This window comes from Gossypium hirsutum, chromosome A08 (genome assembly GCF_007990345.1).
Source record: "Gossypium hirsutum isolate 1008001.06 chromosome A08, Gossypium_hirsutum_v2.1, whole genome shotgun sequence".
Lineage (NCBI taxonomy): Eukaryota > Viridiplantae > Streptophyta > Magnoliopsida > Malvales > Malvaceae > Gossypium > Gossypium hirsutum.
Genome location: NC_053431.1, coordinates 106744193 through 106888371, shown reverse-complemented (window position 1 = coordinate 106888371; position 144179 = coordinate 106744193). Strand labels below are relative to the sequence as shown.

The following is a 144179-nucleotide window of genomic DNA, read 5'->3' as shown; positions in this document are numbered from 1 at the left end:
ATGTTTTTTAAGCCAATCTAAAAAAAAATAAACATCCAAAATTTTGGCTTTTCAAAAGTTATGCCAAATTATAAATTTGCTCCTCATTTATATAAATTATAAATATGATTTATACATTTAAATTAAAATTTACAAACAATTTATATTAATTGCTTAAAAAATATTGTTAATCGAGTATTAGTTCAATTAGCATCATTGTCGTTGCAATATCTTGGAGGACATGAGTTCCAACACGCTTAAGAGCATAGTATACTTCCTTAGTTTATATATATTATGTAACGACCCGATTTTCAGTGGTATCGAAAAATACAATTTCAAAACTCCATTTTCGTAAATCGAATTCATAAATATAAAATATGAATATTTACAAAGTTAACACAAAAATATATTGAAGAATGATTAGATAATTTTGTCAATTAAATAGTTAATTAAGGCTTAGAGACTAAATTATAAAAGTTCAATTGCTATAAATTTTTAATTGTCAAAAGGATTGGGGACTTATATGGAAATTAACCAAAGGTACAAAATGGTAAATAAACCATTTTGAAATAGGAGATAGTGAATGATGATGACATTTCCAACTAAACATGATTAATGATTAAATTAGGTTAATTAAACCTTAATCATACTATAAATGTTAGATTAGTGGGTGGAAGTGTCATCTTCCTTATCCATCTTCTTCTTGTCGTCCCTTAAAGGAAGAAACCTAAAAAAAATTGTGACATTCAACCATTAATTAGTAAGTAAAATTAAGTCCTTTCTTGTAAATTTTATAGATTTATGATCATTAGAGCTTGATTTAAGTAACCCATATACCAATTTGATAAACTATTAAAATTTTAGAAAGTTGTCATTAATAATTGATGAGTTAGGCTTGAAATTGATAGATTTTAAGCTTAGATTATGGAAAGGACTAGATTGTAAAGTTAATCTAACTTGTTTATTAACTTTGTTACATTAGGGATCAAATTGAATAAATGTAAAACCTATCATGAAATTAGGTTACAAATAAATAGTATAAGGTTCCTAATGAAAATATATGAAATTAAATTTTAATCTGAATCTAGGAATCGAAAGTTATGTTTATCCCAAGTTTAAGGACTAAATTGAATAAAATATAAAATATGAGGGAAATTGAAAATTAGATTTATGTAAGATCATGCATCTCATAATGTTGCATGAAAATTTTTGGTATTGATTCGTTATATGAAATAATTGTATAGATCAAAAATTGGATCAAAGTGGAGTTAATAGAGAAAAAGCTAAAATTTCATATTAATCCTTGAAGAATCCACTCGTTTTGTATTTTGAATAGTTAAGTTCATATGGAACTTGCTATCACCTTGTGTTATATTTATGCTTGTATACTTGTGTTTAATTTGGTATATATATTTGAGTATAGTTGAAATATTAGTGAATTTAGCATATATGGCTAATAAAGGATTGAATTGAAATGTTATGTGATAATTGACTATTATGAGATAATACAAGGTATGGGAATGAAAAATGTGATCACTTACAGGGTGTGATATGTAACAACCCGTTTCTAGTAGTGTCAGAAATAGTGGTTTCGAGACCATAATTGTATCAACCCATTTTTAGTGAAATTAGAATAGTGGTTTTCAGACCATAAATTCAATGTAAAAATATTTATTTTAGTATTATTTTAACGTCTAAAGTATGTTTGTGGTGTCATATAAAAATTTCGTTAAGAAATTTTATCGTTTGCATGCTTAATTTTGTACAAAGGACTAAATCGTAAAAGATGAAAAATTAGAGTTCTATAAGTTAAAGGTACCCAATGGCTATGAAATTAAATGGTTAAGGGATTTAAATGGTAATTTTTCCATTTATAAAGTTATTGGACATTCTTGGACATGAATTAAGTATTTTATAAGTTAATTTATAAGGTTATTCAAGTAAATTGATAAATAAGTTAAGTAATAATAAACTAATAAAACATCATCTTCTAAAATTTCTTTAATCACCAAAAATTAAATATTGGAAACTCCATTAAAGAAGCTTGAAGTTTCGATCATAGTCTATCCTTGTATGTAAGTGAATTTAGGTTCTGTTTTTAATGATTTTTATGCTTTTGGAATCGTTGTAGCTTAATCTAACTATCCCAGGGACTAATTTGAAAAAATGATAAAGGTTTAGGGTTTTTTCATGAATGTGTTCATGAGATTTTTTATGTTTGATGGAAGAAAATGAATCTTTGTTGATAAATAAACAACTTTTGTAAAGTGATTTTTGTTGAAAATGTCAATTAGGGATTTATTTATAAAATGTGTAAAATTCATGGTGAAATTGTGAAATAATGATTTATATGAGTTGCTATGAGTTTATATAGAATTTGGCTAGCATAGTATATGGATGAAATTGCATGAATTTCAATTTATAGGCTTAATGATTAAATTGTAAAGAAGTTAAAATATTAAGGGTAAAAGTGTAAATTTGAAAAGTAAGTATTTTAATAAAGTGAATATTGAATAGATTGAATTTTCTTATTTAGATGAAGTTAAGCCTCATACGGATCTACATCGAAGGAAAGATAAAGTATCGGACTAGTCAATCTTATTTCGTCGTTTTTGTGATCGAGGTAAGTTTATAGTATTTAAATGTATAATTGAATTTCCATATGTATTTTCATCTTATAAAATTTTAATTATACCTGAATTGCACATATGTGCCCCTGTTTGTACTTCAATACCCCTAATTGCATATACGTGCCCCTGTTTGTACTTGGATACCCCTGATTGTACATACGTGCCCCTGGTTGTACTTTAGTACCCCTGATTGCACATATGTGCCCCTATTTGCACTTTGGTACCCTTGATTGCGCATATATGCCATTGTTTACACTTCGGTAACTTCAATAGTGTAAACTAATAGTTGCATTGAATCGATGTTAAGTTAAAGGATTTACTATGTTCTTACTAAAATCTATAAGCTCATAGTTTTGTTTATTATTTTGTAGATCGTTATTGCTGACATTCGGACGGATCGAATCTTCGGCTCACACTATCTATCGATGTTGGTAGTTCTTGTACTCCTTAGGGTTGTGGCATGTATATGTATATGTAGTTTTGTAGGTCATTTTGGTACATTATGGCAAATTACTAAATAAGTGGTTAGGTAATTTTCTAAGTTTATGAATAGATATCTTTTGGTATAAATAGAATGGTATGAAAGTAAACACTTATGGATTGTTTTAGTATGTTGATAAATTAAGCTGTTATGTTTGGCTTGTAAATATGGTATTATGGTTGGTTTGCTTTTGGCCCTTTGATGCTTTGTTGATTGGTACAGATATTGTAAAGTGAAAGTATGTTTTGAATGGCCACTTTGGTATGTTTGAATATGATTTGGTCTATGATCAATGGTTCTATGGTTTGATAAAGAAATAAGTAGTTGTATAAGGTTGGTTTATAAACAAATATGTTTATGTTTCCGTTGATTTAATGAATTTTGGTTGAGATGCGTTTTGGCATATTGGTTGTATGGATTAATGGTGTAATTATTTAGTCATATTTAGACATGTTTTAGGTATGTTTCTAGGCTTGAATGTATGTACAAATGACTCATAGGATCATGCTTGATTAGGGTGAAGGAAATGGCTAGAAATTGGCCTATTTCTTGTCCACACGGCCAAAGACACGGGCGTGTGTCTCAACCGTGTGTCCCATTTAGGTTTCGAAGGGTTGCAAGTCAAGTAGTTACACGACCTAGCATACGGCCTGGCATACGGGATTGTGGCTTGGCCATGTGGCCCAAGTCAAAGAATTCAAGGGCACAGACACGGGCTGGGACACAACCGTATGTCCCTATTTTGAATGTTACACGGCTTGAGACACGGGCGTTTGTCTCAGCTGTATGACCCCTGCAGAGTGAAAATTTCTATCTTTTTCCATAAGGTTCTAAATGTTTCTGATTTATTATCGAATCGTTTCTATAATGTTTCTAAGGCCTTGAGGGTTCAAATAAGGGGCATTATGTATGTGTTTGATTGAATTATGTTAAGCTTTATAAAATGTTTGGAATCGAATGCTTTAAGTTACGATTTTATGGTAATGCTCCATAACTCTATTTTGGCATCGGATACGAGTTAGGGGTGTTATAATAATTTTGACAAGTGAGTTATTATTTTAATATTATTTAATGCCTACAGGATTATTATAAAGTCGTATTAAAGTTTCGTTAATAAATTTTGATGTTTAAATGGTTAATTAGGTAAAAAGGACTAAATCGTTAAAGATGACAAAGTTGAGTTCTATTAGTTGAAGGAGTAAAATGGCTATGAAAATTTAAACTAATGGACTAAGATAGTAATTATACCATTTAAAGAGTTAGTGAATGTGCATGAATAAGGTTTTATTGACATTATTGATTAATAATAAGGGTAAAGTAGTAATTTAGTAATTAAAAAGAAAATTAAGTAAAGAAAAGATGAAACAAAGTTATCATCTTCCTCATTTCACTTTGTTTATGTCGAAATCACCATTTGAAGGGGAAAGAGCTTCAGGTTTGAGTTCTTCATTGCATGACATGATTTTGTGTCACGTTTGTAATGATTTTTATGTTTTTGAGTTCATTTTAACTTAGTCTAGCTAGTCCAGGGGTTAATTTGCAAAATTAATAAAGGTTGAGTGGCTTACCATGGTTGTTTTTTTAATAGGTTTTGATGTTAGTTGATTGATTATTAATCTTGGTTGGTAAATAAACATGTTTTATTAAGTGATATTTGATGAATTTTGAAATAGGGATTAAATTGTTAAAAGTGTAAATCCATGGGTTTTATTGTGAATTGTTGATAATAATGAGTTTTTCCAAGGTCCCTTGTAGCATTGGTTAACATGGATTTAGGTTTAAATAAGTAATATTCAAGTTATGATGTTAAGGACTAGATTGAGAAAAGTTAAAGTATTAGGGGTAACTTTGTAATTTTACATAAATATGAATTATGGGTTAAATTGAATACTAGAAGTACTTAATTGAATGAGATTATTTATTTAGATAAAGATAAACCACAATCGGACTTAAATCTAGGAAAGGCTAAAGTTTCGAATTAGTTCGACTCTACTACTATGAACCTAGTTATCGAGGTAAGTTCATATGAACTATGATTGTTTTTAATGTTAGCTAAATTGACTATTTGGTATGTTTTTTAAATATAAATGTATCAATGTTATGAATAATTGACAGATAACAAATCCTGTTTGAACCTTAAGAATTCTTAGGACACGAAAGACATGCCATTAAGGATTTCTTGTTTCAGGTGCTGGTCTAGAATGTCCTACCGATGGCTGAGGTCCTGCATTTGTTGCGGGTTCTCCACAGCTCATGCAAGAAGGATTGTGTAGCTAATATTCTGACCTACAACTCGTGTGAGTAGGCCTATTTCACAGCTCATTTGAGCATTGATGTAAAAGAAAGGTTACGGTTATAAGAAAAAGCACACTACGTGTGTGAGTATTCCCGAGTATCCGATGTAATTCTAGATGCTTCAATAGGTAAGAAAAGGAATGAAATGGTAAGTAGTAAATGGAATGGTTCATGATCTTATAAAATGGTTGATGAATATATGATGTATCTTATGAAATCTACTTATGTTATAAATGAACTTATATGCATTGTTGATGAATTTACTAACTTGTTAGCTTGATGGTGCTGGAATAGGCTTTTATTAAGCTATTAGTCTTGGTAATGATATCATGCTTATTTTATAAATTGTATTAATGAAATGGTAAGTTATGTTTAAGTTTATACGAGCTTACTAAGCACTAGTTGCTTACGCAGTTACTTTCTTTTGTTTTATAGATATTTGGAAGCTCAATCAGTTGGAAGATCGTTGGAGACCTATCACACTATCCAACAACCATTTTTGTAGTTCTTAAGTATTTTGGCCAAGGTTAAGAATGACATGTATAGGATCTTTTGTAATGGTAGTTTATAAATACGTTAATGGTGATTTGGTATGTTCATGTTTGTGAAGTTTATGTTTGAATTTGATGAACTTTTAATGCTTGTTTAAGTTAGGTCATTTTGACCATTTTAAGTACTTGTATATAAGGCTCTTTTAGTATGTATGTGATGGTTTGAAAATGGTCATTTGTGGTATCATGTAGTGGTTAAATGAACTAGGCTTGTATGCTTGGAATATGGCAATATTGACTTATTTTGGTAAATAATATCTTGGTATAATTGTGGTGCCTTTAAATGGCATATTGGTTAGATGAATTGGGATGATTGGAATGGTATGTTAGTGTGTGTGTGAATGATGTTTTAAATCCCTTGAAGGTATGCCCAAATGGTATGGATGTCTAGGTTTGATTTGGCCTTGAAATGGCATGAATTTAGGGTCAAATTATGGGTCACACGGCCTGGGACATGGGATGTCACACGGCCGTGTGTCATTTGAAATTTCTTAGTGTTTCAAGTCAATGAGTTACACAGCCTAGCACACGGCCGTGTGTGGCAATTTAGAGAGTTACACGGCCTGCAACACGGCCGTGTGACCCTATTCAGTGAGTTACACGGGTGAGGACATGGCCATGTGTCCCTTTGTTCAAATTTTACACGGCTTGGGCTATATCACACGGCCGTGTGACCCCTGTTTTTCAATTTTTTTCCAACTTTTCCTAAATCTTTTGTTTTGTTTCAAATTAGTCCCAAACTGCTTCTATGCTATTTTTAGGGCCTCGAAGGCTCGATTTAGGGACCAAATTCATTTGTTTGATTGTATTTAATGTGATTTACTTAAGTAATATTTAATTATTATATTGAGATGTATTAAGGTTAAATGTTTTTTGATCGTACAGTAATGCTCTGTAACCCTAATCTGACGATAGAGACGAGTTAAGGGTGTACATGATTGTTTATAGGGAATGATATTGTACATATGTAAAATTGTTGCCCATGTGACCTTAGTAACATGTTAGGATACGATTGGCATGCTAGTAAGGTCATATCCGTGCTTGTACGAGAAATGTGATTGTACAAAGATTATTACAGGTTATATCAAGATCCAACATATGTTGCAGATCATTAAGCATTATATGTCTCTACAGAGACCTTAGTATGGTGGAGGAATGTATTAGCATATGAATATGCATTTGATGTCTATGGGCTTTGTACTTTAGTGTATTGGTGTGGTGTAGTTTAAGCTCTTACAAGCTATCTGGTGTAGCGTAGTTCACCCCTATATCCAAGTCTATTTTACTAGAGTTCTATTAGACGAAACTTGTTAATTGAAATGGGAAACTTGAAAATGGATTCTATAAATCGATTTTTCATATGACATTGAAATGAATAATATGAATTTTGTATAAACTTATAGATTGATAATAGAGTATGAAAATGAAAGGAATAATGTGAAATTGGTATAGTCCTATAGATTGATGTTCGAATATGACATTGAGATGAATTGTGTGAAAGTGATAAAAAGTGATTGTGTTTTGAGTTTTGCTTTTAATGTTTAATGTTCATGAATATTTAAGCTCACTTGTTGTCATTTTAAGTGTCATGTCCTAGCCAAATTTATGCCAAAACTATTGTAACTAACATGCATAGGTATGATCAAGGTAAGCATAGTATTTTTCATTTTAACCTACTAAGCATTTATATGCTTATTTTAATTGTTTTTCCTATTTGTAGATCATCACCTTGCAGAACTTGCCAAGCAAGATCAATGAAAAGCACACATTGTCAATAAGACAATAGAAATATATTTGTTTTGACTATAAATATTGTGGCATGTATATAAGGGCACCTTATTGTGAAAATGGTCATTTTTTAGTGGATTATTATGTGACAATTGTGGCTATGGTTGAACTTGTAATATAAGTTTGAAATATGACTTATTTGATGCATGGTTTTGGTCATGTTTGATGATAGTATGTTTGATGATTTTAAACTTGCATTGTTAGAAAAAAATCTAATTTGAAAAAGATTTTCTTGTACATCAGAAAAATAAAATTTTGAAAACTAAGTCAGTTTGTGATATTTATAGTAATAAACTTTTTCCAAAATTGCACTTGTGCTTTGGGATAGATAGATCCTTGTTGTTTCCGGCTTTCAACAGAACGACCTTTTCTACTATTTTCGTACCACAAACTGCTACGAGTGTGGGCTCAAATACTTTCAGATCAAACACAGAACTAGAAATTATTTACTTTATTTTCAATAGGAAAGTAAATCTCTCTCTTATAAAAACCAGTAGAATTGTTATTCCCGAAAAATAGATGTTATACTGAAAAATAAATTCTTATTATTTTCGGGCAGAATAACAAAATCTCAAAGTTGTGTATAATTTTGTAACACCCCAAACCTGGCCTAAAAGTTTAGACCGAATTCAAAATGCTACATTGATCACCGAAGTGATTGTGAGAAAAAGTTTACAAAACTAGTCGACCTTAATTCCATTTTCCCAAAACATATATTTTATTACGAATCCAAAAACATATATACGTAAAAAATTCCCTCCGCAAGTTTAACAGAATAACCGTACAAAATAAAAGTTTTAAACAAAGATTGTACCACATTCTTATAAAACTTTATAGTTTAACTTAAACTGAATAGCAATTAAAAATTGAAATAAAACTTATAGTTCATTTCCTTTAAAACTGTCTGAGACCTCCGCGTACTGAGCCCATCAACAAAATGCAGAACTATACCTAAAAGGGGAAACAAAAGAGGGGGTAAGCTACTTGAGCTTACTGTGAGATCAAACCAATTTCTACAAAAACGGAACAAGGAGGTAGAAGTAGTTCAGAAGTAGAACATACTTACAGACAGATGACAGTTGAACGAATACGCCCAAAAATCAAACACACAACATATGTACTTTACAGTCATATAGATCAATCAGACACACACAGTCTTACGTACCATTCAGACACAGTAGCAGTAATCCTCAAACAGTCACAGTAACAATCTAGTCAAACAGTCGCAGTCAAAGTCTACAAAACTCACATAGGCACAAGTTTCATTCAATTGAACTGTCAATTAGACATTTCGGTCGAACAGTCAATATGATGCATATGAATGAATTGAGTTAAAAGAAAACCCACCCATCCAACCAACACTCCTCTCCATCCCTCATCACTCCGCATAAGAGCTTTAAGCTCGTCCCACCAATCACTCCACTCAGGACCTTGTAAGGCCCATCCAACCCTGCACTCCAACTAATGTCATCCTGGGTTGCCAGGCAACGATGGCTATCAGGATTGTCCTTGACCTTCCGGGAATTGGGACTGCCCATGAGCCTCTAGGTATTAGGGGCTATCAGTAAGCTATACAGTGCCATATGGTAAATTGCAGTACATTCATACAGTGTAAACCGCCAGTTCAGTTCAGTAACAATACGCAGCGAAGCTGACGTATGTGCAATATAGTGCAATGCGGTAAACTGCTGTACCGCAAATTACAGTTAAACTGCTAGTTCAGATAATGGTACGTCATGTAGCTAACGTACATGCGGTACAACGAAATACGGTAAACCGCTATACCATCAGGATGCAATAAAATTGCCAGTTCAATCAATGATACGCAGCGATGCTGATGTATGTACTGTATGGTGCAGTACGGTAGTCCGCAATACAGTCAAATTGCCCACGACCCTCAGGTATTGGGACAGCCCATGACCCTCTGGGTTTTAGGGGCTAATAACCAGCAGATCAACTATCAGTTCAGTTCAGTCAATCTTCCTTTTCTTTAAAATCCCACCCAAAATAGTTTATGCATATATATGTATGTATGTATGTATGTATTTATGTATGTATGTATGTATGTATGTATGTATGCAATCAGATGTACACAATCAGATTACCAATCTCAGATAATTAATCAGAAGCAGACACTCACATCCAATCAATCAGTTACAGAATCAGTCTTGAGTACACTCGTTACTTAAATTCAGTAGCAATTGCAAAATAAGCTCGCATATCAATGACATGTATTCAAACAGTCAGACAGAACTAGTTGCACACACACTCACCCAACTATCCGGGCTCAGAATCAAACATGTACATAACCAATCACAATTAACACATTATCCAAACTCGGATCAGAGTCATTTACTAGAGCTTAAGCAAGGGTTGAATCATATAGAGCAGTAATTACAAGTAAATTTGACCTAAAAATATTATTTGGCAAGATAGGGTTACACGCCCGTGTGCTCCGACCGTGTGGAGCAATCCAGGCTGTGTAGGGGTCCAATCACCCATGTGAAGGGTAGCACATGGTCGTGTGACAGAGGCACACCCGCGTGTGAAGTAGGGACACGGCTATGTGAACATGCCGTGTAACATACTGTCTATATTCACTTAAATAAGGTGCAGGCCAGACACGGTCGTGTGAGGGTCTCACATGTCTGTGTGCCCACCAGACATGGCCGTGTGTTCCAAAACATATGCCCGTGTGGGATCCTTAAATCTCCAAATCAGCCATATGACTATGTAACCAGGTCGTGTGACTCCCAAAATTCAGAATCTCTAATTCCCAAACCTACACGCCCGTGTGCCCAAGGGACACGGCTGTGTGAATTCTGACAAACTCCCTAAATCGGCCACACGGCCCCCAATTAGCTCGGAAACCCTAGTTCCCAAATCCACATGATCATTTGCCATGGCACACGTACGTGTGGTCGTCGGGGTGATAACGAAACCACCCTACAACAACCCCAAAATTGCCTTTTCAGCTACCAAAATCGTCCCTAACATTTGCCCTATCAACATACATCAGAAAGTGACAATTTCCCATCACTTCCATATACCAAATACCCAAACAATTGGGTTAGAATGCAATCAAATAAACTAAAAAGCAAATTTGAAGAACAATAAACACATAAAGCAACGCAGCTAAAGTTCGAATCCCACTTTGTTTTGAGATCGGAGGTGACGACAGAGGAGCGGAATTCCTGAAGCCAATAAGCCAAACCAAATTTTGAGTGTTATTATCAAAAGCAAAAAGAAAAATAAATAAAAAGTAGAAGTGCTAGAGAAAATAGGAAAACGTGAATAAAAAAAGAATAGAAATTATAATAGAAAATCTTAAAACAATTAATTAATAATTATAATCATTACTAAAACAAATCAAAATAAAATAAAATAAAATAAAATGTGCACCCAAAGACTCAAACCAAGAACCTTGAGATTTACTAACACTTCACTTAACCACCATACCAGCAGGCTCATTCTATCACTAAATTGCACGACTAAACACATATGTGCAACCATCTCACTGACCCTGTGCACAAAACCCAAAACTTCTAGGCCCGAAATTCGGATTGTTTCAAATTTATTGTATTTTTATCCCAATCCATGTCATCTATTTATAGGGAAAGGAAATGAAACCCTAGTTAAATCAGTAGATTGCGTTTAATGTCTATTTAATATATAAAAAAAAACAATCCCCTAGTTCCACTAGGAGAGAGGGGCAGCTAATAGCGTGTGTTCCTCCTCATATGTATTATGATGAGGATTCAAGCCTCTCTTGTATTGATTCCAATTATATGTGTTTCATGGAATTTTAACTCAATACTTTATAATTTAATTCAACATAGTACATGTTTTTCTATTTCTCATGCAATGCCTCTCACTCAGTCTGACCACCGAACTCAAGCAATAAGGTGCTACGGACAATTATCACACAATAACAAACATTTTACGATTCAAAGTCATGAACAAATATTAAATAATTATATACGAGCATGTATACAATCATTATTCAATCTAATTCAATAAAATATTGAGTATTCGATAATGAACACAAAAACAAAATGTGAGGAAAACCTGCATACAGGGGAGTGTCCCCTGATTGTGTGTACCTAGAAAATGTCTTTCAAAACAAGTAATTTACCTATAAAACACTTATACTACAAGCCACCATTTATACCAAATTTAACATCTTCAAAAGCATTCAATCAAGTCAATAATAATAATGATGATGATGATGATGATGATGATGATGATGATGATGATGATGATGATGATAATAAACATCATTTTAAACAACCATCCTAAGTGCCTAACAAATATGTCACAATTGGCACCTCGTTCAACAATTCAAACTAGCCAAATGACCACATTCATTCTTACCATAGACCTTCAATAGTATTTCAAATATTCAAGCCACACATGTATACATTCAATCATTCAACCATCACATATTTAAATATTCAACTTACCAAAACATTTCTTACTTATCAAGCATTAACCAACCACATTGCCTAGCATAATATTTTTTTTCTCAACTAAGAAAACATTAAGCATATTACTCAAAGCAACCTATCAAATTATCAACCACATGACCATTTCCATCACACTTATATATGTTTACAAAACCTTAAAAAGGCTAACTAAATACAAAATAATCATTTAATCATTAAACATCCTAAGTAGATGCAAAGATCAAAATGAACAATTCACCAACATTTGAGTTCGGGATTGCCGCTGGATGCTAAGTCGACAAACGAGTATATAAGTACCTAACCTACGCATGGAAAAATAATTCGTATGTTGAGTATAACTCAACGGTATTTCTATAATTCGAACATTAAAAAAAATATAATACATTAAATTGCTCAAGTTAAAACTAGATAATGTTATACTAATGTCATATCGAACGTGCAAGTTAATATATGCATTAATTTATCAAATACATTTTACTAATAATAATAATACAAGACAAATTCAATTCATATATAATATAGTATCCAAGCCTAAATCCATATATACCATGATCACATCAACCATAATTCAGTTTTTTCATATATAAATCAAAACCATTCCTTATTCACATATCCATTCACTATTTTAATTTCCAATTCACATTTCATTTAATTTTGAAACATTTTCTATTTCATTAGCATTAACATTTCAATGTCATTTGCCATATCAAAATCATTATTTCAAGTTTATCATTCTCTTCCCCTATTAACACGACTCATACTCACATGGATACACGGATCCAACCAACACACCTGTTTGGCACTCAGTGCCTCATCGGATAAATCTGAAGTAATTAGTTGCGCCCAGTGCTATAAATAAATTGACACTCAATGTCTCATCGATTAAATCAAAGCAAATTGTCACCCAGTGTCTCATCGAATCGTAGTCGAAGAATCCCTAAACTCTTCCTATCCTATGACATGCTAACTATATCCAACTCTGCCCGAACAGTTAATAGGGTTTCCATTTAATTATTCTGTAGCACCCCAAACCCGACCCAGAAGTTATGGCCGAATCCGGCATGCCACATCAAAAACTTTAAAAAAAAATTCCATTCTAAGTCCAGAAAATCATACTTGATGTTCAAAAGATTAATTCATTAAGGGTTGAAGTGAATGGAAGCTGTGCACCAGGTAGGAAACCAGAAAAGAGGTGGTGAGTCCATCGGACTGCTTAAGTACCAAGCTCCCTTCGGATCCAATCCTAGACATGCATACCGCTATTGCCACACCTTAACGTCATGGATATTTCTAGGAAACCGATTTTTGATTAAGTCATTTTTAGGAAAAGTGATTAATTTTGGAAAATACTTTCATTGCGGAAGCTTTGCTTGTTGTTGTATTATTTTGAAATCAATTGTTGTTTTTGAAAACGCGCCCTAAAGCTATCCAATTTCAACAGTTAAAATAAGTAATACCTATCTTAGTAATACATATTAAAACCATAAAAAATAATTAAGCGGCCTTATTACATTTAAAAACCCAAAACTTCAAACGTATATAAAAGGATGTTTAGTTCACCAGAAGAAAATCAAACTTTCAGAACGGGTGGCCACTCCGAATTCCCTCACAGCTCCAAGCCCACTATGGTTGGGGATTACCTGCGTGGATGAAAATAAAAGGGGTGAGTTTGGGGAAACTCAGTGTGTAAATTAACCCAACCATAGCCTATATCAGCTCAAACCACAGAAATAGAATAAGTTGGCCTTAGCCCAGAACAGAATTCAGAATAAAGCCCATAGGCCCAGAACAGAACAGAACAGATATTACATGTTTATGCAGAAACCCAACCATATCCAACCGTATACACCCCCATACCAACCTTACACCGTGTGGGGAGACAACTTGACCCACCCAACCGCTACACACCACAGAATTTGCAGCATGGCTGCCAGAACAGATAATGTGACAGAGTCACCAGATACAGATAACCGTGGCAGAGCCACCAGAACAGATATATGTGGCAGAGCCACCAGATCAGATATTTGTGGCATAGCCATCAGAACGCTTCCTCCATAATATAACCCATGTCCCCATGTAACAGATATATAATCATGGCATACATCATACAGAATCAGATCGTCATGCTTTTCAGTCAAAATTAACCCTAGGGGTATAACGGTAATTTTGCACCTAGGGGTATAACAGTAATTTTTTTACTTTTAAAGGTATTTCAGTAATTTAGCTGCTTTTAGGGTTTTCATGCATATCTTAACTATTTACGTACTATTAGAACACTTACCGCGCATATTTACCGAATTGGACCCGTTGGCCCATGAATCGATCTTTGGCCCATTAAGCCCAAATTATCAAAATGTACGAAATCGCGCGTACTGCAGTTTATTACTTTAGATTACCAAATATACAAAACCAACTATCTTACGAGCATTCACACACTCGTAAATTCCCAAAATAACGACTTTTCGGCATTTCGGCTTTTTGGCTTTTGCCAATCTAGTCAATGAGAGGGTGTCAATTACACACCTGTTTGCGACGATATGCTGACGAGATCCACACACGAACCGCCTACAATTGGATTGCTAACACGTTAATCAAACTATTCAAATACAAACTACGTATTAACCCCTTACGATATTCGGCCAACCACACCTACAGATCATAGTAAGCTTATAAGAAAACAATAAGCAACTTATTAACAAATTTTTGTCAATGTTTACCACATAATCATAATTTCACTGCAAGCTGTCTTCCTGAGCAACAGTCACTAAATCATTTATAACTGGAGCTACAAAACTCCAAATCAAGTGCCGTTAATTTTCCCTGAAAATAGACTCATATATCTTTTATCCATAAAATTTTCAGAATTTTTGGTATGGCCAATCAAAACCATATTTTTCTTAAAGTTTCCCATGTTTCACTGTTTGACTAATCTGACCACTCTTCATTACGAATCAAATTTCTCATTGTACAGAATTCAAAATATGTTCTCGTTTATTCCATTAGAAACTAGACTCATTAAGCTTTAATTACATAATTTATTCAGCTTCTAACTCATCTCCCACAATTTATGGTGATTTTCCAAAGTCACGTTACTGCTGCTGTCCCAAGCAGATTTATTACCAAATCACTCTTTCACACCTAACGTGCATGCTTGTTATTTAAACATGTATATCACCAATCAATCATCATATATCTATGATTTTACTTAAGTATAATCTCCATTTCATCATTTTAAAGCACAACATGTTAGTCGATTTTTCCCCTTAGCATCTAAGGCACATGCATGCTCATTTGTTTGGCTCAACTTCACCTATCTTCCATTTTTCATCAAAAGAACATGAAACAACAACCATTTCCTTCATTTTAATTCATGACTAAATGCTCACAACACAACTAAAAATCAAAATATACTTCAAGAGTTAAGGTAGAATCAAGAAGAACTCATGAACCTCAAAATAGAAGTAAGGTTCCAAGAACTTACCTTCAATTTTCCTCCTCCTAATGACCGAATACTCAAGAGCTTTCTCCTCTCCTTTCTCTTCTCTAACTTTCAGCTATGATGAACAAAGATGGACAAAACTTTGTTCTTTTCACCCCTTTTTCTTTTAATAAAACTTCATATTTCATCCATTTAATTCTTTAATACAAAAGACATGAAATTCTTATCATGAAACATTTACCTAACCCATTATCATGAAACATTTACCTAACCCATTATCATGGAACATTTACCTAACCTATTATCATGGAACATTTACCTAACCTATTATCAATCTGTATCAATTTGTCTACAACAACATGATGGTTGGCCACTTCATGTAAAATGGGAGGTTTGTCATGCAAATCCTCCAATTTTGCACTCTTATTTATTTGGCCACTTCAATTTAGCCTATAGCATTTTCAAACATTTTCACATAGGTCCTATTTCATAATTTCACTCCCTTTTTCTTATGGAACAAAAATTAACTAAAATTACCGGGTTCTATCTTAAGCTTGGGCCATCTAGAGGCCCACTAACATAATTAAACCTATGCCAACATTCACAGGATTCCCGAAAATTGGGGCGTTACATATTCAATATCAACCAATGTCTCAATTCACATTTATCTATATTAAGTAAACACTGATTCAACATATATAGCAACCAAAAATATCCCAAATCATGTGCAATTTTCACATTATAAAGAATACACATGTTTTTCAAATATACTCAATTTAATCCCCATAATCATCAATCGATATACAACATTTTATAAGTTAGTTCGAATTATAGAAACACAAACCATAAACTCCTAGCTATTCATCGATGACTTTGTCTTTTCCTTTCTTTTTCGAGGAATCCAAGTCGATGTTAGCTACAAATCAAAATAACCATAATAATTTATCAATAAATAACCAAAAGCTTGAACTATCTTATTATAGCAACATTATCAAACTTTAACAGTACAAAAAAATTTCAACAAGGGTCTACTAGATTGAACTACAGAAATTCGAAAAACATAAAAATTACAAAAAAAATGACTAAATTGAAATAACTAATTTTGAGCTTGAAATTTAACAACCCTAGCATGCATTTCTTTTTCTCCTTGCTCTTTCTTATTTCGAAAGAAGAACGTAAACTGAAAAGAGAATTGTCTCCTTCTCTTTCCATCCACTAACCATTTTATTTTTATTTTATTTTAATAATATCTTAAATTTTAAATTATTTTATTTTAATAACCATCCACCATTATAACTGTACATAATGGTTTATTTCTTTAATAAGTCCTACAAATTAAATTTTAATTATATTTATTTGATAATTAGATTGTTGACCCTTTTTCAATTTAGTCCTTATACTTTAAATAAACACTATTTCATCCAAATTACTTATCTGAAATTCAATTCACTTCTAATGTAGTTCTGTAAATATTAAATAAAAATATTTATGAGTTCGTTTTACGGAAACGGAGCCCTGAAAATACACTTTCTGGCACCACTAACTTTTGAGATATTACATCTCAAAATAGAAATTATTTATTAAATTAATTTAAATAAATTAAATTTTGTTAAGAAAGACATACACCAAGAGGGGGTGAATTGGTGTATTAAACCATCTTTGGGAAAGGGAAAAAATAAAACGAATCAAGTATTTATAGTGGTCGGCCTCAATTGCCTACATCCACTATCTTAGCTTTCCTCAACTAAGGATTTCCCAAATCCACTAAATTTGAACCTTTAAGGAAAATGTTTAACCTTACAAATCCCTATCTTTTCAAAGGTAAGATAGAACCACTTTCGCTTAAAGTTTTCAACCAAAACCTTAAGTAACAACTCACAAATGAGAGAAAAATAATGATGAATAAGATGATACCTCTAAAAGGTAGATAATCAACAATTAAGAACTCTCACACAAAGTTACAACACTTGAAACAATGATAGAAAACTTAACCCACAAGTGTGTACAAGAAATATTTAGTAAAAGATTGAAAAATATTGAAAATTGAGTTCTTAGAAGTTAGACACTTATTTCTTGTCTTTGTTGGCTTTAATGGGGTGTCTTGACCTTGTATATAAGTTCTCTAACAACCTTGTGGACCTTTGTAGCCGTTAAAAACAAAATGAAGTCGTTACAGCCATAAAAACAAGCATTAAATACAATCTGCAGCTTTGTTGTATCGGTAAAAGTCTTTTCAGAATATGATCGCTGGGCTCGTTCTATCTGTATAAGTTCTCTTGTACGGGTAGAACTCTAAGGGTTTCATTTGGTATCGGTAAAACCCATCAGAGTATCAGTAGAAGTGTAGGGGATGCTGAACTTTGGCGCTTGGCTTTACTTTTTTTGGTAGAATTCCTCAAGGTATCGGTAGAAGAGTAGGAGATGTTGAACTTTGGCTACTGACTTGACTTGTTTCAGTAGAAGTCTTTAAGGTATCGATCGAAGTCCTGAGCCAAAACTACTTTGTTTACTGGAGTTCGTTCTACCGATAGAAGTCTAGATTGTACCGGTAGAACTCCTAGTTCTACTGGTAGAATCCTACAGCTTTTTCAAGGTCTTTTCATCTTGAGTTCTACCGATAATTGTCCACCTAAGTATCGATAGAAGTCCTTTAGATTTTAAAAAACTCGTTAACAAATAATTTAGTTCAATGTTTTTTAACAATTTATTTTTTCCAACACTTTGAAAATAATTTTAAGGACTTATAAATAATTTTTACAGGTTTAAGTAGGGAATTTTTAATATATTTTTTTATATCAAAATACTTGAAAAACTAGAGCTAACAATCTTCCCATTTTTTATATAACAAAAACATTTTGAAAAATTTTGCTAACTCCCCTATGTTAAACATTATTTTCAAAATAAGCTCCGTTTTTGAAAAAAAAATATTTTAAACGTCATTTCATTTAAATTTCCAACTTAAAGAATTTGGCTTTAAGATTTAGTTGAAAATTATATTATGCAAATTTTGCTTTTTTCTCTCCTTTTTTTTGTAATATAAAAACTAATGCATGCTTGAAAAACTAGGGAAATAAGTGCATAATACTTAAACATTTGGAGACATAAAATAAAAAATAGAAACAAAAGATAAATGAAGCAACCAAAGGAAAACAAAAGAAAAACAAACAATGACAATACATTTGAAACAAAAGCATCCAAAGGCAATGAAAATAAAAACATACCAAAGTAACCAAATATGAAACCAATATAAATATCCCAAATATCCAAATAAAGACAACCAAACAACCCAAAATAGTGATATAATCCAGCCAAAAAGCATATAAAAAGCAACCAAGAAGTGAGGTCCTAATCGTCCAATGACGTACGAAACCGAGAGGCCAACTCATTGATGCGCTCGTCTAATTGATTGTAGCGATCGTTGAAATGGGTAGTCAATGCATTAAATTTTGCATCAACTTGCAACGATATCCCATTGATTACCTCGAGTAAACATACGGTGTGCAAGGACGGTGGAGCGATGAGAGTTGGATAAGCCTCATACAGAGGCCTATGAGCATTAAATGATTGTAGATCAACCGGTGGAACTGTCATGCTTGAGCTACCAAGGATTTCCGATTGAACTTGCAGACCCAATTTCCCTCATCATCAAGCTTCCAATTGCAACATGCGTGGTCGAGATATCGATAAAGGAGTTTATGGCACGACCGGGGTCTACACTTACGTTTATTCTAAGGGTACGAAAAATATAAGAGAGAAAAGTACCGTAAGGTAAGGCTTTGTTTCTAGAGATCGATAACCTAACAATCTCAAGAAGGTTTAGAAAAATAATATAGGTTAAGTTGAGGGGATGGTTGGTCCTAAAACAATGCTACATCCAATAATCAATGTGCTGAAAGTTGGAATGTTTATTGGTTGGGGCAACGATCCATGTGAAAGTAAGATGGAGGATACAATCATGAATGTCCATGTTGTTGCCTACATAATCATTGTGTGACACCCAAAACCCAGCCTAGAAGTTTAGACCGAATTTCAAATGCTACATTGATCACCAAAGTGATCGTATGTAAATTTTTACAAACAAGTTGTCACGTCTAATCGTAATGTTTTAATCATTTAAAATTCAGTAGGTAGAATTACAATTAAGTAAAACGTATAACCAAGATTAAATAAACGAACAAGAATCAAAACGAAACTTGTACCACAACTTTTAAAAAAAATCTTACATCTCAAAAATCATTTAACCAAATATAAATTGAAAATATAAACCGATAATCATTTATTTCCACCGAGACTGTCCGACACCTCCGTACACCGAGTCCAGCATCAGAATTCAGAAAAAAAAAGGTACTTGAAAAGGAAACACTAAGAGGGGGTGAGCTATTCGAGCTCAGTGTGAGTCCAAAACAAGAGTTGAACAGAAATAAAGAATTCAAATCAATAGCACTATGGATTTTCAGTTACACATAGTGTCAGAAAGCACACTTGGAACTAACGTTCCAATAGAACTTATCAACCAGAGCACACTAAATTCACACAAAAACCCAGCACAGAACCCGTTCAGATGACAGAATACAATTAACAAATCTTACAATCAAAACCCACAGACAGATGCAGATGAAATGCAGTCAAATAAAAACCTACCCATCCAGCCAATACACCTCTCCGTCCTCCGATCACACCCCAAAAGAGTTGTTAAAGCTCATCTAACCAAACACACCAATTAGGACCTCGAAAGGCCCATCCAACCCTACACACCACATATATGGACTAAGCCACTCAAATAATAATACGCAGCAGGGCCAGCATATATGTTGTACTGTGCCATACGGTAGACCGCTATACAGACGAGTTGCAGTTTAAACTGCCAGATCAGATAATGGTACGCATCAGAGCTGACGTACGTACAATACAGTACAATACAGTAATCCGTTGTACAGATATGTTGCAGTTAAACTGTTAGATCAGATGATAGTGTGCAGCAAAGCTAACGCATGTGCGATATAGTGTTATAAATCGATGTACATATAAGTCGCAGCAGAACTGCCAGATCAGATCAGAATCAGTTCCCTTCTCTTCACAACCCAACCCAAAACAGTTTATGCAAGTGCATGTATACATTTAATTTCACAAAACAGCGACACAGTATCAAACATTTAGATAGAACAGATATGCACATACACACACCTTGGTTAATTAGGTTCAAAGTTAGACATTACACACATCAATCATAAATAGCACTTAAGCCGCAGCCCAAAACGGAGCCTTAACTGCCATTGTTTAAGCTTAGCCAATGGTTAAAGCACACAAACACATTTTTAGATCAGAACCGCACACAAAACCAATATAAGTGTCTTAGGACCACAGTCCATGTACTCTAGCCGTGTGGACATGCCTAGGCCATGCGGGAGGTCACAAGCCCTTGTAAAAAATGGGCACATAGCCGTGTAACTATGGTACACACCCGTGTGAAGAGAGGTAAATGGTCGTGTGACTGAAGTACACGCCCGTGTAGACTAGGGACATGGCCGTGGGAATAGGCCGTGTAACTCTCTGTCCATTTCCACTAAATTCGAGTACAAGGCTGGCACGGCCGTGTGAGGGTCTCACACGCCCATGTTCCCACCAGACACGGCCGTGCATCTAAAACACACGCCTATGTGGAATCCCTAAATCCTCAAATTAGCTACACGGTCATGTGGCACACAATCACTTAAACCCTAATTCCCCAAACTCACATGCCCGTGTGCCCGAAGGACACGGCCGTGTGAGAATCGACAAAATCCCCAAGTCGACCACACTGCCGTGTAGCACCAAAATTGACCTGAAAACCCTAATTTCCAAAAGCACACGACCGTGTGAACTGGCACACGCCTGTGTGAAAACCCTAGTGGCCACAAAACCACACAAACAACTTGAAAAATAAGTTTTTCGATTGCTAAGTCGACCCACAACCAATGGAACTTAGAACTGCACTAACCAAAGTGAATTTCCATGCCATTCAACAGTACTCCTATACTTAGACGATCAATTTCCAAAAGCCACCAAGATTGCCACATTCTAACAAAATTAATGGTGCAAAAGAAAATCAAAGGAAAGTTTCAGAACCCACACCTATTACTACGACGGAGAGCAATAATCTTTAAAGTATGCACCGTGAAAATCGTTCCCCACCAAAAAGAAAAAAAAAGCCAACCGCAAAAGAAAAAGGCGAACGTGAAAAAAACCAAAAGAAAAAGAAACAAAATGAAGGAAAAAAGAAAAAGAAAAAGAAAATAAAATAAATAACACTAAATCATTATTATTAACTAAAAACAAAACAAACTAATAAGGTTCTCCCAAAATGCGCACCCAAGGACTCGAACCCAGAACCTTGAGATTAACTACACACAACCAAACCACCAGACCAGCAAGCCCATTCTGTCACTTAGACGCTAAACAAAATAGCACACCCCTGCCTCTGACCTTAACCATAGAACCCAAAACTTCTAGCCCCAAAATTCGGGGTGTTACAAATTGAGCCTAGTTAAGAAAGTATATATGAGTCGGTATGATGATCGTCATCCTCATTGGTGATAGAAAAATAAGTAGAGAGGGTTTTGACCGAGATAGTAATCTCTAGACCCATGACGAAAGAAGTGATAAATTAAACTAGGTGGGTGTTCGGGTCGTGTTTAGGTTTAGTGTTGGAGTAAAACACCCGAACAAGGTTGTCATAGCAAAGACCCCTAAGTTGAAGACATTCGAGCCAACCCCAATAGCGGAGTTGGTAGAGGTATTTGAATTGAAGAGTATTTGCTAAAAAGTTTAGATCAACGGGACGGAAGATTTGAACCGTACGGGTTGTAAAATAGGTGTTAAACTTTTCGAAGGCATCGTTGTCCTCCAAACATTCAATTATCGAAGGGTGACCTAAAGGAGAGGAATATGACTCACCTCTAGCATGTTTAGGTGTGAGACGCTTACGGGATGTATGGGGAGACATTTTATCTAAAGGATAGGTAAACTAAAGGTTAAGGAGTCGGTTTAAAAAATGTACCTGCAAAAGAAAACAGTAATACGAACAATTGATATCCCCAATAGTAGCATATGCAAATTTTTTTGAATGAAAACCTAAAAAATATTACTATAAAAATATACCTAAAAGGACTAACCCATAACTATATTTTTTCTAAAATTAGTATAAGTAAAAAAATAAAAAATTGAAAAAAGAGATTTTAAGGTTTACTTTAAAAATGTGGGAAATGAGGAAAATGTGGAGACTTTTGGTAAAAATTCTTGTTGACAATGAAGTTGAAGGCACGTAGTGTGACAGCCCAAAATTGACCCTAGTCGGGAAGTGGTTTCGGGACCGCTAAACCGAGTCACCGAAATGTTTGAATGTGATATTTATTGTCTAGAATATGTAATTATAAATGTGTGAAAATTTCAAGCTTCGATTTAGTCGATTGCATGTGAATTTAGTCAATAGGACTTATGTGCGACATTTTTAAAATGTGATAGGTCGAAGCATAAGGACCTATTAGTGCATGAAATAAAAAGGGGGGACTTGCATGTCAAATTCCCCCCTAATTAGTAGTGGCCGGCCATGACAAGCATGGTAGACCAAGTGTGATGGGCAAGACATGTCATAGACATGTTGTGTTGGTGCATCATGGGTGGAAAAAAATAAAATAAGGAGCATGGGCATAAAATAATGAAAGGGAATATGATGAAAACAAAAAAAAAGTGTGTGGTTGTTTCCCCCCCCCCCATTGCCGTGAGTTAAAGAAAAGAAAAGAGAAAATTTTGTACATCCTTTTTCATCTTCATTTGGCCGAAAATTCTAAGGAAGGAGGAAGGAGTTCTTGTAACACCCCTTACCCGAGACCATTTCCGGAGTCGAGCACGAGGCATTACTTAGCTTATCTTACCAATTCGGAGCATAAAAACTAGGTTTGAAAATTTATTTCATTATTCGCAGCAAATCTGTCCAATCACGCAGCAGTTACTAAATTAATTATAACTTGAGCTACAGAACTCGAAATTTAATTCCGTAAATTTTCCCTGAAACTAGACTCATATATCTACTCACCATAAAATTTTTAGAATTTTTGGTTCAGCAAATTAGTACAGTTTATTAGTTAAAGTCTCCCCTGTTTCACCACCTGACTGCCCTGACCTCTAGTCACTAAAAATAAGTTTTCTCACTGTAGGATTTTCATATGAAGTTCTTACTTGTTTCTACAGAAAATAGACTCATTAAGAAATCTAAGCATGTAAATTTCAACTCATAACCATTTTTGTACAATTTGTAATTATTTTATAAACTCAGAACAGGGGACTCCAAAAACAATTCTGACCCTATCTTACTAAAATTCACATATCTTAAAATATAAATTTCCTTTTTCTACACCGTTATTTTTCCATGAAAATAGACTCAACAAGCTTTAATTCCATATATCATTAACCCTCTAATTCATTTTATACTATCTTGGGTGATTTTTCAAATTCACGTCACTGTGCTGCCTGAATTCTGTTTCTTTGCAAAATTTTATCCTTTCATGATTTCCATGCATAATTTATCACCTAATCTTTCATAACAACAAACACCTTCATCCTTAATCATTTTAATAACCATACATCATCAAATACTTACACATCACTCATTAGCAAAATCATCATTACAAACATACAAAATAACTAAATCCCTATACATGCCATAACTCAAACGTGTTTCGATATAAAATACCGAGCAGTTGTAGTTGATAGTGTGGACGATCTCCGACTTCTTTAGGATCCTTGAAGTAGCTTTGCAATACTATAAGAGAAAGAGAAATAAAAGAAGTAAGCATAAAGCTTAGTAAGTTTACTAGCAAATAAATAACAATATTTAACTTAAATAATTAAACTCAATGTCTATATCTCTAGTTTACTCTTTAGTTAATCTCATACTAGTTCTCTTACTTGTTTACTTAGAATACTTGTGTGCATAACTTACTCAATCCTTGCTGCATCGTTGAACATCAATTGATAGTATAATAAGTTCTTAAGTCTTACAACTTACCTGAGCTTGCCATTTATGCTTTAAACTGAACTTTCATGAACATGATTCGTTTACAAGCCCGTTGAGCTACATTGGAATAATAAGGATACTCGGGTCTCTTCTGATAATAACATGCCAAAGCCATGTCCCAGACATGGTCTTACATGGGATGTTCTCGTGATGGTGCCCATGCCATGTCCCAGACATGGTCTTATAGGGGACCTCTCATCTCGGTGCCAACGCCATGTCCCAGACATGGTCTTACATGGGACCTCTCGTCTCGGTGCCCATGCCATGTCCCAGACATGGTCTTACAGGGGACCTCTCATGATCTTAAGGATGCCAATGCCATGTCCCAGACATGGTCTTACATGGGATCTCTTTACCCAAATGTCATGACATTCGTATCCAGTACCATCCTTATGTATCAACGGGACTTTTAAATTTTAATTCTCTATCATTTCATGCTTGGATCATCATCAAATAAATTCATAAAATAAATTCATAATTGCTGGAAATTAACAGCATTAATAATAAATATTGAAATATTGCATTTATTTACCGTAAACTTACCTCGGTACCAATTATAGCCAAATTCACCAACTTAGTCTTCAACTTTATTCTTCCCTTTGTCTAACCTCGAGTTTCGTACTTCTTGATTATGGAGCTTGGAAGCTTGAAAACCCTAACTATGGCTTCCCCCCTTGCTGATTTCGTTCATATGAAGAAGATGATGATTTTTGCCATCTTTTTCCCTTTTAATTCATTTTAATTACTAGATTACCAAATTGCCCCTAACTTAAAAATTTTCTATTTCACTTATCTCATGTCCATTTTTGTCTACCAAGTTACCAATGATATAATTACCATATAAGGACCTCCAATTTAAAGTTTCATAACAATTGGACACCTCTAACATGTAGAACTCAACTTTTGCACTTTTACAATTTAGTCCTTTTGACTAAATTGAGTGCCCAAACGTCGAAATTTTCGAACGAAATTTTCAAAAAAATCATTTTGTGAAATTGTAGACCATAAAAATATAAGAAAAATAAAATTTTTCTCATCGGATTTGTGGTTCCGAAACCACTGTTCCGATAACCTCAAATTTGGGCCATTACAGTTCTTGCTTCATGTTTGTTTTGGAAGAGGATTAGGAGGAGGTTTGGCCATACTTGTATCTAGATCAAGGTATGTTTGAGGTTGTGCCATGAGATTCATGCATGTTTTTAGTTGCTAGCTTGAGTTCTAATTATCCCATGGTTCAAATCTTTGCTATGTCATGGGGATGATATTCGGCCTAGGTAGATTTTTTGTTAATGCCATTGCATGCTAAATATGAAGCTTGTTAATGATGCATGTGATGGTGGATTGATGATTCTTGAATCTTCTTTTTAGCATTTTTGAGTGAGCACATATGTGCATTGGTTGCGAGATGGAGAAGAATCGGCTAGCAAGTTGTGTGCTAAGGCCGAATATAATTTTTGTATATTAATGAGTAATGCATGTGTTAAATTGATGGAAAGGGAGAGGATGCTTTACTAGTGTATATATGTGTGTATTAGCCAAGTTTTGAACTTGAAACAAAAGGGTGTTTAGTCAATACAAGTGACCATACTTGTAGAATGTATTAAGTGTTGAAATCGGCCCCAACATAGACATGCATATTCGGCCATAGGAAGGAGATTGGTGTTGCATGTATTCGGTTAGAGGCAAGCATATTGATGCTTTTGTCTTGGCTTAGAAAATTCGGCCAAGGGGGAAAAATTAGCTAAAATGTTGAGTTTGATTCATGATTCCGTACATATGTGACTTTAATGTCTAATGTATAAATATGGGCTAAGTGCCTTGTGTTCCTCTTTTCGATGCTCAAATGATTAAATCAATTTATTTGTTTAATTAAGCTCAAGAGCAAAGGGGAACTAAATCCGATAAAAGGAAGGAAAAAGTGGTCGAATAGCTATCGGAATCGTTCGACAACACCCGAGGTAAGTTCTTGAGTAAAAGAGCTTAAATTATGATTTGATTAGATCATGTTTTAAGCAAATCAAAATCATGCTCTTTGTGTGTGGCTATTGAGCCGAAATTGCAAGAATGATAAGTGTCTTGTGTTTGAGTTTTGTTAACGAAAATGAAATACGAATGTGCCATGATTTACTGTTAAATGTGCATGGTTATTTGAATGATGTCCGGGCTAAGTCCCGAAGGCTTTGTGCTAAGTGACCATATCCGGACTAAGATCCGAAGGCATTTGTGCGAGATACTAATTCCGGGCTAAGCCCGAAGGCATTTGTGCGAGTTACTAAATCCGGGTTAAGTCCCGAAGGCAATTGTGCGAGTTACTATAACCGGGCTATGTCCCGAAGGCATTTGAACGAGTAGCTATATCCGGTTAAATTCCGAAGGTACGTGATTTGGGAATGAATGATCTTGCTGTAAAAAATTTCAGTAAATACTCTAGAAACATCCCAACATTGAGGTATGTTTTGTATGTGCTTGAATTTAGTTGAGCCCTTACAAATAAGTATTCGCTCAGTTGATAAACGAGCTACCGGCCTTTGGCTAAGTTGATCTTTTGTGTATATACATAAGGGTTGGTAATGTGAAGCAAGTATGATATCGAAAATTTGTGCATATGAAATTATCCGTTTAGCTATATGAATGCTATACTTTTGCTGTGCTGGAATTCCTTGCTCAAAACTTACTAAGCATAAATTGCTTACTCCGTTTCTTTGATCCTCTGTTTTATAGATTTTGGTTCTCCAGCTATCGGACTCGGGATTTTGAAGTCGAAGTCGCCCACACTATCAAAGCCCCCCCCTTTTGGTACAATTTTGGTTGAACTTCGAAATGGCATGTATAGGACTACCCGTTTGTTGTGGGTCATGGACCCTTTGGACTTGTATAATTTTGGATAGCCATGCGAAAATGGCTTATATATGTTGAGTATAATGTTATAATCATTTGGTATGGATATGGTTATTGAGAGGTGTGGATATGCTTGACAAGGATTGGCCATGGGAATGGTTAATCACTATCATAAATTGTGCTATTTATGCAAAAAGGGCTAGTTGAATCATGGAAACTATGAAATAGGTAAAGTCTACCTTAAAGGCAGATGCTGACAGCAGCAGTGATGTAGATTTGGAAAATCACTAAAAATAGTAGGAATGGAATTAATTAGTGAATAAATTATGTAAACGAACCTTGATGAATCTATTTTCATAAGAAAGTAACGAAACAATCATACGGACAGTATGTTAAGAGATATTCAGGTTCTTGTGAGACAGGGCCAGAACGGTTTCTGGATTTCCTGTTCCGACTTTGGAAATTCATTACAAATTAACCAGAGACAATTAGGAGTCAAGCCATATATGTATAGATTCCTCTCTGAGTCTAGTTTCTATAGAAACAAACGGCATCAGTATTGAAGCCCTGTACAGGGAGATATCCAAGTCGTAATGCGCAAAGGTCAGTGTAGTCGATCCCTGTAACATGGGAGAATTTGACTAATAAACTGTACTAATTGGCCCAACCAAAAATTCTAGAAAAAAATATGTAGATGGACATATGAGTCTAGTTTCAGGGAAAATTTATGGAACTGGATTCCGAGTTTCTGAACTCAATATATGATTTTTAAAGCGACTAGTACGCAGATTGGCAGTGTCTGGGAAATTTTTTTTTAAAGTCTGTTAACACCTCGTGTTCGACTCCGGTGACGGTCTCGGGTTCGGGGTGTTACACGTAGGAGACAAGATTAAGTAAGGAATTTTTAATACACTTTTTATTATATCAAAATACTTGAAAAACTAGAGCTAACAACTTTCCCATTAAATAATTTTCTCAACTTAGTTCTAATTCTGTTAAAATCATAACAACTTTATCGTAAAATAATCTATGAGAAAATATATTTAATTTTTCTACATTCAATGGATTTACAATTACCAAGTAATCTAATTATATTCTCGAACTTCAATTAATTAATTAATTAATAATTCAAAAAACCATAAATAAATTCTCAGATCATTTTCATGCTTAGTGAGAAAACTACATTCATTTATGAATGTTACCCAATTCTCTAACTTTGTTATTTTTATTCATTTATGTTCATTTGACTCAACATGTAATTCATTTATGGTTTCAGTGAGCTAGTAGAGGGATCAATTAGACATATGTGATTAGGGCTCAAATGATTTATAATTAAGTTTCAGCTTTTCACCTATTAATTATAAACTCATTTAGTCACAAAGTCAATCCACTATAGTATTGTGACTAAGCTCTCCCTAATGGCATACCATTATGAAAGCTATGTAATGACTTGGAAGTCGGTGGGGTCAGGAAAAGTGGTTTCAGAACTCTGATTTTGTGAACTAGAATCGCAAAAATTTAATAAAATTATTTACGAAGTTAATTTGTAGGCTAATTGATTCCTAAATAGGTAATCTAATTTGTGGTGCTTAAATTAAGTACGGGGACTAAATTGCATAAAAGGTAAAAGTACAATTTATAAAGGGATTATAACTTGAAATAAATAAAAAGGACAAAAGTGACAATTAACCATTTAAAGTTGTTAGTGTTGTTTAGGTGAGTCAATGTATGTTATAATATATGTTAATAATAATAAAATAAAATAATAAAAGATAAAAGAATTTAAATGTGTAAATGGTAGGAGTGGGTGAAAAGAAATAGATTGTTTCTTCATCCTCATACCATCGACATAGGAGTAGAAAAGTTTGGAGAAAAATGTTACTGTTTTCAAAGTTTAAAGTTTCAATTGGTATGCTTAATTTAATCTATTTCTTGTAATTTGTATGTTTTCAAAATACTGATTCTATAAACTAACTGACTTATGTATTATTTTTCAGTGTTGTTAAAGATTGAAGATGCTACCAGTTTTGTATAGTTAAAGTGTTAAGATCAGTTTGATAGATTCTTGGGTTAGAAATGAAAAAGAGTTAAATTATAAGATCAATCGTTGATTTTGTACAATAGAGACTAAACCGCAAAAATTTTGAAATATTGAGGAAAAAATGTAAAATAGGGAGTTAAACAAAACTTAGAGCAAAATTATTATACAGTTGAGGGTTAAGTTCGAAAGTTATGTTGGCCCTAGTTTCTAGGGGCTAGATTGAATAATATACAAAGGTTGTGTATTGTTAATGTGTTTTATTTGTTTAATCCATAACTAATGTCAACTTGGAGCCTTCAAGGAAAAAGGGAAATGACAAGATCGATGACGAATAACGTGGTGATTATGGTTGGTGTTTCTATAACTCGACTATTTCAGTTATTGTTCTTACATAAATATATCCATACACATATCACTTTGTTGGTAAGTTTGAGTAATGGTAAAATAAAATTGAAACATGAGTTGGAAATGAATGAACACTAATTTTTCGGTTTTTTCCGACCAGTACAGGGCGCATTTATTGTCAGTTATACCGACTAGTGCTGGGCAACTTATTTTTCGGTTCTACCGACCAGCGCAAGGTGCATTTGTTGTCGATTATACCAACCAGTGCTGGGTACACTTATTTATCTATTCTACCGACCAATGCAAGGCTTATTTATTGTCGGTTATACCAACCAATGTTGGGCACACTTATTTGGCGATTCTATCGACCAGCGCAAAACACATTTATTGTTGGTTATACCAACTAGTGCTGAGTACACTTTTTTTTTTGTTCTACCGACCAACACAAGGCGCATTTATTGCCAGTTATATCGACTAGTGTTGGGAACACTTATTTGTCAGTTTTACCGACCAATGCTAAGCACAATTCATTATTACAGATTTATTTGTCAGGCACCGGGTGCCAAATTTAGTGTGTTAATCAGAGTCGCGTAGACATCCAAGGTCGAATTACATTAATAAGGAAAATAAAGAGAGGGAATGGAAATAGGAATTAACATGAGTTTGATAAATGGCATTAAAGTGGGACGTGAATTTGTTGATTATTTAGCAATATGATTAAATTGTTGACTATGCCGTAATATGATTAAGTTTTCAAATCATAGGAATACTTCTAGATTGTTATCCAGTGTATGATTCCATTTTCTGTTGTGTATAGGTTAAGTACTCATTGATCAGATTGTCGGTTCAATATCCGGAGGTAATCCCGGACTCAAATTTTAGTGGTTTGTTCTTTTGGTCTTAACATGTACCTAGGTGGTTTCAGGTCTTTTGTTTTAGTTGTTCCTTTTGTAGATGATGTAAACATGCATATTTGATAAATGAATGTGGTCATTTTGTAATACTAAAATGTGTTGAGGTGCCACTTATGGCATATTGGTTAAACTCTTAGGATGGTGGATTTTCCATAATGATTTGGGTTTAAATTAATTGCTTTTGAATGTGTTAAAGTGGTTGCAAATGGTATTTTATAGGATAGGTGTTTTTAGGATGAATTCCATGATTTTATAAAGCATTTTTAGGTACACATAGTTTGACATATGGTCGTGTGCCACACACGGGCTGATGGCACGACCATGTGGCCTGTAATGTTTTTGGTGATTTTATTGCACACAGGGTCAGTAAGTTACACGATTTGCTCACACGGCTATGTGACTCTCTCATACAGTCGTGTGGCCAAACACACGTGCTGAATGATTTTCACACGGTCTAGGGACATGGTTGTGTGTCCCCTATTTCTAATATTGTTGTGTGTCCCCTGTTTCTAATATTTTTTTCTAACTTTTTGTTTTTGTCTCAAATTGATCCCCGATCATCCCAGAATTATTTTTAAGCTTTTGTATACTCAATCTTTAATTCAATTGGAGTAAGAAGGTTCATATGCATGCCCGTATAAAATTATTCACAATTTGATTATTCTTTTAAATGTTTAAATTGTTTGAAATTTTATGGTAATTGTTTATAGCACCCTATTTGTAATGGCCTAAATTCAAAGTTATCGGAACAGTGGTTTCGTAACCACAAATCCGATTTAAAGAGAAATTTATTTCAATATTTTTGCATGAAAATTGATATGATAGGAAAATCGTATGAAAATATTGATAGAAAATTTTTACCGATTTAGTGGTTAGTTAGAAAAAGAAATTATTGAAGAAATTGGGTAAAAACAAGGTATCGGGACCTCTATCTCGTAAAAATGAGTCAAAAATAATTTTATAAATATTTATGAAATGTTAGTAATGTGGTATTAAAATTTCGTTAGGAAATTTTAATGTTTGGGTAGTCAATTAAATGAAAAAGAATAAACTGTAATAGGTGTAAAAGTTGCTAGAATGATTAAATAGCTTGAGAGTCTAATGAGAAAGGATTTAAAAGGCAATTAGACCCAAAATTTATTATGGCTGGACGGCAAGGGCATGAAATCAGCAGGAAAATTGATAAATTAAGGGCAAAATTAAAATATTGCAAAATTAACTAAATAAAGCTAGGACTAAATAGGAAATATCTAGATTTCTCTTCATTTCTCTTCAATTCCAGCAGCTAAAAACACCATAGGAGGGTTCTCTAAGCTGGTATTTCATAATTTTTGCACCGAGTTAATCCTTGCCTTTTTCTTGTAATTTTTGTGTTTCTAAGACTTTTACAACTAGGTCCTACTATTGATTTCACGGATGAAATTGAAAGTCACCATGGTTGAGTACTGTAAGTTTATGATGAAATAGAATGAAATTAAAGCTTTAATTTGTTTATGAGATGATTTTATTAGGTAATTTCAATAGAAATTGATTTTTAGGACCTAATTGTGAAAATGCTTGGAATTAAAGTCTATTGCTAAAATTATGATTCCTAAAGGTTGTAAACTAGCTTAAGGTGATAGAATAAACTGTTAATTGAGAAAAATCAGCTCAATTGAGAGGCTAATTGAGTAGGGATGAAATTATCATTTATTAAAAGCTTAGGGGGAAAATGGTAATAAATAGCTTGCACAAAAACAGTTTTGACAGCAGCAGTAGACCAACTTTTAAAAATCACCATAAATTGTAGAAATCTAATTAGAAGATGAAAAAAATATGTAATTAAAGCCTATTGAGTCTAGTTTCTCATAGAATAAATAGTGTAAGCAATGGATTTGTAAATTTTGAGATATAATGAATTTTATGAGACAAGGTCAGAATGAATTTGGGTTCCCCTGTTCTGACTCTGAAAAATCATAAAAAATTGAATAAAAATAATTAGGGGCTTAAATTTATATTTATAAAATCCTGAATGAGTATATTTTTAATAGAAACAAACAAGAACATCATTTGAATCCTGTATGAAGAGATAATTAATTTTTAGTGAAGAAGGGTCAGAACTGTCAGACAGCAGAACAGGGGTGACTTTAAAGAATAAAATGTACTTATTGGCTAAATCAAAAATTCTGAAAATTTTATGGTAAGAATATATATGAGAGTAATTTCAAGAAAAATTAACGTATCTTAATTTTGAGTTCCGTAGCTCGTGTTATAAATAATTTAGTGACTATGACTCAAATAGACAGCTTTGAATAAACTATAAATAATAATAGTTGAATTATAGATAATGTTGCATAAGAACATTAAATGTATTAAATTGATAATTAAATTTATTTATTTAGATCCAAAAGATTCAAATACGAAGCTAGATCGAGGAAAGGAAAAAGTTCAGGATTAGTAGATTTTTGTACACGAACAAGTATCAAGGTAAGTTCGTGTAACTTGAATTATATTCTTAAATTGCTTGAGATTGTATGTTATTGATGTAAATATGATTTGAATGTTCATTGTATGAGAATTAATGAAACATTGATATATTTGATAAAATGGGAAGAAATCCCGGTTGAATGAAAGGAAAATTCGATGGATCTCTGAAAAGGAATTGAAGGTAAAAAAGATCTAGACCGGACGGGTGATCCTATCCTGATATAGCCCTCCCGAAGAATATGTGTAAAATGGATTTAGCCCAGACGGGTAATCCGAATTAGGGTCTGAATTTAGCCTGGACTGGTAATTCAGATCCAAGCTCATTAGAGTAATTGTCGTTGCAGGGGATTTAGCCTGGACTGGTAATCCCGACAATACTCTATGAGTTTATATTGCAAGGGATTTAGCCTGGACTGGTAATCCTGCCGCAAGGTTGAGGTTCGCGGGAGTGTGCTCTCTGAAATGGAAATGTGCATACATGAATATGAATTGACGGACCCGGAATTGTACACTAAAAGTGTACCTCTGAAAATCCATCGAAATTCCGATAAATTCAACGGGATAAATATGGAAAAATAACAAGGAAATGGAAATTATGATATTGATGAGCTCATCAATCATGGTATATATTATTGGTACATGGAAATTATTGTACTAACTTGAATGTTGAGTTTGTGCATATTAGGGTAATAATGCATTGAATGGATATATGAATGTTTATTGTATTGTATTGAAAATATTAGGTAAGTATAATTCTTGTTACATGAGCTAACTAAGCACGAAGTGCTTACCCCGTTTTCTTTTTCCCTGTTTTGTAGTGTTAAGAGCTCGGAGGTCGGATTTGGTCGGAGACACATCACACTATCAACCTCAAGATTTCGGTATATAAAGAAACTTTATTTTGGAAATCAATGGCATGTATAAGCTAATAAATTAAATGTTAACGTGAAATGAATATAAAGTTAGCCATTAGTATGGTTAACAAACCTGGTTTTGGGTATGTGATGACGTTATTTTATAAATATGCATGAATTTATCTTGAAAATATGTTGAATTGGATTGGTTGATGTGGATTATTTTTGGTTTAAAATTTCACGGAAGGTTAGATATCTATAAAGGGGTTATATTGAGTTAAAAAAAATTTAATTCGTAAACTCCGGTAATACTTCATACCCTATTCCGGCAATGAATATGGGTAGGGGTATTACACTATTAATCAAGTTCGACGATCAAACTGGGTCAAGAGTGTTACAAGCTACTCGATCAATACTCATCTTATCACCTTGTCATAAGTTTATTACTTCCATAGGATATCTTTAATCTCTTTGAGATAAATTCATTCTCTCAACATGACCCTATTTTATCTCATGGTAGTCATTACATCTTCCTTCATGAAAAGTCATCTGCTATCAAATAGTAATTAAGTCATTAATCACAAAGACAAACGACCCGTTACCACGTTTACTTTTCATCTATAATGTAATGCCAATGAGAGTATATCATTTACCCATGTTTTGAGCTATGAATTTCACTACTGTGAATGATGCTACATAATGTAGAAGTCGAATACCTAACGTACCAGCTTTCAGTTCCTTATCTATTCAAACTCAGGCTTTTACTTATATCAAAGTATACGAATCATACATACATAGTCCATCATCCACTTAGGATTAAAGTATGCGACACTATGAATGTCACAAGTGAATCCATAAACAGATTCAAGATCTATTCTGTTTAGGTCCAGTCAGTCACATCTATGTCTCTATCTTCTAGAAGTCATCCGCTTTAATGCCCAAGACAAAGCATATCCTCAATTGGACTTGATAGACGACATATTAGTCTTTCAATTGGTTTGCCCATTTCCTATTAAACTAAGGACATATTTAGGTTCGCTTACTAATATAAGTTGTATTTCCATATTACGATCCGACTATGTAATACTGCTTAATATTAGTTAAACATTGGACAACCAATAAGCTAAATTTGCTTCTATTTTACTTTACATGCAAAAACCACACAAGAAAAATATACAAAGGGTATTAATGTAATTCATGAATAATTTTATTAACCAATCTATTAGAAAAACTTACAAGTGTATATAGATGAAAATACTACACTTAAGACATCATATCCAACATGCATGACTTTGGCATGTTAAAGGTTGCAAAGTGAACTAGTTGGGATAGATAAATTGATGAATGATTTGAAAATGCGTTGTTTGAATGTTAAGCATGAAATATAGCTTAGTGTATGCTTTTTTTAATTCATGTTAAGGTCATTTAAGTGCTTGGTTCTCAATTTGCATAAGTATGATATGTTTGAATTGGAAAATGAAATAATTTGGTATGGCTAGTTTGATAGAGGGTTTGATTATGTCTTAATAATGAATACTTATTTTGTACTATATTGAATGTTTTATTTGAAATGTTCATAAGCTTGAAATGGTATAGATTGATATGGAATGATGATGTTTTAATTGTGGAAAGATGTATAAAAGTATATATGTGTTTGACTGAAAGCATGAAAAATGTACCAATGTGTTTATTGCTAAAACAAGGGCAACGTCGCGACCATAATTCCCCGACATCACGACATAGATCAACAGTGAATGGCGTCATGACGTCGATATGCCTAAAGTCACGACGTAACTCATTGATTGATGATGCCGCGACGTGGAAACCATGATGTCGCGACATTGACTTGAAAAATTGAAAACTTTATAATTTGGTCCTAATTCGATCTCATGTTAGCAAAAGACCTTTCGTAAGCTTGTATTGAACCTAGAAATGATTATGTAGCATAGTATGATTGCATAATATACTTATTTGCATGTGTAAATGGTTGTATAGTGTATAATTGACTATAGTTGCTCCGGTAACGAACTTAGTATCCCGTAGCTCAAACTCGACAATCGAGTCAGACAAGGGGTGTTACATATAGACCTGTTCATGGGCCAAACTACCTATATAGGCCTAAAGGCTTGTTTGAAATTTGGGAGGGTTTGGGTAAAAATATTAGGCCTGTTTAAAATGTGTTCAAGCCCGAGCCCGACCTATTTTCAAGTTTATAATACTTTATGTTATGTTATTTTTATATATTATATAATTTAAGACACATTACAAAAATAAAACTATACTAATTATATAATACTATTCTAATCTAAACATTAAAATAATGTTATGATGACTATATAAAAAATTTCAATAAATAAAAATATATATAAAATTATTAAATATTAAATTAAAATAATATAAATATATTTTTAAAAATTTAAAAACAATATAGGCGAGCATAAAATGGGCTTGAGTAAGCTTTTTGCAAAAATGGGCGAGCTTGAGCAAAATTTTAGGCTCGTGTTTCAAGTCAGACTGGGTTTGGATAAGTATAAAATATATTAATATTATGCTTAGACCAACCCGAACCAGGCTCAACCCGATCCATGAGCACCTCTAGTTACATATTATATAAATAATGCATTAAAAATAGAGTTAATTTCACCATATATCCCCAAATTATTGATGTTATATCATTAAAGTTATTCTATTACAAAATTGTTAATTTAACATTAAAATAAGATGTCAGATCTTATGTGGCATAGCTTAAAATAATTTTTTTAAAGAAAATTTAATATTGTAAAAATGGATGTTGTAAAGAAATTTAGTTTTAAGGTTTTTGGCAATTTTATAAAAGTTTTATCGTCCACCTTCCCTTTTTCAGTTTTACTTTTTTTTAGTTTTAACTTTTAAAAGCTTAAAATTTTTATTTTACGATTAAATTAAGAATTTTAATAATAGAAAGACCTAATTAATATAATATCAATTGTTTGAGGATGTAATTAAAAATTTTTACAATTTGAGAATTCTTGGTAGTAAATGATTGGTGCAATTAACCCTTAAAATATGTTAAGTTTTGAAATTACTAAAAATTAAATAAAATAGTATATTTAACAATTTTATAAGTATAAACGAATTTAAAAATAATATTTTAAACATCAAATTTATACAATTAAATATAAAATTACTATAATATATGTTAACCCGGAACCCCGACCTGAGTAATCTTTTTTAACAGCTTTAAGTTTTCTTAGATTCCCAAATTTCGCTTCACAAATACAGAGTACCAAAACAGAAAAAGAGTTAAGCCAGAGACTGAACGGCCCCTCTTCTCACACCCTGTCTCCGACCTTGCGATAGCCGAGCGATCACCACCAACCCCCCTCCCAGAATGTTGCGTCGAGCATCGATGCTATTGGCCTGTCGATCCATTTTGGCAGCAAGGGCTCGACCCTTCTCCACTGATCTGCCAGCGGCACCCTCTGCGGATGCCACATTCACGGAGGCGTGGACTAAAGTGATCCCCAACATGGACCCTCCTAAAACTCCTCTCTCTTTCATGCAACCTCGTCCTCCCACTCCTTCCTCCATTCCTTCCAAGCTTACTGTCAATTTCGTCCTTCCTTATGCTTCTGAGTTGGCCACCAAAGAGGTAACATTTGGGTTTTTTTTTTCTTTTTTAATTTTATTTGGGATATTTCCGATTTTTCTTCAACTCTGTTTTCTTGGATTAGGATTGTGGAAATAAATATTTTCATGCTATTCTCCGGTACAAGGCAAAATGTCAAACCTTTATTTTTTTATTTTTGCTGAAATTATGTTAGTTGTTTTTTCGATAGAATGCAATGCCAATTACTTTTATTTTGTCTTCTCTGTAATGGTGATGATCTGAATGGGTCTCTAATTGTATGGCGTTACTGTTAATTTCAAACATTTGCCCTATACAACTCCTATTGGTGAATTTATCCAATAATGATACCATTCAATGCAATCTTTAAATCGGGTTACAGATTCTGAAACAAAATTAAATTCCCTGAAAGACAAGACAACCGATTGTGGCATTGCACTGCAATTTAGAGTGTATTCGTATTACCTTTGCTGATTTTCGTATTCAGAAACTGATTATAGGATATCTTTTAGACTTTTAGCTGCAACTCCTTTATCCCAAAAGAAATGTTTGTTTTCTATTTGTTGTCTATTTCTTGTCAATCCCAATTCGGCTACTCCTTTTAGATGAAAAAGTTAATGGCCATATCAGGCTTATTTGATTGTGAGTTCGTTGGGAATGCACTTAAAATGCAGTAACACAGATAACTAATGTCCTTAAAATCCTTGAGTAGACAAATAGAGAGTGAGGGTCGTATTTTTATTAGTATTTGCACTTGCACGCCTTGCCATCATGATATTTCTAAGCATTCACTTGGATACCTGGAGCATTTGTGTCGGAAAGCTGGATTTGCTTATATAAAACCTATCTGTTCATATTTTAGTTCCACAGTATTCCTTATTATGCTATATATATTTTTATTTAATTTTCAAAAGCATTTGCCTTGCTCTGGATTTTGGACATCGAATGGAACCTCATAATTTTGCATAAAGATAATTAATTTCAGCTCATGGGCATAGATTGGCAATGAGGGAAAATATGTAATTCTAAAGGATTGCATCTAACTACCAAAACTACTATCTATCTATCACTAATATTTTTTCCTTGAAGAAAGGTGATAATACTGATACTTGATCAAGTTTGCTAATCCTGCTATGATTTGATTCCAGTATTCGAACATTCCATTCTGTCTTTATTTCTTTTGATAGGTTCCAACACCAAAGGCCACTAAGAAATCTCCTATTATTCTCAAAATGTAATTCTGGCCATATCTATGCCTTCGTTTTAAACGGGTCACTCAAGTAACTAAGTTAACTGTTAAAGGTTTTTTTTTGCATAAATACCACTTTTTATTTATAAGGGGAAGGGGGTAAGAGATTAATTCAGAGATCAAACTTGAGACTAATGTCAACTGAAGACTTGATATCAAGTCCTTTGTCACTCCACTAGTGTTTATTTATGTGCTACTCTTTGTGTTTTGGTATGGGTTTGCCTTTGAAAATTGAAATAAAAATGCAACTTTTCATGGTGCCTTTGCCAAGCAGGAAAAAGGTAGTGTATGAAGGAAAAGAATAGATAATATAGTCTTTTATGAATTAGCTGGGATTCTGGGTATCTTAAATTCTCTGTTTCCAGGTTGACATGGTTATAGTACCAGCCACAACTGGGCAGATGGGTGTTCTTCCAGGACATGTAGCAACAATTGCAGAACTGAAACCTGGAGTGTTATCAGTGCACGAAGGAAGTGAAATGACAAAGTATTTCGTCAGTAGCGGCTTTGTTTTTATCCATGCCAACTCTTTTGCAGATATAATAGCTGTTGAGGCTGTGCCACTTGATCGACTTGATGTTAACCTTGTTCAGAAAGGGCTTGCAGAGTTCACCTCGAAGCTGAGCTCTGCCACAACCGACTTGGAGAAAGCTGAAGCCCAAATTGGAATTGATGTGCACAGCGCACTCAACTCCGCCCTCACAGGCTAGTGTTGTTTCCCATTCTCCGATTTTCTTTTCCTTAAACCTGCCCTACCGATCCTTAAGATTCATATGATGGATGCAGATATTGTTCTGAACATGTTCTTTCCTTCTATTTCTATGTTCAAACGTGTAACCGATATGAATAATCTTCAAGGGCTTTCACCTGGTTTGCAGTGGAGGAAACTTTTAAGAAGCTACAAATTTATGGATGTTATACATAATGCAAATCATGTAGTTGTTCTTATTGCAGTTCAAATATTGGCATCGCAGATGTTTTGCTGTTTCATAATGCTAATTGAAATTACAAGCTTGGTTGCATTTGTTGACAAATTAATTTGAAGCCGTTAATTGAGAGAAGAAAGAATATTTACTTGGTGTACTAAGATAATAAATTGGAATTGAAATTGGATTCTGATATTATTTACAAATTTAAATCAATATAAATACCATATTTAAATTCGACTTTGTGAATGTGAAAGCTAAACCCAAATGCAAAAGTTGATGTCGTTTTCACTTGGATTTTTGCACTAAAAAATCTAACTCTTGGAGTGCTAAACGGATAATAATTATCCCCCAAAAAGATCATCGGCTTTCCATTTTCCACAACCATCCACGGCGGCGAGTGGAAAGAGACTTAAAATATAAATTTAAGGAAAACAAACCAGGGTAAAAGATGATATAAGTGAGGTAAAAGGCAGTATAAAAAAAAGGGTTAAAATTTAAATTTAAAAATTAAAAAAAGAAACAGAAAGAAAAGATCGGAGATTACTCTCACTTAACCACGACTCGTTCGATGTTACGATCTCCTAAAAAATCTAACTTTTCACCACCTTGCTTTCCGGTTTGTTACTTAATTTACTCTCTCCTACTAATGACTCAGTCTTCTTTTTTATTTTTTTTATTTTCACCCTTCTGTTGTTTTTACTTTCTTTCCTTCCTTCAGAAAAAATAAAGAAACAAAAGGTTTAAACTTTTATTTTTGCTGCTTCTGATTCTGATTCTGCACGTATATCAAAATGTCTACCCAATTAAAAAACCCTATCTTTATTGCTCTCTGCATACTCTTTTGAGTTAAAAAAAAAAGGTACACTCTTCCATTGATCGAAACCCAATTCTCCATTTCTCATTGTCGTATTGTTAGAATGTTATGAGTGTTATATGTATATGTATATGAATATATTCATATACATATATGTATATATATATATTTCTCTATTGTAATGTTGTTCATTTCCATTTTTGTTTATCGGTTTGGATGCAGATATAAAAAGAAGGATTGAAAAAAAAAAGGGAGGGAAATAGGAGGTGGAATCAAGGGTGGGATATATGTCCTTCAATCAATCAAGGTCCGATAAAAGCGAGCAACAGTACCGAAAATCCGGGCGATCCGCAAGCTTTAATCAGCAGCGGTCATCCTCAGGCGCTTACGGTAAGGGTGCTGGCGGCGTGCCTGCCCCTTCACCGTCTCTTTCTTCATCTTCCAGTCGAAGGTAAAATGCTTTATTGGTTTGCTTTGTTGGTTTTTTATTGCAGTTTGTTTAGGGTTTGTACAGGATTAGGGTTTTGGTTGATCAATGATTCTTTTGTTGTTGTTGTTGTTGTTGTTGTTGTTGTTGCGTGGTGATGATACAATAGTTTTAAGAAGTCTAACAATGCACAAGGAGGGCAATCTAGAGGAACTTCACCTGCTGTGAATTCTAGTAACGCGAATTCTGGTAATGCTCCTTCTGGCCATAATGTACAAAATGGTGCGCACGTACAGTCCCAGTTACAGGGTACGATTGAAAGCTTTTAAGCTTGTTAGAGTTTATAGATTATAATTGAAGAAAATAGGATTATATTGATATTATTTTCATTCATTTTCATTTATAGGAGCATCTGATGCAGCGATTGCAAGTGGTACTGCCAAACCGACTGAATCGGCCACCACTCAGAGAAGCACCCGAGCTGTTCCAAAGGCTCCAACTTCTCAACCTGCCACCATGAGTTCTGATAGTAATAACCCCACGACTCCGATTAAGGGTATGTTTTTATATTGCCTAGTGTTCTAAGCTTACTGGATATAAGTTATTGCAATTATATGAAAAGTTATTGTAATATATTGTATGATGGATCAGCTTCAGGAGATGCATCAAAAGCGTTTTCTCTACAGTTTGGGTCCATAAGTCCTGGTTTCATGAATGGAATGCAGGTATCTTACTATACTCATGTTGGTCTTCCATTTCCCCCATTCAAAACCTTGTTTCTAACAGCAGATGTTATGTCCCCATCTGCATCAGATTCCAGCTAGAACTAGCTCAGCACCCCCAAATTTGGATGAGCAGAAACGTGATCAGGTTTTTCTCTTATCATAAATTGTAAATTGTCTATTGATGTATTTTGTTGTGTATTTCAATTTTCAAGAACCATGAAATTTGCCACCGTATAAAGCTAAAGATCATTTTTGCTGATCACCATGGTTATGTTTTATAATATTAACTTACTTATCACCTTGCTATACAAATATGACATGTTTGGGCTCATGTTGATCGCTGATCTCATGTTCTTTTGAACTGATATGGTTTTGGTATTTTAGGAATTCACTTAAACTTGAATGGTATTTTAACTTGCAGGCATGCCATGATTCTTCTTTTAGATCTGTACTGGATATGCCAATTCCTGCTCCTAAACAGCAGCAACCAATAAATGATTCAGTTGCAACTGTTCCATCTAAATCCGGGGAGGCTCATCCAGCGTCCAAGGTCAAAAAAGATGCACAAGCCTCTGTGGCATCCCCCACTAACCAGCCACAGAAGCCATCCCTTCTTAGTTTGCCCTTGAACCCTATGCAGATGCCATTTAATCACCAGCCACAGGTTTCCATGCAATTTGGGGGACCGAGTCCGATTCAGTCTCCTACTTCAATTCAAATGCCAATGCATATACCTATGGGAAATGCACCTCAGGTGCAGCCGCCAGTTTTTGTTCCAGGTCTTCAGGCTCATCCATTATCACCTCAGGGAAGGATGCATCAGGGTCAGGGCTTGAGTTTCTCACCACCCATAGGTGGGCAGCTTCCTCCCCATTTGGGCAACTTGGGAATGGGTATCGCCCCTCAGTATCCTCAACAGCAGGGAGGGAAGTTTGGTCTTCCTCGTAAAACTACCCCTGTTAAGATTACTCATCCTGACACTCATGAAGAATTAAGGCTTGATAAACGAACAGATACATATCCAGAAGGTGGGCCATCAGGTCCAAGGTCTCATCCTAATGTGCCTTCTCAATCCCAGCCAATTCCGTCATTTGCACCTTCTCATTCAATCAACTATTATTCCAATTCCATGTTTTATCCGCCACCGAGTTCTCTTCCATTCTCTAGTAGCCAGATATCACCTAATGCCCAAGGGCTGAGATTTAACTATCCTGTTAGCCAGGGTCATCAGAACATTTCTTTTATGAACTCAGCAGCAGCCCATGGTTCAGTACCAGGTAATAAATCTGTGAAATATTGCACATGGTACTTCAGAATCACCAAATATGGAGCCTGCAAATGATGCACATCCTGTTTTGTCCTCTGCTCCCTCAGGTTCGGTACAGGTTACGGTTAAGCCAGCCTCTGTTTCTCTTGGAGAAAAGGTTGCAGATTCCTCGTTGTCAAGCAGCTTACCTGCTGTTGAAAAGGTTAGGTCCCTCAAACCTTTAATTCCGGCTAGCGAGATTAGCTTATCTCAGGCTCAAAGGGAATTGGATGCTTGTCAGGGGAGCACTGTACAGCAGCCAAAACCTGGAACTGAATCTTTAACATCCAAGTCGTTATCAGCTGCAGCTAAACATTCCGGGGTGGTTCCAGCAACTAACTTGGATGAAAGCCTGCCATCTAACTCTGTATCCTCTGCCCCTGCTGCCACATCTGAGGAGTCTATGCATGTCATTGCCAGTAATGAAGGTAGGAAGGAGAGTTTGGTTAAGTCCATCTCTATAAAAGATCATCAGAAGAAAATGTGCAAGAAAGGACTTATTCAGCCAACAAATCAGGTGTTTTTCTTGTTTTTCTTACAGTTCTTTTTTAACCACATGTATGTTTTGTTTGCATGTATTTATCTGCTCTTTCACACATTGATGGACAGTCTACGTCAGCAACCGATGTGGCTTCCCACACTGCAGAGCATGGTATTTCCTCCGGCAGTGCAGTTTCTGAAACTATTGAGGCTAAAACAGCTCTAACATCATCATCAGCTGTTAGGGATGATTCAACTCCTTCCGTGGAGCTGAAGACAGAAAGCAAGAGAGAAGGCTTAACCTGTGTTTCATCTGATGTTTCTGGTACTGGAAGTAATGTTGATAGCTTGAAACTGGTTCAGGATGAGCAACTGAAACCTGAAACTAGTGGAATTAAGGTTGAAGAAGGAAAAACTTTACTTGAAGAGCACTTAACAGATAATGCTACTCTTGAGATTCCTTCTCAACCATCTCCCCTGAACTCTAAGGAGCTTAAGTCTAATAAGGGATCTGCCTTGAAGGCAATAGCTACCAGCAATGTTCCAACCTCAGGAACTTCACAGAAGGTTCTGAATGAAGATGTAGGGGGTAACTTAGAAAATGAGAGATTCACTGATAGTAGGGATGTCTCTTCCTCTAGAACTGCTGAAACTACAGATGTTAAAGGTTCTCACGTTGATAATACCATTGCTTCTGCTGCTGGTAGCAATGAAATCACTGTTACTAAATCTTTTGCATCAGACCAGCAGTTTGATCCTGTCCTAGCTGTTGATCTCTCAGAACCAACTTTAAAATACGAAAGGGAAGGTGTTCAGGTGCCTAGTTCAAACAAAACTGTGCCAGAGGTCGGTAGGACAAAAAGTAATACAATTAGAGGGAAGAAAAAAAGAAAAGAAATACTTCAGAAAGCAGATGCTGCTGGGACAACTTCTGATCTCTATATGGCATATAAAGGCCCTGAGGAGAAGAAAGAGACAGTAGCAAGTGCGGAAAGCAATTCCGTCGGTCTTAATTTGAAGCAGACATCTCGTGAGACCCCTCATGCAGATGCCATAGAAAGTGAGAAAATTGCACACAAAAAAGCTGAACCAGATGATTGGGAAGATGCTGCTGATATCTCTACAACAAAATTAGGAACTTCAGATAATGGTGAAAAGGCTCATGGAAGGCTTGGAAATCATGAGAAAGATGGAAGTGGAAATATAGCAAAGAAGTATTCCAGAGATTTCCTGCTTAAGTTTGCAGAAAAGTGTACTGATCTTCCAAATGGATTTGAGATTGCTTCTGATATTGTAGAGGCCTTGATGGTTACCAATACCAATTCCAATGCTTCTCACTTTGTTGAGCGTGATTCATACGGTAGTTCGGGAAGAATAATGGATAGACAATTCAGTGGATCTCGACAAGATTGCCGTGCTGGTGGAATGGCTGATGATGACAGATGGATTAGACAATCTGGTTCTTTTGGCCCTGGAAGGGATTTGCGCCTTGATCTTGGTTATGGTGCTGCTGCAGGTTTTCGGCCTGGTCAAGGAGGAAACTTTGGTGTTCTTCGGCACCCACGTGGGCAAGCACCTCTGACATATGTTGGAGGGATCCTTGCTGGCCCAATGCAACCTATGGGTCCACAAGGAGGTATGGCACGCAATAATCCTGATTCAGACAGATGGCAGCGAGCTTCTAACTATCAGCAAAAGGGGTTGATTCCTTCTCCACAAACTCCTTTGCAGATGATGCACAAAGCTGAAAGGAAGTATGAAGTGGGTATAATAACTGATGAGGAAGAATCCAAGCAAAGACAATTGAAAGCCATTTTGAACAAACTAACTCCACAAAACTTTGAGAAGCTCTTTGAGCAGGTAAAAGCAGTAAACGTTGACAACGCAGTTACACTCACTGGTGTTATCTCACAGATCTTTGACAAAGCTTTGATGGAGCCTACTTTCTGTGAAATGTATGCGAACTTCTGTTATCATCTGGCAGGAGAGTTACCTGATTTTCGTGAAGACAATGAAAAGATAACTTTCAAGAGATTGCTACTGAATAAGTGCCAAGAGGAATTTGAGAGAGGAGAGAGAGAGCAAGAAGAAGCAAATAAAGTTGAGGAAGAGGGTGAGGCTAAGCAGTCTGAAGAGGAAAGAGAGGAGAAGAGAATAAAGGCACGGAGACGAATGTTAGGTAACATTAGACTTATTGGGGAGTTGTACAAGAAGAAAATGTTAACTGAGAGAATAATGCATGAATGCATCAAGAAACTACTTGGTGAGTATGAGAATCCTGATGAGGAAGACGTTGAGGCATTGTGCAAATTAATGAGTACGATTGGAGACATGATTGACCATCCAAAAGCAAAGGTGCATATGGATGCTTATTTTGAAAGGATGGCAAAGTTGTCAAACAATATGAAACTGTCTTCTAGGGTTAGATTCATGTTGAAGGATGCCATTGACCTGAGAAAGAATAAATGGCAACAGAGGAGGAAAGTTGAAGGACCTAAAAAGATTGAGGAAGTGCATCGAGATGCTGCTCAAGAGCGCCAAGCACAAACCAGTAGGCTTGCTCGTGGTCCTGGCATCAATGCTGGTACAAGAAGAGCACCCATGGATTTTGCTCCACGAGGGTCTATGTTATCTTCCCTTGGCTCTCAGATGGGTGGTTTTAGAGGGCCAACCGCCCAAGTTCGTGGATTTGGTGCTCAGGATGTTCGCATGGATGACAGGCAGTCTTTTGAGGCTAGGACTTTGTCAGTTCCCTTGCCTCAAAGACCAATGGGTGATGATTCTATTACTTTGGGCCCCCAGGGAGGTCTTGCTAGAGGGATGTCTTTTAGAGGACCACCAGGGGTATCCAGTGCTCCCTTAGCTGATGTTCCTCCAGCTTCAGGAGATTCAAGAAGAGTAGCCACTGGTTTGAATGGTTTTAATGCTCCCTCCGAGCGAGCTACTTATGGTTCTAGGGAGGATCTGATTCCAAGATATGGGACAGATAGATCTGCAGTGCCTGCTACTTATGACCACTTGAGCTCCCAGGAACGTGGCCTGAATTCTGGTAATAGGGGTCCCGATAACAGCTTTGATAGATCTTCTGCAGCTTCTGCTGCAGGCCAAAGATCCAGTTTCACTCAAAATGTTCCTCCAGAAAAGGGCTGGTCTGAGGAGCGTCTGAATGATATGTCTATGGCAGCAATTAAAGAATTTTACAGGTATCCTCTTGGCTCAAGTGTGATTTAGTGTTTCTCTTGTACTAACCTCAGTGTTTCCCTCCAATATATGCAAGTACAAGCATAAACATATACTGTATACATGCACTCTACTTTTAGCAGAAAAATTGAAATGTAAAACTGCTTTGGAAAGGATTGTTTTAGTTATTCCTTAGATGATGTTGATATTCAAGGTTTTGTCATTCACAGTATGGTTAAGATATATTGCAATACAATTTTGATATTTATAATGTGCTTGATTTGAGGCAAGTAGTGCAAATCTTAATGGTAGTTATTGACATGTTTATACTGCTGTCCTTGATTTATTTACAGAATTAGATGTTATTACCTGGTTATGCCTATCAAAGTACTTAGGATTTTTCTCTTTTAATTCTTAACAGTGCTAGAGATGAGAAAGAAGTTGCTTTGTGCATCAAAGACTTGAATTCTCCGAGCTTCCATCCCTCAATGATTGCTCTTTTTGTAATGGATTCTTTCGAGAGAAAAGATGTTGAACGTGATCTGTTGGCCAAGCTACTTGTGAATCTGACAAAGTCTCATGATGGTGTGCTGAGCCAAGTTCAACTCGTTAAAGGGTATGAGAATCAATCATCTAATAACAACATTTTTACTTGCTGATTGATAATAAATAACCCTTTTAAGTTTATGCGTTTTTGTTTCTTCATTCAGGTTTGAATCTGTTCTCAGCACATTGGAGGACGCTGTAAATGATGCTCCAAAAGCTGCAGAATTTCTTGGTCAAATCTTTGCCAAACTGATAATGGAAAATGTGATATCCCTGAAGGAAATCGGGCATTTAATACATGAGGGTGGGGAGGAGCTAGGGCGTCTTCTGGAAATTGGACTTGCCGGGGACGTTCTTGGAAGCACACTGGGAGCAATTAAAGCAGAGAAAGGAGAAAGTGTGTTTAATGAAATTCGAGCAAGCTCCGATTTGCGATTGGAGGACTTTCGGCCACCAGATCCTAAAAAATCAAGGTTATTAGAAACTTTTCTTTAGAGGATAAATAATAATTTTTGTATTTTTGCTTAGAGAAGAAATTCAAAGTCTAGTGCTTTAGGGTTTTGCTTATGGGTTCTGGATTTCTTCTACTAGGCTACTTTTTGGTATTATTATTGTTATTTCTTGGAAATATTCAATGCAATTATGAAACATCAAATTTTTAGCTTCCAAACTTGGATCTTCTTGATTTTCTTTTACTCCGCCATTGTCAAATGGTTGGATTTTTAAGATGCATTCAACAAGGCAACAGCTTAAAATTATCATTTTAAAGAGCCCAAAGAAGAGATTTATTGATACTTCGAATATGTACATACATATACTTTGCACAATTAAGACATAGAATGAGCCTTCAAGGCCTTTAATTTAAGCATATCCCCCTGCTGGAACAGAAGACACAAACTTTAATCTCAGAGGCTACCAGTTGAGAAATTGAGCATAATGATAATTCAATTTGTGTTTTCAAGCAAAAATCTCTGTTTCACTTTTTAATTGGAAATATATTGAGACAAAGCAAGTAAAAGTTGTACAAATAAAGAAACATGTATTTATTAATCGCAGGTGATGTAATCCAGCTTTGTTAAATATAATGAGAGGAACCCAGAAATTTCTTGTTCAACCAATGTACTTTGGGAACACAAATGAAATACAACCCCTTATCCAGAAATATAAATAAATTCAATTTACAAATAGCATATAACAAATTCTTATTTTAAAAATTTATCAAAGGGAGAAAGGTTTCATATAAACATCAAACGGTTCGCATGCTGTCAACTGCGGCTCCTGTCAACCAATGGAACACCAAAACAAAAAGTCAGAATGAAATTTGCAATTTTGCTTCACTAGTATTTCAGGTTCTAAAACTCAGACGAGGAAATATGCCTTTTGTCTCAATACCAAATTCCAAATTCTAAAATGAACTCATCTTAAAAGATTTGATATTATAAAACCGTAGAGAGACACTATCAGGTCGAAGTTTCGGTTGTTTTAACAACAAAGATTTTACAAAAGTTCCGTTCCAAACAATGTTACTCTGTTAGTTGGCAGGACATGTGTTGCTTCCACATGCATCTGCACAATCATTTCTACTTATATGAACCTTGCTAAACATTAACATGTTTGAGATTCTGGACCACACAAAAAGCACTCAAAGCCAGGGCTTCTCTAGTATACAATACAATCAATCAGACCTCCTTTTTTCTGAGGAACAGAAAATTTAACCAATAAGTCGGAGATATTACCTGCCTCAACCCACCAAGTCCAACAGTGCTACCACCTGTCAAAAGCATGCTGATGAGGGATGTAACAGCACCACCAACAAAGTCACCGCCACCTCCACCACTCCCCACACTTCGAATCGCATTGCGCATTGCAGTAAGAATGCTCCCATATGTAGCTGCATGCCCCCTTTCGATGGCTTGGATGAAGCAGAATGTCATGGCACCAGTAGATGTAATCCTTGATAGGGCCTGCACCCCAAAGCATTAAAACAATTTTTTAGTCTTCAAAATCTACAAGGATATCAGAACTGAAATTTCAAATTACATAATCAGTTTTTCGGAAACTTACAGATGTATCAGCAGAGGTTTGATCATCATCACAACCACTAAAGGAGATCACTTCTCCACCACTTGTTCCCTTCCACAAACCTGATGCAGGACGATGGTCCTCCCATACATACTGTCCAGCCCTGGTCCAAGACAAAGCATCAATTTCCAGTCTTTAGATTATATAAAACAGCATAATTAAAAATAAAATAGAAGGCCAAAAGGGTAGGAAAAGTTTCTAGATCATCAAATATAGGTCCTTCCTAGTACTTTTTGCTCCCTTCATCTAACACGTTTAACATTAAATACACTTCCCTTCTCAACATGGAAACTAAATTTCTTCTCAAAGGAATAGAGATTCTGGTTCTAACAAAATTAGTAAGAGAGATCTCCATTACAAGTTAACGACACATGACCATGTTTGGAAGTAACAAACCTGTTCATTCTACAAAGGAATGGTAAATCCAATACAGTTCCACTATGGCAAGCATCAATAATCGCATGAAGCCTAACACCATGAGGTAGAGGTCGAACAATAGTTGCATTGATCTCGTCATCAACAATCATCCCTTGAGTTTCAAAATCCAAAGGGCAAAGAGTCTCATCGTAGCCGTCAACTTCATCACCAGTGTAATTTCGTTGCCGTGAACCATGACCGGAATAGTGAAATAACAGAGAATCACCAGGTTGACAACCTTGTACTAACCAAAATAATGCCATCCTTATATTATGCTTCGTTGGAAGCCTGTAGGGATCAGTTTCTTCTTCTGCATTAAGAAAACAATTAACACCCCTAATTACTTAATTCACATACATAATTAGGAAAACTTGATTCAAAACCCGAACATAAATGCCATATTACAGAAAGGTAAGATTCTCTAAGGTAGCTACCAAATTTATGGTCGAAATTCGATATTTAAAGTTTAAACCCTAGAATTTACTGCCCAGTCAAATATTGCTCGATAGAATTGATTCCAATTCAAATGCAAAGATATGAAAATTAAAGATCAAAAAAAAAATTACCTGTGAGCATAAGAATGGAATCCTCGGGAAACTTAAACTTGTTGACGAGAAGGTAACGCATGCACTTGGCGTCATTGATGCAACCTTTGAGCTCATGCCTCGAGTATCTATACGAAATCCCACAGACCACCGCCCTTTTTCGACCGTGGGCGTGGGGAGGTGTCCCGGGAGGAGCATGATTGTAAGGGGAGGGAGAAGGAGGCGCGTGGGTGGAAGGAGCAGGTGGTTGGGATGCGGGAGGGAGGGATCGAGGGTCAGCGATGTTGGTAACGGCTTTACAGATGGCACAACGGATGGATCGGGCACCTTGCGGAAGCTGCAAAGGGGTGTGGCATCCGGAGCAGTTGACCAGCATAGGCGGCGGGTAATTGTAGTACATGCCTCCTGGCCCTGGCGGCGGATACATTATTCAAAATCTCAAAGGTTAATTCCTGAAAAAAAAATTATTTGGGAAAGAAGGGATTTTCTAAAGATGAAGAAGAAGAAGAAGAAGAAGAAGAAAATAAGGAGGTGGAATTAGCGTTGGGCCTGCGCTGGCGTTGATTGGTAGCAAGGTGGAACCAACAACCGATTTTAAACAGCTTATGTATGTACGTTTAGAATAAAAAAGTTAATATGGCGTTTTAGAATTTCAGTTGATTCCCCTTTGACTTTCTTATTTGTTTTCTTTTTCCTGCATCCACCATTTCCTCCAAAAATACAAATATAAAACCTTTTTAATTATATAATAATGTAAAATATATTTCTGCTTTATAATTTGAAAAATATTTCTTTACCTCTCAATTTTGGAAGCAATTAAAGCGATTATATTATTTTTATTTATTTATTTTTAATCACAAAATAATAAAAAATTTACTTAAAGTAAATTTTATATATTTAACTTCAATTAAAATTAAATATTTTACCAAATAGTTGGGTACAATAGTAATATACATTATACTCTCAATACGAGAATATAAATTCAAATCTTAGAGTTAATATTGTTAAGAGGAAGACTTACAAATCCCGAACATGCATAATATAATAAAAGATTTATATATTTTAAATTTATATTTAATTCAATATGAATTTATTAAATTAATTGATTACTCTTATTTATAAAATTTTAATAGAAAATACTTGGATTAAAATATTAAAGCAAACAAATTATTTCAATATTTTTTTAAAAATCTTCTCAAAATTAATATATATATATAATTATATTAAAATTAAGTTTTAAATACTAAACAAATATTTGTATAAAAATTTGTTAAAAGAGAATGGGAAAAATAAAATATAATTATTATTGATAATAATTTTCTAAAAATAAATTCATAGTCATTAAGGTATTGGTTTAATGGTAAAGTTGAAGATTTTAAGTTGGAGACTTAAATTTCGTCAGTCAATGTAATTTTAAATTTTAGATGTGTATTCTTTATTATATTAAATAATATATTTAGTGTAATAGGCTAATTTTGGCCTGGGCCCCAAAAAATAATAACCGAAGTCAAATGATGCAATTGGTCAAAAACAAGTCAAAAATGACTAAATTGAAAGACAATCATTAAATTGTGGCCAAATAAAAAAATGGAGAAAGCCAAGGAGTTATCAAAATTTGTTGACTTGGTAAAAGGATAAAAATAGGAAGATTTGATTTTTATTTTATTTTATTTTATTTTATTTTATTATTAAATTATTTAGGCTATTTTTAGTAAACTCCATGTATATAAATAGAGGTATTTTGTTATTTGAAAAGGAACCAATCACTTTTGAGGGGATTGGGATGAATTAGTTTTGTATTCCTACTTCAATTTGGAATTGGATTATTCTCTCTTTTCCTATTTCCATTGGAATTGAATTATTTTCTTTTCTCTTTCAATTACGTGAGAATTTTGTCCATTTCATTTCAATTTCTTTGTTTTTTCTAAATTTGTCCAATTGCTTTTAGCCCTTCTATTTTTTTATTATTTTGCAATTAAGTTTTTTTCCCCAAAATTTTGCTTTAAGGTTCGATTTAATCTTCTTCTTTTTTCGCTATTTTATTATCAAATTAACTATTCTAATATACTATTGCTACTATTATTATGTTTCTATTTATATTTATTTTGTTATTCTAATACTATTATTATTTATCTAATTTTTATTTATCTATTTATATTTCTACTATTGTTATATTTCTATTTATTATATTTTTATTTCTATTTATATAGTAATATTATTTTCATTATTGTTTTTCTTATATATATTTTTTACTTTTGTTATTAACATTCTATTTATTTATTTTATATTTTTTGTTATTATCTATTTTAACATTTTATAGAATGCTCATTTCAAATTTTTATACATTATTTACTTTAATATTTTCATATATTATGTATTTCAAAAAATTTTTCCACACATTATATATTTTGAATTGTTTATATATTATTTTTAAAGAGTTTTATATATTATTTTATCTTGAATGGATACTAATTTTTTTTAAAATTATTTTATACACTTTAGATCGCTTTTATAATATCTATTTTAAATTCTTTTTATGTATCATTTGCTTAAAATTGTTTTATATTTTATTTTAGATTTTCTTATTTTGTATTTATTCGTTATTTGTGATTCATTTTTATAACATTTTGTTTATGAATTATTACTTTGCGTTGTACATTATTATTCCATCGCATTTTATTCGTTTAAAAGGTCGTGTTTTAATATCGTTTAAGTTTTAAAATCATTTTATTCAATAGTTTTCAAAATAAGGCAATACCCGGTATCTGGCATCTTCGAGAAGATTGTGCCCTAACTTACTGGGTCCCAATTTTCCTCGTTGAATCTAAGTAACCGAGTACCCCTTTTTCAATCAAAACGCATAAGTTTTAAATAAAAGCTTATTCTTAGGAATTCGAGGTATTGTGTCTTAACTCACTAGATATGACATTTTGTATCTCGAGATAAGGCTTTCTAAAAAAATAAAGGCAATGTTCTATGTTTGGAAATTCGAGAAATCGTACCCAATCGTGCTGGGTTTCGATTTACCGTTTAACCAGATAGCCAAATATCATTTTGAAATTTCAAATGCATGAGCTTTGGAAATTATGAGATAATCTTGTACCAGGGATTCAAAATGTTATGTCCTAACGTGCTGGATATGATATTTTATTCCTTCTGAACAAAAGAATCTCAATATCCAATTCAAGTTATCCAAACATTTTTAAAGGAATTGTATTTTAAAATCATTTCAAGTTTTCAATATTAGGGCGTTAATTGATCAATACGGTACCAATTTTAGGCGTTGCGAGAGTTTTAATCCTTCCTCGCGCGTAACCGACTCCCGAATCCGTTTTCCAGCTTTTCGTAGACCAAAAACGTTGTTTTAATAAACCAAAATGCTTTAATAAAATGATCGATCACAGGGTGACCCGATCACACCTAAACAAAAAGGATTGGTGGCGACTCCATTTTCGCTTTAAAGTCGACCCCCTTTTTTCAAAATAAAAATAGTTTCGACAGCTTGGCGACTCCACTAGGGACGAATAAGAGAGTCAAGCCGTAAAATTAATTATTTTCTGTCCTTTTGTCGAAAAATTAAAAATTTGATTTAAAAAATCCTGCTTCTTTTGTCGCATTTGTTAGTGTTATGTTATATGTTTGTTGCGATTAGAGACACATAGGATATTCCTGCATCATGTTGCATGACTGTTGTGGTCACACCTTTTAAGTGGGAGTGAGAAACTATGCCTTCGTGAGGTTTTCACCTCCGCATGGGCTAGTGGACTGCTTCCGGGATACATCCGTACCTATGTCTTCGTGAGGTTTTCACCTCCTTGCAGCCATAGGGAAATGTATCTCCCTAAACTGAACTCAGTCCACATGAGCCTATAATGGGTGAGGATTGAGGAATCTGCTGGTTCAGGTACCCTTTCTTTAGAACCGCGTCACATATAGCGAGCCTTAAGAGCCCACCCTAAGTAGAGCCTCCAAACCCTAGTGGTTACCCAAGTAGGTGTCCTATATTGTTTTTTCCTTCTGTGCTAACGTGTTTTGTTTTGTTTATGACTGCATTGCATTACATCATCATAGAAAGAAGATGTTGATTCATATTTAATTGCTAAATGGAACAGTTTGTCATAAGAAAATGAATTTCTTGATAAAATAGATTATAATACGGTTGTCTGAATATGGTCCAAGTAAACACAACGGAAGAAGGCTGATTATTCATGGAGGAAAACAAGACTTTACCTGAGGATTCAAGTCAATAAAGATTATTTGAGAGCCGTCATGTCTCGACTTTCTTAAAGGAGCTAACAAGCATCGCGAGGATAAGTGGGTAATAAGTCGCGGCCCGAATTAAGTAAAAATGAGCTAGTGGAGACATCTATTGGAAGTTTGCATGGTTTAACTTTTATAGAAAAATGGATCGCTTGGAATATAAGGGCAAAGCCGCATATGTAATCCATTTTATGTAAAGGAATTTGTTTTTTAGAAAAATTGTTCTAATAGAATTGAATTCAAAATCAACGCCTTACTTTCTTTTGCATTCATTCCATGCATTTGCATTGCATTGCATCATGTACATTGAACTTCACAAAAGAACCCTAATTAATTAGAAATCGTGTTATAGTTACCCTGAAACATCACTACTACACACGAAGAAAAATTAGAGTTATGGATCAAAAGCTGGAAAAACTGGAACAAATGTAGAAAGAAATGCAGGATTGTCTACAAGCATAGATGCAAGAGCAACTGGCTAAGATTCGGCAGGATATGAAAGATCAGATGCTAGAATCGCAGAAGAACATGATGAATTAACTAACTCAGTTGCTGATTTGAGGGCCAGAAAAAGGGAAGAATCCCATGGTCAATACTGAGGATAACAGTGAGATCCTTACTTACCCTCTAGGTTTCACTCCAACAAATACCCTAGTACCAGCACAAGGGGTGTCTGTCAATATCAAACCCTAACATCAGATTGGTACTTTGGCACCGATAAATTTCCCGACAGGCTCGTGTTCTAACCCGAAGACAATCAGGCAAATCCTACAGTCATTGACTTTGATGAGGTAGCGAAGGCAAAAAAAGTAAGAGCGAAATTTTCCAAGCAACTAGAGGACCGATATAAATGGTTGATGGAGAAAATCAAACCCCAACATCAGACTGGTACTTCGACACCGATAAATTTCTCGACAGGCTCGTGTTCTAACCCCGAAGACAATCGGGTAAATCCTACAGTCCCTGACTTCGATGAGGTAGCGGAGGTAGAAAAAGCAAGAGCGGAATTTTCCAAGCAACTAGAAGACCGATATAAATGGTTGGAGAAATTCAAGGCGTTGGAAAGCGCTGATTACCATTGCGGAATAGATGCTAAGGAGTTAAATTTGGTTCTGGATCTAGTGCTCCCTCCGAAGTTCAAAATGCCGGAGTTTGAGAAATACAACGGAACCAGCTGCTTTGAGGCTCACATCACGATGTTTTATTGTAGGATGACTGGTCATGTCAACCATAATCAGTTGTTAGTTCACTGTTTCCAGGACAGTTTGACTAGGGCTACGGCCAAATGGTACAATCAGCTGAATCGTACCCAAATCAGATCATGGAGGGACTTAGCACAGACCTTCATGAAGCAGTACAACCATGTAACAGACATAGTGCCTAATAGGATCACGTTACAGAATATGGAGAAAAAATCGAGTGAAAGTTTCAGGCAATATGCCTAGAGATGGAGGGAAGTTGCTACACAAGTCCAACCACCACTGCTGGAAAAAGAAAAAACCATGCTCTTCATTAATACTTTGAAAGTACTATTCATTAATCACATGTTGAGCAGTGCAACTAAGAGTTTCACGGATATAGTGATGTCCGGTGAAATGATAGAGAATGTGATAAAGTGTGGAAAGATAGAGGCTAAGAACAGCACCAGGAGGTCAACCCCGAAAAGGAGAAAAAATGAGGTTAGCAATGTAAACGTGGGTTATGCGGAACCAATCACGATAAATCAACCAAGAACGATGGTCACAGGCCAGCAAGCTTTGTCAAAACAAGAGCCCAATACAAAGTAAAACACAGAGAAACTCCAACTTACTCCTATTCCAATAACATAACGGAATCTGTACAAAAGTTTATTCGATACACATGTTGTATCCCCATTCTACTTAAAACCGTTGCAACCCCCATACCCCAAGTGGTACGATGCAAGTGCCTAATGTGACTATCATGCGGGAGCCACGGGACACTCGATAGAGAATCGCACCTCTTTCAAAAGGGTAGTCGAATCGCTCATCAAAAGGGGTGTTGTGAAATTCGATGATCCACCTGGCGTAGGAAATCCGTTACCCAATCATACTGATAATAGGGTAAACGCGATAGTCGAAAATATAAGGAAAGAATATCGGAGAATCTGAATGACATATCCGAAGAAAAAATCGGGGAATAAAAGTTTCCAAATCCTTGCATACTTAGGAGTGTTTTGAACAAGGGGACTGTGGAAGAGATCCCTGTATTTTTAGAGCTAATCTAGAATAATATTCAAAACACGTTTGTTGCTTTAAGCCTAGAAACAATAAGAATCCTTTTGTGACATAGGTTTGTGTCCAGAATTTTTATTTCAATAAAATGCATCTTGTCGAGCAAATATTCTTTCATTTTTTCCATTTCATAATATACATTCTTTTGTTCTTTGGACTGTCTTTTAAATATTATTTTATTCTTCATTCATGATCATATCATATAAATAATCATCCTTAGAATCATTTATTCTTTGAAAATATGCTTTGTTACCTACAATAGGTCCTTAGATATCAACGACATGAGCAACGCTGTAACTGACTCCCTTTTAGGGTGAGATATGTGTTTAAGTGGATCTTAAGACTTTAAAGGTGACAGAGATTATAGCCTATATCCTAATTTGTTAAGAATGGTAGAACAAGATGAAAAACAAATCTTATACTACAAAGGGTCAGTGGACATTGCAAGCCTAGGAAAGAAATGAAGGTCGAAGCCTAGCTCACCATAAAGACAAAGCGAGATATCATTGGGTTATTCCCAGTTCAAAGAGGTTTTCGCATGATCACATCAAGATATGCCTAGGCTACTAAAACGTAAGGATGCTATAGGGTACTCGAAAGACACATGCTAAGTGTTTTACATTAGCCAGGTCAATCATGAGGTTCGGGTACTGTTGATCTACCATGGAAGGGGATTGAATCAGTTAAGCTATAAATGCCAAATGGAGGAAGACAAGACTTATGTACCATCTCCATTTCTTCACAGATTTTCTATATGTGGGGCATGGATGTTATCAGGACATTCTCGTCTAATATGCATCGACTTATCTTGGTAGTCGTTGATGTCTTCACGAAGAGCGTGAAGGTCGCTTTATATGCCAATGTTATAAGGTCGATAGTCATAAAAAATGGGTACCGACAGGTAATATCAGAAAAGATCATGTCTAATACAACTGCACAATGTCAAAAAATTGTAGTCTGTTCAAAGATCAGACACCATATCACAATGCAGCAAAGGCAGCTAAAAAGAAAGAAAGCAAAAAAAAAAAGAAAAAACAAAAACAACAAAAATGATTATGGAAGGTGATTGAGACTTGTAAAGATTGACATAACGAAGTTACTATTTACCCTCTATTCTTATCAAACGTCAGCTAAGACCTTCATCAGGGCAATGCTTTTCTTGTAACGCCCCCTTACCCGAGACCGTCGCCGGAGTCGAGCACGAGACATTACTAAACTTATTTAAGCACTTAAACAAATTCGGACAAGCTGTCCAACTGCATCATAGTTGCTTAAAAATTCATATCTCGAGTTCCAAAACTCGAAATCCAATTCCGTAAATTTTTCCTGAAACTAGACTCATATATCTATCTACTAATTTTTTTCTAGAATTTTTGGTTGGGCCAATTAGTACAGTTTATTAGTTAAAGTCTCCTCTATTTCAGGGTTCGACTACTCTGACCTCTGTGTATTACAAATCAGATATCTCCCTGTACAGAGCTTAAATGACTATGCCGTTTGTTTCTAATAAAACTAGACTCAATAAGGAATCTTTACATATAAAGCAAGACTTCTAAATATCTTTTTAAAATTTATGGTGAATTTCCAAATTCAAAATAGGGGATCCAGAAATCGCTCTGGCCCTATTTCACAAAAATTTAAACATCTCATAAAATATAGCTCATATACCTGTTTCACTTCTTCCATATGAAAATAGACTCATCAAGCTTCGATTCCATAATTTATTTATTATTTAATTACATTTATACTATTTTTAGTGATTTTTCAAATTCTCATCACTACTGCTATCTGAATCTATTTTATGGTAAATTTTACCTATTTCATCGTTTCCATGGATTAGCTAGCAATTTGACATACATAACACCAAATATGATCATGATTAGCCATTCCAATGGCTAATCATTACCAAGCATTTCCATACCACTCAATAACCATATCATAAGACCATATATACAAAATGATTATAATGCTATACATGCCATACTCAAAATATACAAGCCATTATGCCAAGATGGTATACGAATAGTGTGAGTGGGTCTCCGACCGTTCCCGATTTCCGAGCTAGCTTGTCAAAACTATAAGGAATGAAAAGGAGGGAGTAAGCATAAATGCTTAGTAAGTCCATATGAAATTAATAAGCAATTACCAACATGCTTTTAAGATAAAACACCACAATTGTACAATTTCTAATGATTTTCTAAAATCAGAACAGGGGATCTCGAAGTCATTCAAACTCTGTCTCACAACAATTTAAATATCTTATAACATAAAATCCAATTGCATGCACCATTTCCTCTATATGAAACTAGACTCATCAGGCTTTAATCTCATATTTTATTCAGCCCTTAACTCAATTTCCACAATTTATGGTGAATTTCAAAAGTTACACTACTGCAGTAATCCAAAACTGCCAAGGCCATATTTATTTATTCACCACTATTATTCACTAAATCCATACAATATCATTTCATCCATCATGGTAAGAACACATAATTATGCTTCATAAGCATAGATCCATAATCTCAATGTCATCAAGTATCAATAACTTATTCCAAATCGTGTCATTTTCATAGTATTCACCAATTCTTAATCTTTTCGGGCCATTTTACATTTTCGTTCATAATCAAATTAGGGAACAATTACGGAATTGAGTACCTCATTATCACAATGCCATAGTAAAATTATGGTCTTGCACATAGTCACATATCACATACCGAGGCCATAGCCCAGCCATGGTCTTATACGGATCACATATCACACTGATGCCATATCCCAGATATGGTCTTATACAGTAGCACATATCACACCGATGCCATATCCCGGATATGGTCTTATACGGAAGCACAAATCACATTTCTCCGAAGCCATAGCCCAGCTATGGTCTTATACGGAAATCACATTTCACATGCTGCCATGGTCCAACCATGGTCTTTTCCGTCAATTCGTCTTAGCCACTGAATGAAAGTACTCAAGTCCGTTGTTCCATTTAATTTGTACTTTTATTCAAATATCATTTTACAATTATCACAGTTTAATGACATTTTATATACAATAATATACTATATCATTCATGAAATTTTCATTTCAAAACATTAAATTACACATTGCATTATTAAAAATCATATGAACTTACCTCGATATAAAATATTAGCAATCGAGCCTATTCCTCGTAAACTTTATTTTTCCCTCGATCACGACTTGAATCTCGTTTCTCTTGATCTATAATATAAATTATTTCTACTCATTAGCATTTATTTGATTTCTACTTCACTTCACAATTTATGCTGTTCAAATTTTGAAATTACACTTTTACCCTAAAATTTACAGTTTTTACAATTTAGTCCCTGCTCAATTCACCCATCAATTGAACTAATTTTTTTTCTCAATTAACAATTTATTTTATCATTATAAATTATTTCACAACCTTTGGTATTCTCAATTTCAACACCAACATCTAATTCACAACTTTTTCACAATTAGGTCCTAAATACCATTTTATATCAAAATGACTTAATAAAACAACCTTAATATGAAATTAGAACTTCAATTTCATAATAATTCATCATATACTACCCTTACTCAGCCAGGGTAACTTCCAATTTCACCCACCAAATCAAAAACTAATGAATTAGATGATTGGACCTAATTGTAAAAGTCACCAAAACATAAAAATTACTAAGAAATAGTAAAAATTGAACTTACATGGTGTAAAAATATGAAAAACCAGCATAGGAGACCTGGTACGGCGTTTCTGGCTGAGAAAGATGAAGAAATGTCTAGATTTTTCAATTACATCATTATTTAATTACTGACTTTTATGCTATTTCTAATTTTGCCCCTTGTTCACATTGTTTTCTTGCTTATTTCATACCCAAACCATCCAGCCATTAACCTTTGGGTCTAATTTCTTTTTAAATCCATCTTTTTAAATACTTAAGCTATTTAATCACATCTCACAATTTTACAATTAGTTCAATTTAGTCCTTTTCACCTAATTAACTACCGAAATCTTAAAATTTCTTGACGAAACTTTAATACTAACTTATTTACACTCCATAAATATTTCTAAAAATATTTATGGCTCGGTTTATGAATTCGAGGTCTCGATACCTCGTTTTAGACCCAATTTACTTATTAAATTATTTTCTCTCTTCTTTTTTTTTACACAAAATTCACTAATTCAAAATTCTTCTAAATTCACACTTGACTCATAATTATTAATTTATTAAATTTTTAAACATACTTGTCGGATTTAGTGATCTCAAATCACTGTTCCGATATCACTGAAATTTGGGCCGTTACATTTCTCATTAGTTTTGGAAGTGTTTTGTCCATTATTTCTTTTCTTTAAGTCTTGCTAGAACTAAAGGTTGAATGAGATAGAATGGATCCAATCTCGATATGATCAGTCGAATTTGAAGGATATCCGTCACGGTCAGATGATGTAGGCTTGTGACAAAAAGGGGGTTCATCCTAGAGAATTGGGGGACCTGGCATTGAAGAAGATCCTTTCTATACAAAAGGAATTTAGAGGAAAGTGGATGTCAAACTAGAAAAGACCTTATGTAATAAAGAAGGTCTGTTCTAGAGAAGCATTGATATTGTCCGAGATCGATGGAACTGCCCAATTCGGTGAACTTAGATTCAGCCACAGTTAACAGTTTTAAAAAAAACACAAAAGAAAAGAAAAAGAAACAAACACAAAAGAAAAGAAAAGGAAACAAGAGCGGCCAAGGCGAAAACCCGCAAAGGGCGCCTTGAGACCAAAGGAGATTTGAGTTGAAAACTCGAAAAGGATGGCTCAAATTTAAATCAAAGTAGGGCATACAATAGTCTTGCTATGTCTGAATTAACAATGAAGATGTATGCTACGTCTTGGGGCATCGACGAAAAACTTTGGATTCCCTAAACACAAATTGAGCTCAAAATAGTCCTCAAGAAATTGGTACAAAGAAGCTCAAGCTGCGATATCTAGGGCATCTAGTTTTCCATTTTGCCCATTTTAAATTTGCTATCTTTGATACATCTCAATAAATTTCATTCTTATTACGTTTGCTATCTTTTGAGCTATGCTCCTAGTTATTTTCTCTCTTATCCATTGTTACGATCTTTTTCAAGCATTTTGTATTGAAATAATGATTAATGGACTAATAATACCTTCACAAAAGAGGTTCTGCGTATTACTCTGGAAGTTTCTAAATGGTACAGGAACCTGAAACGAGATTATTATTTAGAACTTACCAAGCCTAAGGGTTAGGAATGTTTGAGAAAGAGAAGTCTAAATTATGACTATCTCTTCAGTTTTTTTATCAAAGATACTAGTTGAACGAAGAGACAATATATTGCGTCAGTGATACAATCTCGACAAATAATGATCAACCCAAGCTTAAAAGGGGATCATTCCCAAGAAAAGAAATAATATTCCTCATTCATGCAAATATCAGGTGTACATATCTGATCATGACACCTGGGGGATAGACCAAATTAATAGAAAGATTCAGATCCTATACTCCTGGGTTGTAAGGGAGGGTTTGAAGATGGCACAAACCTTGGGTCCCAGAAGTACAGTAAAATGGACCCCGATGTTATAATGGGGTAAGCCAGTTGAGCAAAATGAGTTGTTTCTACAGGTTTTCTGTTGGAAAATGCTAGCCAAGCAAGTATGCAACATAATGAAACAATGATAAAACTCTAATGAATAACGAGTGACGATACTTTAAGCCTTTAAAAAAGGAATTATTCTCATGATATTTTTACATTCATATCATTCATAGCGCATTTGATTAGGGGCATCTGATTCATTTTGATCACAGCATCTTAATCATTTGGCATAAACATAGGCATATAAAACCGAGTTTATAGGGCATGTTCCCTAGAGGACAGTGTAGCGACATCGGTGAATTCACAAGTTTTATCTTCCTGAGGTAGCAAAGAAGTAGACTAAAAATTACAGATCTTATCTCAATGTATCAGCTATGGAGCAGATCGAAAACTTCGAGTATTATTTCCATGTATCGACTATGGAGCAGATTTTAGCCACCGGCCTTATCTCTCTTAGGTAGCAAAAGAATAGGTTGAAAATACAAGTCTTATCTTCCTGAGGTAGCAATGAAGCAGACTGAAAATTATAGATCTTATCTCCACGTATCGGCTATGGAGCAGATCGAAAATGGTGAGTCTTATCTCCATATATCGGCTATGGAGTAGATTTTAGCCATCGGCCTTATCTCTCTGAGGTATTAAGAGAGCAGGTTGAAGATATAAATCTTATCTTCCTAAGGTAGCAAGGAAGCAGGCTGAAAATTACAGATCTTATCTCTATGTATCGGCTACGGAGCAGATCAAAAATGACGAGATTTTATCTCCATTTATCGGCTATGGAGCAGATTTTAGCCACCGGCCTTATCTCTCTGAGGTAGCAGGAGAGCAGGTTGAAGATACAAGTCTTATCTTCCTGAGGTAACAAGAAAGTAGGCTAAAAATTACAGATCTTATCTTCCTAAGAAGTAGGGGAGTAGATCAAAGACAGTGAACCTTAACCCCCTAGGCAATAGGGTAACAGCCTAAAAAAATTACAGATCTTATCTCCCTAAGCAGTAGGGGAGTAGATCAAAGACAATGAACCTTAACCCCTTAAGCAGTAGGGTAAAAGGCTGGAAAATACAGATCTCCCCTAAACAGTAGTGGAGCAGATCGAAGACAGTGAGCCTTAAACCCCTAAGCAGTAGGGTAACAGGCTGGAAAATACAGATCTCCCCTAAACAGTAGCGGAGCATATCAAAGACAGTGAGTCTTAACCCCCTAAGCAGTAGGGTAACGGCTGGAAAATACAGATCTCCCCTAAACAGTAGTGGAGTAGATCGAAGACAGTGAGCCTTAAACCCCTAAACAGTAGGGTAACAGGCTGAAAAGTACAGATCTCCCCTAAACAGTAGTGGAGTAGATCGAAGACAGTGAGCCTTAACCCCTTAAGCAGTAGGGTAACAGGCTGGAAAATACAGGTCTCCCCTAAATAGTAGTGGAGCAGATCGAAGACAGTGAGCCTTAAACCCCCTAAGTAGTAGGGTAACAGGCTGGAAAATACAGATCTCCCCTAAACAGTAGTGGAGCAGATCGAAGACAGTGAGCCTTAACCCCATAAGTAGTAGGGTAACAGGCTGGAAAATACAGATCTCCCCTAAACAGTAGTGAAGCAGATCGAAAATAGCAAGCCTTAACCCCCTAAGTAGTAGGGTAACAAGCTGGAAAATACAGATCTTCCCTAAATAGTAGTGGAACAGATTGAAGACAGCAAGCCTTAACCCCTAAGCAGTAGGGTAACAAGCTAAAAATTACAGATCTTATCTCCCTAAGCAGTAGTGGAGCAGATCGAAGACGGTGAGCCTTAACCCCCTAAGTAGTAGGGTAGCAGGCTGAAGATTACAGATCTTATCTCTCTAAGCAGTAGTGGAGCGGATCGGAGACGTGAGCCTTATCCCCCTAAGTAGTAGGGAAATAGGCTGGAAATTACAGATCTTATTCCCTAAGCAGTAGTGGAGCAGATCGAGGATAGTAAACCTTATCTCCCTGAGCAGCAGCGGAGTAAGCTGAAGATTACAAATCATATCTCCCTAAGCAGTAGCAGAGAAAATTAAAACGAAAGCCCCTATACCTCTAGAGATGCAGTGGGTTAAAGCGAGACTACTTGAAGAAAAGAAGCGCTGAGACTCAGCAGGCCCAGGCAAAATTGGCAATTTTATAGTTTTTGTTCTATTCTCGTTACACGACAATGAGCAAAGAGGGGCAACTGTAATAGGCTAATTTTGGCCTGGGCCCCAAAAAATAATAACCGAAGCCAAAGGATGCAATTGGTCGAAAACAAGCTAAAAAGGACCAAATTGAAAGACAATCATTAAATTGTGGTCAAATAAAAAAGATGGAGAAAGCCAATGAGTTATCAAAATTTGTTGACTTGGTAAAAGGCTAAAAATAGGAAGATTTGATTTTTATTTGATTTGATTTGATTTGATTTTATTTTATGATTAAATTATTTAGGCTATTTTTAGTAAACTCCATGTATATAAATAGGGGTATTTTGTTCTTTGAAAATGAACCAATTACTTTTGGGGGACTGGGATGAATTACTTTTGTATTCCTACTTCAATTCGGAATTGGAAATTGAATTATTTTCTTTTCTCTTTCAATTACGTGGGAATTTTGTCCATTTCATTTCAATTTCTTTGTTTTTTTCTAAATTCGTCCAATTGCTTTTAGCCCTTCCGTTTTTTTATTGTTTTGCAATTAAGTTTTTTTTCCCCAAATTTTGCTTTAAGGTTCGATTTAATCTTCTTCTTTTTTCGCTATTTTATTATCAAATTAACTATTTTAATATATTATTACTACTATTATTATGTTTCTATTTATATTTATTTTGTTATTCTAATACTATTATTATTTATCTAATTATTATTTATCTATTTATATTTCTACTATTATTATATTTCTATTTATTATATTTTTATTTCTATTTATATGGTAATATTATTTTCATTACCAAACATTAGGGCGTTAATTGACCAATACGGTACTAATTTTGGGCGTTGCGAGGATGTTAATCCTTCCTCGCGCGTAACCGACTCCCGAATTCGTTTTCTAGATTTTCGTAGACCAAAAACGTTATTTTAATAAACCAAAATGCTTAATTAAAATGATCGATCACAGGGTGACCCGATCACACCTAAACAAAAAAGATTGGTGGCGACTCCATTTTCGCTTTAAAGTCGACCCCCTTTTTTTTAAAATAAAAATGATTTCGACATTTAGAATATAAGCAATTTAATAATTAAGATAAATAGGGTATAATTAATTTTGTTTAAAAAATTATTTAATAATAGAGGTCCAAACTCGTGGAATAATTGAATATTTCTTAAAATGAAAATAAAAGTACTGTTTTTATATCAAACTTAAGAAGATTTGGATACTTTTAACTTTTTTATTTTTATTTTTTTGGCATGTGGGTATTAAAATTGAAGATGCGATTGTAGAGTTGTAATATTCCATGTATGATGAAATCAAAAAAGAGTTAAAAGCTTATTTTTGTTATAAACCCAATACGTGGAAATTGGAGATGAAATTAGAATTAGATTGTATATTTTTGTAATTTTATCATTTTAATAATTTATGTTTTATAATTTTGAAATGATTAAATTAAACTTTTATCATTTTGAAGAGTCAAAATATATTAATTAAACTATAAAAAAATCTAAATAATTTTTTTTCTATTTTAAATATCATGCATTATATACATAATAGCTATAGGTAAGTCATTTCAAACCATTAAAATTGAATACCCATATATAAAATATGAGATGAGTTAACACAGCATACTAAAAATAATGTGGGAAATAACTTTAGAAAATTGCATAATATGACCATATAAATATACAATTGTGTAAATTTTTATTATTATTTAAAAGTTAATAAAAAATCACAACACTTTAAGGACATGATAAATATAAAAAGCATGATGTGAACATTTTAAAAAAAAATTTGAATCACTTAAAATTTTGGGAAAATATGAAATGAATTGAGAAATAACATATAAATAAATTATTTTTATTTAAAAATAATAATAATTGAGCTATTACCATAATTACTTATCTCAAAATTGAGCTATTTTGTAGTTAGGGTTGTTTAAATTTCAGTTAAAATCAAATTAATCGATCTAATTCAGTTAACCGATTTAGTATGGTCAGAGGTTAGTTAAAGACTTTTTAAAATTTTGATTAACGGTTAATTAAGTTTGAAATTGGATAATTAATGGAACTTAATAAATAATATTATATATTATATGTATTAGGCTATTACTAATTCAGATAAATTGATCAAATGAATATTATTAGATTTTTAATATGTTTTATACTTGTTTTAACAAAAAAAAACATATAAATTTCGGTTAACCAACCGAATTAACCGAAATATTTTGGTTCGATTAATTTTTTTGAAAAAAATTCGATTTGGTTAACGGTTAAAGGTTTAAAAGGTTCGGTTAATATAAGTTCAATTTGATTAATCGTTTGAACACCCTTACTCTTGGCATTTGGGATAATTTTATACATTGTTATATATTTCTCATAACATTTTTATTAAATCATACATTTTTTTTATGAAATTGAGTAACTATTAAAATGACAGTTTTTTAAATCGGATTAAATCAAGAATCAATTTATATATTAATATGAATAAAGAGTTGAATAAAATTTGAACTAGTTTTTGAGTAAATAGCTCATAACCAGTTGAAGCGAACTAAAAAAAATATTGAATTATTGTTTTTTATTTATTTTGATTTAAAATTTTATTTTTTAATTCAAAATTTAAAACTTACTTATTATTATTAGGTATGCTTATTGAATTCATAATGTTTTAAAAGAATTATAAATTTTGAACACTTAAAATTATAAACTTTCAATAAAAAATTTAGGAGAATTGAATTTTTATATTTTTAAGTATAAACATCCAAATTTTATTTAAGTACTTAAAAAAAAAGTCAATCCATTAGTAGTATATATTCGGATTATATCTTCCGCCCACGATAATTAAAACCTTAACGGGCCGCGTACCGATGAATCCGGGTCGGGTTTTAGGGCAAATAATTTTAAGCCTATATAAAACAAAATAATCTTCTCCGTCTCTATTTACTTGGCCGCGCAGATTTCAAGCGGGATTTGTAGGGTTTTTGTTCCATTCCTCTTTCGCATATCTGAAGCCTTTCAATATGGTACGCTTTCTTTCACTGAAATTGCTTCTTCAATTTATCACGAGGTTCCCGTTTTTAATCTCAATTAACTACAATTTTTTATATATATATATTTTTCTTAAGTTTCCAATCGACACATATTCTTAATCCATGTTGATATATTTTTCTGCGCTGTTCTTGAGTAGTGGAAATGGATTAATTCTCTAACGTTTTAAGATTCAATTAAAAGCTAGCTTGTTTCTTTAGTGAAACTTAAAAGTAAAAAGAACTTGGCTTTCTAATTTCGTGGAAACTATGTTCTGTTTTTAGTTGATACTATTATTTGTTTGATTGTGAACATGTTAAAAGTATGTAGTTTTATGAATCTCGACTGAGTAGCTGATTTAGCTCTGCATCGCTTCAAATCTGTGCAGACAAAGAGAACCAAGAAGGCCGGTATTGTTGGGAAATATGGTATGCGCTCTATTTAGCTTTTATCACGGTTTATAATCTCTGTTTTTCGGTATATTTCTTGGGAAATGAACCATAATCTGAACTATTCTGTTGTGTCATTGTAGTGCCATCAATTTCTGGAATGAGGGATCTTAGACTGTTAATAGGGGTCGAATATCTTATTTTCATTATTACGAATTTTACTTGCATGGTGTGGTTGATAACTGGATAGTTAGATATTGTGTTTATTGCTTAATGATTTGGATACTGGGCACAACAGTTTGTGACACTTGACTCGTTTTAGGTACTTTGTGTGATGAAAAATAGGAAGTTGCTAACAACTGGTAAATTTTAGGTACCCGTTATGGTGCTAGTCTGCGCAAGCAGATTAAAAAGATGGAAGTCAGTCAACACAGCAAGTACTTCTGTGAATTCTGTGGAAAGGTATTTTTTTCATTCTTATTAGCATTCGTTTCCTTCTAGTTTGAGATTTCAGATGACTTGATTGACTCGATAGTGGCTTATTTAATCTAGCAATTCAATGAATGCAGTATGCGGTGAAGAGAAAAGCAGTCGGAATTTGGGGATGCAAAGACTGTGGAAAAGTGAAAGCAGGGGGTGCTTACACTTTGAAGTAAGAATCTGTTGACCATTGTTTGTAATTATACTTGCTCATGGCATTGTGTTCTCTCTCTAATTTACTTCTTTTTTTGTCTATGGCAGCACTGCAAGTGCTGTGACAGTCAGGAGCACCATTCGGAGGCTTAGGGAGCAGACCGAGAGTTAAAACTCGTTTTATAAAGTGCGTTTGTGCTTTTCATTTTCTTGATTTATGGAAGTGAATGCAATGCCTTGTGTTACCGCTTTTAAACAAATTTGCTTTTTGGTATATTTTGAACTCATGAATCAATGGAATCAGTTTTGGTGTTTAGATTACGTCATCGTTTATGCTAATATTGACTAAAATGGATTATGTTATTGAAGCAGCTTTTCTTATTAACTTTTTTATATCTTAGATATATCCATCTCTGGTTTCTAACATATTTCTTTTCCAACAATTAGGCTCTTACTGTTTAAATCGTGTCAAAACAAATTTCCTTTGCCCTTTAAACATTAACCACTATCACCACGGGGGTAGTAAAGCCCACATAATGAAATGTCACAATTTACAGGGAAGAACCTGGGGAAATGACTTTTACATTTCTTGATTACCTTAATGTCAAAGCATTTTAACTTTGAGATCCAACACTACCATACATACATGGTTTTCTTCATTGCAAAAGCCAATTAAGTTCACATACAACAGCATTGACCGGATCAGGTTTCAACTGCCCACCATGTATATATGGTTCTTTTCATATATCTAGCTCATCTTTACAAAAACTGTACAAAGATAGGATATCTAAAGTTAATTAGAAAATGGTGTAATCACCACCACCGCCATCAAATCTCTCTCTCCACCTTCACTTCTATGCTTGGAATTTCTTCCCAGCATGTATATGTGCTTTTGATGTTAAAAAGGATCTGAATGCTCTTCAGCCAAGAATGAAGACTGTAAGAAGATGACAATATAAAACACAAGGCTATATGAAAAGAAAGTCACGTAAGCCATCATCCTCTTGCTGCTATCTCATTGAGTTTCAAATGCAAACGAGCTATTGTCAGAAGTCTCACACGGCATTGTTGTTATTGTGGTTATGATCCATTTGCTTTTGGACTGCTTTTACTGCAATTACTCTTGCTGCGTTGGCTGCTCCATTAGCTGAGGCTACTGCCTTGTTCACTCTCTCATCTACCTTGGCCACATCATAAGCTTTCTCTGCAGCCCTTCTTGCCTCCTGACAAATGAAAAAAAACAATCAGACATGTCCCTGCTCCACACTGAAGACTGCAAGTACAGCAAACTGTGTTGCATTGCAGAGCATAATTCTTGACCACAAAATACAAGCCATGCAAAAATTTGAAACTGTCGAGTCTTGAAAGTATTAGGCATGTCTTCCATACACTTTGGATATATTACACCTAATATTTGACATCAGTGAGTTACATTTTAAATACAAACCGTTTAAGGTTGGCCATCAGGCCAAGCAATGATTGGGAAAACTTATTACAACCTATGGCACCAAAAAAAAAATTTACCTGAACAGCATTAAGTACTTTAGAATGATAGACAGCTACAGGAGATACAGGATAGGTATTATTCCGTGTGCTTGGGACATCAAGGATTCCATTTTGCCAATGACCAGATTGTGTTTCCCCACTTCTAAATGTATACATTCCAAGTCCTTGTCGTCTGCCCTCATGCCAAGCACCTTCATACTGATGGCCATTTGCAAAACAATACATACCAAATCCATGCATCTTGTCTGCAAAATATTCCCCAGCATATGTATCTCCATTCCTAAATCAGAAGGTTCATAAATCTATGCTCATAAAGTAGATAGACAGTAATTTCATTTGTATGAAAAGGCCACCCTCACATTGCAAAAATGCACTTAAAACATAAAACCTAACTTTCCTACATAGCTTGAGCTATATTCCAATGACACCTATCAGTTATTCAAGCTAATACATGTAAAAAAACAGGGCAAAAAATGAACAAGGTTCCCAATCGGATTCTACAATCTAGGGTGATAAGTGATAACGCAACAATACCATCAGCTTTGTTACCTAAGCATACATGTAGTAATAGTATAATAAAACCATTTTGTAAGAAAAATTTCATCCAAAATCTACAACAACAACAAATTACTAAGCATATTCATTCAGACACAAAGAATCTCATAGCAAGAATCAAAAACTCGGAATTTATTCATAGCATAAGCCAAAAGAAACCTAGAAAATACAGAATTATTTACCTAAAATGGTAATGTCCAAGTCCATGCTTGACACCCCATTGGAATTCCCCAACATATCGACTTCCATCCTCACAGGTATGGATTCCACAGCCATGGCTCTGCCCATTAGACCACTCACCAGCATAGACATCCCCAGTGTAGAACCAATAAACTCCGAATCCATGCCTAAGACCCTGCCTAAACTGCCCACGATATCGGCTTCCTCTCGCCCATGTTTCCACCCCATAGCCGTCGTACTTCCCATCTACCCAATCCCCCTCGTATCGTCCACTCATATAATAGTGATAAACGCCACTCCCTGAGCACTTGCCTTTATGAAATTCCCCTTCGTAAACGTCTCCGTTGCTATAAACTTGAACCCAACACCCTGAATTCGATCTCTTTTCGGATTTTGACCGAGACCCAATTGACCAAAACACTGGTAAGTGCGACCTCGATAGTGAAGATGATGACTTGAGCGTAACTGGAAACGAACGGGCTAAGAACAGTCGAATAGAAGGGAGGCGAGGAAGGGCGAGGTTGAGGGAAAAAAGAAGGGCAACCGAGAAAGCAAAAGCCGTGAGGAAGTCAAGTAAAAGGGAGTGGCTTGGAGGTGAAAGTAAGAAGTACAAAAAGGGGAGAGATAAAAGGAGGATTAAGCGTAGGTAAACTCGAAGACGACGCAGGTGCTTGAAACGGTGGAGGATTCGATAAAAGGATGATTTAGCAGCGACGGAGAAGGAAAAGAACGACGCCGTATTCCGGGAATTGAACTGCGGGGGAGGGGTGAAACGGTACAAAGTAGGGGATTTGGTGAGAGACGGCGTTTGGGTCAAAAGGGGTCTCTTGTAAGGGTTCGGAGAAGTGGAAGATGAAGACGGAGGAGATGGAATCGCATCATTTCCAGACGAGCTCTGAGTAATTATCTGAGGGAAAACGTAAACCGGAGACGTCCCGGTACCCGCCGGCGCTGTTGTATCGGAAAGCTGTTGTAAACGGTGGTGGTAATTGAAATGCTGGTGGTGGTGGTGGTGGTGGTGGTGAACGGTGGAAGGTTTGGGATTAAAACCGGAGGAGACGCCGCTGCTTTCTTTTCCGATCTGAACTTCCGATTTCTTCTGATGCATTACATACGTAAAAATCAATTTCCCTCCAATTCACTCTTTAACTTTTTTTTCCCTATTGCTTTGAATAGATTGGAAATTTCTCAAATCACTTTTCTTTTCATTTGCTTTGCTTTGTGTGCAGAGGAGAGATTTTCTCTTTTTCACTCTAATAACTGTTAAAAGACAAAGAAGACATGAGCGTGGAATTAATGGTAATCATCGCCAAACCTTTTTTTTTTTTAATAAACCAATAATGGAGTGGCCCTTTTTGTTTATTCTCATTATTTTTTGTATTTGTTTTTTTCCGAAATAAAGAAGTATTTAATTTATTATTATTTCGATTCAACAAAGATAAGTTTTTTTATGTGTATTTTCATAAATTTTTTGGATTGAATTAATATTTTTTATTCTTTTAATTATTTATTTAATCTATTTGAGTTGAGAGAAAATTTAAAATAAGTTGTTTCCTTTTTCATCCTAAGCGCCAACTGAGGACAGAGGAGTTGTTAAAAAAGTGGGTATTCAGAACCACCAATAGCATGAACCCACGTGGCTTCTGTTCACATGCTTGGGTATCTTTAGCCGCCGCTTCAAGAGCTCGTTAAATCGGCGCCATTCCGCCACGTACAAAATTACCTTAATGCCATTCCCTCTATTTGACTTCAATTTCAATCAAAGAAAAAGAAATGATTCAGTTTGGGGCCAATGGGAGCAGACCCAGTTGCCTGCACCTACCAATCATTTTTGCTTTAACGCCGGCATCATCATCATCATACTAATTTGAATCATACTTTTTAGCCACGTTGTAAGAATTATATTGGCAGTTGAATGGGTTAGATTTATCCTCTTTTTACTAATCTAATTATTTTAATAATTATAGTAATTATTTTTTTTAAAAAAATAACCAAATTATAATGAAAGTTTTCAATTTCTTGTTAAAAAAAATTAATTTAATCGATTCTCAACTATATATTTTTTATTATATATTATCACTTGAATTAATTGAATCTTCGGTTTTATTAATTTAAATCTGATTAAATGCGTAGCCTAAAAAAATTTATTTGAGTCCCTCTCAAAGATTAAATCATTCTGTTTAAGTTTTTTAGTTCTTAATTGAATGGAAAATTTTTATTTTTAGCTTTTTTAATTTTGTTCTTTTTAAAATTTTATAATTTTATCTCTGTTTCTTTAAATATTTATTTTTATTTTTAAAATAAAATATTGAACTATTGTTCTGGTGATCAAATAAATAAAACATGTTTTTAAAAATTGATAAAAACAATTTAAAAAATAAATAAAATTTATATGAATATTTAGAATATTTTTCATTTAAGCCATTGAATTTATCATCAATCTTTATTTAAGTCATGAACTTTTGTGTAGTTTTTTTCTTTCAAATTATATCATTTGTACTTCTATTGTTAACAAATCAGACCAATGATGGCAGTTTCATTAATTAAATTTAATGTAAAAATTTCCATTAGAATGTGAACATGATGGGATCAACTCACATATGGACCACATCTTGAGATATTGGTGGTGTGTAGAGTGCTCACACATAATCTCCCTCGTATTTACTTGGCAAGGTGGTGAGATGATCACACCTTACATAGTGCTAGTGATAGATAGTTTGTGACCACACGAGGTGGAGAAATGGCTAGAAGGTTGCATCTCGCAAGTGGGGACGATATTTCCGTAAGGTGGTGAGGTGCATCCTACGAAGTGACGAAACAATGGTTTGCGAGGAGGGCTAGCGAGGTAGGCGCAAAGTGGTGAGGCATTTCACGAGGCCATGGCTGGCTCGCGAAATGGGTCGGATTTCAGGAAATTTTCTATAACAAATTTTATAATGAAATAAAATAGAATAAAAGTTTTGTGACTTGAATGAAAGTTAATGCTAAACTGAGGGTGAGTTTGGATGGGCGGTGCGTTTAGCTGCGGTTAGTGTAAAAACAGCAGTGGCGGTGAGATTAGATACTGTAGCGATACTGTAGCGTGAGGCAAAAAATAAGTTAAACGCACCGCACCGCAGTCAATCGCCCATCCAAACGAAGCCAGAGTGACCAAGAATCAAAATTACCCGAGAACTTAATTTAGAATTGTTTCAATAATGACACGAGGGAAACTAATACCAATAATTAATCTTTATATGCTTGTCAAAATGTTAATCCCAAAGCTACTTTTTGCTCCTCATGTGATTAACCAATATTTTTAAAAAATTAATTGCACCCAACATCTCAAATTATATTTTTTATTCTAAATTTTTTTTTAAATTTCAAAATATTTTAATTATATCTCTAAACTATCGATGTTATGTCAGTTAGGTTCTTCTATTATTAAAACCATTAATTTAATCATTAAATGACATGTAAAGTCTTATGTGACATAATATAAAATAAAATTTTAATGAAAGTAAGTCACATTACTTTTAAAATTTAAAACTAAAAATGAAGCAAACTCAAAAAAAAAAAAAAGAGTGGAAGATAGTTGATGTAAAGCTCAAAAATCAATATTTTTGCAACATCTATTTTATAATATTCATTTTCTTTAAAATTTTTATTTTAAATTATGTTACATAAAATATATAGCATCTTGTTTAATGATTAAATTAACGATTTTAATAATGAAAGAACCTTATTTATATAATATCAATGGTTTAAATATATAATTTAAAATGATTTAAAGGTTAAAGAGGAATAACATGTGAGGTATAATTTGTGGATGTTTTAAAGAATGTGAAGAAAAATCTAAATAAGTGGATAAAGGAAATAATGAGGCCAAAGTTGGATGACGTAAAAGATAAGGAACCCACTTGGGTTTGTGATGTTGGCATTGGGAGGGAAGGGAATCCTTTAAAAAAATTAATATTTGGTTGCTACATTGAAATTCGATTAAATTCGAAAATAAGTTAAATAACGTTTTCTTTAGTTATAACTTATAATATTCAAATTTAAGATAAAAAATTTAAATAAGTATAAACACTCGTGCCTATTCTAAAATAAAAAAAATTATGTTTTAACTTTTTTAATATTCAAAAATTATGATGAAATTATATTTTGTCCCTTAAAATAATAAAATTGTGATTTAATTGATAAAGCTTTAAACTTACAATCAAAATTTATATTTTAACTTGCAAATTTTTAACTTAATTTGGGTGCTCTAAAAATATCTCCCGGACTAGGAAAGGATTATTTATAGTGAAGGTGTCCCACCAAGTAGCCTTGATATGAGAAAGATAGGGCAAGAGACATGCATAATGCATATAATGGTGCATGGATCACATCACATCACAACATCAACATGACATGTTAGGAAGATGCGGAGTCTGTTTCTTAATACGGAAGAGGGGAGTGGGCTGAACTGGAGGTTATTGTTAAGTAAACCACATACCCCTTTTACGTTACGTATGAGACTCCAATACATTACCATCCTTCTTCTTTGTCTTAATGCTATGCCAATCACATCACCCATGGATGAGTACAGTACAGAATTGTGAAAAGATTGTCAGCTGTGTGTACTCAGGTTATGCATAATACCTTAAATCAAAGCCAGGCAGAACGCACTCAAGTATTATCTATAAGTGAAAATTGAATTGAGGTCTGGAGGAGCACTCCGTTGAGCACTTTTCATCCAATTTTAAGGACAAAATGTTTATTATTATATATACATAAATATATGTTAGATAATTTAAATTCTAAACATATACATTAATAATCAAATACATTACATAAATTTCAGAAATATGCTGTGCTCAACTACCAACAGGTTTGAAACATTTTGATTGGCATGTCAATCGTAACAATTGATGTATTTCACCATGCTGGGCAGCGCAACCAAGGAAGCACCAAAGCTAAGTGAAAATGGCCAGACGCTCTCAACACAAAACTCCTACAAGCACAAGTAGGTCAGGTCAGGGCTTGTGGATCTTGAACCCAAATACTCTGGGGATGTAGTTTTGCGTTGCCTTTTGTGGCTTTAGGTGTCCATACGTCATCAGAAATAGATGTGGAAATGTCGCCCCGAAGTATGCTCCATCGATATCTTGTTTAACATGTCAAGAATATGAAGCTGTATATCAAAGTAATACAACAGTAATGCCAGTGGCAAAGGACTTGATATCAAGCTTTTAATCGACACGCATTTTGAGTTCGACATCACCTTTCCAAGAGGCAAAATGAAATACATCTTACATGCCCAAAGACATTATATGTATATATTCATGATTCAGAGACAAAGGAAAAGGATAGCATGTCTCCCACTAAAGTATGTGCAGACTTGACCCACCAAACCCATCATCAAATATGGGGAGAAGAATGTTATAAAAGAAAGACAAGCACTGACTTGGGGAAGAATGTAGGGAAATGCATACATCCATATAATGTCAGATCCAATTGTCATGATCAATATGTAAAAAAGAATTCCAGGATAAAAGATTTATGATCAATGCGAGGCCAATATCATCTAAGAGATATATTTGCCATAGTAGGGGGCCACTTAAAATGCATGTACAAAGAGGGTAGTGTAAGACACAAGCATACTAGGTGATTTAGTTAATTCTCCTAAAAAGAAGAGAAGTAACATAGTACATGAAATAAAAAGGATACTGCCTTGATACTTGGACCGAGGATAATATACATCTTCACACTTTGCACAGTAGATTTTCACGGTACTGGCACGAGGAATATCTGACTGACCAACTGGAAGACAAGATTGTCCACAGCAATAAACTCTAGGGCATCTCCCAAAATCGTAGCTTTTGTACTTCTCCAACTGAGATAAAAGTTTCAAAGTAGAACTTTGTAAACAGAGATACCATGAAGTCAATGGAAAGCAAAGAAGAAACAGGAAAAATGAAAGCAATTTTACCATAGCAGACATTCCCTTGCTAGTTAATATGTAACGTACATGTATAAGACCATACAACATCTCAGCAGCTGATTCAACTAATTCATTCTGTTCTTCGGTGAACATATCACCTATAAAATCCAAAAGACATTTACTTAATCGCAAGAATCAATGTTCATTGATGGCTGTTGATTTACTTGAGCATCAAGAAACAAAATTTGGAACCATGTTTTGTAGGAAAAAACTTGACATTAAAAGCATAGGGGCAGACATGACATATTATACAAAGCAAAACTAAAAATGCATGAAAAGTAGCGAATTAGACACCGACATTATGACTGCAAACTATATGGTCAGAAATGCCGTAAAACACAAGGTTTAAAAATAATTGCAACAATGTGGTTCCTCAATTCACTTGGTGTAATATTTCTGATGTTAACTTTCTGCAGCAATAGTAAAAAACTCAGAAGTAAAAAGAAAAAGCACTTCAAAATAATAAAGATTGTCTCGAGCAAGAACAAGAGTGATCAAATTAACATCCAGTGAGTTATGGAGTCAGTGAAGAGTCGACTATGTGGGGGTTCCAAATTAACTGAACTACCAAAATTAAGTTGGCTGTCTTGCAACTTATTTCCCAAGAAAAATTTGATCTACCCTTCTAAATTCTTTAGTGGCCAGAATCCTCATGAAAATCCAAAAAACAAACTATCAAACTTTAGACCCGAGACAGCAGAGAAGAATTATGGATGAGGCGGCAAAAACATCTGCTAAACAATGGTAATTTGGTAAACCATAGCACCTCGAATCGATATCAAATCATCCAAAATTTATATACAAAAATCAAGTCAATGAACATGCTTACCATGAGAAGATTCAACATCCAATATTAAATCAAGGGCGTAGTCATAATATGGAACTTGACTGCTCAACCCGCAAAGATTGAAGTCATCTTGGATGTATTCATCATCAACTTCACAAAAGAACTCATTGCCTCGCAAACCGCAAAACCATGAAATCCAAGACGTGTCATCTCCCTCGGAACCACTAACGTCTGATTCTTCACTGTCGGTTTCTGACTCCTCTGCAATAAAGGCAGTATGAGCAGGTAATAGAGAAGTACCTCACATTTTGTTACTTGCTTATATCATTCATGACTGATGATCTGAGATTCTTAATAGTCTCCATTGCATCTTATGCAAAATCAAAACAAGATAAATTGTAAGGTTTACACTTTACCGGATAAAAAAAAAAAAAAACGAAATCCGCCAACAACCTTTTAGCAAGATTCTTACATTGTGTGGCATAAGAGCTCGAAGTTGGGGTTCAATTACCGGCATCCCTACCCCTACCCCTAATCCTAGCTAAACATGGTAAAAAACTTGAAATTTATTATATTAAATCAACAACCTCAATGGAAGGGAATAACGTACAAAATTTTCAGATTACCAAAACATGGAAACACAAATATATTTAAACACCTATATCATTCCAAATCAAATTAAACAAGCCAGTCAATGCATTCGACGCAATAGACGTTTCACTACAGATTAATCGAAGGGGGGAAAAAGCAGAAACAAAGAGAGAAAGTGAATGACAAGTAACTTACCAGCAGAACATTTGGCTTTGGAACGTGAATCGCGATGAGAAAGCAGGGATTTACCAGCGGAAGTTGAAGGAACAGAGGGTCTTCCTTTGTCTTTGCTGTTGAAGCCCCTCGAAGTGGACGGGGAAGACTTGTCCAGCGCATCGTTTATGCGCTTCCGATCCAACGGTCCTCCCCTTCCTCCTCCTCGATCTCTATGACTATACATAACTTTTTTTTTTTTTTACCTTTCACAACGCAAATTCGCAAAAGCTCCCAACTTTTTTCAATGCAGGGGCAAAAAATCAAGCTTTTTTGGATTCATGGCGCCGTGAGGGGAGAGTAACATGAAGAAAAAGCCCTGGAATTGAGAAATTAAAGGGTTTTCGCAGGGTGGGGATGAAGCAAAAAACGGTTTTTATTTGAGAATATAAAGAAAAAAAAGTCGGAGGTTGAAGAAGGTGGGGATGAAGAAGAGGGAAAGGAGACAAATTGGGGTAAAAATGAGAGAAAGGAGAAGCCAGGGTTTCCCTATTGTCCAGTTGTTGTCTTTGGGGGAGATTTTTTTTTGTTTTAAAATTCTTGGATGGATTCCCCATGGACAGAACAGGCTACAAGTCTCAGGCCCATAGAAAATCAAGCTTTACCTCTAAATTATTATTCCATTCATTCATTAAACAATGCATGTGTCACTACTCTCTTCTTTCAACCAACAGAAAATGAGATTGAAAACGAAAACCTCGGCAACTTTATTAAGTATAAGCCCATACTCCAAACCCTCATTTTCAACCTTTCCTCCCAAAATATTGAATAGGAGTAATTGTGTAGTTTACTAGGAAAGACAGGTAGCAAGAATGTTGATAATGGATTACCTACTCTAGCAAGACAAATGTAAGTTTTATGTTCTGAGATATGCTTTGATATTTACATTGTAATTTTTGGATTACATGATTATAAGTTGAATAGCCATGTGGCTAAGGCGTCAAGCTGATAGTTGGAGGAGTTGGGACCTCTCATGATTGCTATCAGATTCTTAACAAAGGAGTGCATATAATACAAACCTTGTGAGATTACAATGGAGAGGTTCACAGTGGCTATGAAACTAGTTCCACTGCTACTGCAGCTCCTCCTAAGCCCTGGAAGACACAGTTTGTTGAATAGCAAGGGAACACCGAAAATCATAGTCTTGGTGGGTATTTTTTTTTGGGGTTCAAACATAGTGTTGGTTATGTCATGCTATGCAAAGGCTGTCAGCACCCTACTTACTACTTCCACAGTCAGCAATTGAATGGATGAGGAAAATGGATGCCTTTGAACAAAAAAAAAAAAGTGAATAGCATGTGCAGCGCATAAAGTCAATAAATGTAATGCAAACCTTTAACCAAATAAAGATAATGCAGGCTTATTCAAACTGAAATAATAGGATTCTTCATAAAAAGGAACAATCTTTAGTGAAATTTATTAAACCCTAAACATAAGAGTTTTTTTTAAAAAAAAACAGCATTTCCTTTGAAAAAAAAAAAAACAGTTTCATGTCATATCCCATTTTCAACGTGACTGGGAATAAAAGATACTTCGTTGGATAGTTATTATACGTACTAACAATATCAACACTAAGGGTGTTTTCACTCCTCTGAGCGCGTGATTGAATGTTCAGTTTTTTTTCCCTTAAAGTTGGCCTTTGCTGCTGGGTCCGAATCCGACAACTATTCCACTGTCATCTTTAGGGTCCGAAGAGCGCGCTGTCCACGCGCTGTCGCTTCTCGTGCTTCACACTTATCGCAAGTCTCGGCTAAACTCTTTAATCATTTTTCAAAAATCAAGTGCAAAGAACGAAGTAAAGTTTTACTTTTAATACAAAAATAAATCCATATTAAAAAAATTTAAAAAACGTATTACTTTGTCAATTATAATTAGGGTTAATTCTAGCAAATATCATCTAGATTTTAAATCAGCTTTTAAATTTTAAATATTTTAATTAAATCTTAAAATATTGGTACAATATCGGTTAGGTCCTTCTAGCAACTTAATTATTAGTTTGAGTATTAAATGTCCAACTCAAATCTAAGATGAAGCATATTTAAATATATATGTACCCAAGGGCTAATCGAGAAATATTTTTAGAGGGAATTGAAAATAAAATTTTGAGAGGTAAAAATAGAATTTTATTATGTATTATAATTCATGATTTCATTGTTCTTAAAGGGTTTAAACATTTTTTTGGGAGAAAAAGGTGAAAACTTATCATATATTAATTTATAATTTTATCAAAATTCCAAGTTTTTTTTGTTTGTTTTGAAGGGTCATGGCTCTTTCCTACCCCTTGGATTCGCCTTTTTGTGTACCTACCTTATGGACATCATAGACCTTCATGTTAAAAAATAGCTTTTTATAAATTTTATTGACGTTGTCTATCCTTTTAAAAAGCGACAAACTCAAATTGTTTATACAATAGGTGTACACATGTTTAGAATTTGATCAAAGTATTTTAAATATGTTTCGTATCATATTTGAACTAGCATTTAACCCCTAAAAATGTAGGTGGATGAAAGAGGTGATTGACATAATACTCATACTTTGAAAAATTAATTAAAACGTTTTTACAATTTAGATACCAATTTAAAACTAAGATACAAATCAAGGACATTTATTGAAATTAACCCTTATATCTGTTGAGCAGAAAAAACTGATGAATTCAAGGGAGCCGATGTTTTCACATGCACAAAAAATCGCGTGGAAATAAAAATATATTGACATTGCAGTATGGCCTTCCTTTTTTTTTTTTTTTGTACTTCTCTTTTTGCCTCTCTGTCAGCTCAAATTAAAGCGATCCACCATTTTTCTTTTTACTTTAATTTTCTTTCCTCACAAAGCTCATAAAGACTTCTATTACTTTTCTTTACGCTCTCCCCTTCTATATTTAACTTTCTTTTTAATCAAACCATGGCGCAGATAAAGGGAAAAAAGCTCTGAAACTACTGAGGCCTGATAAAGAAACCTTAGTTTAACTGCATACAATGAGTACGGCGGCAGCGACGGCGGCGGCAACAGCTACAACACAAACGAAATTCATAAAATGTGTTACAGTTGGGGATGGAGCTGTTGGAAAGACTTGTCTCCTTATATCTTATACAAGCAACACTTTTCCAACTGTATGTACGATCATACATTTTCTTGTCTTTTGCATTGAACTTGCTTGTTAAATTGTGGTAATGGCTTTTGTTTTTTTTTTGGGGGGTGTCTTCTTGTAATTTACAGGATTATGTTCCTACTGTTTTTGACAACTTCAGCGCCAATGTAATGGTTGATGGGCAGACTGTCAATTTGGGTATATGGGATACTGCTGGTATTTGCTCCTTTTGCTTCTTTCATAATCACTTCTACAAAAGAGCTGAAACGCAATTAAAACAATAGAAATGACCCTATAAAGTGCCAAAAGTTACAAGGCCAAGGCCAATTTCACTTCAAAATGAACTCTGCTTTCTCTGTTTGCTTGTAAAATTATAACTATCTTTTGGTTTCATAGATGGGGAGAGAGAACATTAGGAAGGTGCTGAGGTCCTATTATACATTTTGGCAAAGGGTTTGCCATGACTAAGTATTAACACTACTATATTGTTTCTTATACATTGAAATTTATAACACCCCATTGGATGAGATTGTTTCCATTTGACATCCATATTTATCTTGTTCAAGGTCTTTCAATAGCCTTTGGATATCAATTATTAGTGAAAGCAGGCATCTTTCTTGTTTAATTCGTTCAGCGGCTTGATTATATGCAGGACAAAATAGATTTCATAGTGTTGATAGTATAATTTCTTTCAGGTCAGGAAGACTACAACAGGCTAAGGCCTCTAAGTTATAGAGGCGCTGATGTGTTTCTTCTTGCTTTCTCCCTTATTAGTAGGCCCAGCTATGAGAACGTATCGAAAAAAGTAAGTTTCTTTTTCTCGTTACTTGTTTTTGAAGAGTTTCTTTTTCTCGTTACTTGTTTTTGAAGTTTAAATCTTCAGTGAGTTCTCTGCTCCTTGTGCTTAGCTTATGAAATGTGTTTACTACTAGTTTTTTTTATTCCTTTTATGTCTTTTGTTCTCCTTGTTGTGTTGGGGAAGTGGGTTCCAGAGCTGAGACATTATGCTCCGAGAGCGCCGATTGTTCTTGTGGGGACCAAACTAGGTGATGGATTCTCTCCTCCTTGATGTATTGCTTCTGCAATTGGTCATGCCTTTACTTATCAATCCAGGTTCAAAGGCTCTGATAATTAAGCATGTCTGATGAAAACAAACTAGAGCTCACTAATATGAAGTGCTTTCTCTTGTTTCTTTTTCCACTTTTTACATTCATAAAAGTTGCTTGTCTCTTTATAACTATATATTTTTTTCCTGAAAAGTCATCATTGTATTCTCATGTATGTTCATGATTAATTCGCAAATTTATTTAACCTGTATCCAACATGAACAGCATAAAAAAAGAGCGCAAAAGAAACGGACGCACATAACGTATACAAACTTCAATTGCATTTGATTTTCTAGCTACAAGCTCTATTTGATTATCTATCATCATGCATGGACAAGCATGCTTTTGTTCGGTTAATAAATTTATATTGGCTGCAGATTTAAGAGATGACAGACGGTTCCACTTCGATTATCCTGGGGCGTGTACTATTTCTACAGAACAGGTACCTCTTCATTCTCTGCTTGCTCACGGCACCATTAGTTGTTTCCCTACATAGAACAGAATCTGTACAAGTTATCACTGGAAAGGGTAAGTTGCGGCAGTTATGAAAGCTTTACAGAAACAAACAAAGAGAAACCTTTTTTCGAAAACTTGTACAGGCAGAGGCAGACTGCAGTGGGGAATGGACTGGTTCCAACTTTTTAAAGTTTACTCCATCCTTTCACAAATTTAGTGTTATGCTCGTCTATTGAGCAAGGTATAGAGTTTTAATCCATTCCAGATAGCAGATATTATATCTGCTGTTATCATCTTTAGGCAGGCATGTTCAACTTTTGCCAGACCTAAATTCGACCACTGAAAAGACAGCGTTTTTGTAGTGTGTCAAAGAAGATAAATTTATCTGTAGATAAATTTATCTGTTGTGCTTCTTGATTGCAAATCATACTTTCTTGTTCTTGTTGTGATCTGAATACTCAGATATTTTAATTCTATTCCCAGGGTCTTGAACTGAAGAAGCAAATAGGAGCACTGGCATACATAGAGTGCAGCTCAAAGACACAGCAGGTTCGTATAGCATGAGTTATTTGTGATGAAACTATTAGCCCAAAGTGCCTATCACATATACCTGGAGGATCCCAATATATTTCCATTCCTCCCAAGTGCAGTCTTACAATGTTTAAACTAACAGAAAGACCAAATGATGACAAAATCAACTCATTGAGCACCAGCACTGATTTGGCATCTTGCTTTGGATTTAAGTTAGTACTTTGGAAGAATTAATGAAGGACAACATTCATTAAAAAGTTCATTCTTTCTAGAAATTAAGAATTTATGTGTTGAAATTTGCAGAATGTTAAAGCTGTATTTGATGCTGCTATCAAGGTTGTTCTTCAGCCTGCAAAGAAAAAGAAGCAAAAGAAGAGAACAGGTATATGCCTTGTTCTCTAACCAGAAATTCACAAGTATAAAAGCCAGTGTGAAGTTGACAATGTGATTCTGTTCTTATAATTCTGTGCATTCTTGATCTTGTTTATTACAAATCTTTTTCGAGTTGATTTTGAGTGCTTGTTGTCCTTCTGAGGCAGGGAGTTTGCAATAGTTTGATCAGTGTGAACTCCACTTGTGTATTATCTTCAAGAACTCAAGGGTGTTTGGATTTTGTATATTGCATATCGCAATGATTTGATGTGAATGAAAATTGCTTCTTTTTAAACATATTGGTAATCTGCCCTGATCTTCCACCCATACTGATATCATCCATAAACAACGGCCAAACTGTTCTGCAATGGTTCATGCTCTTCAAATAACTCTTACCAGTTAACATATTGAAGGAACAACCACCTTTATGCATACAAAACGAAACACCAGCTTTGAAGACTTTTTCTGCTAGCCGATAATCACAAACCATAGCCGTAATATACATTCCAATTTATGTAGCAACAACGAAAGACGGGGCTTCTCAACTGGTATAATCTAAAAATGAAACTAAAATCACAGTTCCTTTGCTGATTCCTACACCTAAACAGAGTCATTTGTTAAGGATAAAAAAAGTTCCCATGTCATCTACAAAATTATCAAGATATGTTCTTGATAGCATAGCAAAGCAATCGGGGGGGGGGGGGAGAGCACTTACACGTTACACGTTACATCTAATATCAAACAAACAATGTTCCTATGCCTAAATGAAGATTACAATGAGAAAACTAGGATTTGGAGCAAAGTTCATAAAAGGAAAAAAAAACAAAGCTACATTTAGTCCAGAAAGAGGCAAAAGCTACAGCAGATCAGGATGCACTATTGCTATCACTCAATAATCAAACAAAGAAAGATGAAAATTGAAGTAAACCCCTAAACATTCCACCAACTTACACTTGCAAATCCGTAGTCAAAAGGATTGGACACATTGCAGTAAGGAAAATCCATTAGGACTGAGGTAAGGGCATTCTTTTGGGCTTCTTCTTCCTCTCTGAAACTGCCTTAGCGAAAGCTTCAACAATTCTCTGCTGTGACTCCAATATCACCTCGGTCCTCTTCATCTCCATCTCCATCCTCATCGTCTCTATCTCCCTCGCCATTTCCATCTTCATCTGCTCCATCCTTACGAACCCATCTCCTAACACCTTTATAGCTGACACCATCTCTGTAACAGCATCTCTTTCCCTTTCCCTCTTCCCTGATGCTGCCGTTTTCTCGGGCAGATCCTCAAACCCTCTTAAAATCCTAGTCCCATAAGCCGATCCGGAACCCGACCCACCAAAATTACCCTTACTGGGGTGAGAATTCGCGTTAATATTGGGGTTAGGATTTGGGTTTGCACCGTACTTGTGATCTATTTTTCCATAAAATCTTGGCCCTGGCTGAGCTATACTAACTCCGGTTGGGATCCTAATTCTGAACCCACCGCTATTCCCGTCACCGCTGACACTTCCACCGTTGTTTCCAATCTCATTTCTGTACAACTTTTGTACACTTCTCGTATTTAGGTTGCCGTTTTTATAGCCATCGTCGTAAAACTCTTGGTCTTGCCCATCTTCTTCGTCATCACCGTTTTCGTCATCTGGGCTATCCGAGTTATAATCGGCTTTCACATTAGGTCCCTTTTCCATAGCGTCCATGCGCTTAAAGTGGACCCAAGAAGAAACAAATCTCGAAACGGGCATAGATCTAGCCCGCTGGATCTCGGTCCGATACCGCTTCCGGAGCTTCTCCATCTTGTGGCGGCACTGCACGGCCGTCTTAGGAGGCGTCGCCATAGGGCAGCGCCGAGTCACCGCGTCCGCAACTTCTTGCCAGTGGCTGGCTTTAAGGTTCCCACGACGAAGTGTATACCATTTGTCGCGGTAGGCGTCGATTAACGCGACGGTTTCATCGTGAGACCAACAAGGCGGAGGGAGCCGCCTTGGGTTGGGCGTGACGGTGGCGGTTGCCGACGGCGTGGATCTGGACGTAGGCGGTGCCGGGAGCGACAGCAGCGTTTCCGATGGTGGTGGAGGCGATGTGTTGGATGGTATACCCTGTTCGGGTGAGGGAGAAGATGGGTTGGACATGAGATTAGGTTAAAAGATAGGGGAAAAGGGAGGCGCAGTTTGGCAGAGGTGGGTGGGAGTGATGGATAAGGGGTTGTCGTGCACGTTAGCAAAGGGGAGAAGGGTCAGGAAGGAGGAAACAAGAGGAAGATGGGAGGAGCAGAATAATAGAGGGGTGGGAGATAAAGTCGGGGGTGGAGGAGGAGAAAGTGGGGTTTGTTGACATACAGAATGGTTGTGGGCTAAAAGGGCGGGTGGGGTGGGTGGGCGGCTGATTAGGTGTGGGGGAGAGGGCTAACATGCGCCGCGAGGGTGGGAGGTGATAAGTTGTGCCGCAACCTATGTGACAAAGCGGTCCACGTCCTTTTTTTTTCTTCATTTTGTTTTGTATTTTCTTTTTTTGCAGAATTAAATGGCACCCATTTCCTTCTATCATTGATGCTTATCACGTAATTGTGGGCATTGGATAACCCCCCACCGAACAGCCGGGTGGGGAGGTGGGGTTCCGTGTGCGGCTCTGAGCCATAACTTGGGCAGCGGGGCTAGCGAGATTTATTTGGGCGGTGATTGGCCTCTTTTTGTTTTATCTTTTTTCAGTCTGGTTTTTTTTTTTTTTGGTTTGACTCTAGGTTTTAGAGTAGATATTAGCTTTAGCTGAGGCTTTAGCTGCCATTGGTGTTTTTTTTTTCCTTTTTCTTTCCGTATTTATTTATTGGTGGTGGAGAGAGAGATAAAAGAGGATGGAATATTTTGACTCTCTTAAACTCAAATTGAATTTCATAAATATATTTTTTACAAAAAAATAATTTTAGTGTTTTTTTCGTTTATTGTAAGTTTAGAATATTTATTTTAAGTTTAAATGAGTATTTGGTTTGAATTTGGTATTTCTTTTATATCAGAGTTAAAAAAAATTATTTAAATTATGTGTTGAATTTGACAAATATTTTTATATTAAGATTTGAATTTAATAAATATTTCTATATTAGAACTTTAATTTTTTTATCCAAATTAATTTTTAAAAACCCTAAAATTTAGGTCTAATATAAAAATAATTGTTAAATTCAAAGTTTAACTTCGACCGAAAAAAGTCCAAACCTCAATGTGAGAAAAGTTATCAAATCTAGGATCTAATATGAGAACAATTATCAAATTTAATATTTAACTTAGATAAAAAATAATTTAAACTCTAATATAAAAAAAATTGTCAAATTTTAGTACTAAATAATTATTTAACCCTTTATTTTATAATGTAAATAAAAATTGATTGGAATTTTCATTGGGTTATTGGGGGATGGAAAGGGAGGCGAAAAAAAGAAATGGGGTGGTTTTTGGTAGGAGGAGGTGGGGGTGTGCAGCTGCGATGGATCAGGGATTAAATTTTCAAAATTTTAAAATTTATATATAAATTATTATGTATTCTAAATTTAGTATTTATATTGTATAACATTTATCTTTCTTAGTTAAATAGTATTTTATATGATTCGTCTCATTAAACTATAAGCTTATATTTTATATTAATAAAATATTTTTTTAGTTATATAATTTTAATGATAATAATTAAATATATTAATATATTATGGATCTTAAAAGACTAAATTTTGAGATATAAATTAAAATTTAAAGTTAAATTTCAGAATTAATTAATTTGACTCATGCCTATACGTATTAGGTTAGTGAATTTTTTTTGTAATCTTCTTCTGGTAATGTATCGACACTGCCAAGATAAAAAGGAAAAAAAAGGTTTGATGTTAAGAGTGAGAGCACAAGTAAAAAATAAAAATTATCTTCCTCTTCATTCCTCATGCAAAAGACCTCGATAAATATTTTACATAAATTATATACAAATTTAAAAGAATTGACACAAGGTAAAAAAATTCAAAAAATTTAATTTTTTTTACATTAAGAAAATAATTCAAATTTAAAATTTTGAATCCGTCCTTACGTGCAGCAGTGCATTGATGAAGCGGTGAAGAAGGCATATTTTGTGGTAGACTTGGCAAGGCTTTCGGAATCCTGACATCATACTTTGAATTTTAATTTTACAACATTTTACTTTATCTCTCTCTCTAACGTATTATATTGGTATGAGTAGTTCTTCGTTGGAGGTGTAACGCGCGACGGTGTCCACTCATCCCACATTTAAAATCCAAAAGATATCTTTTTAAGTGGATAAAGACCCTTACCTCCCGGTCATTAGTCTCTTTGTTAATAAATTAATTAATTTAGGTAATATTGGATAAAATAAAAAATTAAATTATAAAATTATTTGACATATTTATTAAAGTTACGTAAATAGATTTTTTTTTTAAAATTTAAAAGTAAAATGTTTTAAAAAATAAATTAAGATAAAATAAATTGAAAAAAAATTATATTAAGTGCTAAGTAGCTTATTATCTACCTATTATTTTCTACACTTTTCATTAAAAAAATTTCTATTATTTATTTTTTTAAAATTAGCAAACGAACTTAAAAAATTAAACTACTGAAAATATTAATTTTCAATTGACTTAATTTTTTTAATGGATTGTCAAACAAAGCCTTAGTCTCTATATTATTAGAAAGAATCAAATAAAGCCAAATATTAATAGGGTTAATATTTACAGTTAAACAAAGTTAATATTTTGAAAGTTTTGTACAGTTTTGCAAATGAAATATTTTTTTCTTAAAATTGAAAAATAAATAAAAATAGTTTTTATGTCATTTTTAAACAATAAATATTAATTCTGTTACAATTTGACTGTATTATATTCTTCCAATAGTATAAAAACTAAATTGATTTATTTAATAATAAAAAGGCTGACCTGATTCGACAAGAACAAGGTTATTCCTTTTTCATCTTATTCATAAACTTTAAGAATATATATAATATTTATACAACCATAGCCACGAAGGAAAATGAAATATATATATAATATATTCCTAAATATATAGATATATAATATATTCCTAAAAGATAATATCCCATAATAATATCCTAAAACACCCCTCAAGTTAGAGCATGCCGATCATAAATGCCAAACTTGTTGAGAAGGTATTCAAATTGCAGTTTACCAAGCCCCTTTATAAAAATGTCAGCTAACTGAACGGAGGTCGGAACATAAAAAAGGTGAAATCAACCTATCCTGGATTGCATCCTTAACAAAGTGACAATCTACTTCAATATGTTTAGTACGCTCATGAAATACAGGATTCTATGCACTATGCACTATGCAACTCAAATTAACTATCACAAAATAAATGAATAACTTTAGGATCAATAGCAAAGCCTTCAGCCACTTGAGCTTACAAGTGACGGAAGCCATAAACCTATACTTAGCCTTAATGGAAAAATGAGAAACAATATATTGTTTCTTAGTTTTACAGGAAATAGGAGATTGTCCCATAAAGACAAGTCAACCAGTAAGCGAACATTGAGTTAACAGAAAAGTATCATAATTCGAATCACACCACCCTTTTAAGGAGAAATCACTATCAGATCTCAACAGAATTCCTTGGCTAGGAGAGCTTTTCAAGTACTGGACAACCCACAGAGTTGCATCTCAATGCTCCTACCTCGGCTCATGCTTAAATTGAGATAAAAAATAAACCGAGTATGCTAAATCAGGTCTGGTCAATGCCAAATAGATCAAACGACTCATTAACAGTCTTTAGTCAAAACCGTCCTTGTAGCATGTGCCAATCTATGATTTTGCTCTATTGGGGATTCTATGGGCTTTGCTCGCAGAAAACTTGTCTCTAAAATAATATCAAGTGTGTATTTCCTTTGACAAATAAATATACCTAAAGAACTATGAGCTACCTCTATCCCCAAAAAATATTTCAAAACACCAAGATCCTTCATATGGAATTAAGAACTGAGATACCCTTTAAAAGTTTTCAAAGAAGCGAAATCACTCCAAAAAATAATCAAATCATCAACATAAACAAGTAAATTAATGTGTACAGATCCCTTAGTGCATGTAAAGAGAGAATAATCAGAATATGATTAAAGAAACTCATACCCTTTCAGTGCAGAAACCAGCTTAGCAAAACAACATCGATGAGCCTGTTTCAACCCATACAAAGACTTGCGCTAACAGCAAACCAATCCAAGCTTATCAGGGGCAAAACCTAGAGTGTAACACCCCTAACCCCTCTTCATCGTCAGATTAGGGTCACAGGCATTACTAACACGTCATACAATTAATCAGTCATAATTACACACATATATATACTAGCTAATAACAATATAATATACAGGGTCAGGTCACAAACAATCAAATCATATCATAATAGAATATTATACAATCGAATAATGATTCATGCTATGCAATGCTAAACTTGGTCTTCCACTGTCTACACTCTTATCATTATTTATACATTGCTAAACTTAGTCTTTCACTGTCTACGATTATCTTTTTAATTTATCTTCGATAATGTTAGTGGAATGCACTTAATTTAGGTTTGCTAATCTACCCCAATTCAGAGTAAAAGTTACTCTTACAGCCCCTATTACGAGTCTACGAGACCTTAAAAGTAGTTTAAAAATAGGCATGACTAATTTGAAAAAATTCTGGAAGTTTAGGAAATAATTACAAAAAGTTTGATTCCATGGGTCACACACCCGTGTGGCCAAGCTGTGTAACTATCTGACTTAGGTCACAGGCCCATGTGTGACACACGTCCGTGTGCACCCAAAAGTACCTTAACACTCAAGTTTACTATTTCCTATTTACTTGGGCACTAAACAACTCAATTATCAATCATTTAACCTATTCAAAACACGATTAAACATGTCCAAAAAACACCAAATTCGTCACCTAATATGCCTAACCAATGTACCTTCATTGGTACCACATTTTATATGTTCAAATACATCGACAACATATCAAACATTCAAGACCTTTATTCATATCACATTTACTATATTTGAACTAACTTTCAACTTCTAAAGTTACCAAATATGAAACTAAGCGCATACCAATCATTATGCTAAGCTACCAAACTTTAAGTTATTCCACACCAAAATAAAAACTAGGCTAACATACCAACATAGCTTCAACCACAACCGTACACACATTTAACCATCATTTCACTAGCAACTAAGTTAACAACATCTTATAAACAATATCAACAAAAGACTCCCTAGGTACATGTCATTACAAAATGAAATATCACCACAATTGAGCTCAGGATTTGTGATTTGATGTTGAGTCGACAATAATTCGAATAGTACCTAGCCTGTGCACGGAAAACAAAACTGCACGCTGAGTAAAACTTAGTGGTATTCCTATAATCTGAATAACATAAACTTAATATAAGTTTTTAAAATGCAAAATGTAACAAGTAAGCTATGTTCATGTGTTTCAATTCAATAGTATAATTTTTACTCATTCCCTATTCACATCTACTAAGATTTCACATGTTCAAAAATATAAGTATATATCAATGACATTTCATTTATCATTTGAATACATCATCTCATGCGATGGCATGATTCATATCTTTGATTAATACTTGAATTTACTTAAGTTTTACATCTCAATTCATAATTGCCCTTTCAATATTTTCTCATCTCATGTTCATTTCTTATATTTTCCATTTAAATATCAATCACATAAATTATTATTTTACTTTCCCCTATTAAGACAACCCGAACTCGAACCGATACATGGATCCAACCAACACACCAGTTTGGCACCCAGTGCCTCATCAAATAAATTTGAAGTAATATCTGTGCCTAACGCTATATAAATTGACTCTCAGTATTTCATCAGTTAAACCGAAGCAAATTGGCACCCAGTGCCTCATCGAATTGTGGTCGAAGTAATCTCTGAACTCTTCTAATCCTATGGCATGCCAGCTATATCCGACTCAACCCGATACAATTAATAAGGATTCATTTCACTTTGCAATACAAACAATGTCTCAATTTCATGAATGTATATCATCACATATAAGCATATATCCAATTTGATAATAATCACATTTTTCTTAATACACATATATTCATAATCAATATATTTCATAATATACAAAATCAATCCATTTCATTTTAATTATGAATTTAATTTAATCCCAAAGTACCAAAGTACTCACCTCAAATGCTTACCATATGCAAACAATTATATATGCAATAATCTACTATTTAATTCTGATTATAGAAACACAAATAGTGAATTTCGAGCTATTCGACGTCGAGTTTATCCTTCCCCTTTTTACTCGAGGATTTTGGTACGACGTTAGCTACAAAATAAAACAATTAAATCATATTAATATTACATATTTCAACTTCACATTAAATTTCAATTTTCACACTATATTTTTTTATCTTCAATTTAGTCCCTAAAACGAGACTAATTTTAACCTTCACAATTAACTTCATATTTTTATACTAATTTCACTTTAGACCACATTTATCTTCCTCTTTTCTAATTTGACCCATTAATTTAAAACTTTTTACAATTTAGTCCCTATTGTTCAAAGTCAACAATTAATTCCACAATTTAGTCCTTTTCCATTTCTAACTTAAAAATCTATCTATTTAATCCCTAATACTTAAACTATTCAACAATGTCAACATCTAAAATCGTGAACAATACTAAAAATTACCATAGGGTCGGGTAGCCCTAAGTACCGAGATTCTAAAAATATAAAAATTACAAGTGGAGGGACTAAATTACACTAACTAATTTAAGCTTGAACTTCCAAACCCCTAGTGCCATACATTCTCTTCTCATTTTTCTTTCTTTCTATTGTTTAATTTGCGTACCTCCACTTTCATTTCTTTTTCTTTCTTTTATTATACATTTATTTTAATTATTATTATATATATATACATTAAAGTTAAGTTAATATACATATATAACATATATGTATATTTATTTTAAACACATGCATACATGCATTTTATTTAGCTCACGGCCGACCACCTAGCCCTAAGTACCGAGATTCTAAAAATATAAAAATTACAAGTGGAGGGACTAAATTACACTAACTAATTTAAGCTTGAACTTCCAAACCCCTAGTGCCATACGTTCTCTTCTCATTTTTTTTTCTTTCTTTTGTTTAATTTGCGTACCTCCACTTTCATTTCTTTTTCTTTCTTTTATTATACATTTATTTTAATTATTATTATATATATATACATTAAAGTTAAGTTAATATACATATATAACATATCTGTATATTTATTTTAAACACATGCATACATGCATTTTATTTAGCTCACGGCTGGCCACCTATGCACACATATTAATTAAGTGGCACAATTGCTACTTTAGCCCGTTTAGTTTATTTCAATTTATAATTCAACTTTTAACCCTTACGTGATTTAGTCATTGTACCTTAATAACTCCTAATTTCACAAAATTCACTAATCCAAAAATTAATTAGCTACCTAGCTAACTTCGTAAATATTTAATTAAATAATTATGAGTCTAGTTTACGAAAATAAAGTCCCAAAAATACGTTTTCTAACACCCCCACTATTGGGTCGTTACATAGAAGAAGCTTTATCAAAATGTTTTCATCAAGATCACATGCATAAAATAATTATGTACATCTATTTGATGTAACTCCAAATTTTTTGAAGCTGCAATAGATAAGAAAGCACGAACAGCCACCATTTTCGCCACAGGAGCAAAAGTTTCATTATAGTTAATACCGTCTATTTGGTGATTACCAAAAAACGAAAAGACAAGCTTTAAGTCTCTCAATACTTCCATCAAAGTTAAATTTAATCCTGTACACCTACTTATTACCCAAAGTTTACTTTTTCTAAGGAAGTGTCTCCATAGACCAAGTGTCATTATCCTCCAAAGCACAAATCTGCTTTTGCATAACATTATGCCATCATGCATCCTTCACAGCCACTTTAAAAGATAATGGCTCGATCCTTACAGTAATAGTTACAAGAAAATTTTAGTGTTTCACAGTAAATTTGTCATAATCAACATAATGCATAGGAAATGGAGTACCTAAGGAAGGCCCTAAAATAGGTGAGGCGAGAGATGAAATTTTCTTTATGACTGTATGAGTGACAAAATCCCGAAGCTTCACTGAGGGAAACTTCTCCCTCTACCCTCGTCTCAATTTGGGCTCATCATTACCCAAAGCCTCATGTACCACGGTGTCATCGTAGAAAGAAGAATATACCACAGGTGACGAACTCACAGGCTGCGGAGTGACAAGCAAATGAACTATCGCGGGCTGCGGCACCTCTGAATCACCAAACTATGTATCAAAAATTGTGTCTACACTCCCATATGGCAGAGCAACATTGTCGAGCTCAATAGTTGCAATATTCTCGTCCAAATATAGAAAAATATCCTCAAAAAATTTCATATCACGAGACATAAAAAACTTCTTAGAATCCATATCATATAATACCAACCCTTTTTTCCAAACATATACCCAAAAAAAGCACACTTTCGACTTCGATTAGCAAACTTATCAGCCTTAGAATGTTGATTATTAACCAAAACACACTCCACAAAAAATGGCAAATGTCATTGGAAATGCAAAGCACGAGCCATATTTAAAATATGTTGATGTTTTATCTCAACTCTCCCATTTTGTTGAGGAGTACCAACACAAGATTTTTGAAAATTAATGTCATTTGCAAGAAAATAATCCTGGAGAAAATTATAGTTCGTCCTATTATCACTTCTAACAAACTTTATCTGTTGAGAAAATTCATGATCAATTATAGTAATAAATGACATAAAAATCTTGAAAACCTCCTTCTCATTAACCAATAGATATATCCAAAGAGCACGAGAGAAATAATCAACCAATGTCAAAAAATAATAAGATCCACAAGATGAAGAAGTGACATAAAAAACCCATAAATCACAATAAACTAACTCAAAAATAAGAGAGACTTTATGTTCACTAATTGGAAAGCTATTTCTAGTTTACTTAGCATGATGAAAAATTTTGCATGCTTTATTCAAATGATCTCTAAAGTTACTAACATAGGAAAGTAACTTCACTACTTTTTCAGAAGGGTGACCTAATCTTCTAAGCTTCAGTCGAAATTGCTTTGACCGTCGATACCTGTTGGAAGTAGTAAAGTCCATCTTGTCTCTCACCCACTCCAATCAGCTCTCTCGAATGAAAGTTCTGAATTGTACATATATTAGTAGAAAACTTGGTAAAATAGTTCATATCATCATTCAACTATGAAACTGAAATTAAATTGATTTAGGAACATAAAGAACATGCTTTAAGTGACTTTTTCCCGTCAATTTAACCATTCCTTCTTGGGTAGCCACCACTGTTTGGCCACCAGAAAGTCCTACGGAACATGCTACAACTTTTCTAACATTCATCAAAAACATAAAATCACCTGTAACATCATTTGAACACCGAGTGTCGTCAATTATACATGGATTATGAACAATTTTTTATTGTTTAATTGAATGTTTAAAGCTGGAATTGTATGTAATTTGCTTCGTTAACTATTGTAACATCTTATAGCTTAGGTCAGTAGATCGAACCGGGTGAGGGGTGTTACAATAGAATTCTTCAATGGTCTCTAATTCCTGTATCCTCAAAGTCACAAATTTGGTTGGCAGCATCTGAAGCTTGGATTGTTTAACTGTATTGGTTTCTTCATGAGCTGTCTTTAGAATTTTCTTAGCCTTCTTAGCTTCAGTACACTTAGAAATCCTTCTGAACTCTTGTGTATCTACCTTTCAAAAAATAACATAAAGTGCTTTCGAGTTGGCATTAGCAATATTTTCTTCTTTAGTAGTCCAAGTTGCCTTAGCCTTGAGAGTTTTTATTGTTGAAAAAATTTTGGTTCGAAAACGGTTTTCTTGCACTAAGGAAAATAAAAATTTTGAAAATTGAGCCGATTTGTTATATTTATAGCAATAAACTCTTTATCAAAATTACACATGTGTTTTTGATTAGATAGATCCTTGTCGTTTTTGGCTAGATGGATCCTTATCATTTTTGGCTTTCAACTGAACGACTTTTTCCACTTTTCTCGTACCACGAACTACTTCGAGTGTGAGCTCGAATAGTTCGAATCAAACACAAAACTAGAAATATATATATTTTACTTTCAGTGTGAAAGCAAAATCTCTTCTCAATAGAAACCAGTAGAATTATTATTCTGGGAAATAGATTTAATACTTAGAAAATAAACTCTCACTATTTTCGGGCAGAGTAACAATATCTTGAAGTTGTATATTTAGCCATATCGGTGTCATCTATTTATAGGGAGAATAAGTAAAACCCTTGTTGAATTGTATAAGTCTATTTCAATAGAAAAATGTACTTCTAGTTTAACTAGGAGTATGTGGGGCAGCAACCCTAGTTAAACAAACTAGGGTTTGTTGTCCCTCTCTTAAACATGAGGGGCTTTTGGGCCTCTCCCATATTGGATCCAACTACAGGTACTTCTTAAACTTTTAACCAATACTTTATAATTTGATCCAACCCGATATTTGTTTCTTTATTTCCTAAAATAAACATCTCATTAATTTTCCTATTAAATAATTTTCTCAACCCAATTCTAATTTCGTTAAAATCATGACTACTTTACTGTAAAATAATCTATGAGAAAATATATATTTAATATTTTTATATTTAACGGAATCACTATGACCAAATGATTTATTTCCATTTTCTAACTTCATTTAAATTGAAACCACAAATTTATTTCCAGGTCAATTTCATTTCATTTTGGAGAAAATCACATTCATTTCCAAATGTTTCTTATTTCTCCATTTTTACCATTTCTATTCATTTCTGTTCATTTGATTCAACATGCAATTCATTTCTTAGCGGAGGGACCGATTGGACATATGCGATTAGGGCTCAAATTATGTATAATTAAGTTTTAGCTTTTCGTTTTTAATTATAAACTCATTTAGTCATGAAATTATTTTACTATATTATCATGAATGAGCTCTCCCTAACAACATACCATTATGAAAGTAACTCAATTAGTGCTAATCTAATGACCTTGTCATAAGTGTATTACCCTCATAGGATATACTTAATCTCTTTCGGATAAATTCGTTCTATAACACCCCTAACCCGTATCCATCGTTGGACTAGGGTTAAAGGTGTTACCGGGCGAATCAAAACATTTTACGAATAATTTATATACATTATCCACAATCATAGTCAAACATTATCATAATGTCCCTTATATAGGTCATTGAGACCTTTAACATACATTGAAAGGGGTCGGGATTAAACCAAGCTCATACAAAATTTTTCGAAAACTTAAACAATTTTCAAATTTACAGAGGTCACACGCCCGTGTGAACAGGCCGTGTGCCTCACACGGTAATTAGACACTCACGTGTGTTTAGACCATGTCAAATCAGGGCAACATACTGACTTAATCACACGGCCACAAGACATGCCCATGTGCCTTGGCCGTGATCAAGATTGACTTGGGTCACACGACTAGCCATACGCCCATGTGCCTTTGTCGTGCTCAAGATTGACTTAAAATCGTAAGGTACCCCAAGGGATACACGACCGTGCAACATGACCATGTGTCACACACGGTTGATACACACGCCCGTGTCTCTGCCCGTGTGAACAAAAATAGGCCATTTGAAAAGCCAATTTGCCACCTAATTTGGGTCAAACCTACAAGCATCAAACTAAACATATTTCCACTATAATATCAGCCAATTTCAATACCAAAACTTACATCATTCATGCCATATTATTGACAACAAATTCATGCTTGTAACACATATCAAAACATGTCATCCCATAAGTCAAAATCATACCAAAACATATGGTTTCATAATCTCTAATCATACAATCAAATCTCATACCAAAATCTTACCAAATTCCATACTAGGCACATTCCAAAACCTTACCAAATTGACCAACTCTCTTGGCCATCCAAAACATTTCACATAGATAATATTGCATCACATAATTCATACCTTATATACACAACCAAAACCAAGCCAAATCATATGGCTAGATATATACACTTCACAACACATATTCAAATACTTCTAGCCTATACATGCCATACTTCCCAAATTTACTCTTTCAAAATGTACCAAAATAGAGTTTGATAGTGTGGTGATGATCCTCGACAATCCCCGAGCTCTTGATAGCTATGATATCTATAAAAAAGTTGAGAAACACACAAAGTAAACTTTCAAAAGCTTAGTAAGTCATATACAAATAAACTTATCAATTGAAGCATATAAACATCATCTAAATACATATACTCCTTAGTCAAATACTATCACAAACCACATAATTCATGTACATTTCCCATATACTCAATTCATTTGCACAAATAACTTACTTTCTCATACTTATATCACATATCATCACTTGTACATATACTTACCTTTGTTCTCAAACATAGTATACATTTCAAACGTACTTGAATCAGATACACATCTCATATACTCATTCATTTCTCGAAATGCCCGTTGAATAGTTCAGAATCATAAGGATACGTAGATAGCTCGGAAAGCTCGTACAATGCCAACGTCCCAGACGTGGTCTTACATGTAATCAAATATCGATGCCACTATCTTAGACAGAGTCTTACACGAAATCAAATACGATGCCAACGTCCCAGATGTAGTCTTACACGTAAATACTAAATTGATGCCAACGTCCCAGACGTGATCTTACACGATATCACATATCGGAAATCCATTGTCATGACATATGTATCCTAACTATTCCTAAGGTTCGTACGGGACTTTTCAGACGTCGGGACATGTCGATTCTTTCTCGGATATCTCATAATCAATTCACATAGCCATTCATAATTGTTCAATAGCATATAAGCATAAATAAACCATCTCAAATACATTTATTTGTATATAGACTTACCTCGTACGGATTCGGATAGACGAAATCAGCTACTCGACGACTTTCGACTTTCCTCGATCTAATTCTATTTTCTTTAATTCTTGATCTATATAAATTTAAATTTAATTATTTTATTCACCAAATCATTCAAATCAATCCACAAACACACATTTATGGAATTTTACAAATTAGCCCTACATTTTCACGCTTTGATAATTTAGTCCCTAATTCATAAAATCACAAAATACACCAAATTTCTTTAAACATATGCTTAGTCGAATATTCATAGTGTTCATATAAGTCCACTTATTTCATCTATTTCACATTTTAGCCTCAAAATATCATTTTTATAATTTAGCCCAAATTACTCAAATTCATCAAAATTTCAAAGACAAAACATGTTAACCCAACATCAAGCTTTCACATACTATCATTAAACTTGATAAAACTCATAATTTCATCAATGGCATAACTCAAAATCATCAACAAAATTAGAATTTGAGACATAGGCTTGATAGAATATAGTGCAACGATTACAAAAACGTAAAACTTATCAAAAACGGATCAAAAACGAACCTTGTATCAAGCTTAGACCATGGCCGAATGCTTCAAAAACTTAAACCCTATCTTTTCTTTCTATTTTCGGTGAAATATGAATGAAATAATATGAGCACTTGGTTTTGTTTTATTAATATTAACATAATATACTAAATACCAATTTTGCCCTTTTATTAAACCATTTAATAAACCATTATATTAAGGCCATAATTGTCCGCTCATGCTTCCAATGGCCTAATTGCATCATAATGACCTCTCATTTAATAAGACAAATCAATTAAGAACTTTAACAAACAACAGGCAACTTTTGCATTTTACGTGATTAGGTCATTTTATCAAATTAAGCACATAGTTGATCGAATTTTCATAAGAAACTTTCACACATGTCAATTTACATATTTTAAATCAATTTACATATTTTAAACATAGAAAATAATATTTAAATATTTTTTTACTCAAATTTTTGGTCTTGAAACCACTATTCCGACTAGGGTCTAAACCGGTCTATTACACGTTCTCCTAATGTGATCTTATTCTATCTCATGGTAATCATTACATATCCCTTAATGAAAAGTAAATTACTATCAAATAATAGTCAATTCATTCATCACAAAGACGAGCAACTTGTTGGTCACGTTTACTTTTCATTAACCATGTAACGCCAACGAGGGGATATCATTTACCCATGTCTCAAAATATGAATTCCACTGTTGTAAATGACGCTACATACTGTAGAAGTCATATACGTAAGATAACAACTTTCGGTTCATTATCTATTTGAACTTAGGATTTTACTTACATCAAAGTATACGAGTCATGCTTACATAGTTCACCATCCACTCAGGATTAAGGTGTGTCACACTTTAAATATCATAAGTGAATAAATCCATAAACAGATTTAAGATCTATTTTTCTTGGGTCTAATCCGATGTACTGTCAATCCAGTCAATCATATCTATGCTTCTATCTTCTGGTAGTTATCCGCTGTGATGCCCAAGATAAGGCATCTCCTTAGTTAAACTTGATAGAAGACATATTAGTCTTTCAATCGGTTTTCTTGTTTTCGATTAGACTAAGGACATGTTTAGGTTCATCTACTAAGATAAGTTGTCTTTTCGTATTACGATCTGACCACGTAATACTGCTTAGAATTAAACATTAGACAATGTACAAAGTATTAATGTAATTCATAAATAATTTTATTAACCATTTTTTTCAAAAAAATTACAAGTATACTTAAATAAAAGTACTACACTTAGGGCACCAGATCCAACATTTACTCCTTCAATTTCTATGAAGGGATGAGTCAATTTAGTTAAAACACCACTCCAAACTCGTTCATCTGTTGACTTAATGAATGCTTTCATCATAACTTTCAATATACATAATTTACTTCATCGAGCATAGAGGGCATGAGAAGATCCTTCTATTGCAAACAAGTATATCAACCAAGATAATCGCTATTTATGTTTAGTTAAAGGCTTTGATACCAATTGTAGAAACAATGTGGTACTTGCTTTGCGAACAGAAATTGTGCCTAAAATAGTGCTTGGAACTATGACCACAATTTCAACCATGAAATCAAAAGTGCATAAACGTAAAGATGATCATTGATATTGTTTATGCAGTGCAACCTCAGTCTATATCTGCTAGACCTTGCCCAAAGCAATTATCCACTTTCATTCTCACTGTACAACTAATGATTTAAGTCCTAACATCAGTCTAACTCTCACCAATTTAACAACTTCACCATTGTACAAAGACTAGATTACTCTCCCACAAAACTTCCCCCTCGAAAGCTTAGTTTTGCAATGCAAGAGATTCTTGATTGCTTACAGAAATAATGCACACATAAAACGTTTCTAACTTGAACAAATTCGTGCTTTCTCAATCTCTTGGTATTTTTAACCTAGATAAAACTTAAGTTTATATACTACTTAAGTTTTGCTTACAAAAGAGTCATAGTCTAATCACTTTTCTACAAAGTAAAGCTAAAAATCAACATGGGATAATAATTCCATAAGAGTTTCAGTGTCATCCAATGCCTTCAAACCTAAAAAGTGACTTTACTTTTTCCGTAAATAACCAAACTTGATCTGCAAGTAACCAATTTTCAACTCTTTAGTTTTAACTCAATTGATCTTCATGTTTGGGGCTCTGAATCGTCTAAATATCTTCAAAATAGATAACCCAATACTTTTGTTCTAATATTTGCCAACTTTGAAAATAGACAAGTATGACAATAAAATAGTGCTTTAAATTGTGGCCACTGTTTTAGTCACAGAAACAACCACAAAATTTTTCCTTGCCTTCAAACGTGTCAATAATTTACATAAAGTGAACATCGAACCTAAGATCTTAAAGTTCTTAGAGCCTTAACCTTGTCATTAAGCTAATACATCATTGGTTGTAATTTTATGTATATATATATATATAGTATAAATGATAATTGTAATTTGTTTTGTTTAATTTTAATATTTTGCAATGCAAATACATGTTAGATATTTAAATTGTAGTTTAATTATATATATATATATATATATATATATCAAATTGAGATAAACTTATTTTCTTTTTCTTTTTCTTTTTAATTGATTTATTTTCATTTAAACCTTCTAGATAATAATAACTAATTAAATTTCCATGAAAATAATATAATATTTTATGAAAGAAGTGTAATATATTTAATTTCATATCAATTGCATGTGTAATTAAATTTTTATTATTTTTAATTTAAAATAAAAATGAATAAAATAAATATAAAATACATAAATAAATAACAAAAATATATAATTATTAGATATGAGGAGGGTTAATGACATTTCCTTCAGAGTAGGTCCGTATTCTTAAACTATAGGTGTAAGTGTATTTTACTCAAAACTTGAGGGGTAAGTGTCTTGTAATATAAAAATATTTTAATTATTATTAAATTAAATTGTAAACTGCATTATATTCCAAATTATATGTTAAACATATTGTATTTTCAATTAATAAATGTATCCTTTTTTCAAGTTATAAGTACAATCACAAATGCAATTATATCGAATACATTTGAATATTATAAATAGAATTAAATATTATAAAGCTTAACCAAACTTATAACTAAAATATATCCAAACATAGAATTAAATAAATTTATACAATGGCTATATTTGGTGGGATATAAACTGAAATAAATATTGATTGAGAACTCATACATGGTTTATAGAAAGTGAGTATTGCACCTATGATCTTAAATTCCTAAGGCCTCAACCTTGTTATTAAGCTAAGGTAATTTATTTTTTATAAAGCTATTATTAATGATAATTTTATTTTATTTTGCTTTTCTTTTTTCTCTTTTGTTTATTTTTAATATTTTTAATGCAAATAAATGTTAAATATTTAAATTTACATTTAATTATATATTAATTAAAATTTTCTTTAATTTTTATTTTATATTTTTATTAATTTATTTTCTAAAATATTTTGAATAATGGTAATTGATTATTTTTTATAAAAATAATTTAATAAAGTTCGTGTTAAGGCTAGTATAGAACTAAATCAAATATAAATTCAAAATATTTAATTTTTATTGAAGCCAAGTTGTAGCACCCTGAAAATTTTGATATGACATGTGTAATTGCAGGTTTGAATATTGAGAAAATTATGAGAAAAAATTATGAAATGGCTTGGATAAGAAAATTTATGAAAGGAATTTGATATTAAAGAAGGAAATATGAGAAAAGAGCTGTAAATGTGAAAGTATGATAAAAAGCCTGAAACACAAATTTTGAAAAGCATTAGTAGTGTGCAAAATTGTCCAAAAATGGAAACTATGAACCATTATGGGTTATTTGACATTAAATAGATTAGAACATGAATTGGTAAGATAAAAATCACAGTTGGAACTAAATTAGAAAAAAAAAAAGAATGATATAATGATTAAATTATAAATTATTTATTTTTTTGGAGAAAAGAGTAGGAATACAGTTTTCACCGCTCATGGAATTATATTAAATATTTATTGTGAATTATGAACTTGAATTGGTCTAAGTCTCAAATTTTGAGAATAAATCATGAAAAAGAGTAAAAATGAATAAAATAATAATTTTGCCATAAAAAGATAATTTGATCAATTCTGGAAATAATATTTAAATTTGATATTCAAAATTATTTTGGATTAATGGAACCTTGAATTAAAGAATCAGGCCACAATTTGAAAAAAAAAACTTGAATAGTTGGGCTTGGGCATTTGGCCCATTTGCTGGTATTTCTTTCTTAGGGAAAAGAACCCCATCAGCATTCATTTGCCCCTTCACCAGCCAACAGCAGCAACTATGGAAGCTTCGACTTTCTTTTTTCGTTTTCTTGCTTTTTCTTCTTTTTCTTTCAAAAGTCTCACTTCCACCCGGAGATTTTGACTCAATGGAAAAAATCTCCTAAGCTCAATTCCTTCGTCAATTTCTTCGATAGCAGCTTGCATAATGTCAGCAATGTTGAAACAAGCTAAAAATATGAAAATGACTATGGAATATCAATGAACAAATGAATTGGTTATTTGTGGTATGGAAACCATAGTTTGAAAGAGTTGAACTTGAATTTTTAAGGCCAAAATTGAATGTGAGAAATGACTGAACATGGAATGGCACTTTGGTACCAATTGGTAGTACAAATCTCCGATGAGGAAAATCTCAAACACATGAACGGAACTCGGATAGAAAATGAAGAAATAAGACAAGGCTCCAAGGCGTATATTATGTCACTATCTTTAAGGTTATATTCGCCCCCACCTATATTCGGTGTGCAAAAGAGTTCCAAACAAATTAACCTCGAGGATATAATGAAGCCAATGACTATTTGCGTTTTGCATTGATGAGAATAGGCCACTAAGCATTAAGCAACGAATAACAAGAAACTCAATTTCTACAAAAAATTTATGCAATAACTCTCTATAGAACAATCTAATAATATTAGAAAATGAGGAATGATAGAAAGAACCTTTAGAACCTGTTGGTGTGATTTCCAAATGAAATCTCATTCATATTTATAGGAATTTTCATATCTGTTTATAGAGACATCTTTCAACATGTGTCTTTCTGAATAATAATGTATTTAAAAAACATATAATTATTCATTTAATATTATAACGATTCAAATAATATTGTTTGAATGGTTATAATTCTTTTTCAAAAATCAAATGATATAACTTTTAACCAATGGCCAAAAGATTTATCTTTTGATTAATTTCACCCATTCATTTATAGTTATTGGAATACTATAAATATTTGAAAATATTCCAACAATCTCCCCTTATCTTCAAAATATTTTAGATTTTGATATTCTTGGAAATCAATTGCATAAATGAAGGTGTCTTACGGTTGAACCTTCACTTAGTGAAAAAATGTTAAAGTTAATCGAAATTGCATGGTAGACTAAGCTTTGAACCAACTATTCCATTTGATTAACCAAATACATCTCACACAATGATTTCAACATCGGCCAATGTATAGTATCTAGGGACACTATTATGGTCATGTGTCTGTATCCTCTTTTCATAAGTGTTGTCAAAGCCAAGCCCTTGAGCTCCTAGAAGCGGCTATACTTCCACTCACATAGGTAGATCTCATCAAGAGTGTTCTCGTAATTATAACACTCTAACATGTTTATGTTATGAGTCCATTAAGAGTACATTACTCATCCTTCCCTTGTCATTACGGGTACCTACCACTTTAATCTTAAGATGGATTTATTTATAGTGCTAACAGTTACATACTAATGATGTACTTTGTCTCTTTGAATTCAAGACTTGACGTTATACCAAGCATTGAGTCGAGTTTCCATCATGGGTGACTTTAATTAATAAGCTTGAGTCCCATCCCTTTTGAGGTCTTTTTTAATACATTTCTAGCAAGATTTTTTTATCAAAGGATCTGCCAAATTTTCACTTGACCTCACATAATTAATAGTGATAATTCCATCAGAGATTAATTTTTAGACATAGTTATGTCTTAATCTAATGTGTTTAGACTTTCCATTATATACTTGGCTATATGCCTTTGCTAGATTAGCCTCACTATCATAATAGATAGAAATAGGTGAAATTGACTTAGGCCATAAATGTATATCATAAAGCAAATTTCTTAATAATTGCTTCTTTAGATGCAGTGGCTAATGCAATAAATTCTGCTGCCATGGTGGAATTAGTAATACATGTTTGTTTATTGGAACCCCAATAAATAGCTTCTCCACTAAGAATGAAGATCCATCCACTAGTAGATGCATGATCTTCCAAACTTGTAATCCAACTAGCATCCAAATACCCTTCCAAAACTGGAGGATATCCATTATAACACAATCCATAGTTAATAGTTTTATTTAAGTACTTAAGTACTCTATTTAAAGCTTGCCAATGCAAACTACTTGGATTACTTTTATACCTACCTAATTTTCCAACAACATATGCAATATCTGGTCTTGTACAAGTCATTATGTATATAAGACAACCAATTAGACTTGCATATTTCAATTAATCAAATTTCCTACCAGCATTAGATATTAAATTTATTTTAGGATCCATGGGTGTAGATGCTGGTATACAATTGAAAAGATCAAACTTTTTAAGCACCTTTTCAATGTAATGTGATTGTGATAAAGCAATAGTGCTTTCCTCTTGGGTTATTTTAATCCCAAGAATAACATTTACTACACCCATATCCTTCATAGCAAATTTTTTTGATAAAATTTTCTCTGTGTTTTTTATTTGTTCCAAATACGTGCCAAAAATAAGTATGTTATCTACATATAAGCAAATCATTGTCATATCCTTCATAGAAAATCTTTGTGTTTTCTATTTTCAAATTTGCTATATATGCACTTATTGGATTCATTTATTTTACAGCCATTAGCTAAAACGACCTTGTCAAACTTTTGGTGTCATTGTTTTGGTGCTTGTTTAAGTCCATATAGAGATTTAACAAGCTTACATACTTTATGCTCCTGTCCTAGAACAACAAATCGTTCCGGTTGTTCCATGTAAACTTCCTCTTCTAGTTCACCATTTAAAAATGCAATTTTAACATCCATTTGGTGAACAACCAAATTATATATTGAGGTAAGTGATATTAAGAGTCTAATTGTAGCAATTCTTGCTACTGGATCATAAGAATCAAAGTAATCAATACATCGTTTTGTGTAAAACCTTTGGCTACCAACCTTACTTTAAATTTAGCAATGGTTCCATCGACCTTTTATTTTCCTTTTGAAGATCCATTTACAACCTATTGGTTTGGAACCCAATGGAAGATCAACTACGATCCAAGTTTGATTTCCCATTATTGAATCCATCTAATCATTTATTGCTTCTCTCCAAAAAATAGAGTCTTGAGATTTCATTGCCTCTTCAAATGTAATAGGATAAGATTTCGTATTATAACAATAAGGTATCTTATTGCATATACTTTCACCTTTTCCTTCTACAAGAAACATAATGAAATTTGGTTCAAGATGTTTGAACTTTTTAATCCTCTTACTTCTTTTTAATACTTGACAAGATTCATCATTATTATCAATTTGTTCTAATGGAATCTCATTCTCATTTGAAGAATGAATTAATTGTTGCAGCTGTAATTGTCTTGAAATAGAATTAAATCTATTTTCATCAAAAATAGCATCTCTTGATTCAATAACAGTATTAATTGAAATTGAATCATTTGGTTCAATTACCATGAACCTATATGCCTTGCTATTATATGCAGATCCTATAAATATGCATTCAATTCATATTTCACTTAACTTTTTACGTTTAAGTGTTAGAACTTTAACAATAGCTCTATAGCCCCAAACCTTCAAATAATTAAGGTTTGGTTTCCTTTTTTTCCATTGTTCATAGGGGGTTATTTTAGCTTTCTCATTTGGAACTCTATTCAATATATGAGAAGTTGTTAGAACAACTTCTCCCAAAAAGCCTGATCCAAGACCTAAATCGACATTCATTCTTGAAATGTCTCAGCTTAGAAGATGATTTCTTATTATTAGATATCATTATAATGAACTTTTTTGTTATTATCAGCTTTAGAAGATGATTTCTTCTTTAAAAATCGACATTCATTCTTGAAATTTCTCAACTTACCACAATGATAGCATGAGCCGCTTTTTGCTTCTTTTTGAACTTAGGCGCTCTATCAGTCTGTTTGAACTTTCTCTTGAATGGTTTAATAGTCTGTACTTCCTCCGTAACATGCACTTTGACATTTTCAAAATTTAGGTTCTGATCTTGCTTTCGATATTCTTATTTAATATGAAGATGAGTTGCCAAAGCCTCAAGAGATATTTCATCTTTCTTATGTTTTAGACTTCTTTTAAAGTCTTTCCAAGATGGAGAAAGTTTGTCTATTATGAAGGATACAACAGTCATTTCATCCATTTTCATATCATATTGCTTAAATCGATTCAACATTTTTCAATATCATGGAATTGTTCTATAATTGAACGATCATCAACCCTTTGATAATTATTAAAATGATTGACAAGAAATTTCTTATTTGTAGCATCTTCGATCATGTATCTTGTCCCAATTTGTCCCATAATTCTTTAGCGGTGACCTCGTTTTGGCAGGTGTCAAACAAACCATCGGATAAACCATTCAATATGTGGTCTATGCACATGTAATTAGCACTGTCCCATTTTTTCCTTTCTCAGGTTGCAGTAGCAGATTCATTTTCATTCTCTTCAGGTCTTGGAATATCCAAAACATAGGCAATTTTCAAAGTTGATAATAAGAAGTGCATCTTTTTCTACCATCATCAGAAATTGCCACCATCAAACCAATCAAGTTTGACAAAGTTGGAATCCAACTCCTTTAGTGTTCCACTTTCATTTGTTGTGGTAGTCATCATGAAATATAACCTTAAAATTGTAGTACAAATCTCCGGTGAGGAAAATCTTGAACACACGAACAAAACTTGAATGGAAAATGAAGAAATAGGAAAAGGCTCCAAGGCATGTATTAAGTTACTATCTTTAAGGTTATATTTTCCCCCACCTATATTCAGTGTGCAAAAGAGTTTCAAGTAAATTAACCTCGAGGATACAATGAAGCCAATGACTGTTTGCATTTTGCACTGATGATAATAGTCCACTAAGCATTAAGCAATGAATAACAAGAAACTCAATTTCTACAAAGAATTTCTGCAGTAACTCTTTATAGAACAATCTAATAATATTAGAAAATGAGAAATGATAGAAAGAACTTTTAGAACTTATTGGTGTGATTTTCAAATGAAATCTCATTCCTATTTATAGGAATTTTCATTTCTGTTTATAGAGACATCTTTCAATAGGTGTCTTTTTGAATAATAATGTCTTTAAAAAAACATATAATTATTCATTTAATATTATAACTATTCAAATAATATTGTTTGAATAGTTATAATTCTTTTTCAAGAATCAAATGATATAAATTTTTGCCAATAACCAAAAGATTTATCTTTTAATTAATTACACCATTCATTTATAGCTATTAGAACACTATAAATATTTGAAAATATTCTAACACCAATATGTAGAGTTAAGAAAGGGATTGCCTTTGTGAATTTTGAAATTGAAAATAAGGAATTCTAAATGATTTATAATTATGTTTATGATGGAAATGAATATTGACATAATATGTGAAACGAGATTTTTGTTGAACTTTGTTATAATGGCACAAGTTATGAAACTATTATTGATTGTTGCCATGGTGGCAAATGCCACGAAAGTTTGTTATTGAAATTGAATTTAAGCTGAAATGGAATAATAAAACAAAGCCTTAGTAACTTGGTGAGATAGTTAGAATACGATTAACATGCCAATAAGGGATGTATGTGTACTAGTGATAGGAGATGTGATTTTGATTGTGGTTTAACCTACAGGTATAACACTTCGATGCGATATGTAAGTATTTAAGGATGAAACTAAAAATGGAATGAATAAAGGCATACATAGAATCAATGTCCATAATTGGAACCCATATATACATGAATTTGCTAATAAACAATGACTTAAGGGTTGGTAAGTAAGCTCTAAAACATTATGAATCTCTCTTATGGAGCATGAATATTAGTTCCATAGTTGATTGGCTAGTAAACTCTTAAGTTGTAAGTAAAGTCCTTAATTTGGTAAAAATGAATAACTAGTTAAAACATGACATAAATGAACTAGGCCCGTATTTCATTGAGGGACTCAATAATGATAATGACGTAAGATAAGTTTGACGTAAGATAAATGAACTAGTTAAAACTCTTACGTATAGACTTGCTAAGAAATCGCTATGATAGCTTGGGAGTATCGCATCACCCGACAAACTTTTAAGGTTGTATTTTAAATATTTGAATGTTATTTGAGTTGAATTAGGTGACATGTATACAAAGACTTATTTTGTATGTAAGGTTGTAAGGTGGAATGTCATGTTTAATTTCTTTATAGTTTTCTTAACCATTATGAATGTCATTTTATCTATGAATATGTTTATTCTTCGTATTTGAGTTCAAATGAGTTTAAATTTTGATTTATAATATTTTTATTCATAATGATATGATATGGTGATGTATGGATATGTTTTTGGAGTGTTTCTAGGTTGATTGGCAACTTCAAGGGCTAAGTATTGATACTTGGGCTCAGTGGTATCATAACAAGTCCAACAAAGAGCAATTTGCTACAATTCTAGGGACTTGTATTAGCACAACTAGGGACTTGTGCTGCAACAAGTGCCCTAGATTCATGCCATTGCACTGTTTTGAGCCATTTTGACTTTTCGGGGTCCATTTTGGGTTTCAAACACCTCCAACCACCCCGAGCATCTTCGAAATGATATTAAATTGTCTTTAAAGTATTTTAATTGTCCAAAACTTGGATTAGTAATTTCATAAAATGTTTTTAGGTTTAAGCATTATCAAAACTCTTACTTCCCATAACTTGATTGACCCAATTTTAAGTCAGTGTGTTTCGAATAGTTGTATGTTGCTTTGGTAATGTCCACAAATGTTTTCAAAGACTCAATATGATTTCTAATAATATGGGATCGTTCCAATCATGGTTTATTTTATTTAAATATCATTATTATATTTTGAAATGAATGCTATTATAAAAGTGAAAAAAAATTGTTTAAGATAAGAAAATGCTCTGGTGGCACCTCCCATTCGTATTGTACGTCGGGATGGGTGAGAGGTGTTACACAAATATATTTTTTAAGAGAAAAAATTTAATTTTACAACATTTCAATGTGTAATTAGAAGATACATAGATGAAAAATAACAAAGGTATAATTGTGTTTTATTTGAAAATTATTTTTTGTAATTAAAAATAGAAAAATTAAAAAAAATACATAGATGAAAAGTATATCTCAAGGGGTTTATGAAATTTTACTCAAACTTAAGGGGGCGAGTACGGTTTTCTTGAAACCATAAGCGAGTAAGTATATTTTACACTAAACATGTGTCTTTTACCCAAGAAATAATAACATAATATTGAAAAAAATACTTATAAATTTACTATAAACAAATGATATTAACAATAATAACATAAAATTGGTGAAAGTAACATGTGATAATTTTATTAACACTAACAACATAACAATGGCCAAAAATAAACACTTACATGACTTATAGTAAATTCTCAAAGTAATTGGAATGAGTGTAGAAGTTATAAATTTTGAAAGAGAAAATTTGAGAGAATTTTTTCAATAAAAGATACAGAAAGAGATGTACGTTGACATAGCATGATTGATCTGGACGCTTATAAGTTAATTAATACAAAATTTATGAGAAAGTCTAAAAATAATATTGAATATAAAAATTAGTATAATCGGATTAGACTTCAATCTTTCATATAAAACACCCTCTAAAAAAAATTGAGAGTTAATCCAAAAACCTACTCTATTGGAAAGTTAATTTATTTTTAAATTTGTGTAAAGGAAAGAAACTCGAAACCTAAAATCATATTCTTAACCTTCCTTTTCAAAATTACTATTATCATATATACTTTAAAGGGGCTCTTCACTTGAATCAAACAAATTGGCTAATGCCCAGTCGCCCTAGTATCTAGACATTGGGTTTGCTATATATTGGCAGAGGGATTGGATCTGTGCCTTGGGTCTTCCTTTATAACCCAACCATTAATTTTAATATTGGACCAGTGCCCTCATTCTCATGAGGCTGGCTATGTTATCATGTTTAATTCTTCATCCAATATATAAATGCAGGCAGAAATTTGGCAGTGTGAATACAAACATTATTGGCTCTTTTGCATGATATAATGTATCTACGTCAGCACTGGAGAGCTTGCCTCTTGACTTAACTTATGATTTATTGTGACTGTTCAATTATAACTTCGCTTCCAAAAAGTTCAAGACGGTCTTAGGCTAGGTGAATAAGAGCTGGTATCATATGAACCAGAATTGGGAGAAAAACTCCCATTTCAGACTCTGATACAATGTTCCTTTATGTGATATTACAAGCTATTTGAGTTCATGCCTTATATATACGTATGCTTTAAATATTTAGAACATTTACTGACCACTAAAACAGCAGAATCATCATGAACCAAAGAAACTTTTTGAGAAATTTAATTGACAATGAAACTTTGATGGCCTCATCTGTACATACACAAACCAATAAGAATCCAAACCCCAAAAAGGAAACCAAGAGAAAAGAAAAGAAAAGGAAATCATCCGGATTTCTAGTGCACAAGTGATGCATTCAATCTACCACCTCAAAATCCCTATACCTTTTTTAACTACAATTCAGAGCTAAACGTTCAAAGGCCTCATCAAACAGCTAGTTGTTGCTTTTGATGAGATGATTCTTCTTCATTGAAACACAAATGGACTACTTTTAGTGACCTCCCTTTCCCAAAGCTTAAAGAGGATTCTGCAATGATTGGTGGAGGTTGCAACATCATCATCTTTCTTTGCAGGTAAGTGTAGTAGGTGTGAAAGGTATTAGGGGTCACATTTAAGTGGAAACCCAACCCAAATAGAAAATCCACTTCAAGGAAGTTCATTTCTGTTGTGCTGATTCCTCCTACTTTTGCATAGTATGCATTGTTGTAATACCTGAAATAAAGTTCCAAAATATCAAAAATAAGGTTGGGAGACTTGGGGTTTAGCCGGCCCTTGTGACTAAATGTATATATAATGTCCACTTTCTTAATGCACATGGGAAGAAGAGAACAAAAGAAGAAAGCAGGGTAGGGTGGGGTAGGGTAGGGTAGGCCTATTCACATGCCTTTCAATGGGTTGAAATATATTTTTCTGGGAAATTGAATGGCTTTCCAATTCTAACAAGTCTAAATCCAGATTCTAATTTAATCTTTTGAAGTAAAACTAATGAAAATCCAACAAGACTGAAAGCATGAACTATGAATTTTGTTCCAAGTAACTTACATATCATCCATGAACTTTGCGGCAACCATCACACTGGAAATAAGCAGCCGATGAACGTTGAAAGAATTGATGGGCAACGAGGGTTGTCTTTGAGCAAACCGATCAAGATAAACATATGCAACAATGAAACAAGAGGGGCTACAATTTGCATACTTGTAAATCCTGTCCAAGTAGCTTTGGATTGAGATAGTTGGCCGAGTTAACCCATGAAACACCGAAATCTTCTGAGCCTTAAACCCACAGTTTAGATCATTGGATTCAGCCACTTCTTTCAGCAGGGATGACAGAAATGTTATGAGATTTGACATCATATTTGGGTTCTCTAACTCTGCCATAACATCAAAACAAGTGTTGAATGTGTTTCTTCTTTTTGCTATTGTTAAGGTATATATGGTTTTACTTTTTTTGTGATATAAAAACAGGTAAGGTAGACGTTAAACGGTGGGGAATTTTTCAATTAAAAGAAGAAAGTACCCTCTCATGAATTTGAATCAAGATTTGGATTGGATGTCCCTATTTGGTGGGGTTTATAAGGCAATAAAAAGTGTGGAATATGATTATTCAATTTAAAAACTTAACTTGTTGAAGAGGGAAAAAAAGGTTTGTTTCATTAGTGGATTAAAGTCATTTTCATGAAAGGAGATTGAGGGTTTTTCCAGTGATGAAACTTGTGGCTACTGGTTTGTTGCTGATGGCATGCCATACCCATCATGTGATTACATGTGGGGAAAATTTTTTTATTGTAATTTGTCGGCCCCTATACTTTATTATTTTTTATTTTTGGCTTGAAGATCTTGCATGTGTTGTAAATCTACACAATGTTTTTGTTTATGTTATTTCGGATATTTTTCTTCTGTTGGGTCCATATCTATTGTTTCCATACTATTAGGGCTGCAATATTCAAGATATGTTTGTCTGAAATGCTGAACAACAAACAAGGAGCACCCATGATGTCTGTTTGTAAGTTGTCACCTTTTCTTGACATCTGAAAGATGTTATATAAAATCTTCCATGGATCTGCATCGAGAATACAGCAATTGGTATGAACCCTCTAATGTATAGAGTTCAGGCATGATATAAACAAGCGGTTTATGCCATAAGTTTTTGTCTTTTGCCCCCACTTACTTATCAATGATTAAGCTTCAGATATTAAAATAATTTGACCCTACGATTCCACTTTCACTATGCAACCAAACAATTAACTTTCACTTTCATGGTTTTTAAATGATGAGCAAATCCAATTCAAATTTACCATATTCAGCTGGTGATTGAAACCGAAATATATAAGAAAGAAAATAAGTTGGAAGAACATATAAGGAGGACCCAAGCTGGAAACACGTTTTTGTTGGAGTGAAAGAAGAGGAAAAGCATGTCTGGTTAAGTCACAAAAATGGTTGATCAAGGTGGGGGTATTGAGATTAAAGCTCAAAAGCTTGTCCATGTTGCAGGGTGCCTTCTTAATCCATGTGCTTTTCCATGTGAGACCACCCCCTCCACACAATTTGGTACACCTCCAAATTTAATCTAATAAAACTAAAGTTCAAAATATAAACAGCCTGCCAATCTTATTCTCCTTGATGCATTCCATTAAAGAGAAAAAAAATATTTGGTACAGTCATGAGGCCCTCAAAGTTTTTGAAAATTTTAATTACACCCTTAAAATTTTTTTAAGTAGGCTTCCCAAGTTTTAAAAAATTCTCGTTAACCCTTTGAAATTTAAAAAAAAAATTAATTAAACTCTTCGATTTTTTTTTGTAAATTTTCCTTAAAACTCTAATATTTTTGAAAGTTTTAATTAGAATTATCAAATTATTTGAAAAGTCTCATTAAAACTCTTAAAGTTTTTAAAAATTTTGGTTAGATCCCTAAACTTAATGTCAAAATTCGTCACTATTCTAAATATTCGTTCATCACCAATAGGAAGAAAGCACTCAAACAATAGAGGCGAGGAACAAGTGCAGTATTGGCAAGCATACTTCCCATGTTAGGAAAAGCAGTCAATAAACTATGAATGATGTTTCATTTAGGCCTTTCTACATATATGTTGAAGTGGTAGGAAATATTATTAATATCACCGAGGGATTGGAGTTTGTTTAGTAGTTTATGATTAAGATTGGGTGGTATTTGATTTGGAATTTAGATATAGTTATAGGGTAGCCAATTGTGGAAGAAAAGAAAGAGTGGAGGACAACATCTAAAGTAATGAAAGAGTTTACTTCAATTAAACAAGCTGATAAGCAAGCGAGTTTGTTGTATTCATAAGGACAAATTTTCGTTACTAAACAAATATATTATATTCCTCTAATTATCATCCTTTGGTAGATTCCTTATTTTGATTTTAGGGATTTTTTTAGTTGTGAAAAAGTTAAAACTTAGGGTCTGTTTGATTGCCAGTAAAATATTTTTCGTAAAATGATTTCTGGAAAATGTTTTACTTTTCTGTAAAATGATTTACTGGAAAATATTTTCTGGTGTTTGATTGAATCTGTGTAAAATATTTTCTGCTGCTTGGCAGATTTTTTGAAAATATTTTTCGGAAAAGTTGTTTTTACATATATTAATATATATTAATAAATTTTTATATTTTAAATTATTTTTACTTATATTGCAATGATTTATTTATAATAATACTCAATTATTAAGCTACAATATTAATCGTTATAAATTGAAAAAAACTAATATCAAATAAATTATTTGTAATTGTGTTAAAAAAACAAGTATTGAATAATTAAAAAAAAAACAAGTTACTGGAAAATCGATAAACAGAAGCAGTTTTCTACCGGAAATGAAGGAAGGAATGAAGGAGGCGATAGAGAGGAGAGTACGGAAAATGTCTTACGGAAATTGAAAGGGTAAGACATTTTTCCTAAAATGTAACTCATTTTCCCTTGTTTTGGAGTTCATTTTCCAAATGGAAAATGTTTTCCGCCAATCAAACACTGGAAAAGTTGGAAATAATTTTCCGAAAAATCAATTCCGTCAATCAAACAGACCCTTAATTTGACCTATTAGAAATTGTAAATTTGAGTGGATTTAGCTGTCATCCTCGTGCAAGTATAATTAGTTAACTCTATTTTTCTAAATAAAAAAATGCTAAAATTTCATTAATATTTGTATTTTTTTCCCCTTATTGCAACTTGTTATTCAATATTTATATTAAAAAATTAATAAAAGACAACATAATATTAGTAAACATTACATAAAAGATATTTTTTTATCTTTTAAATATTGGGTTTTATTAACTGTTTATCGATTTATATTACAGGCCAATCTAGGCTTGAAAAAATGTGGTGTTGATGGCTTTGCAATTAAATTATTTTAATAATTATATTATAACAATTTTTAACATAGGACTACTTTAAAATTTTTGCATTGTTAAAATATTGAAATATATTATATTAGTTGCAAAAGATTATATTGAACAATAGTTATTCTTTTATATCATATATAATATAAGATTAATTATATTTTATTTCAAAAACATTTTAATTTTTATTAAATTTATAAAAATATATACATATAACTCGTTTGAATACTTTTCTTAACAACATATCTATTTATATAATATTTTAATGGTAAAAACTCAATTGGATGTGAATTAGATAAAGGGATTTGGTTTACATACCCGACGATCAACCTACCTTCTGCTACCTTAAACTGAACTCTATTCGAACTCGGAAATGTTTACTTGGCTTATAAAATTACGGTTGGGTACAAGCATTTGTAGCAATAGCCATTTGAAAAGAAATGTTTGAACCCTCTCAAACTTTGGCTGTCTTGCCCATCTCTCACAAAGATGAACAAAGATTTAACTAACTGCCTTGCTAAATCTTCAGAGCAACTCAGCGAGTATAAAATTCAGTTAGTTTAAGAGCATCCTGGCCAAGGTTTAAGCATAAGCTCTTCATTTTTTATATTTCCATGAATATACACTTTGGGCTCTTTATCCTGCACAAGTACATTTGGGGTCAGACCTTTCGGTGGAAACCCTAAATCTATCATGCCATATAGATTACTTACAATGCATGGTTTGGATTCCTTACCAGGATGATAGGTGGGAACCCAGATTGTCTACGGAGTCTTGAGAAGCCATTCACATAAAATAAACATTTGTACCCATCAATAGTGCGATGCTCACTGTTTAAGAGACGAGAAAAATAAGTATGAACAAGGCCATGAATTCTCTCAATAATCATTGCCATTTTCCGTTGATAAAATGCTCATTTCTTCAGGCGTGACATATTTTGACAAGATGACTACTTGTTAAAAGCCAGAAAGGTCATAAGGCAAGTGGGAACTCACTTTATAAGATAGGTGAAATTTCTCTGGCCAAATTCCTCAAGGGCAATCTCTTCTTCTTTTGAGTATCTGTATTAATATAGTAAACATTCCAGGTCAAGAAACAATTAGAAGTGAAAACAAATAAACCAAAAAAAAAGGTGCTTCCATAAGAAATGTGGCAATAAAACAAAAATAATTATAAATGTACGCTCCTCACCCTAAAGCTTAACAGGGAACCTATCATATCAAATTATCAATATAAGAATCAAATAGTATTCAGTTGCTGCCGTTTTGTGGTGAATGATAAGGGACTAACAGCAGCAGAAAAAAAAAAAAAAAAAACAAGAAAATAAAGGTCACAACTGCTTGAGCGTTTTCCCAAAATCCCCATTCAATTTTATTTTAACTTGTCTCAAATATTCTTCCTTGAGTTGGGAAAAAAGGTTTGACTCCAGTTTCAACATTAATAAAGATTCGTTCATTGATAAATTACTCACAGGGTAGCTTTTCAAATTTAGTAGTACATAACTGCTTTTATAGCCTTGTAGCTAGGACCATGGGCTGCATAAAGTCTTATAAGGCTAACATTGCAAGGCAACTTCACCAACAATATAAGCCCATTTCTCATACTACGTATTACATCATTGTGCTTTACTCAGATGACATTTGATGCTAGGCCCTTTCTGATGACCGCAATTCCCACAACTATAGCCACGAAGTTCTATTTTGACATTAGTTACATATCCTAATTTTCTGATTCTGCATGTAACATGAGAAATAGTGTAGCACACTTATAGAAATTACCTCCATGGCCACTCATTTTCACAGAAACGGGATATTCCATTCATGGCTGAAAATGGATCGATGTGAACCCAGAGTTCATTGGACTTGTTAGCCAGATGGCCTGTTTGAAGATGAACCGGGACACAAAATATAAGCAAGTCACAATGAAGAGACATTCAGAAACAAATTAAAGAGGACAATAAAATATTTACAGGCAACTAAACAAGGAGAGAAAAATTGGGGGGAGGGGGAGGAGCGAGAGAGTTTTGGGCTGTCATCAAAACAAGGATATGTAACCTTATAGTCTGCTAGCCTGACCTGTACAAAATTACTAAAATGGACGCATGAAAACAAACTTCCAACCTCCTCCACTAAACCCATAACCATACACAGAGACATTGAAGGAATCATGCGCAAGCACACACACAAAATATTGCCATCTTTAACTACATATGCTTTATAGCCAAAACCTATACTATATTCCATATCTTCTTTTTGATAACAGATAAATCATAAAGAACCATCAGAAGGGATACACAAGTGGTAAATAAGACAAATATATGCGAAGTTATGTGTATGTATGCCTGTGAGATAAAGAGATAGGAAGGACTCACCAATCTGATGCAACTCTTTTAGTGCATGTCCACTGGGATAATTCTCGTAGGATGCCATGAAAGTTATGATTGTGCACCCTAGACTACAGAATAAAATGAGTAGATAAAAGGAACTTAGAATCATATATCAACCATCCATAACCTGGGGTTCCACATGGGACCTAATGGTGCTCAGACGAGCCCACAATTATGGATAGAGAAGATTCTATAATATACAATCAGTGGTAGTGACATGCTTCACAAAAAAGGAACATGAAAGAAATTCACCTAACCTGATTAAAAGTAATCCCAGCATGATTAAATTGAGAAATTTCCAGAAACTCTTCTTCCTATTGTTGTAGCTGTAACAAGAAGACAGAGTAAATTATATATTCCACTAGCATAATAACAATTGAAAACAAAAAGACAAAAAACAGCACTGTGCATGAGTACCAAAAGCAAGTTACACATAAGTCCCCTCGTAGATACACTACCACCCCACCCTCAGCCTCCATTGTCCAGATGAGTTTCTTTTGGCTCAGATATCCAACAGTTTTACACAAATTTTCAAATAAATTTAAGGAGGGGAAGACTGCAATCAATTCGACAGTCAATCTTATATGCTCAACAAAAAAGTTAAGGATCAACTGCGTTATATCTTCAGATCTCCAGGATAACAAGGGAGGTGACATTATTCAAAAATACAAGCAGTCACACACACTCCAAAACAGCTAGAAATCTGGTGCTGTTAAAACTAAAGCATGTCAGATTTGTAAACTACTAAAAACCTTGCAAGATTATTATATCTTTACGTAAGGTGTTCATGTGCTTGGATTTTTTTTTTTTTAAACAATCCTTTTAAATTCAGAAGTTACCCATATAAATATGTAAACTAAAACATTTTATCAAAGGTTTCTGACAGTTTAAACTTCAAAAAAGAAGAAAAGAAAAAGAAAACATACATTCTGCTTGCTGCAACTGCAGCAGATAAGTTAAAGATTGGAACTGAGCTGATAATAAAACGAAGCTCCTGCATCATTCAACAATGTGATGAGACAATTGTTTGAGTAACTTGACATGTGTATGTCCTTTTCTAAAGAGATACAGCAACATTTAGTCCCTGATCTTGGAACTTTTCCCAACTTGGTCCATTAAACTTTTTTTTGGTCAACATTTGTCCCAGAACTTGGCATTTTTCCCAATTTGGTACTTGAACTTGAATTCCATTAAGGTGTGATGATGTGACATTATGATATTGTGCCACATCATCACTAGAAAATTTTAAAAAAAGTAACCTTTTTTTCAAGTGATGACGTGGCACAATCTCAGAGATCCATGTCATCATAGCTTAACGGAACCCAAGTTTAGGGACCAAATTGGGCAAAGTTGCCAAGTTCAAGACGAAATGTTGCTTTATCCCTTTTCTAAATCAGTAACCAAGCCCATAATGTACAACTTTACTTTGTAATACCTTGTGTGGAAGCTTAGAGTAAAGTACAACAAAGGAAAGTGCTGGTAAAACCAGAGGAAGAAGCCTTCTGTCAAGTAAGACCCCAAGCTACAAAATAAAACAAAAATAAAATGCAGTGGTTCAGAATAATAATGTAGTATAACTTTAAAATTACAAGTTCAAGACTCACCATAAAAAGTGGATATGCAGCAAGTAATGAACGAGGGAGTGCAGAAGTAAAATACCACTGAATGGAATGTGTCTAAATAAAGAATATCATTAAGGAACAAAGATCAAAACAAATACCAAAGAAACACACACAAATATGCATTATAAAATATAATCCTTAAATATGCTTTTCCTGATAAACAAAAAATTGAAAATACAATCAAAAGGAGGTACGAGGAACTAATAGAGCTTAGGGCAATATGGCAATAACAAAACCTTCAAAAACTAGCAAATCCAATAAAGTAGATGGCTATCCATGCAGGAAGTTTCCAGCCTTAGCCAATAACAGGATAAACCACGATTGTTCACAAAGAATGCATACGAAATAGAATGGGGACTTCTGTAATAAATACTACAGATCCATTACTAGTGCTTAGTGGACACAAATGAAGAAGATTCATAAGGAGATATCTCACATCTGCAAACATCTAATAAAGTAGAAATTACAATAGGAAAAAGTTGTAAATGGAACTAGTCAACCACATCAATCAAAAATAGTGATGTGCTATTTCAAATTAAAATAGAAAAAAGAAACTGGATTGTGCAATATGAGAATTCTTTAAAAAAGGATACACCCCATTCAGAACTTCGATTAAGAACAGAGTTAAACCAAAACACTTCAAATTCAGGCCAAAGAAACCTCTTCCACATGATTGAATCAACCAACACAGTGAAACCTGAGCTGAGAATAATTTCATAAGTTGATAACAGTAGATGAATCCTTAATCAAAAGCTTTGAGATTTTGTAAGAGAAAATCAACCAACCTATACACAAAAGAGTGGTCACAGTGCAGCACTTTAATGCTCTCCAAAATGAAATTGACTTGGTCTGTCATTGATAAAACGAAATCTTATAGTCAAGCACAAATTTAACTAAACAACATGCTATCAGATCCAAATATGTAACTAAAATACACTAACACGAAATAATATCAGAGAACATTATTAATTGATTCATTATAGAGAGCAACAGATAACATGTGATTGCTAGTGAAGCATGTGCATACAGCAATGACCGCAATTAACAAGACAAGAAAACAGTGTGATGCTACAAATGTTTTGAACAAAATTATGTCACTATTTCACAAGAGAGTGGAAAAGATGAAAGAGGGAAAAAAAGTACAGTAAACAACCACCTACCAACAAAAACTCCAGGCCAAGAGGACAAAGAAGCAAGACTATATCACATCTAAAGATGGTTGTAGCGAAGACCTGTTCATTAAGAATGCAGTGAAAAATAAGATCTCAGCAATCCAAAATCAGGATGTCATATCTACAAATTACAAAGTACCTAAAACTGCAAGCAAATTTTATCACAGGTCATGAAAGGAATACATTTAGAACAAACAACCTCTGACAGAAGCATGATCCAAGAAATCAACCAGCTATAGTAAGGTTAAGCAGTAAGTGCACATACCAGATAGTTTAAAGCGGTATAAAAATTCCCTTTCAACCAATGCCCATACGCCAAATTTACTGCATAAAAGGAAAATCGGAAACAGCTAAAGTTTCATTGACTTCTTCACAAGAAAAAGAGTAGATAAATCCACAGTTACTTTCAGAGAAAAAACAAAACAACCTTCATTGTGAGAAAGAACCACTTCTATTTGATAAAAAAAAGGACAAACAGAAACAAGTTACATAAACATTGTCAATCCAATCTAAGACATCGTCGTGCAGAAAATAGAAAAAATAAGTATACTAGAACAACTAATATTATCATCTTTTCTTTATGTTTTCTCATCATTCTCGTTTTCTTTCTTTCTTCTTTTTTGCCTATTTTATTTCTAAATATCAGTCACTCTCAGCTTGTAAAGAGCAGAAAATCCAAATCACAACAAAGTGTCTACATAACAAACTTATCCTCTACAATCGACACTGCCAAGTTGAATAAAATCAATATAAATCATGGTCACCACCTCAGGCAGTATAATTCACTTAGGCACATGTTTAAGGCAATTAGTCTACCCCAGCCCTCTAGGAAGTGAAATTCTTTTCACAACAAATAACATGTCATTATTTCAAGAGATTAATAGTAAAACTAGTGCTTGGTGAAAACCTATTACTTCTTTTCTAACAAAATAACTTCTTTTAATTTGACCAGTCATTGTGCATCTTTATAAAGCTAAGGGATTATAATACCATTTTGCATAAATGACTCATCCGACCCAAATTCAACATCTTTAGTAGCAACATTGCACACCAAAGTATAACTCTTGATCTCTTTAAAAGGACTACATAGCAGACACCCCACTTATAGATGCAAATCAACCCATTCTTGTTTTACACATAGCAAAACTATCCAGGAGTTCAAGTAAACCATAAGGGTGAAATGTAAGTGCATTCGTAGTGATGGCATAAGTGAGGATATAGAAGTTAGACTGCAAGAAGGAATCACCTACACCCATAGCTAGTATATTTGGAAGTGCACGAGAGCAATAGAACAGCAAGTGAAACTGAATTGCAGTGAATATTACAAAGAATGCTTCAACTTGATGTCCAAACTTGTTTCTGACCTGCTCAAACAAACCTCAATGATGAGAACTCTAAATTTAGCCTTCAGATAAAGTTGAACCCTCAAGTAGAACAAGAAGAAACAAGAAAATTGTAAAAACAAAAAAAAATCAACAGCACTGGAAAAAAAAAGCTAAATACCTGAATACGCAGAAAACTTAATGTAGATAGTATGATGCAACCCAATGCCAAACGTACTAAAAAATTTAAAAAAAAAAAATACAGTGCTTCAGTAACTATAGGCAATATGAATATTGCTGCAAAGTCAACAGTGGCATTAACACTGAGCCAAAAAGGGGGGGGGGACAAAAAACCAAAAACCATCCATGGTGTTTTACAAGAAATGCTACAAATTTTATATTATTTATCCAAATAGCTAAAACCATTGAATAGGAACAGTAATATGTTCCCTTTTTTCCCCACTAGCTGATCCTGTTATTGATATCATCGAAATGGCATGTCTTAAAAGAATTACAAATTTCATTTAGAAATAACAAACAGAAGTCTATCAGCTATGAGTATTCAGATAACAAACCAATTATAAGACTATAAATCTTTGGCAAATGCAGCAGTTGCACTGCTAATACAATTGGAGATGAGAAAATTGACGCAAGGAAAGCCCCTGCGAAGAAAAGAATCATACAGTGCTGTCAAAATTTATAAGCACGGCCTATTCGAAGTGGTTTTAAGCAAAAATAAAATAAAATAAAATCTCAATTTCAGTCATTCTTACAAGCAACAACCAATAAAGGTTTAAGCTTACCGATAAAAGTGCGAGGAACAACACCAGGAAACTCCAAATGATCATACTGATATCAGAATCAAAACATCCAAACATAAAACTAAGCATAAATTACGAAATATTACAGAAATATCATAGTTTTAAAGTGGAAAAAAGAAGAAGAAGAAGAAGAAGGCATGGACAAGTGAACTTACATTATCTAAGTGATGTCGATGATAAAGAATATCATGCATAGCCTTAATAAAAAAAAGAAGAAGAAGAAGAAATTTTACAAGAGAAAATGAAAAAGAAGCCAATAACTAAAAGGAAAAAAATTGAAATAAAGAAGATTACCTGAATGTTGAAGCTTTCTTCAACTTTAGTGTAGGGCACCATGAACACATAAAACGCGGCAATAGATCCCAGAAGTAAATCGTAGCCTACCAAAATCAGTCGTAAGTAAACTCAATAGATACAAATTACACGGTTTCTGAACAAATTTAAAGGCCGAATTTTACCATAAAGCTGTAGAAATTTGGAAGCCATTGTTGCGCACTCTGCCTGAAGAGAGAAAAGGCGTAAAACTAAGAATGTTGGGTTAGATCTAAGTTTGAAGTTTGACTCAAAACTAAAACTTGGATCTATGAACATTTGGGCTTTTGAAAGCCCAAAAGAAGGCTTGTAGATGAGTGAAATGTTTCTGTTTTAAGATTCAGTCATTTTTATTAAGACTTTAATTCATCAAATTAATGATTATTTGGTGGTTTAACAAAAACAATTAAACTCTATTGATTGAGTCTTAACTCGATTGCCATTAGTATTATTATCAATGTAGGAGGACATGAATTCAAGGGTGTTGAAGTGCATTATCTTATTAATTATGAGTTTGAGAAAGGCTTTGGATAGTTTAAGTTTTGTCTAACAAAAACAACTGATATGATCAGAATTTTGCTTATACCGTTCAAATATGAATCATTGTTTATACAATTCAAATTTATTTTAATTAATTGTTGTTTATACAATTTAGATTTATTTATTTCTAAGAAAATTTTGTTTTGCTCTACAGATGTAAACATTTCTTCAATTTTAAAAGTGAAAAATTGATTAAAAGTTTTACCAGAAGTTTTAATTTATAAGTTGAAACAAGTAAAGTGGTTTTTGGGTTGAGGGAAAAATAAAAATCAAAAGCAATGTGGAAAACATCCAAACGACGAAGTTATTTTGGTGTAATACATAGAGTTAATTTACAGTAGTGGGGGCATGTTTTGAATTCAGCAAAGCAATGGTGTTGTACATTGTTGTTATCTCTTTGATGAAAATATATATGGTATATGCACAATATAGTGTATCCTTTACATTTGATAGCTATTGCCATCTTTATATGGGAAAAAAAAAAGCAATAGATACATAAGATCATATTGATCATCCTGTCTGCAAGTGGATCCACCATAAAAATAACTACCATATATGTCAATATTTGGATAAAGATAAGTCGAAAGATATATAATGATCACATTGAATGTTTTGATGTTCTAAACCCTATTTAGAAAGATGTAAATCCGTCATTCTCAGAAGAATTTGAGTCATCACATGGAGAGTGATTGTGTCTACCTTCGTAAGTTGTTATCACCATTCGACAATCCTCAGACAATCGTTCAACTCTCTTCTTCACTCTACAGTTGTTGTGCGTACAACGATAATAGCTTCTGCACCAAGTAACTCAAACACAACCTTGTGTTTAGCCCTAGATTAGTTAATAATCATCAACTGTGCAGTTGTATATATAAAAACATGTTTGGGTTAATCTTTTTTTGAATGGAACATGTATTATTGAGAAATGGAACAAACAAGTGCCCATGCGCCATGCAGCAGTGGTCAGCTTTTCTTTAAACTCGGATCTATGTTTAAAGAGCTTCTTCACACTTGCTGGAAGTCATGAACTCATGATGCAAAACTGTGTCAGAAACCCATGTCAATTTGTTCTTCAAGGATAAATTTCATATATATGTTTAAGCAAACTAATCCATCCCCTCCTTCCAGTACTTTTGACAAAATTATGATAACAATTTATGACAATTTAGACACCATCGCAACATCATAAAAATAATTTAACATTAAATTTACGTAACTTTTTTTTTAATAGCCTAAAGTACTTAGGTGGTACCTGCATTATAAAGACTAAATCAAATTAGTCCCTATGCTATTAAATAAAATTAAATAAGTTTAAATTATAACAGAATTAATATTTACTGTATAAAAAGAAAAGTCAAAGTGCTAGAAATTAAGGCAATTCTTTCTTTAATAATAGAGGAATCTATCAAGTACATTCACCTTCCTCTACACATTGCATCAAATATTCACTAGCATAGCCATCGCGCATTTCTTATTCAAGTTTCAGTACCCTGGCCCTTCTTTCTTGAGTATTATTCATCACCAACATATCTTTCAAATGGATGTTCATACATGTATAAACTTGTTTATTCGAATATTGATAATTATATGCACGCAAATATGACACTTTCAACAAATAATAATAACAACAAAATATGTTATATGAAAACTAGCTAGTGCTAGATGATCCAATAACCCTGTGCTGTAATCTAAACATTCTACTGTGGTGGTTTCTAAAAAAGGAAATAATCTTTGAAAGCTTGTATGAACATATCATTAGGCTATTGTTCAAATTCATCAGGTAAAAAAAAAACTTAAGCAGGTACGTACCTTGGATGAAGGCTGTTCTTGACAACCTTCTGCCCATATTTTCTCCACTTATACCCATCGTCTAGCACGTCCACATCACTTCTCGTTTGGAAACAAAACCTTGGTTCTCTAAGCTTTCTCCTAACCTTCACTTTGTTCTTCTCTAAGGCTGAGCTCCTCCACCTGCCAATCATATCCCCAAAGTTGCTCAACCCCCTTTTTTTTCTGTATATTAATGGAAGTCGAAATTTAGATTTATTTGATGGATGGGTACATGAATGCAGATTCAACTATACTAATTTGCCTTCTTCATGCCCAGTATAAGTGAATATACCGTACAAAAAAAACAACCCTCTTCCATATAAGGGCAGATCTTAATGGATTTTATGCATCTAGAGTGCGTATATATATATATATACAAGCTAGCGTGCATGTAATGTATATTTTGGTGGGAATCTCTGTCAGTGCGTTTGTTCTTGATAGAGAACATGACCCAAAAAAGAGAAAGAAAATGGAAGCAAAGGGAAAAGAAATCAGAATACCATGAATTATTATTTCCATCCTTGGCGTTACTGCCGCAGTTCTCATCGTGTACAGCTTTGGGAATGGAATCTAAGGTCCCTACCTAAAATTTATATATATATATGTAAGATACAACTACCAAGAAAATTGTAAAGAGGCAGAAAAGTAGACAAAAATCCGATATCGAAGCTCAAGTTTAAGGACCAAATATACATATACATACATATATATATAGTGAAACTTCAAAAAGATTCAACTTTTTTGCTTTGGGTAAAACCTAATTAATTTCCATAGAGCCTAGCTAACTACCTGGTCGTTATGGGTGATGAACCTCAAGGCGGTGGTGGAATTGGTGGTGTTACTAACAGGAGAGGTAGTGAGAGGCTGAGAGGGAGACAAGAAACTCATAACCTGGTTTTCTTCAAATTGCAGAAACCCTGTTTCATGGATCGCTTGTGGTGGTGGAGTACTACTTGAGAATGAAACTTGTAGCATGTAATTAGGGACTCCCCTTTCTCCTTCCATTTGCTTTTTCAAAACAAACAAAACCCAAAGAAGCTCTCCTCCTACTGCTCGTCAACTAGTAGATAGATTGTTTCTCCTGGAAATTTTTCAATATTATTATTATTTTTCTGTTCTATCTTGTTTAATCGTCCGCCAGTACCGCAAATGCTTTCTCTACTGCACAGTGAAACTAAATTATTAAGGGGATATAAGGAAAAGAAATGGAATATTATAATAGGACTTATTATTACTTACAGTAAATAATTTTGGCATTTTATGGAATTCTTTTGATGCATGCATAGATGTGTAAGAGAGCAGGTTCAATGGGACATATATATCATTTCTCTTATTGACTATATTCAGATTTATATATATGTTTTCTTAATTCATCTTTTTATAGCTATGTATATATAGGATCAAGATGCATAATTAGCATCAAATTTGGGGGGCTTTTTCCCTATGAATTTGGGATTTTTTGGTTTTTAAATATATTTCTTTTAGCTGAAAATAAATGCAATATTGTACTTTATAATTGGACTAATTAAGGAAATCAATGCTAAGATTGAATATTGAGGATATATGCATACTTTTGGGGAGGAAGTGAATGATACACCATTTTTAATCGTTTTCCAAAATGCTCCCACTCAAAATAGAGCTTTGATTAACCTAAAGTCAAGGGTGTTTGGTTGAGTAAAAAACAAAAAATAAATTGATAGGAAAAGTGAAAAATAAAATAAAATTTTAATTTATTTGATAGAATAAAGAAAGTTGTGATGGTAGAAAAGTAATGAGATAATTATTTCACAGTGGAGAATTTTTTTTTAAATGTAAATTTTTCAATATTTCAAAATTTATTTTACTTTATTAAACAATGAATGAAAAGAAAAGAAAAGAAAATTAAATAAGTTTTTATCTTTCCTACTAATGACACCACCTTACTAAGTAAAGCTTAAATTGAGAATATTAGCTAATATTGATAAAAGTATGGCTTATATATCTTTTATATTTAATTTATACATGACAAGCATTAATCACACCAATCAACTCACAAAGTAAAGTGTAGGGTTTAAGTTTTATTTTTAGTACAATACGCTACAGTATTATTACAATATTTAATTTCATCATTACTGTTATTTTTACATTAATTGCAAGATAAATGCATTGCCCATTCAAAGAGACTGTAGCTTTGGCATTATCACTAATATAATCCCATGATTACCAAGCTCTTAGATTGACCTAAGCATTCAACAGCATTTCGGTCTTATAGACCATAAACTCAAAACACCTCACACTTATGTTTATCCTGCAAAATTTGAATGCATCTGAATTCATAACCAAAGCTACGTTGATGTCTATTATATGTATATAACTCTTCATATATAATATTCTTCTGAGTGGTGTGTGTATATATAGATTCCTGTCTCCACTCTAGCACATTTGTAGCTCTATAGATATAGGGCTAGGTTAGGAGCTGCACTTGATCTTGTTCCTCCCTGACCAGCCAATATAAATATTCATTTGACAATATATCATGCACTCAGATTTAAATGCTTCTGGGAAGATAGAAAGAAAATCTACGAAGAAAGCACTTGTTTCAACATAGACAAAACCTAAATTTAAGTTTAAACATTAAAATTAGTCTCCACATTCTCAAATTTATGATAATTATTTTAAATTACTTATTATAATTATATTCTTAAACTATAGATGATATATTAATCAGGTCCTTTCATTATTAAAAATATTAATTTAACCATTAAATAACACGAAAAATTTTATGTGACATAATTTAAAATAAAAATTAAAAAAATAAAATATTATTACATAACTTTTAAAATTAAAAACTAAAAATAAAGTAAAACCGAAAAGAGAGCAAGTGAGTGAGTGAGTGAAGAATAGACTTTATAAAACCTTCGAAAACCTCAAAATAGGGGTGAGCAAAACTCGATTTTATTCGAAAAATCGAAAAAATTTTGAATTTCGAGTTAATCGAATTGAGTTAATTCGAGTCAACTTGAATAAGTAATTTGAGTTTCGAGTTTGAATTGAGTTGAATTTTATAATTCGAATAAAAAATTAGTGTAAATACCCTTTCGGTCCCTATTAATTTTGAAAATGGACAAATTAGTTTCTCTCTCAACAAAATTTTAAAAAAAATCAAAATAATTTTCAAAAATCAAAATATTTATAAAAATTTAAAAAAATTATATTATTTTAAAAAAATTCTAAATAATATATAAAGAAAGTTAAAAACTTAAAAATTTTCTAAAATAATAATTTTTAAGACTTAAATAAGTTAATTAATTATTCAAGTTTATCATACTAAAGCATCTTCTTCTTCTTCTTCTTCTTCTTCTACTTCTTCTTTTATAATATTTTTTTCAAATATATATGATTTCAAATTTATGTGCTCTAACATAGAATTAGTTATATTGTAACAAAATTTTAATTTGAAATGTTTAAGTTTTTAATTTAACTCGAACAATTTTACTCAATTTGATTTGACTCGATCCGAAAAAATTCAAATCGAGTTAGGATGATAAAATAGAACTCCTCAACTCAATTAACTCAAAATATTTTCATTCGATTTAATCGAATGCTCATCCCTACCTCAAAACCAAGATTTTTACATTCATTACATTTTTCATTTTAAATTATGATACATAAGATCTGAAATCTTATTTAACGGTTATATTAACAACTTTAATAATAAAAGGACCTTATAAATTTAGAATATTTTAAAATTTGAGGATTAATCTAAAATGAGACCCATAATTTAAAGATATTTAATGTAATTAAATCATTAAACACACAAAATAGCCAGCTTTCATCACATTTTTGGGAAATTTTGTTTTGTTTTATTAAAGCAATTTCAACTCCAAAAAAGGGAAAAAAAAAAGAGAGTATAATATGCTGTTTGCCTTGTGATTAATTTTCAGAACTAGTTGGGGGATCTAAGTAGCCACTGTGCTTATAACACATGAAGTTAAAATTAGTTAGTTAAATAGTTGTGTGCCTTAATTATGTCACTCAAACTATGATTCATTCATTTGTTTAAGCAAGGTGGATGGAAATATGGGTAATGTTCAACCGTACTGACAGGTTAATAAAAGCACAATAATGTTAATTCTATTAATTTTAAAAATGAGAGAGATGAGTTAAGTCTTGCAGGCAATGAGTGGAGCGGCATCATATCAAAACTTCCGGCCATGCCAAAAATGTAAAAGAAATGCAGACTGTTTTCATAGGGGCTTTCAAATCCAACATACATATAGAAAGAAAAAAAGGGTTAAATCTTGCTATTTGTCTTATACTTTTTTAATTTTTAATATTTTGGTTCTCACTAAACAATAATTGTTAAATTCATTCAATTAAGTTATGTTATTTCAGAATCTGATGGGGTAAATATATTATTATATATGTAATGTCATGTCAACCTGTTATTTTCACATATTGCTCACTAAAATTCAGTTAAGGGATTGACGATCGTTATTTGTGTCAAAACATGAATTTTAAAATTCGAAATGTATAAGAACTTAGAATTATCTAATTGGAGAAAATGAGTTAAATCTACAACCGTACGTACAAGATTAGTAATTGAATTTAACCAAACAAATTGAACTACTACTATTTGGGTCAAGACTAAAATTTTAAAATTCGAAAAATACATAGATTAAATTGACTAATTTGAAAAATGTAGAGATTAAAATTAATCAAATTAATGTATAGAGACTAAATTTATATTTTTCGCAATTCATTACAAAAGTAATTTTAAACCATATTTTAAAAACAAAAAATTAAAATGTTAGGAAGGTATAAAATGTGAAGTCGGACCCAAGGTTTGGCTGCAAAAAGAGAAGATAAAACTATGATAACTCCCACCCTCATTTCTCTCCCTTTCCATTCACCATCACCTGTTACTTCACCTCATGAAAAGACACTCCCAACTCCCTCCGCAACATCATCAACAACTATATACTAGCTCTAGCTAGCTTAAATTTCCCATTGCCTCAACTACTTTCAAGAAGATCTTCTCCAAAAAGTTGTAAACTTCCATTTTGCACTTAACAAAATGTAATTTTTTGTTAATCAATTTTCTCACCTCATCATTAGCCACAAACATAAACCCAAGCTTATGCTTTGCTCGCCTTTGATCTCTCCCCATTAAACCCTTTTCTCTTATATTACAAGGCAACATGATTACCTTATCCACTTGTAGAACATATGTTTAGTTCTCAAGGCATATGTTTTTTTTTTTTTAACTTTTCGTGGAGAACATTGTAGATTGGTAGGCTCTAAGCATATCTTATCTTTTCTCATGTGACAATATAAATAAAAAGTAATGAAAAATTGAATCTAAAGAAGTTAGAATGATTCAATTGAATAAAATAGATATTTTATTTTTAAATATGAAATTTGGATTTTTACCATTCCTAAGTTTGAAATATTTCATATTTAACATATCAAGGGTGGATTTTCAATTCAAATTTTATATTGTTTGGGCCTTGTCCATTTTAATTTTGACATAGATTCAATTTTATTTTGGTTATTGATTTGTTCCTCTATACATTATAACGATATAATTATATGAATGTATTCCGAAAAAAATTGAATTAAAACAAATCTGATTGATTTGGTTAATTGATTTTTATTTATTAAAAAATTAATTTTTATATAAAATTTTAAAGTTATTTTTACTAATTTAATACAAGAAATATTTTATTTTCATATTATAAAAATAATTATAAATTAAACAAAAATAAAAGTAACCCGGTTCAGATAGTTACAATTTGTGAATTTGTAAACTGAAAAATAAACTAAACTGAATGCATTTAAAGAATAACGGAATTAAACACTAAGGTTTGAGTAAAGAAGAGGATAAGGTAACTAAGGGGACTGGGTGTTGTGAAGTGTTAGGGTTGTTGAAAGGTCAAAAGATCCCTCCTTTATCATCTTGGAGGGTATTTATAGAGGGGAGGTCTCGTACTCAGTAATGCCACATCATTGACAAATTCGGGACATGGTTTTCGTGCGGTTGGCTAGGTGACAAGGTCGTTGTACGTGAGCTGTCTTCTTACATGGTATTGTTTTGACATTCCTTTGGCTAAGATAGTACGAGGTTGTTATTTCTAATGGTCCCTTTATAGAGATGGGTGTGTTCCTACCAAAAGTGAGTGGCCTAGAGGATGATGTGTCCGGGTGGATGGTCACCCAATGGCCAACCAAGTTTTGTAAGGTGAGGGACCATTCAGGTACTCTTCAGGTGTGGAGCTAAGTGTTGTGAGGCAGAGGACCGTCCATAAGTGTCTTTTAAGTACATTCTCTTGGTGCCACATATCCCTTCCAAATAGGGGCATAACAAAATTCAACTTTCATTTCCTCAATTTCTTTACTCAATCATATCATAATCGAAAATGTGCTTTTCAACCTAAAAAGTAATGCCAAAAAGTTAGGGCTAAGATACTTTTTGCCTTTTGTGTTTTGAAGTACAAATTATCAAAATACTTTTATTTGTATTAACTATTCAAAATGTATTTAAAAATTCAGGTTTATTTATATTTTATGTATCATTAATATTAAACTATTTAAATATTATTTACAAATATCATTATATTTAATTATTTGAATATTATTTATTATTATTTTTAAAATTTTAAAATATTTCATGTATAATTAAATTTAAAAATAAATTATTAATTATTAAAAAATATTTAAAAGGTATATTTTATGCGTAATTATTATGCCCTAAAATATAAAGGGTTAATTGAAATAAATAACCAAGTAATGACCTAGATTAAATGGTGAAATAGTTAGTGCACTCCTTAAAGGTCTTAGGTTCAAGTCACTCCTTTCCTAATGATTAACACGTCATTATCCCCCTTGCTTACCTAAGTTTGAGCCACCATTTACCCAATTCCGTTTCTTTTTATTTGACAGCAGGGTAAATTACTAAGCAGCCCCACCCCTGATCTTTGCCAAGAAATGGTAAAAAGGTCTCTATCCCGATGTTTGATCTTGAATCTTTATAGAATTTCTATACAATACTAATCTTACGATTGATAAAATGATCTTTCATGAATCTTGCCAAAGATCTTTCGGAAATCATAATTTATCTTGAAACCAACCATTAATTCTTGTGTAAATGTCGTTCGATAGACCTATTTTAGGAGAATCAAACCAGATTTGATCACAAGGAATGTCGTTCGAGCTTTTGATGAAAAGCGTGTGCTGTTTTACGAGTAAATCGAGGTAAACCGTGCCTCAGATTAGGGCCATACGGGCGTGTGGACCACACGGCCCCTCACATGACCATGTGCCTCTGAAACCCTATGTTAATTCAAATCTCACACTGTTAATAACCCTCCACACGATCTGCCACACGGTCGTGTCTCCTCTGTAGCTTAAAATTTACATGTTCCACATAGCTACAGCTTGTTACATGGCCTGACAACACGTGTGTAACCTTTCCACACGGCTTAAGATATCGCATATGGCCTGGCCACACGGCCGTGTGCCCCTTGTTTTACAGATGTGCTCAGAATTTTTGTAAATTGATCAATTTAGACCCTGCATGATTCTCGAACTATTTTTAGAATTTTGTCTCTTTGAATTGAGTCCTTGATATAATGAATAACGATGGAATCTATGATTTGATTGACTAAATTATTACTATATATGCATGATATGTAATTAGTACATGCCTTTTGTGATTGGATTACTGATACTCGAATCACTGTATTACTGATTGGATGAACAACATGCCTACTGTTACTGATAAATCGAAAACATGACATAAATGTCTATTGCTATTGTTAATCTAATTATATGTTGATCATGTTTATTGTTTTTATGTTGTACTAATAATAGCATGTCATACTACATTGTATGGGGTGGGACACTTTGAAAGGAGAAAGTACTGGCAGTTTATCTGTAAACACTGGTGGTTCATCCACAAACTTATTAGTAGCTTTTTTCTACAAACCCATTGTGTATTCATAACCTATTGGCAACGTATTAACCTATAAACATTGGTGGTTTATCCACAACTTTTACTAACAGCTTTTATCTGCAAACCCATTGTGTATTCACAACTATTGGCAGTGTATTAACTAGCAACACTTGTGGTTTATCCACAAACTGGAGTGTCTGAGATATAAGAGTTTTGGGGAACTCTTACTATGGAGTGTAGCGGTGGGGTAGGACATTTCTTTATTGTTAAACTGAAATTGCATTACATCAACAATGTTAAACTGAAATTGCATTACATCAATAGTCATAAGCATGCTTGAATGAACGGTCAATTTCTACCATGTTATATAATTGTTATTGTACGTAACACTATTTTTATATGTTTGTTTTATTACTTTGCACTAATTTTCTTATGATGGAACTCATACTGAGCTTTATAGCTTACACCCTATTTGATTTTCATCCTTACAGATAACTGGCTAGGTTAGGATGTGGACATGGCATCTGGAGGGTCTTTGACTCAATTTAAGTTAATAATATATTTTAGATTTATTATTTGGCCTTTTAATTATTTAGAGACTGTATTATTTTATTTTGAATTGTGGCATGAGACATAGAATTTGATTTTTATTTTATAGCTTGCATGACATTTAATTTGATTTTAGGACATCTAATTATGAATATTAATAAGTTATGCATGAACCCTGATTTTTATTAAAACGTAAATAGATATCACTTTTCCACTGCTAAGATACAGTTAAAATTTTGAATAATACATAAATTGGTAGTTAATCAAGTTTTCAAAAAAAAAAAGTCACCATTACATAGATTAGATAATATAAACTGGTTTTGATAACTCGTAAGTTTTTTCTAAAAATAAATTAATTTTTCTTCTAAAAAAAAGTAAATGTTTTAATATGACTATTTTAAAAACTCTAATAACTTAGCGAGTCATTTCGGTGATTAATATAATCTTTTGAATTTGCGTCTAAAGTTTAGGCCGGATTGAAGAGGTTACAATAATTATATTAAATTATTTAAATATTATCTAAATTATTTTTAAAAAATAAATATTTATAATTTAAATACATAAATTTTACATGTATATACATATGCATGCATATGAAATTTGTGGATAGCATTTAAATGACTGCTTTGGGAGAAAACTTGATAATTCAACATATTGATGAATAGACGAAGCATTGTGTGAACGAGTGCGGTTGTATGTGTCCAAGTGGTGCCGATTGTGGCGATGGTGTGGAACAAATTTATGGGTTAATTTGTTTCCTAAGCAACATTTTGCACACCATTTATGGATATAATAAATATAACAATTGTTAAAAAGATATGTCTATTAAATAATTATTGAAATACTAGTTGAATTCAACCCTGCTGCATCTCATTTCCTAATTACGTGCAAGAAATGGATTACACCAACAATCCTTTCTTAATCTCTGCTAGCCAGCTGGTGGGATTTAGTGTGGGTGATTTCTTATTTTAAATTCTAGTTATTCCTTCCACACTAAGAAATTTTATTCACCAACTCAATGTACTTAGCATTATTTGGAGCGGATTTAATCCCCAATTTATCAATTCTGACATTTTTTAAACAATAAAAGATAATTATGTTACAATATAATTTTTTTTCACTTTTCTATTAGTTTGTTTTTTGTTTTGTTTACCGACGATGCCAATCTTTGGGTTGGTTATTGCCTTTTTTTTTCCCTTCCATTAACTATTTCCTTTTTCTCATTCATTTCATATGTTTTCTTTCTTTTTCAGTTTGCATATATATCTTGTAGGTATCTTTTTTGTCTTTACAAGTTATGATGGTAGATGACGATGCTTGCTTTCGCTAAAACTCTATTTGCCACCAGTAGTATTTTTGGAAAGTGAATGGCTCTTTGTCAATTTCTTAATTTATTTTTGTTTTGAGAATATTTCAGAATAATAAATGATTTCACGAGTCGATTTGGGCACATGTTGTCTTAAGTTTTATATGTTTTTTTGGTTTGTTTTTTCATTATTTAATAAGTCTTCAAATTTAGAAATTTTTGTTTACTCTTGTAGCACAGTTTTTAGTCTTACTTATGCATGTAATATTTGTTTTACAAGTGATTTTAGGGATGATTTTGTTGTTGTCTTTTATAGTTTGGTGAATGCTCGATTCGTTTGTCAATTTTTGCTCACCGCTTTGGGCCATTCGGGGTTGATTTTTCTTATCGTGTTAAGTGCTTACAATCACTCCAGATATATTATGTTTGAGTTGTGACAAAGCCGATGATCAACGTGTCAGAATGCTTTATTAATGCTCAGGCTAAAACCTTTGTTGTGCTACTGGAGTTTGTCATTTCCCATCTACAATAAACGTTTGTTAATTTTTTCCCTAAATTGTATGGTTCCAATCCATTAAATAAATTAATAAATTTATCTTTAAAAAAATAGTAAAATAAGTAATTTGATGTATTAATAAACTTAACTATCAAGTAATCTCCGGGTAATGAAATTATATAAGAATTCAACTAGATTGTGCTTGAACATCACAGAATAATTACAATTACTAATGCAACAATTACAGCCGTAAAAACTAATTTCTGAAAAATGTAATTACATCTAAAAAAAAAACTAAAATTCGAAAGTTATCTCCCTTCTAACTCCTCAATTCTAATCGGCTCATAATAGTTGAAATTCTCTAATTAATTGATAGGTTTTTAAGGGTTGAAATTCAATAAGAGTGGTGCCATTCATTTTGGTATTATTGGTTAAGTTGAACATGTGAGTGGGAAATGCAGCAAAGATGCTTTTCAACCTGCACTGTAAAAAGTAATTAGTAATAGCACAAGGAAACTATTGATGGTGAATGCTCCACTGTGCCTCACACTGATTGCAATATGGTGTTGTCAGATATCACACCGTCCTCTTCCAAACTATTTTACTAAACATTTCTTCTTAATTATTTAATAATTTTAATAGTTTTTATATATAATTTTAATAATTTTTTTATCTTAAACTTGAAACTTAGAATTCTTGAGGTTTAAAAGTTAGAGTTTAAATTTTAAATTTTGAGTTCAAGGGTTAAGATTTAAGATTCAAAATTTATAATTTAGAGTTTGAATTTTAAATTTGGAGTTTAAAATTCAAGATTCGAGTTTAAATTTTTAACATTTAAAATTTTGAGTAAAAAAATTATTAAAATTATATATAATAACATGAAAAAAATTATTAAAATATTATTAAATAATTAAAAAGAGATTATAAAATAATTTTTTCCCACATCTACATTTTTATTTATTACTCTCTTAAAATTTTAATCTCAAAGTTAGAAAAGAATTAGTCTCCGTCACTGGAACTGATATCCCTCATTTTTCATTGAAACAAGAAATAACAAATTAAAGCTAACACTTCACCATGCCAATGGAAGCGACATCTTCATGATTTCTCCATTGACGTTCAAAAAGTGTAATAATTAATGCTCACAAAAAAGATTACAATTTGAAGCAATAAGAGAGCAAGTCTCTAAACCCACCCTCTCTTTCTCTCTCTTCATATTTATTTCCATCTAATTAAATTTAAAAGTAAAAGTAAAACCAAACCCTTAAATAAAAATAAAAATTATTTTATTGAATTTTTATCACTCGATGTAATAAAAAATAAATATATACGTGGGATGAAGATGAATTCCATGCAATAATGATGGCAGTTTCCAAGGGGAAGAGAAATTCATGATGATAGAGTGAGGCATCAGATATTTGGTGGTCCCATTGATGTCTGTATCTAATTCCCTTTCAATTATCAATCTGTGTTTCACAAATGGGTGTTTGAAAGTTGAAAGGGAATGTTATTACAGCTCAAACTTACCCATCTTCACCAACTTTCCTAGCTATCATCAACATGTCTCGATGCAGTAATGTGATCATCTACTTCCATTACCACTGCTTCCATGTGATGAGACGATTGTCTCACTTAGTTGGATTGTTTTTCATATATAATCAATCCACCAACACATGGATGTTTATTTTAACCACTTAATCAATTCATCTTTTACACTAACTTATTCATCAACAAATTCATTCATCAACTTTGATTTTAAATACAACATATTTAGGTTAAGTTAAGTTTATATATATAATTTATCAATTTGAAGACGACATTGTTGGGAAGGTCAATCACGAACCCTAAAGATGGATCATAAAACGGACATGAAAAGTATAAAAAATTTATACATTATAACTGTCAACTAAGTCTTAACTCGGTTAGTATCAATTTTGTTTGCCAATTAGGGGCATTCAAACGGTCGGTTCAATTAATACTCAAACCGAATTACCTGAAATGTAAATTTATTTAACCGTTAACCGAACCAAAGTTTTTTCAAATACATTAACTGAACCGAAATATTTCAGTTAATTCGACCGGTTAACCGGATTAACCGAATTTTTTTATCTTCTTTTAATTATAATAAATATAAAACATATAAAAAATGCTCGAGAACCATATAGGCTAATGAGGTGTGGGGACTATATTGGAATTAAGACCCAAAAGAAACTTGGGCGTTTATTACTTGGACCATATTCACAATTTATTTCTATACCCGAACAAATACAAATTTGGAAGGTGTAAATTCCATACTTGTGGCTTCTATGGAATTTCTTATAATTCGGATATACTATTTTGAGGCGAATGCTTTACATTAAATTAACATCTAATTGAATAAAGAGGGTAGGCATAACAAATACTAATACAGGAACAGGAGGGCATATATATTATATATAAGTATAAGAAAACTTATTGTAAGCTGTTTTGAATCGCTCCACTACTTAAGTTTCAAAAAAGTTCTAACAAAAGCCAAAGATGTCTGATTAAAATTCAACTTAATGTTTTTATCTTAAACTTAAAAGAAGAAAAAATATTTCTTTTCTTTTTACAACCAACAATTTTAAAAATCATAAGATTTCTTTTTGATTTTTTTATTCATGAAAACTATATATAAAAATAATTATATAGAATAGTTTGGACCTTCTCACCTGATAATGAGAAGACGAAATCTGGATAAATACCAATACCTATTATTGGTAGAAAGATAGAGATCGAAACAAATAACTTTCGCGTTCCAAAAAAAAAAAAAGACTTGGAGCATTAAATACCTTGTATCAATAGAACATTTAATATTCATTTTGTTAACAGTTTAAAAATCTTTAAATGAAAGTGAAAACAATAAATAAGATATTAGAAATATTACATAAATCTTAAAATTTAACAATTATATATAAAATATATATTATTTATTTCAATTAATTGGTTAATTCGGTTAATTACTCGATTTCGAACCAAATTAATTGATAACCGAAATTCTAAAAAATCATTAATCGACCTCCAAATGAACTAAATTCGGTCATCGATCAATTAACCAAATTAGATCGGTTTAGTTGGTTAACTCAGTTTTAACCGAACTATGAACACCCCTATTGGCAATGCAAAAGTACGTTAGCTCGAGTATATTGAAATGTGTTTATTCTTTTATTTAAGTGTCCGGAAAATATAAAAATATACATTATGACTATATTTGAGATAAATAAATATATGTTGAAATCAGTTAAGTCATGGATTCGGTATTTTTCCTTTTTGGTAAGGTACATTTATTTATAAAAAAGTATAATGATAAATTTAATACTTTATATTTTCTTTCAATTTGATTCTTTTTAGTTAAATTTGGCCCTTAATCTTTCAAAAAAGAATCAAATCATTTTTTTAACAAAAATGATGATTAAAATATTAATTTTTAATATTGTTGGCGTGACAATTCACATTAAAGTTCATGTACAATTCATGCTAATATAATATCATTGATTTTATATACATCAACAAATAATTCAAATATTATACATCAAAATTGAAATTAAAAAAATTCATAAATTTTTTTAAAAAATTAACATGAAATACACGTGTACTGAAAAAAGTAAATTGACAAAAAACATAAACGTTAATAGTTTATAAAATAAAATAAAAAATCACAAAAACACTACAATTCGATTATCGATAGAACCCTAAAATGATTTAACTAAAATTGGAAAGTGATAAAATGGATTTACCAAGGACCAGCCCAGGTGTATGGATTTTGCAAAGGAGAGCTTGAAAGAAAAATATATTCTAAGAATTGCATAGTTTATACTTTCATCATCATAACAATATAATTGATCTTTGTAAGAAGTAGATTAATGTGAGAAAGTTAAAACAAAGACCCACACACATTCCAATGAAAAGGTATTGAAAAGTGAAGAGACAGATCCCCAAGAAAAAAGTTGAGGGGCAAAATGGAGGGAAACAAAGTTTATTTGTTACGAAAGACCAATCAAACATGCTGCTGCTATCTAAACTCATCACTCCCAACCTTTGAAACCCCAAAAGCAAAATCTATATATAAATATCACCTCCCTTTTACCGAATGGAACCCACGTCTCTACTCACCTACTATCATTTTATATATAGATTTGGTTAGCACCATGCGTGTGCTGCCGCTTTGCACGCAGCTGATGACTAAATTTTCTTCTAATGATTTCTTCCCCTGCCCGTGGGGGCGGGGCTTCATCAAAATTTCCCCATTCTTTACTTCATTTTGTAGGGCTAATGTTTCTTGCAATCCAATCAAATAGGCTCTAGTTTATTTTGAAATGATTTATAGTCAATTTGTTGGCAACACCTGAGTGCCATGGTTGCAACCAAGTTCACTTCATGTACCGGAGTTAAAATCTCATTGCTTTTTTCTTTAACAAGATTTTAAGGGGAAGGTATATTTTAAATCGATTTTCGATTCAATTAATTGATCTAATCTAATTTTAACAATACTGATCAAAGAAATCCACCGTGGCCCATTAGGCAAACTATAATTCATAACCACCAATCTACCGACTGCCATAGGACATCACAATATTCTTTTCTGCCGAAACCATAGTTAAGGAACCGCAACTCTGTATTTGGCTGTCAGCTTTGCAACGTCAAGCATGCATGGAAACCACTAGTAGTATGAACACCTTGCCCCAACAGCTATTGTTACAACTGTTGTATATAAAATATTTGTTTGATCCCAAAATCGGAAATGATAAAGATAAGTTGTTCTCAAAAAATCATTTAAGAATAATATTTTTCTCTCAACTATATACATATAAAAACACACTTAGTTGGATTATCAACAATGCATTCCATACATTAAATTTCTTTCTTTTTTATATAAAGAGTAGTGACTAATGACTTCTTTTTTTGGTCAAAAAGAAAGAGGCTCACAGAACCTAGACTATATGAGCTGCAACCCTCGCAGCAAAACCTTCATTATCTTGTTCTTTCTCCAGCTGAATCACATTAGCAGCCAGTAGTGGTGGCCTAACAAAACCAAATTCATTCCCAATGATCTCCCAACTTTCGCCATAGAGTCAGCAACCCGATTCTGTTGTCACTTGCATGATAAAAAACCAACTGTCACGGACGTGATTTTAACTCCTGAATATGCCTTATCTCTGCCACTCCATTGCTAGTTGCAAGCAGCTTCGATCAACAATGCGTTATCGCTTTCAACTTCAACCCTTCTAAAACCATTCTCCCAAGCCAGACGAAGCCCCTCTAAAAGAACCCTTGCTTCCGTGTGAAACACTGACTCACCAAGTCTCTTGGCATACCCCATTATCCGGTTGGAGTTCGCATCCCTCAGCACTCCGCCAATGGTTGAGATACCAGAGTCCATATCCGTGGCCCCATTAAATCCATCCTTCTTTCGGGCTCCTCCATTGGTTAACTACACCCGAACCCATTTCACGCCGACTATTAATATTACTCAAATGTCTGAAGCTTCTAGCCCAAGACATACTCAACATGATCACATCTCTATAGCTAATACTCGCATCTTGAAAGACAAAAAGCATCACGAACCTTCCAAACAAACTACCAGATAATAAGAAATAATGTACACCAGTTGGTTCCATCAATGCTAAATTGTCCAGTGTTCTTTAAATTGCATACATGCCACATCCTAGTATTCAAATCAAAGAAATAGTTACTAGTAGTGTCAGGGATAATTCTTCTCCAAATATTGAGCAAAAGAATAGTCTCTCAAAACATAGATTGCTGTCTCGACACTCTCCATATCTCAGCTACTATCTGCCATATGTCGCTTAACTCTCATTCATCAGCAGACGCCCCTTGAAAAGAAGCTAGAAAAATTGTCGTACACGTTGGGGTGCCTTACATTTCCAAGCCAACTTCTAATCATCATTCGCTACCTCCCATCCATCCCCCGCAACTGCCGTATATGTATTAACAATGGAGAACAACCCATTGTTACTCCATTTCCATGTTAACATATAATCTCCTGCGAGATCAGATGGAGACCTCCCAGCAATAAACGAAACAATATGCGGGGGCACCATTTTCTCCAATGCCATCCAATCCAAATCGCCACTAGGACCCTTCAAGTCCCCCACATTCAATCTTCCTGAATAGTTCCATTCAGGGATTTAAATTGCGGTCGCGGTCGCGTTTTCGGTCGCATTGCGTTTATCGCGGTTGCGGACATAACGGATGCTATTGCGGTCATTGCAGGTATCGCGGTCGTGAATTTTACATTACTTATTGTGTATTGCGGGTATAGCGGGTTTCGGCAGTAGCGGTTTCGGACGGTGCCGCTACCGCTATATAACAGCCGCTATTTCGGTAACGGACCGCTATTTAAATCCCTGGTTCCATTATCAATACTAAACGGTCTTTCTTTCACCCAGCAATCATCCCAGAAACTAACCATTCTTCCATTACCAATAGACCAACACACTCCCTCAAGGATCTCACTCCATATATAAGCATCTCCAAGTATAAGAACAAAAGCTACGAGAGATTGATTGCGCAATCACTACAGACTGCTCGATTAAATGTCCAAGGTGCTTCATCCTCAAGACAAATAAATAAGGTGATAAAAGGATCACCTAGCGAATGCCCATAGTAGGTTTAAAAGCATCAAAGACTTCCCATTCCTCAACACTTGACTTCATATTATATTTAATATAAATTTTATATAAACCACAAATTGTTAAAACTATTTGAAAATAGAGGAAACTTTGACACTTCCTCCTCTACTAATGTGTTTTGACTAGTTATTATGCCTATTTTGCAATGTGGACTGAGAAATGATGAGTTTCAAACCTAGATTAGGCACATCCAGCCGAAATTCTATTCATACAAACCAAAATACTCAGTTGCTGGAGTTTCAGAACTTGATTAATTTAGTGAGCAAAAATAATGGCATCAAACAAACATCTTAAACAGTAACTAGAGGTAATTCAGTAAAAAGTTCATAAAAAAAGTTCACTAACAAGAAGCAAACACAAGGATGCCATGATCTGCAACAGCTTAATTTAAAATCTACTCATAGATCCAGGGGTGAACACTGCTCTGCCAGTTAACAGGGCTTTCTGGGAACCACAATGCAATTTCCTTCTTAGCACTCTCAACCGAATCACTTCCGTGAATCACATTCCTGCAAAAAAAAAAAAAAAACAAAATCAACACTACTGATATGAACTAGTTTCAGCTCAAGGGAAAATAACAAAATGCTAAGAGATATGCCTAAACTCAATGAAACAGGTATTCAATCATCGGAAGTAAAAAGAGAACTATCTATACCTGCCAATGTCAATTGCAAAGTCACCACGGATTGTTCCAGGAGCAGACTCAGCAGGGTTTGTGGCTCCAATAATCTTGCGACCAGTGGTAACAACATTCTTACCCTCCCAAATCATAGCAACAACAGGACCAGAGATAATGTACTCTATGAGCCCATTAAAGAAGGGTTTTGCAGAGAGGTCTGCATAGTGCTTCTCAGCAAAAGATTGATCCACGGTGATGAGTTTCAAACCTAGATTAGGCACATCCAAAGTAAAATAAGTAACATAGTGCCGATAATGTCAACAGAATTAGAAAA

At 33.4% G+C, this 144179-nt stretch overlaps 11 protein-coding genes across 13 annotated transcripts in view; 4 read left to right on the top strand and 7 right to left on the bottom strand.

The window, feature by feature from the left end:
• Positions 1 to 37355: 37355 nt before the first annotated feature.
• LOC107929686 (ATP synthase subunit delta', mitochondrial-like) lies at positions 37356 to 40029 on the top strand. Its single transcript, NM_001327306.2, has 2 exons — positions 37356 to 37770; positions 39361 to 40029. Exons 1-2 carry the CDS (start codon positions 37510 to 37512, stop codon positions 39703 to 39705), a joined length of 606 nt encoding a protein of 201 aa, NP_001314235.2. The 5' UTR covers positions 37356 to 37509; the 3' UTR covers positions 39706 to 40029.
• Positions 40030 to 40448: 419 nt separating this feature from the next.
• On the top strand, positions 40449 to 48072 carry LOC107929662 (eukaryotic translation initiation factor 4G). The gene is made up of 12 exons (XM_041074354.1): positions 40449 to 40783; positions 40961 to 41189; positions 41335 to 41474; positions 41572 to 41721; positions 41817 to 41890; positions 41979 to 42035; positions 42312 to 43167; positions 43265 to 43359; positions 43438 to 43713; positions 43806 to 46879; positions 47278 to 47472; positions 47567 to 48072. Exons 2-12 carry the CDS (start codon positions 41026 to 41028, stop codon positions 47895 to 47897), a joined length of 5412 nt encoding a protein of 1803 aa, XP_040930288.1. The 5' UTR covers positions 40449 to 40783; positions 40961 to 41025; the 3' UTR covers positions 47898 to 48072.
• A 358-nt stretch (positions 48073 to 48430) lies between these two features.
• Positions 48431 to 51148, bottom strand: LOC107929663 (metacaspase-1). Its single transcript, XM_016861152.2, has 5 exons — positions 50468 to 51148; positions 49881 to 50211; positions 49467 to 49587; positions 49139 to 49366; positions 48431 to 48680 (listed from the first exon to the last, which is right to left on the bottom strand). The coding sequence occupies exons 1-5, from the start codon at positions 50871 to 50873 to the stop codon at positions 48621 to 48623; spliced, it is 1146 nt and encodes a 381-aa protein (XP_016716641.1). The 5' UTR covers positions 50874 to 51148; the 3' UTR covers positions 48431 to 48620.
• Positions 51149 to 67530: 16382 nt separating this feature from the next.
• Positions 67531 to 69056, top strand: LOC107929672 (60S ribosomal protein L37a). The gene is made up of 5 exons (XM_016861164.2): positions 67531 to 67714; positions 68107 to 68146; positions 68481 to 68569; positions 68677 to 68759; positions 68849 to 69056. The coding sequence occupies exons 1-5, from the start codon at positions 67712 to 67714 to the stop codon at positions 68910 to 68912; spliced, it is 279 nt and encodes a 92-aa protein (XP_016716653.1). The 5' UTR covers positions 67531 to 67711; the 3' UTR covers positions 68913 to 69056.
• Positions 69057 to 69306: 250 nt separating this feature from the next.
• LOC107929671 (uncharacterized) lies at positions 69307 to 72321 on the bottom strand. Its single transcript, XM_016861163.2, has 3 exons — positions 70984 to 72321; positions 70265 to 70526; positions 69307 to 69963 (listed from the first exon to the last, which is right to left on the bottom strand). The coding sequence occupies exons 1-3, from the start codon at positions 72087 to 72089 to the stop codon at positions 69796 to 69798; spliced, it is 1536 nt and encodes a 511-aa protein (XP_016716652.1). The 5' UTR covers positions 72090 to 72321; the 3' UTR covers positions 69307 to 69795.
• A 3430-nt stretch (positions 72322 to 75751) lies between these two features.
• On the bottom strand, positions 75752 to 79730 carry LOC107929691 (casein kinase II subunit beta-1). Its single transcript, XM_016861187.2, has 5 exons — positions 78520 to 79730; positions 77776 to 77994; positions 76935 to 77044; positions 76673 to 76838; positions 75752 to 76109 (listed from the first exon to the last, which is right to left on the bottom strand). Exons 1-5 carry the CDS (start codon positions 78722 to 78724, stop codon positions 75979 to 75981), a joined length of 831 nt encoding a protein of 276 aa, XP_016716676.1. The 5' UTR covers positions 78725 to 79730; the 3' UTR covers positions 75752 to 75978.
• Positions 79731 to 81252: 1522 nt separating this feature from the next.
• LOC107900802 (rac-like GTP-binding protein 5) lies at positions 81253 to 86352 on the top strand. Of its 2 annotated transcripts, none has more exons than XR_005899411.1 (7): positions 81253 to 81647; positions 81754 to 81841; positions 82321 to 82430; positions 82608 to 82671; positions 83109 to 83173; positions 83671 to 83930; positions 84022 to 84231. XR_005899411.1 is itself a non-coding variant. In XM_016826514.2 (7 exons), exons 1-7 carry the CDS (start codon positions 81513 to 81515, stop codon positions 84118 to 84120), a joined length of 627 nt encoding a protein of 208 aa, XP_016682003.2. In that variant the 5' UTR covers positions 81253 to 81512; the 3' UTR covers positions 84121 to 86352. The 2 variants fall into 2 exon arrangements, 1 of the variants encoding a protein (XP_016682003.2); XM_016826514.2 differs by having other exon boundaries at positions 83671 to 83736; positions 84022 to 86352.
• On the bottom strand, positions 84898 to 86219 carry LOC107929666 (trihelix transcription factor ASIL2). Its single transcript, XM_041074353.1, has one exon. The coding sequence runs from the start codon at positions 86217 to 86219 to the stop codon at positions 85095 to 85097; it is 1125 nt and encodes a 374-aa protein (XP_040930287.1). The 3' UTR covers positions 84898 to 85094.
• Positions 86353 to 112113: 25761 nt separating the features above from the next.
• LOC107929642 (cyclin-U4-1) lies at positions 112114 to 113514 on the bottom strand. The gene is made up of 2 exons (XM_016861135.2): positions 112960 to 113514; positions 112114 to 112629 (listed from the first exon to the last, which is right to left on the bottom strand). Exons 1-2 carry the CDS (start codon positions 113292 to 113294, stop codon positions 112344 to 112346), a joined length of 621 nt encoding a protein of 206 aa, XP_016716624.1. The 5' UTR covers positions 113295 to 113514; the 3' UTR covers positions 112114 to 112343.
• A 3021-nt stretch (positions 113515 to 116535) lies between these two features.
• LOC107929688 (dol-P-Man:Man(7)GlcNAc(2)-PP-Dol alpha-1,6-mannosyltransferase) lies at positions 116536 to 127432 on the bottom strand. Of its 2 annotated transcripts, XM_016861182.2 has the most exons (23): positions 127061 to 127432; positions 126772 to 126854; positions 126251 to 126412; positions 125141 to 125235; positions 123884 to 123969; positions 123745 to 123786; positions 123572 to 123617; positions 123344 to 123430; positions 122950 to 123005; positions 122693 to 122810; positions 121712 to 121770; positions 121435 to 121506; positions 121060 to 121123; positions 120868 to 120971; positions 120257 to 120328; positions 120088 to 120174; positions 119579 to 119646; positions 118910 to 118978; positions 118638 to 118720; positions 118045 to 118144; positions 117262 to 117327; positions 117003 to 117096; positions 116536 to 116907 (listed from the first exon to the last, which is right to left on the bottom strand). In XM_016861182.2, the coding sequence occupies exons 1-23, from the start codon at positions 127274 to 127276 to the stop codon at positions 116827 to 116829; spliced, it is 2010 nt and encodes a 669-aa protein (XP_016716671.1). In that variant the 5' UTR covers positions 127277 to 127432; the 3' UTR covers positions 116536 to 116826. The 2 variants fall into 2 exon arrangements, with proteins under 2 accessions (XP_016716671.1, XP_016716670.1); XM_016861181.1 differs by lacking the exons at positions 125141 to 125235; positions 126251 to 126412; positions 126772 to 126854; positions 127061 to 127432 and adding an exon at positions 124048 to 124132.
• A 16026-nt stretch (positions 127433 to 143458) lies between these two features.
• Positions 143459 to 144179, bottom strand: part of LOC107929627 (nucleoside diphosphate kinase B) — a 2088-nt gene continuing 1367 nt past the window's right edge. Inside the window, exons 3-4 of the mRNA XM_016861123.2 lie at positions 143882 to 144113; positions 143459 to 143735 (exon numbers count right to left, since the gene is read on the bottom strand). Of these exons, the coding sequence (XP_016716612.1) occupies positions 143621 to 143735; positions 143882 to 144113 (347 nt within the window). The 3' untranslated portion in view covers positions 143459 to 143620. The remainder of the gene's footprint in view (positions 143736 to 143881; positions 144114 to 144179) is intronic.

Coding starts and splice junctions, on each gene's coding strand:
- LOC107929663 (XM_016861152.2), bottom strand. CDS start 50,873: ATGTATCCGCCGCCAGGGCCAGGAGGCATGTACTACAATTACCCGCCG. Junction 49,588..49,880: donor TTCCTTTGTAGAATGAACAG/GTTTGTTACTTC, acceptor GTCTTGGACCAG/GGCTGGACAGTATGTATGGG. Junction 48,681..49,138: donor GACTTGGTGGGTTGAGGCAG/GTAATATCTCCG, acceptor ATTGGTTGACAG/GAGCCGCAGTTGACAGCATG.
- LOC107929672 (XM_016861164.2), top strand. Junction 68,570..68,676: donor TCTGTGAATTCTGTGGAAAG/GTATTTTTTTCA, acceptor CAATGAATGCAG/TATGCGGTGAAGAGAAAAGC. Junction 68,760..68,848: donor GGGGGTGCTTACACTTTGAA/GTAAGAATCTGT, acceptor TGTCTATGGCAG/CACTGCAAGTGCTGTGACAG.
- LOC107929671 (XM_016861163.2), bottom strand. CDS start 72,089: ATGCATCAGAAGAAATCGGAAGTTCAGATCGGAAAAGAAAGCAGCGGC. Junction 70,527..70,983: donor CTTGGACATTACCATTTTAG/GTAAATAATTCT, acceptor CTTCTGATTTAG/GAATGGAGATACATATGCTG. Junction 69,964..70,264: donor AAGTACTTAATGCTGTTCAG/GTAAATTTTTTT, acceptor TTCATTTGTCAG/GAGGCAAGAAGGGCTGCAGA.
- LOC107929686 (NM_001327306.2), top strand. CDS start 37,510: ATGTTGCGTCGAGCATCGATGCTATTGGCCTGTCGATCCATTTTGGCA. Junction 37,771..39,360: donor CTGAGTTGGCCACCAAAGAG/GTAACATTTGGG, acceptor CTCTGTTTCCAG/GTTGACATGGTTATAGTACC.
- LOC107929688 (XM_016861182.2), bottom strand. CDS start 127,276: ATGGAAGGAGAAAGGGGAGTCCCTAATTACATGCTACAAGTTTCATTC. Junction 123,618..123,744: donor ATCGACATCACTTAGATAAT/GTAAGTTCACTT, acceptor TTCTGATATCAG/TATGATCATTTGGAGTTTCC. Junction 122,811..122,949: donor TAAGTTTTCTGCGTATTCAG/GTATTTAGCTTT, acceptor TTGTTTGAGCAG/GTCAGAAACAAGTTTGGACA.
- LOC107900802 (XM_016826514.2), top strand. CDS start 81,513: ATGAGTACGGCGGCAGCGACGGCGGCGGCAACAGCTACAACACAAACG. Junction 81,648..81,753: donor CAAGCAACACTTTTCCAACT/GTATGTACGATC, acceptor TGTAATTTACAG/GATTATGTTCCTACTGTTTT. Junction 82,672..83,108: donor TCTTGTGGGGACCAAACTAG/GTGATGGATTCT, acceptor TATTGGCTGCAG/ATTTAAGAGATGACAGACGG.
- LOC107929642 (XM_016861135.2), bottom strand. CDS start 113,294: ATGGCAGAGTTAGAGAACCCAAATATGATGTCAAATCTCATAACATTT. Junction 112,630..112,959: donor GCAAAGTTCATGGATGATAT/GTAAGTTACTTG, acceptor ACTTTATTTCAG/GTATTACAACAATGCATACT.
- LOC107929691 (XM_016861187.2), bottom strand. CDS start 78,724: ATGTATAGTCATAGAGATCGAGGAGGAGGAAGGGGAGGACCGTTGGAT. Junction 77,995..78,519: donor CAAAGCCAAATGTTCTGCTG/GTAAGTTACTTG, acceptor CCTTTATTGCAG/AGGAGTCAGAAACCGACAGT. Junction 77,045..77,775: donor GGATGTTGAATCTTCTCATG/GTAAGCATGTTC, acceptor TGGATTTTATAG/GTGATATGTTCACCGAAGAA.
- LOC107929662 (XM_041074354.1), top strand. CDS start 41,026: ATGTCCTTCAATCAATCAAGGTCCGATAAAAGCGAGCAACAGTACCGA. Junction 41,722..41,816: donor CCCCACGACTCCGATTAAGG/GTATGTTTTTAT, acceptor ATGATGGATCAG/CTTCAGGAGATGCATCAAAA. Junction 47,473..47,566: donor CAAGTTCAACTCGTTAAAGG/GTATGAGAATCA, acceptor TTCTTCATTCAG/GTTTGAATCTGTTCTCAGCA.
- LOC107929666 (XM_041074353.1), bottom strand. CDS start 86,219: ATGTCCAACCCATCTTCTCCCTCACCCGAACAGGGTATACCATCCAAC.